Raw genomic sequence first — 143,880 nt, 5'->3', positions numbered from 1 at the left:
GTCCATAGTATCTCTAGTGGGCCTCAAATAATAATAATTATTATTTAATTTTTTTTCTTTCTCTCTGTTTGGGGTGGGACAAATGTTCAGGTGTTCAGTTGGGGCGAGGGTTAGTTTAATTTTAGCATAATTGTTTTTTGCTTTGTTTTTACTTTTACTATTTTGTTAGGTTATTGTATAGTTTGTATTTTGCTTTTTAAAGGGAAAGGGTCAGGGCTGCCTGGAGGTGGGCCTCAGGCAACAGAATGGCTGGGGCAGGTTCCACAGGGGCAGGAAACATCCGATCTCAGTGATTATGTGTAGGAGGAGGAGTTACGCTAAGACCAGACCATGTCATTACCAAGGAGGCAGGCTTAGTCATTGTTTGAGGACTATCCCTGCCTCCGTGTCTGGTCCTGACTGGAAGGATACTGGAATCAGCAAGGGAAACCCACATGACCTGAAAGTGCTGCTGTGCAATGCCAGGTCAATGATGAATAAGACCACTGCCATCCACAACCTGATTGTGGATGGAGGACTTGACCTGGCATGTGTGACAGAGACTTGGTTGGATGAAGCAGATGGGCCTGTTTTAGGAAGTCATTAGTTTGCACCAGGCATCCTATTGGGAAGACCCAGTTTTCTGAGTGGATGTTCTGGAAGTTGGGAAATAGGGGCAGTACAGGATTCCTTTTGGTGTACCGACCTCCCTGCTGCACCAACTATAGCTGTTTTCCAAGGCAGTGATTATGACCAGAACTAGTCAGAGATTTCCAGAGACCCAGAACAAAACCAGATGCAATACAAATGAACAGTTGTAATATTTTAGCATTGTGGGTTTAAAAAAAAAGGTTAAAGGTAAAGGTAAAGGATCCCTAGACTGTTAAGTCCAGTCAAAGGCGACTATGGGGTTGGGGCGCTCATCTCGCTTTCAGGCCGAGGGAGCCAGCATTCGTCCACAGACAGCTTTCTAGGTCATGTGCCCAGCATAACTAAGCTGCTTCTGGCGCAACAGAACACCGTGCCAGAAACCAGAGCGCATGGAAATGCCCATTTACCTTCCCGCTGCAGTGGTACCTATTTATCTACTTGCACTGGTATGCTTTCAAACTGCTAGGTTGGCAGAAGCTGGGACAAAACAACGGGAGCTCGCCTTTGGAGCACATGTTTTAAAGCATATTGTTCCTGATCCTCCCAGGAAAATCCTAGTGGCAACGCTCTATTTGTGGACTCCTGGCCTTTGCAAATTTGGTGATCTTCAGTGTCTTAGAAGGCATAATATCCTTTCTAAGACAGCAAAGCTAGAACATAATTTCACTAGTCATTACTCAACTTTCCAAGCTTCATTTGCTGACCTACATTACTGGCAAAGGAGGTCTAGTAGCTGGCCAAAAAAACAATGTCTAAAATGTGCTGACACATATATAAGGCAAGCTCACCCACTAAGTACTATTTCTGTCTTACCAGATGTCCCTGCCTACACCATGCTGTGAGCTCCAGCTATTTGTTCCAGCTATTGGTTCCCTTTGGACACTCCGTGGAGTAAACACTGCTCTGAAAGCCATATTGATTCCATGGTAAATTGCACCTTGTCCACATCCTCAAGCCCTACCAACATACAGTAACAATATAGCTACTCAGCTGAACATACATCCTGAAATTTCAGCAGTATGGTATAAATCAGTCCTCATACTGAACTGTATTCTTTTTACAAGAAACATTTACACCAGGGAAGGCAATGTGTATTAGGGAAAGGGCCACATTACCCCAGTGAAGAGTTGTTGGAGGACACATTCCAGTAAAGGGCAGGTCCCTTTCTATTTCCCATAGAAATAAAAACATAGATTTAACTCACAGTAACTGCATTCAGTGTTCACCCTCTATTTCTTACACAGACTTTTTGAAGAAGAAGAAGAAGAAGAAGAAGAAGAAGAAGAAGAAGAAGAAGAAGAAGAAGAAGCCCTTCAACAACCTTTACCTGTCCTCAGGGGGCAAAAATAACTCGGTAATCCCAGCAGAAGAGTGTAAATAATGTCAGTCTCCAGATGAACTACAAGCCCTGCTTCACAGCTATTCAAAACTGCAAAATGCAACTGCAACCCCATGCATCCAATTACTAAATGGATGGACACTTTTTGCATACAGTGGTACCTCGGGTTAAGTACTTAATTCGTTCCGGAGGTCCGTTCTTAACCTGAAACTATTCTTAACCTGAAGCACCACTTTAGCTAATGGGGCCTCCTGCTGCTGCCGCGCCACCAGAGCACGATTTCTGTTCTTATCCTGAAGCAAAGTTCTTAACCTGAAGCACTATTTCTGGGTTAACGGAGTCTGTAACCTGAAGCATATGTAACCTGAAGCATATGTAACCCGAGGTACCACTGTATTTGAAAGAAACTCAAGTCTGCTTCCCTCTTTGCCAAAATGTTTCTCCCTCTGCTTTGATCTTCTTGCAACAAATCTCCATTCAGAAGGAGGAGCTACAATTGCACACTTTATACAATAACAAAGTCATTTTGCTTCTCTCTGAACTTCTGTTGGGAAGACTGTGGTCCCAAAGTCTGGATGAAATCAATGCAGATGCAGACCTGGGTACCAAACTGATGATTTACACAAAATACAAACCTCCCCATACCTATCCTTCCTGCAAATCCACTTCACCAACAGAGAGGAGCACCATTTAGGATCCTGCTTCAAAAGCCCTGATCTCGGATATTTTCCAGACTGAATTGAGGAAAGCAATTTTAAAATTGTATTTTCAAAACATCTGCTACTATAATTGTAGCAATGATGTCAATAACCCAGGTCAAACAGTTTTACTCACACACCTTTAATCTCAGGAATTTGCACTTTGGGCATTAGTACCTAAAACATAAGTCTATTTATATGTTTTTGCAGATGTCGCTCAGCAGAAAAGACCTATTAAATAAGCCATACATAAAGGTATAGTAAAATAACATGTGTTTCAAATCAGGTGAATAGGAAGGTGCCTTTTTCTAAATTGCTTTGATTTCTGGACTGCATCTGCTTCTCCACAAGGTGGATATATTTCTGCAATAGAAGCATAATAGACTACTTTTGTGTTCCCTTAAACAGGGGGACTTCAGATCCAATGTTTCATCACTGAGCAGCATATGGTAGCAATGTATTCCATGACAAAGTTCAATCCCATTCCAGTCTATCTCACAAACCTCTAACCATCTGAGACTTGCCTGTGACAAGTCACAATTATGCACGAGGTCAGCTTATGCAAATCACCTAAATTGGTGGCGCCATGCCAATTTATGCCATCTGTGGACCTAGACCTGCAGCTTCCCATAGTTGGCAGAGCCATGATATTTCGACTGATGCTGATTGGAGAGGTTTAAACATTTCAGTAATAGGTATTTAGATAAATCTTAAAGGTTAAGCCAGGGAAATCTATCATCTTCAGGCAAGTCCACCGAACTGACAAAGCTACCCCTCCATTTATATTTAATATTGGAGGGGGTGGGGAGGCAACAAAGACACATCATCAAAGTGTGATATAAATTGAAAAGCCTGGAAATGTGTGAAAAGCGAGAGAATTTCCTGTGCTAAGATACTTTTCCTCATAGGCTTAACTCTAGTGTTACAGTATCACAATCCAGGGGTTTGTAAAGGCCTGTGGCACATTCTAAGGGCAGGTTTGGTGGGTTTTTTGCTCTCAGTAGGAATTTAGCTTCCCATCTTTGATTATGGTGCACAGAAAAATAATAATAAGCATTTTTTCCCAGTGGAAGTCCCATTCAGCAGTGGGGTTACTGCTGCTGCTCTTCCTAAGCCTGGCAAGGAAAACAAGTCTTGCAAAGAGTGTTCTATGCCTAGTTTCCAGGCTATACAGATGTAGGATCCAGGCAAAGTCCCCCTCCCCTAGTCCTGCCACTTCTACACCCCCAGAATGCCCCTTTTAGGGAGACTTGCAGTAACCTCGGCTCAGCCAGCCGATCCCCAGCTGAGCAAGTTACCCAGGCACATCTTTGGCTGAGCTGGGGTTGGGGACATAACCCTGGCTGAGCAAGGAATCAGCAGATTGAAGAGGCATTTTCCAGTATCCTAAGCTGCCCATCCCAGCAGATCTTGGCATAGGATTGCCCATGAAACCACCACAAATAAAGATAAAAGCAGTCAGTGGAATTAGTAAGAATAACCAACCAGCATAACAGTAATTCACTTTTTATTTATTATAACATTGATATTCCATCTTCTCTCAAAAGAGCGCAAGGTGACATACACACTTTTCCTCCTATCCTTTTTATCCTCACAATAACCTTGTGAGGTAGATTAGGCTGAGACACAGCGACAGGCCCAACGTCACCATGTGCGCCTCATGGCTGCATTGGGATTTGAAACCTAGTCTCCCAGGTCCTAGTCCAGCCCTCTAACCACTCCACCACACTGTATATATACAGAGAATACAGAGGAAAGACCCATTGAAATCAATGGATTTGATTCCAATGGATCTACTACAAATACGACTGTGGTGGTGACAATATAAAACCTTCACAATTATTCTTCAACCCTTATATCAGGATTTACCCTAGAGAAAGACAAAGAGGGTGCCTGAGAGTTTGAAAGAACAGAGAGCATTAAGCACCATCATCTCAGGGCCCATGTACGGATTGTTATTCTTACTGCTGCTAAAGGAGGTTGTATCAGTCTCATTTGTCTTTTAGGATTAGAAAGTTAACCTATCACAGGAAAAACTAAGTCCTTTCCATTCAGTCGAGCAGGGCACCAACAAAAATCCTAAATTTGCACAATGCTTCAGGATGTTATTAGTTATGTCTACTGCTATCACAATCTCTGCCGCCACACAGTGGCGTAGCGTGGGTTGTCAGCACCCGTGGCAAGGCAAGTAATTTGCGCCCCCTAACCCGTGGATTTGCGCACCCTAACCCTAACCCCCAGATGTTGCGCCCGGTGCGGCCGGGCCCCCCTGCACCCCCCACGCTACGCCACTGCCGCCACATAACTGTCTTTTACAGCAACGCCACTAATATTTATGAAAACTGCAAGAGGTCCTCAGATTACAACATTCAGAGCACTTCCTCACAATTTAGCCACATTAATAATAAAAAAATCAAAACAATTAAAGAGAAGTTAATTCAAACATTCTCAAAAATCAATTAGTTTTTATCAGTCCAATTCTAATTGGATCCAATTATCATCCAACCCTAATTTAAAGTTTCAATAACTGTTTTACAGCTAGTTATGTTATCTGATTCATGCCTCTGGGTTAGAGAGTGCAGGGAACTGGAGGTGGCTTGAAGAATTTCAACTCACAATTTTTTGAGGGGAAGGCAAGAGGATACCCTCCAGATGCTGTTGAATTAGAACTCCCAGTATCCCTTACCATTGCCCTACTAGTTGGGGCTGATGGAGTTGTACTCCTTAAAATCTGGAGGGCACCATGTTGCCTACCTTTGGACTGCACTTTTCTAAGCATATGCATTTTAGCCCATTGGATGGTAGTCAGTTAAGAAGCTTCCAGATCTTGTTGGACTCCAAATCCCATTAGCCTGAGCCATGTTTGGATCCCTGCTTAGTGACTGCTTAGTCATAAATCACAGGAGTTGGAGGGTACCTCTGTCTTCCCTCCCCTGCCTGATCTATTGCTACCTGATTTTTGGAGGAGAAATGAGATAGAACTTGGAATTCTTATATGGATAAAGGTAAAGGGACCCCTGACCATTAGGTCCAGTGGTGGCCGACTCTGGGGTTGCGGCGCTCATCTCGCTTTATTGGCCGAGGGAGCCAGCGTACAGCTTCCGGGTCATGTGGCCAGCATGACTAAGCCACTTCTGGTGAACCAGAGCAGCGCACGGAAACGCCATTTACCTTCCTGCCAGAGTGGTACCTATTTATCTACTTGCACTTTGACATGCTTTTGAACTGCTAGGTTGGCAGGAGCAGGGACCGAGCAACGGGAGCTCACCCCATCGCGGGGATTCGAACTGCCAACCTTCTGATTGGCAAGTCCTAGGCTCTGTGGTTTAAGCCACAGTGTCAACAAGTAAATAATCAATTGAGTCTTCTACTTCTACTTTTTCCTCAAACTGGCATGGGGCAGTGGCAGCAGGTGGAGTATATAATATTTATATATCAATGTGCTTCATGTGTGTGTGTAAAGCGAGTCTATACTACTTTTTTCACATTCCCACATAAAGGACTGAGACCTCCCCAAGGTCAGAAGGTGAGTTTGTGGCAGATGAGAGATTCAAACCAGGGACTTCCAGATCAGGAGTTCATTCCCTTAGCCACTATGCTACACCAGTTATCAGTCTTCCTCCATCCACAAAAGAATTGCCAAATCCCGTGTGTGTGTGTGTGTGTGTGTGTGTGTGTGTGTGTGTGTGTTTAACCACTTTGGCATCATGGGCATAGCCAGGGGGCAACGGAGGCAGCTGCCCACCCATCAAGTAAATAAATAAAAATACTTAACTAAAAGTAGAAATTGTAGAAAGATTTGGCAGATTTTTCTGAGCACTTGGGGTCAAAAGAAAGTAATTTTAAAAACCGTTATTGAAACATTTCATTCCAAATCTGCTAGACAGAGCCAGACAGAGGATGATGACATGTGGGATGTCCTGCTCCACTAACATAAATCCTGGCTACTTACCCAACTTAAATCCTGACTACGCCCATGTTTGGTATGATGTTCCATCAGCAGTAGGGGTTTTACAGCAGTCAACCCCAGTTATGAGAGCAGAATTGCTCTTCAACACCCTCAGTCAACTCCAGCCTACATGCATAGTGTAGAACTATTTGCAGTGTATTGCTGCCTTTGGAGTCTGTGCCATTTCATGATATTCCCTGCTGCTTTAGCACAGATGGTGCAGCATTTAAATATTTCATTGTTTCTGTTTTTGCTTTGATTTACGGTATGCGATACTTGTCTCGTTTTACAAGGAGTTCAGTAACAAATGGCAGTCAAATATCTGCACATTCCTTTTCCTCTTTTCATTTGTTCTGGGCTGTAATTCCGAAAAGCTCTGCTTTAGAGACAGTTTTATGCATTCAGGCACAGCGATGATAGTCCCTTGGATTCAATGGGATGGCATGAACAGATGTTTGTAATATTGGAAAGGAAATAACGATGGGATAAAGTGACAGGGAATAATGTTCACAGGTGTACCAAAATGAGAGCTACTTATTAACTGAACCTCTTCTTTGTAATCGGTAGCTTAAATTACTCTTCAGAGTCATGTGCCATTAGAAGCTTGCTGGAGGACTTGGAATTTGAAGTAAATATCACATCTAAATATATAAAAATCTCCGTATACAAATTGCACTTATGAAGGAAAAGTAAGTGTTGACTGCCATATTAAATCCAAAACAGATGCCTATTTTGTAAAGAGGGGTGCTAATACAAACTTTTTCTGTGGTTTATTTCTATAGACTGCAGGATGATATTATGTACTATTATTTTTTATTAAGTTTGTATACCATCCTTCATCCGAAGATCACAGGGTGGTGCACAACATAAAAATACAAAATGAAAACATCGTATATGTTTTTTCCCATGTTTCCCTCCAGACCTCTTTTGGAGTAGGCTAACAGGTAAGCCTCCAGATGTTTGGGGGCTACCATCTCCCAACAGCCCCAGCCAGTATGGCCAACGGTCAGGGATGATGGGAGTTGTAATCCATCAGCATCTGGCGGGCCAGATAACTCCCACTTATTCCTATTACTCTACATCCATGTATGGTTAAGGCTACAATTTTAACCCCACTTACCTGGAAGTAAGCTCCATTGAAGTTGGTAGGACTTCTGAGAAAGTGGATTGCCTGGCCCTGTAAATTATGCAAGAGCTTCCTTGGCTGGGTACACTAACTATCTATCATCTATCTATCATCTATCTATCATCTAATTCCATTAGCCAATTCTGGCTACATTGATATGTGGATTTCTTGAGAAACTTAACCATTTCTTCATAGTTTGACATTCCCCTACTTGCCTCAAGAGAACCTGTGTTCTGACTATGTAGCATTGAGGATTTTCTCTTGCTGCTTGGTTGGCTACCATCAGATGCCAAATAGCAAGAATGCAGGAGAGATTTAAGCACCATGAGGCAGACGCTGCTGGGGGTTTGTACATTTATGTTTTGATTCCAGTTAAACAATACCCAGAGGGCCACCGTACTAACAAGCTTTATAATGATTGACTTCACCAGCCACTTTGAGACCTTGGCCTCAGCTGAGTAGCTCGAAACTTCAATTAGCATGAAATTTATGTCTGAGAAAAGAGCAGTGATGCATTGGTTTGGTTTTATTGTCCTCAAGGTCTGACTCACACATAACATTTCTATATTTATGCTTAGTAATTTCAAGCAATCAAAATTAAGCAATTTAATCTATAGCATGTGGACAGAACTGAATATGCTGGTGACTACTGTACATACTTTTGCTTATACTGTTTATATAATGTTTAAGTAGATATTGCAATTTTAGTGGTGAAAGACCCATGAAATTTTACAAATGGAGAGTCCATTTGTTGCCCCCATTATTCCGAATGCATTATCTGTCCCTTCGACTACCCTCCTGAAGCCAGTTCCTCATTTGGAGCACAGCTTTGTAAATGTATCACTCTCTTGACCAAAAGAGCCCTAAAGCTGCAGACAGTAATAGCTAGAAAGCTACAGCCTTTTTTGTACCTAGACTCAAAAGACCAGAAATCCCCTCACAATTTTTCTATCAGTAGCTCCCTTTATGAAGACTCCTAGGGCAGAAGAATGGAAGAATGGGGCATGACAGAAGGAAGCAGTGATCTCTCTCTCCCCTTCCTCACTCTTCTCAACGAAACAGTGAGTCACTCCAACTCCCAGGCCCTCACAAAAGGACCTTTTGTCAAAAGCCCTAGATTCGAGTTCACTTTCTCTTCCTAATTCTCTTTCCGTTTGAGCTATAGAATTTTCATCCTCATAGAATAACAGAAGTTTTGTACTCTTTGTGGAAGAGAACCCAGAAAAATACTACTTGAGATTCTACACTTATCTTGCCATCACACATTATCCCAGTATCTTGTTATAAAGGGCTTAAACAAATAGCATGATAATAGATTGGAACTGATTCAATGTTAATTGGGTAAACTGTGTTCCAAGGCTTAATGAAGAATCCCTGATCCTTCTTCAGTTTGGCATGTCTACTGCCTCATTCTTTAAACAGAGCAATTAGGACTTATCTCCCACAGCTGGTGTCCCATGGAATCAGAAGTGGAGGAAAAGGTGCTTCGAGAGTGAATGGATCCTACTGAATTGTATTAGCAGTAATTTAGCCCTTTAAAAGGAAGACTTAACAGAGTTGGTAAGCAGAAGCAAGGTTATTTGTTTCTATTGGAGACTATGCACCTCCTGTGAGTGTGCAAAGCATACAAAGTATGAAGAACCATTTTGTCTTTCTGGTTTTGTTTTTTTTTCTCTTGGGCACAAAGGCTGCAATTCTATACACACTTACCTGGGAGTATGTCCCACTGAGCTCAGTGGGCATATGCAAGATTGCTCTGCACGGCACATACTTTCCCCACAGGTCAGGCCAAAAAATAAATTCCCTTACAACAAGGCTGTCTTGCCTATAGCTGGTTTGAACAACCATCAAGAAGATGCTTCGCTTCCTTAAAACAAATGAACACCTGTGCTCAGCCTTAGAGGAAACATGAAATTGTTTTGAGTTGAACCATTATGTCCTAAGCAGGCGAGCCAGGTCAGTTCTGGAAGGCAAGAGTTGTTACATCAGGAGGACTGTTACTGCAGCAATTTGCACCATCCTGTGTGCCAATTGAATCTTGCTTCAAATCACACTTTGTCACAAAAGCATTTGAAGCTGGCAATCTTTTGAATTTTAGTACTAGTCATTTTTCCAGGCTCCAAAACTTTCTGTCAAGCAGACAGATACCCTATGGATCTCTTGCGAAGACAAATATCTAATTCTGTCAAAAGGAAATGGCTGCCAATAACAATGCTTTTCCTATCCCTATATTTATAATGCTTATCTTCTCTCTGGGGACAATGCTGGTAAAGGGTTATAGACAGAGAGATAAATAAAAATATTTAAGGGTTTTTCTCCTATTAGATTTGTGTTTGGGAGCTTCCTCAGGAAGCACAAAGACTGCAATCCAACTCCCAGTTAGTCTGCTTAAATTTCATTTCTTTCAGGAGGACTTAAGCAGCCAAAAAGTGTACAGGATTGTCATCCAGGAAACCTCTTTGGAGGAGCCAGAATGAAACTGTGTGTGAGAAATGCATTATTCATGTGGATATCCAAATTACTTGCATCCAATTAGCAATAACATCCACAGAATATTTGGCACAGATGTCTGCAGTATGTGTGTGTTTTTAACTTCACTGTAAATATTAACCAAAAAAACTTAATTGTATCATAAGGGTCTTGGATTACACACTGTAAAGTAGTGATTCATGCCTCATAAAGGCACAATCCAAGAATATTAGATGCAGCCAAGTCTCACTCTTATATTTAACTGGGTGCTTAAATCCCATACATTTCAATGGAGCAATACCTCATTCCATCTACACACACCGAATCCTGGAATCTCATGGAGTTGCAATTCCAGCCCCCTTGACAAACTACAGTTCCCAGAATCCTTGTGGGGTGCTTTAAAAGTGCTTTAAATGCCCAACCCCCCATCCCTGCTAATCCCCCTGGCTCACCACCCACTATTCCACTCCACAGCACAAAACTTCCAGATAAAAACCTGGCCATCTCCTTTCTTGTAACTTGCTCTTTGATATTGTCTTAAGCATGTGTTCCCTGCATGATTGCCTCACAGTGGAGCTTCTCTGATTTTTACTTATAACAAAGAGTACATGGAGTAGAGTGTTAGGGTCTGTCTCACAAGGAAAGGAGATTTAAGATCCATCATGTGAGACAGCCCCTCACCTGTATTTTGAAGGGGTTTTCATTGGCTCTGTGGGTACTGGGATATGATGATGTGGTCTGGCATTGAAGCATGATGTCAGTAACGCCCTAAGTCAAACTGAGGACCCCACAAAGCCTCTTGTCACTCTGTAATTCTGATTCTGTACTTTTCTGTCCAATATACTGTGTGTGTGTGTGTGTTTCTCTAGGCTCATGGGCTTTGCAAAAAGTGAGGCTGCCCAAAATACTGTCTCTGAAGCACTGAAGAGCACCTGGATGGTTATTTGTTAAAACATAGTGGTGGTTTATTTTTTAAAAGCTAGAAGCTTCGTTTAAGCTTTCAACAAAAAACAAACAAACCCTGAGCTCTTTCGAATCCTGCGGGCAGCATTCTAGATTGCCCAAATTGCATGGCATAAGAGGATAAAAACAACCACTGGGAAGAAAGGCCAGTGTGAAGCTGCAAAGTTTTTTAAAGCATGCAGGGCGCAAGTATGCACGCCACTCAGACACTACTTATTTTAAGATAACAAACAGCAAGAGAGGAAAACCCCTGCTCACACCCTTAAGGGAGAATAATGAATCCTTTCTACTTATAAAGTAAATGCCATGGATTTACTTGTCGGCAACTTGGTAAGTGTAATCCACTCTGAAGGGGCACTTGTTCCTCTAAATTTCATCAGCTTCAACCAAAAGGGGTGAGAGTTATAACCATTTTTAGATTTCTCATTATAGTGAATGGAGGGAAGCAGGCTTTCATTTCATACAGAGTGGTTCAGAACCTAAAACATGATCAAATCTGAGGGAGGACAGAATGACTTGAAAACATGGACAATCTTTTTAAAAGTTTCAAATACCAATACAAAGTACCGTATTTTTTGCTCTATAAGATGCACTTTTTCCCTCCTAAAAGGTAAGGGGAAATGTGTGTGCATCTTATGGAGCGAATGCAGGCTGCACAGCTATCCCAGAAGCCAGAACAGCAAGAGGGATCGCTGCTTTCGTTGCGCAGCGATCTCTCTTGCTGTTCTGGCTTCTGGGATAGCCACATGAAGCCTCCTCAGGGCAGCGGAAGAAACGTTCCCCCTGCCCTGAAGAGGCTTTGCGTTGCTTTCGCAGAAGCCAGAACAGCAAGAGGGATCGCTGCTTTCACTGTGCAGCAATCCCTCTTGCTGTTCTGGCTTCTGGGATTCAGAATATATTTTTTGTTGTTTTCCTCCTCCAAAAACTAGGTGTGTCTTATGGTCTGGTGCGTCTTATAGTGCGAAAAATAAGGTAACTCCTGGGGCCACTGCACACACTTAGAATTTAGCCCAAGGTGAAGAAAAACGTCTGCCTCCACCCATTCACATGCAGAGGTTTATCAGGATGGGATTTGAATCTTATTTCAACACTGGTGGAGACAAAGCCTCTCCTCCTCCCAGAGGGGAGGGGTTGTGAGCAGGAGCAGCCTCCCGTGGGGGCAGGGAGCCGTATTCGGCTCCCTGCTCCTGATTGGTTCTGCTGCCACGACCAAGCCTCCCAGCCAACCAATAGGGCCGGCTGGTGGGTGGGACTAAATGTGTTTAAACAGCCACAGCAGCCCTCTTCTCTCAGTCTGTTCCTGCTTCCTTCGGATCTCCCACCCTCCCTCCCTTTTAGGTCAGCTTCTTTTGCATATTGACCTTGCTATGGACTTTGGTTGGTTGCCTTGGTTGCCCAAGGGGCCTGGTAGGACTTTTTTATCCATTTGGCAAATTGGCACCAGCCTCTTGGGTTTTTCCGCCTACCTCGTAGCAAAACTTTCTGGTATTGGCGGTTAGGCACTGGAATATGTGTGCTGTGCTGGAGGATTGGGTATGCGCCATCATCTACCCCTCCTCTTTTGGATATTCCGTTAAAGGAATCCGGCGGTCGTGGATCCTGTCCAATGCCCTGTTAGTGGCTAGGGCCATGGCACGACCCCCCGTGACATCATGGGGTTGCTTCCAGTTGTATTTGCATCAACAAGCTCCTCCCATTGGTTGTTAACCCTGATATGACTCCCGGCTGGGTGTGATGGAGTCTTGTAATGCTGTTTCATCCAATGCCTAAGCCAATACTACTCACATGCTGTAACCAATAAAAGTTGTGGCCTAATTTTGCCCATTAACCTAAAATAACGTGTCTGTGTGTCTTATTATAATCCTTTGCGGGTGGAGGGTCCTCGACTCACAACAGTGTCCTGAGGGCAGGAAACTAGCCTAGTGGGTGCAGAGCAGTCTGCACAATTCATGCAGTGGTGTCCTCCAGCACCTCACCACCACTCCGCTTTGCCCAGCATCTGCCAAGGCGATCGCCTCATTCTACCTAATGGCAGAGCTGGCCCTATGTGAAAATGGCCAAGTTTCAGCCCAGTCAATTCTTGCCATGTTATTTAAGAACTTTTGCAAGGGCTTCTCTAATGAAATCAAAACATTAACAAAAATATGAGGCATATCTCTAATTTTAAAATGCATTTTCATTTTTATAGGAATTGAAATGATTTATGCAGGAATTCTGGTAAAGAAGAAATCTGACATACGTAACAGACACAATCCAGCATAGAATTAGACTGAACTGTATGTTGGATTGTGGCCAGTAGGCATTGATTTTCTTAAAAACTTCCATGACTCTCTAGTCGTACACTAATGATCTAGATTAGTTCATGTTCCAGTAAATTCAATGTTTTTATGTTTTAAGAAGCTTATAAAATATAACCAAGTATATGCTACCCATTGCATTAAGAAGACTGCATTATAGAAAGGCTGTTAAAATGAGTTCATAATGTATTATGCATGATGGAGGCAAATATGTGATATTAGTCAATAACATTAGCCTAACATGACATCACCCACTGTAACTGAACAAAGAAAGGTTGCCTTATTACAAACTAATGTGTTCCAACTTAATGAAGCGGCTAAGGAAAGAGACTTTCCAGTTTTTGAGCGCATTCATGTCTACCACCAAAGTAAAGGATGGGGAAGTTTGTAAGTATTGAATGAAGGGGCTATATTTGGGAGTGAGAGCTCCACCTCCCCGGGAACCCTGCAACAAAGAGGATTTTCATGACACAGCTTTATCATGTGTCATGAAACGAAGGCTGACAAAAAGAAGGCTGCATAGCCTCTTTCTCTTCTTCCTATGGGAGAAATGCACAGAGGGACAGATTTGCCCATTTGTCTAAAAAAACCTATTGATTGTATATTGTCTAGAGTAGACTCCATTGTACAGCTCAATGATTAAGCCCCTTTGTGGGAAGAAACGCTGGTTATACTGGAACAGTGTCCGGGTGTTGGTTTACGAGTTGATGTTGTTTCTACTAATTGACTGAAAGAAAAAGACTTCTCTGATTTGTTTGTTTGCTTGTCCACACTCCTTACTTGGAAGTAGTTGCCTTTGGTGATATATTTTTGTATGACTTTACAGCCGTATCATGGCAAGGACTTGGTAGTTTCAATGGCTCCCTCCTTGTGCGTGAAGTCAAATGGTTGGTGGCAGCTCAAAACTCTCAGTTTTGCTCTTTCCTTGAGTTCAGCTTCTGAATACCCATTTCCCATGCCTTTTGTTGATGTTGCTGCTGTTTTATTTCCCTTATTTATTTATTTATTTATTTATTTGGTTTTTTTAGCATAACATTTTCAACAATTATTAAACATACTTTTATATCTTATACAATCACGTCTGGAAATTTTCCAATCTTTGTAACTTAATTTACATTTCTTACTTTCACTATTGCATTTAAATATCATAACTAATATCTCTCTCCTTTCTCTTCTTTGCAATATTTCATATATTCCTCCTTACAAAACTTCTTGTAGCCCTACTAGCGTAATTTGTTGATTACAGTCGCTCTTCAAATAGTTCGTATATTTCTTCCAATCTTCTGTAAATCTCTTATTTCCCCTATTTAGCTACCATAAACCATGGCATTCTGGATATCTGATTAGAGTGAGAATCAGATTGCTAAATGTTATCCTTTGGGACTATTTCCCTGCAACCCGGTATTTGTGCTATTCAGTTCCACTGGTTTCTATTTTATCCTCTGTACTGTTTAACACCTACGTAAAAATACTGGGGTCATCCAGGAGGTTAATGGCTGTGGGAAGGGCCGAGGCTCAGTGGTAGTGCATCTGCATTGTATACAGAACGTCCCAAATTCAATCCTCCTGCCTGAAACCTTGGAGACGCACTTCCAGTCAGTTTAGGCAACACTGAGCAAGATGGGGCAATGGCCTGACTCAGTAGAAGGTTCCTATCCAGCTTCCTGGGTTCTTATCCAGCTTTTGCATCAACCTGTTATAGAAATGCAGTTAATATGCATATGCATGTTTTTAGCTTTGTAAATGGCTGCAGGGAAGTCTAAACAGCCTAGGAACTATTGGAAACAGGTGGAGAAGAGAATTTAGGTTTTTCTCTCTCTGCCACAGTCCTGGGGGGAAATGCTTATCATATGTTACTATTTGCATTTCAATGGAAGCATCCATTGGCATCCCTGGCTTCTGATAACTGGTTTTTGATGGGATCATGGCAGAGAGAGAAAGAGTTAAACTCTTCTTCTCACCAGCATGACCCCAAAGCTGTTCAGGTTTCTTTGTGGCTGCTACTTACACAACAAAAACATGTACATTAACTGCATTCACACATTTAAGGTCACATTCTACCTTGGCCCTAGGTCTTGTTATTTTCCTCTTTGCTGGATGCTTTCACTCATTTTGTTGTTGTACTAGTATTTATTTTGTGCTTTTAATGAATGTGTATTGGGAGGGTTCACTGGTTTGTTTTGTTTATCATTGTGCACTTAATTTTTGTCTTGTTGCTTTTAATTTGCAAGCCACTATTGAATTGTGGGCAGAAATATTCATCCAAGGCCAATCAAGTCTTCTTTTTATTTTGCTTTATTTTACCATTGTTGTCACTGTCACGAGTGGTGACATTTGGTTGTCATCTGTTAGAACAAAGCATTGAGCACAAGAGAAAATTGCAAAACAGGGTTATCTGTCAAGCATGTTACTTGTCAGGAAAGATCTATGAGTTCTAGCTGATAAAAAGAATCTATGGGTTTTAGCCAATGCTAGTCCTACTCAGAGTAGACACATTGAAGCTAATGAACCCAAGGTCATCACATTCACTAACGTCAATGAGTCTTCTTAGAGCTGAGATAGCGTTGGAGACAACCCAGTGTTTTAGAAAACTTTGGAACACATCCATCAGAACATAGGTTAGCAAATGTATGTAAACTGATAAAATGCATGTAAAATGTACATTCATGCAATATGAGTGTATTCTTCCCCACCCACCCCATTAATTGGCTAAACTATTTATTTCTGATTAGCATATTCTTTGTCTAACAGTTCCCTCTGAACTATGTTCATAACATTGTATAGTTTTGTCTCACATTTTAAAGTATTGTTTGCCCTTCTGTTTTTATGCAGATGTGTGGGAAGCATGTCTTGCACCGTATTTTGGATCTGTGTGCCTGCAAAATCTCAAATCTAAATTCCAGGGGAGAGCTACAAGAAAAACAATTTTGAAAGAAGGCAAGACAAATCAGAGGTCCTAATTCCCTCTGCTGCGACTCTCCAAGCTGTGATGGCTTATATAGCCAAAACAGAACCACCTAAACAAAGAGGAGAGAGAATCTAGCTGCCCATAGGACTGGTGTTTTCTCCTTAATCCAGCACTGTCTCAGTTCTGACTCCTTGTCTCCCAGAAGACCTTGCTGGGCTTTCTGCTGCAAAAGTATTTTGTCCAAACAAGCAACAGATGGATTTTCAGAAAACAAAGAATCAAATGTGCAGATCTCTTCCAAGACAGGGACCCAGGGACAGGGAGGCAAAAGCATCTCTTACATGACAGCCCATTGTCCAAAGATATCAGAAAGAGTGTGGTCATTTTGGTTTCAATCCTGCTTGAAGAAAGTGATTAGCTATTCCTACCCATGGTCATTATTCTGTGTGGACTCATCCAATATTTTAAACACAGTTGTTTTTTGTTAGCACATCTATCACAGAGGCACCTGAATAAGTCCCAGGAAAAGTGTATCTTATACACTGATTAGGGTAAATTGAGATTCCAGGTTTTTAATCCAAAACACACCATAAGAATGATTCTCTAACGGACTCAGTTTCACTCCGCTATGCTGTGGCTGGTTCTAGCTCTGGGCTGGCATGAACATCGGCTGTGGAAGCAGCTCCAGTGTTCAGCTCATAGCAAGGAAAATTTCTATTTTTTTTTCTCTAGACTTATTTGAATGCATCCATCTGGACCTTTACTACTTATTAGATTTATTTGTGATGGAGGGTACTAATGCACTGAAGGTTTGAGTGCTTGACAATAACACAAGCCAGCTCAATGTCATGTGAAAAAAGAAAATGGGCCATTTGAAATGAGCAGCTTCTGTGCTGGGTTCTGTGAACCAGTTCACTCCAATTTAGCCATCCTGTAGATAGAAATCCATTCAAGCTGCCAATGGCTAGGTGGTGGCCAGTTTTAACAAAGCTCATCATAACACTCCAGTTTGCATTCTATAGCACTTACTGTACTAAATGTCCTCAATAAAGTTACAAATATAGACTGAATTGCTATTAAACGCAATCACAGACAACGAGAAATGCTGTGATTCCATTTTAACAAAAGGATATATACAGACGTCCATCTGCATTTGTAGGGCACCAGAAAGGCATAATTTGCCTTGTTGTTGTTTTTAATTATTTTATTTATAAGCACAAATATGCAAAAAATATATGAACACTGCGGGACAACAATAAAAGGAGCAGTGCAGATAATTACAATATTTGATGTGCCAGAGATATTGATACAGAGGTTGTTTAAGAGACCCAAATTTCTTTCCTTGGTGCAGACAGATAAGTTTGGTAGTTTTTGTTATGTGAATGGTGCCATGGACCCCCTGCATGGGTTACGTGGACCCCCTGAGGTCTGTGGACCAACAATTGCGAACCACTGGTCTAGTTAACCAAAGGGTATTCCACCTCTTTTCAGTTACAGTCATCTGTATATCAAAAGAGCTTGGGATAGTAATCAAGAGCCTGTGCAAATTTCCAAAAGTTCATCATAGAGAATGGACACCAGCCCCTTCCCTCAGTTCCTTGATTTGAATCTAGTGAGGCTAGAGAGTACGGGCACCTTTTCTTATCCACCCACAAGTAAACAATTCATTGGTTGTATAGGTTATTACTCTAATATCTTTGAAAGAGTACTAGTGTGAAGCAACCTCTACCATGGAGCCTCACCCAAGAAAAAATCAGCCCAGCATCATGGTCAGAAACCTCACATCAGGAATGAGGAACAGATGCTATTGCACTCCAGCTCCCACCAGCCCTTGCCAGCATGGTTGATGATGAGGGGTGATGGGAGTTGCACTCCAGCAACAGCTGGAGGGCCATAGATTCCCTATCCCTGCCCTAGATGCTTGCCTTCCAGACCTCTTCAAACAGCAGTGTAAAGTAATGCTGGTCATGAATATAGATGAGAAGCGATTTACCATCCAAGCATAGCTCCATATTCACCCAACCTATATTGCCTTGGAAACCTGTATTCTGTTTCATTGCAACTAAGCTTGCCTTCTTTGTTTCGTCTTAGAAGGCTCCTGTGCTTGTAGTAGCTGAAGTTTTTGCCAGCATAGAGAAGCAATGAAACCTGACCCATTGAAGGCATGCCTGCCCTGCGGTTGTCAAAGGCAAATGAGAGCCTGCTCGGGAGAAGGTTGCAAGGCTATTGCAACTGGGCAATTAAAGTGTGTAAAACGACAGACCCCTGTGATGCTTTGAAAAGACGGTCTCTTTGCTGAGCATCCAGAAGACAACCAAAGGCCCAGAGTGGAAGGGAAGCCACTAAGACTATTGCTCTGCAGCCTAACAGGATTCCAAGAAGAAATTAGCAATAACTTGCCTAAAAGGACACTACCCTTCTTCCAATGGGGTCTCAGGGAGGAGGTGACCTCCAACATGTGTTTGATCCGAACTGTTTTGGGATATGTAAGTTAGAAACAGCACCAAAGTGGGTTAGAATAGTAGCTTCACTTTTTTTTACAGCCAGCACCACTGGTTTACTCTGATGTGCACTATGCACCCATTTGGTTAGGTGTCTCGTTATAATCTTCATTGTTTTTTCATAAACTTTTCCCTTTCCCTCTTTTAAAAACCATAGTGGCACTGTGGTGTGACCCACTTTAGGACATTTCTGGATCCAACCAACTGGTCAAAAAACTATGTTTTGGACTATTTTCAATTAATACATGAAAACACTTGAAAAATACTGTGATTGGGTTGAACCCACAATTCCCTGACTTACCATATCAGATGAAAGTGCCAATTAGCCGATGCTCAAATTGCTTATCTTTGTGACAGCCCCCTTACCTTTGATTTTAGAAGACTATGGGGAGCATGAACTGATAAAGTATGGGGGGAGGGACACAGGGTTGGCTTTTGTACATCATTTTGGAGGGGGGGCTATAGTGAAGAACCACAAAATATCCTGTGGCATACTGTTTTCTCTGTAAAAGCCCAAAATAACAGTGTCTGTATATCAGTGAGAGGAAGAGAGCAGAATAGTATACCCTTAAAACCCAGAGATCTTCCGTTCTCCTTGATTCTAAACTTAGCTCTGCCACTGGTCCAACCGTACAGATGACTCACTCGACTTCCTTGGATTTAAATCATCTGTCTTAGAAAACTTGTTAAAGAAATACGTCACAGAAAATTAAATGTTGTCTCTAAGTTTAGCTACGCTGCCCAGAGTATAAATATTTTAACTTTCATGAATTCCTATCTCCTTTTCATCTGAAAAGCGTGTTTATAAAGGAAAAGAAATTTTAATGTGCAGTTTTATGGGTCATTTTAATGTGCTGTTTTATAGATTGACTCTTTTATTCTTAGGTTTTTGATGTAACAGCCCACAATTGATTACAACTTTAACCATGTTCAAGGTTGTTTCATTCCAGCACAGCCCACACAATGTTCATTCTCTCTGGCTTTGAGGTGTTGCTTGTCTAAAAAAAAAGGCAATTCTTGAGCCCTCCTGATAGCATTCTGCCATTAAACTGTTACTCAAATCAGGGCCATAGACAGGATAGCTCAGTGGCACATACGGCGAATTTTTTTATAGGGAAACAGTTAGGGCCAGAAACAATTGTGTTATTTTTTGCAATAAAGAATTCTGTACAAACTATCTGCCATGTGCATTTTTTTGACTGCGGAGCACTCTTGACAGCCACAGCCAGTGGTCATGTTCTCCAATATACCCCACCAAGAGTTTTGGGGTGGTAGGGGAGGCCTCTTGTCAGTGCACCCTGTACCTCCCTACTGGCAAGGAGGTCAAAGCCACAGCTGAGCCAACAGAAGAAGACAGTCGCCTCCACAGGGCCTTTCCACACACACAAGGGAAACAGGTAGTTGCCTAATACGAGTTCAGACCAGTTATCCATCAGTGTTGCAGACTGTGAATGGCAGCAGCTATGTAAGTCTTGGACACTGTTTTTCACCTTGTCTGCTACGTCATCCTTGTTCAAACTGGCCCCTCCCTACCCATAATTCTAGGTCTAGAGACACACAAATGGTGTAATTCTTCACTGTGTCATTTATAAAGCTGGTGACCTTTTAAAAGTTTGAGGCCTGTGTGGCACTATTCTGTGGCATGATTTGCCACTTGACATCAGGGTAATGCAGTAGAACAGGGAAGTCTTGCAGACAGAGCATATGTGCTTTGGATTTAAGTCCTTCTTGATCACCTGTCATGTGCTCATCGTACGGTCTTTCTTGTGCATGTCATTTGCTCACAGCCTCAAAAGCACTACCCACAATATGGGAACAAGAGTAGTCTCCCCACATGGTTGCTATGAGAGGAAAATGCAATGAAGAAAATTAAATGTGCTAGATAAATAGCTGTTGGATACCACCTTTTAATCGGTGAATGCTGCTACATTTTTGCAACTTTCCTTCCAGGGAAAATTGTATATGTATAGAATTCTTATTTGCGATGTTTGAAAAATTCAGTACATTTTTTTTTTTTTTTAGTTGGCCTTAAGGAACTGGACAACTTTCAGTACCCTGGTTAACTACCTTGATGATTTCCATTTTATGGCCATGGCAGGGTGTGGTATGTTCTAGTTTAAAAACTTTAGAAGATAAGAAGAGACCATTGGATCAGGCTAATGACCCACCTAGTCCAGCATTCTCATAGTGGCCAACCAGATGCCTATGGGAAGCCTGAAAGCAAGATTTGAACACAACATCACTCTCCCCACTCGTGTCAGACCTGGCTTTCTAGTCCAAGCAACAGAGCATCCAATATAACAACTGCTGCAGAGAATTCGGGCCTCCCAGAAGAGCATGGTAAGGTGAGAAGGAGGTGGCATTCTGCAGCTTTTAATGGTTATGGGCAGCCCATGGAAGGAAAGAGTTGGTGCTTTTCCCTTGTTGCTCTCAAGGTGTTTTATTTGTCAACAGGTTGCTGGGAAAGGAAGGAATGGGGGCCATAGTAGGGTGTTCCGGATCAGCCACAAAGTAGCAAACACAAGGGCTAGAACACAACATGGCCTTAGCCAGTGGCTGACCACCTGATTGCGAGACAGGTCAGCATGGCATGATTTGGGACTGTCTCCTGCCAACTGTTTTTAAGTATGGTTGGATTCAGCAGTGCTGGGATGATTTGAGGCTATTGAAATAACAAGTCCTGGTTTTGGAGTTATACAGCACATTGGTGGAGGCATATTTTGTGATCAAATGCATTTATACCATGCATAGTTGGGAGGGGGTTGACCCTAGTGACTTAAGCAGAGCTCAAAAGGAAATGACTAGAAACCTACATTTGGCATTGTCCAGGATGGAGGGAAGTATATGTCTCACTATGAAATTAAACGTTCTAGGGAAGAACTGCACAGGACAGATGGGATTTATTGGGCTGATATCAGTCATGATATCTACCCACAAACATCACAACAACTTTATGGCTGCTCAGCACAATATTGTATTAATGTGTCTGGTGGAAGGAAGGAAGGGAGAGTCGCTGGCATGGCTGTTGCCTTCAGGCACTAATAAGTTCCTTTGTGTGTGCCAGAAAAATCAGTGTATCATAGAAGTCCTCTTAGGATGCAAATCACTGTTCACTTAATATCCTCCTGTCAGGAGAAAAGATCTCCCAGCTATAAAGGAGCAGAAATAGACTGGATCATGACATACACACCAGCCCAGAGCAATCCATACAATCAATGTTTGTGTTTGCTGTTAACTAGATGTTAACCTCATGAAATCTGCTCGTTGGAGGTCAGGTAATTGTCCCCTAACAGCCTAGCCTCTCACTGGCTTGAATGGAACTAACTCAAGTTCTGTAACTTTTCCTTCTGCACCAGTGGGTCTTGCTTCCAAGTATCACGGTGTTAAGGCACCTTTTCCAAGCTTAGGTTTTTACTGACGTAGCACATCATCTTGGAGTGAGCCTGTTGCTCCTGCTGCTGCTGCTGTTTCTACGACTTCCTAGTTTTGCCATCTTGGAGTGGTTTGATTATTTCTGGTACTGAACAAGGAAGCATAGAAGGATTGTTTTTCTTTCTCTAATTTAAATGTGGAGGAGCTTTTTACACACTAGCTAAGAACAGTTTCTAATCTGCTGGAATGATGGTAATCACAAGCATAACAAGGATCTGGAGTATTTCCAATTATTTCCCACACATTTAACTGAATACCCTACTATGAATCCTTATGCTGTCAGTTCAACCTGGTTCCCAGGTAGCAGGCACCATTCTCAAAGGAGCCCCTTAACTCTCCACACGCTGGTGGATGGGACTTGAAGCAACACTTTTTAGAGTAGTGGAGCCGTGTTTTTGACTGAGTGGTCCTACTGCTGTTGCTTTGTACCTGAGTACAAACAGGTGCAACTTGAAACTGGAGTGCTTAGAGCATTGATAGCATTGGAGAAATGGAATGTTTTAAAATGTATCTGAACGTTTTGTGTTTTTAGAACAGTCTTCCCCAGTCTGGTGCCCTCTAGATATTTTGTACTGTGTGACACATCAGCCCCAGCCAGAGGCTGCTGGGAGTTGTGTTCCAAAACATTTGGAGGACCACAAGTTAACCACCCATGCTTTAGTTTAGCACATCCTCTTTATTATAATGAATATTGCACTACTGGGAATTCCTGGGCTGTCCATTACTGCTCATTCTTAACCATGTTTCTTAGGGCCCCACAAAATGTCCTTTTTATGGAGTATGCGTCATGATTTTGTGATGGTATCAGGGTGGTTAGATGCATTCCTGCTTTCCATGTTGTTTGTGCCTTCTAAGGTTTGGGGGCAGTATTTCTGCTTCGTTTCAGTGTATGTCCCATGGTTTCCTACTAAAATCCCGTAACTTTTCATATCACAGACATTTGCAGGGAGGAGGGCATGTGCCGCTTCTGTTGCACTATAGTGCAAGAGCGCTCCTTCAGATGGCGAGAATGCAGGAACACTCATGACGGAATAGCTTCTTAGCTATTCTTAAGCAGCAGGATGTGCACACAGCCCAGTGTAAATCCCCCACTCATGCACTCTTACTGTGTTAATGACAAGTTGCAGAAAAGACCCACAAAAAGACACCAGTCTGGAGGGGCCCATGGAAAGTCCTAAAGAAAGTACTAAAGAGACAGACCTGCTGAATTTGCTGGGGTTTATTTCACAGAAAACATGCATGGAATAGAGCTGCAGGCCTGATCACGGATTCACCTCCAGGAGACAGTCTGTGTTTACTCCAAAATAAATCCCATCACGTTTTTAATGAGATTTACTCCCCAGTTAGTAAGCCTGGTTTCAAAAGTGCAGCTCTTGAACACAATCCAGAAATACCCGTGCCTAATTCCTACAGAATTCAGTTGTACAAGAGGGCCCAGTGAAGAGCGGAACAGCATGATCCCGTTTACTCCGAAGAAAGTCCCCTTGAGGTTTCCTCTGAGAAAGTGTGTAGGATCACACTGCACATCCTATTAATTTCAACAACATTTAAACATGGATGGTAACGTTCTTCGGATAGTTGCCCCACATCTGTTCGACTTGACTTTCTAAAGCAGGTGTGGCTAAACTGTGCCCCTCCAGATGTTGCTGGACTACAGTTTCCATCATTCCTGACCACGCTGGGTGGGGCTGATGGGCCAGGACCAGTCCAACAGCATCTGGCAAGCCACAGGTTCCCCATTCCTGCTCTAAAGTCAGATAGCTGAGAGACTTAAACCATTGCTTCAAGAGCAGCTGCAACAAATTCATAGGAGTGTACATAAGAGCTGGCTCTCAAAGTGATTGGAGGATCCCTATAATAAGTAGGAGAAAGTAAAGCTTTATTTCTTTTTTCAAAAAAACCTGATTATTTTGAATGAGTTGGCTGGGGTGGCTTTTGCTTTTGGTTCCTTCTCTCGATTGTGTCTGAAGTTGCAGTTCCAATAATTTCCTACTTGATTATATTGTAGAAGCATCAAATAAGAAAGGTGGGGGGAAGAAAAAACCCTACAGGTTAAAATAAAATGTTATAGATTTCATTAAAAATAAAATAATCAGAATCATAATTTAAGAGGTTATTTCCTGGTGGAAATCCATTTGCACTGTCTCCCCCAAACATTAGACGAAATGGCATTGTTTACAAAAATTTATTAATACAAACTTTACACACTTTGAAATAACAGTTCTCAAAGTCCTATTGATGGAAACCACGGGTGTTTTACTTTTTGCTGTAGTGCTTTTTTGATACTCAAGTTGCTACACAGAAGGAAGAAAAAATATATAGATATAGATAGATATCTCCAAAATACTGACATCTAACCTCAGTGATCACTGGATTTCCAATTGGATCCATGGGATTTAAGGCTCTTGGCGACACAGGATAGCTATCCTAGACAGGCGACCACGGGCTGTGTGGAGAAACGTTACGCTGGCAGACTGACTGAAACTGACTAGCCCACTGGACTAGCAAGGCGAAGCTGAGCACGGCTAGCACGTCAAAAGGGAGCCCCTAGAGGTCGCCGTCGCGTCATCGCACCAAACATGGGACACAAACACACAGCAAGAGGTCCTGCCCGTTGTCCTCGTCAAAGGAACAACTCGCGAGGCTTGGAGACTTAACACCAAAAGAAGGAAAGGGAAAGGGGGGGAAAGCGAAAAGAAAGAAATGCAAGCTGATGTGTTGCAGCATTGTAGGGCCACTAAATAGCCATCTGTGAACTCGTGGCGATTTAAAAGGCGAAGGGAAGGCACGAAAAGCTGCAAACGGCATCCTGCGTCACATGGCCTGAAGAGAATGCAAAATTCAAGTAAGATTGATCTCATACACACCACTCAGGCATCAGATCGAAGGCCCTCGACGGCTGCGCTACCGCTGGCTGCAGCCGTAGCCCGCCTGGGACCTGCATGCAAACTCGATTGGGTTTGCTGTGATGGATTACTCGGGGCCCGGATCAGACGGGGGGGGGGGGAGTCTGACGGGTGAGACCGGCGCCTTTTCTCTGCTCGACGGCTGAGTGGCTCGTAAAGCAAGACGAGGCGCTGGGCTCTAGGGGGCGCTGGCGTGCACCTCCGCCCCGGCTTTGCCCTTAGGAGACGCGTTCCATTCATTTCAACGGGGAGCCGGCTGCTAAACTGCCGTCGGGATCAGAGTGCCAATCTCTCAAGAGTTTCCAGATCTCCCCACCACCCGTTTTCAGTAGCCGAGGAGCTGGGAATCCCGCCGACGATTCTCACAGGCTAAAAATCCCCTTTACTCGGAAAAACAAGGGCCATTCATAACAGGGCTGTCGTTTCAGACACCGAGGATAATTCTACGTTAAAGTTACGGGGCGGGCACAGAAGAACTCCAGGTGCGCTGCGCATTTTAAAGCAGTCTCCTACCCCTTGAAACGGTCGCGGCTTCTCTCAAAGAATTCTGGGGACCGTAGTTTCTTAAGAGTGCTGAGTTGCTAGGAGAGACCCCTGTTATTCCCCTCAAAGAGTTGCAGTTTCCAGAGCTCCCTGAGGAGAGGGGCTGGTTGTTAAACCACTCTGGCAATCGTAGCTCTGTGAGGGGAATAGTGCGTCTCCTAACAAGGCTCAGCACCCTTAACAAACTACAGCTATCGGGATTCTCTGCGGGGTGCGATGCTGCTTTCAATGTGCAGCGCAGCTATTTGTTGCGGGTACTCTTTCATATACCCCCATAATAACTAGAAGCAATGTCATCAACACAGGGGGGGGAATGTTGCCTTCTCCCCTCTTCTATCTATCTATCTATCATCTATAGCTAGCTAGCTAGCTAGCTAGCTAGCTAGCTAGCTATCTATCTATCTATATCTATCATCTGTTTGTTTGTTTGTTTGTTTGTTTGTTTGTTTGTTTGTTTGTTTGAAGCAAAGGAGGCTGTCCTTAGCATGGTCACATTTGTCTAGCTTTTAACTTGACTAACTAGAGGTGTCAAATACAGGTAAAATACAGGAGGAAGAATCACACGGAGTTGGAAACCTGGGCAACTTTTTAACTTGGGAGATACGCTTTGCATCGAGGTTAGGTTTTCACCCCGTTGACTTCAGTTGAACAGTCAAGCAAAATCCCACTGCTAAAAAAAGAGATTTCTTTCCAACACATGAATGAAATTTAACAACCTAAATGGGTTTAGATCCAAGTCCGACAACTCAACAAGGAGATCTGAGATGGGGGCTCTAGAAATAAGACTCCCACCCGTTTGGTCGAGTCTGAGCTGCGGGAGACCAAATTAATCCGATGCCACCCTATGATTGAAGCTGATTGACACCCTGATCCTTTAAGGCGCATTGCACCCGGCAGACGACATCCCAAAAGGTACTCAGCTCGTTAAAGCAATGGTGCCGTCGAGACAGGACCCTGGGAAGAAAGACCTGGGTCCCTAAATACAGTAGGGCTGGTTTACCGTCTGAAGGGGAGCGGGAGAGCCGCTAAGGCTATTCAACCCAGGGTAAAAGGACCGTACTGCACCACTGTGTTAAGAGAACCCTCAACAAATGTGTTTTCCATTGAAATGAATGGGACGTCCTTCTGGATAAGTCTGCTGACTTAAAAATGCCAAGTTCCCTTGATTACAGTGGGAACAGAGAGAGGGGCGGGGTGTTGCTTGTTCTTTGAGCAGCTTCCGTTCATTCATACCTGTGACTGGCGCCGTGCGCAGGCGCATGCCAAATAAGTGTGAATGAACAGAAGGCAGGACAAAGACCATCAAGGAGAATGGACGGTTTGGAACTGCAACCTTCAGCCCCATTGAGTTCAACAGAACTAGATCGGCTTCGAACCACCCTATTTACATTTGGCAGTTAATTCTCTGGAGGAAAGAGGGGGGAAACAAGTCCCTTCAGAGTTGGGACTATTTCAATACCCACTGCACACAATCCAAGGGATTCTTTCAATGCCCTCCACACACTTCACACACAGACACAAACGCACGCGCAGGCGCACACGCACTCACATTTCAAGGTCCCCGTCCCCACAGAAAGATGCTTGATCAGGTCTTAGAAACTGAAGCGCAGAGGGAACACTACACATTCTAGCATGACCAAAGTTGATTGTATGAAATAAATTTTACTAAGCGGTTAAAGCCATAATGTAGAAAAATACATTTTAAACCTCCAAGCTCAATAAATCAACAAGGAACCGAAAGGAAAAGGAAAAAGAAAGGAAAAAAACTTTTTCGTCATAGTGCATAATTCTTTAGTGGTGGAATATATAGAGAGATATATAGATATAGGCGCTACAGCAGGGGGGGAGGGGCCTAAGACAGTCTGACAATTAAGAGCTTGCATCATAACAAAACCAAAAGTGCCTGAGGCGTTCACAATATAATTGTTGGTTGTTGCTTTCGAGGGAAAAAAGAAACGAAAGTGGCCCCGATGGAAAACACAACATTTGCGAGAGAGGCCATCGAGGGCGGAGAAGCGAAAGTTCTATCAGGGAACCATGAACTGGGGGGGGGGGGGGGAGGGAGAGAGAGAGTGAAAGTGACTCCCACCGGGCGGGCGGGCGGGGCGGGGGGCGATTATCAAGAGAGAACGCTAGCCAATATATCACAAGATGAGAAGAAGGATGGACAGCACTGGAGAGTTACACGTGAATACTTTGCATCAAGATCCGATACCAAACAGCTCGTAGGCCGATGGATCTCTTTGAGGCGGGATCCACACCTGCAGCAGAATAGGTGGAAACGGAAGGTGGTAGAGTTGCTAAGGTTGCAGAGTGGAATATACCATTTCAGATTACAGGTGCACTTTTTTAATTTAAAAAAAAATGCTCCCTTTAATTATTTCTATATCTTATTAACTTCTGGCGTTGGGAATGGAGGAATGGGACTGTACTAGAATCTTCCTTCCAGTTTTCTACTGGCAGGACTCTTTCTTTCTTTCTTTCTTTCTTTCTTTCTTTCTTTCTTTCTTTCTTTCTGAAGTGCTATTGTCCACTTTGCCATCATGAGTTTCACCTCCGTCTGCTGCATGGATAGATCCGGCCTGATGGGGCAGGTTATCTTTAACTCCTAGAACCTACACTGTGCCAAGTCCAAAACCCAAAGGGATGGGGTAGGGGGGTCGTTTCTTCTCTATTCCGCCCTAGATCTGAACTCCGAACTTCCTAACGGATCGAACTTATTACTTCTGAGGCTACCTCAGAGTTGGATCCAGACTTTGGCGTTCTAGAGTTGACGCATCAATCTATTCTGAGCATGGCTAAGTCTGGACGCTACATATGCACAGTGTGAGATATATATATATTTATACACACTGTGTATATATTTATACACAGTGCATTGTGTATCTATATGTGTATACACACACCTGCATATGGGAGCAGGCCCCCTTCTTAGTCTGCTATCCCAGAAACCAGAAAAAAACAACTCTTCCAGGATTTCTCATTGGGGCGCAACTATTTATTTCGACAATTTGCATCCTGCTGAACTACAGTCGTCTCTTAAACTACCGGACCCTGGTCCTCTCTGCTCACAAGCGCTAAGGCGGATCGGCATGACCCTTCACCCCCTCTCCCCTCGTACAGGCAGGGAGAGGCGCTCCTTTGCCCCCCCCCCATTGAGAGGAGTGGCCAGGAGAGAGGGGTTCTGGGGCGAGGGGTGGCCGATGCACCTTAAACGGTCTTGCAGGCTCCGTTCTTCACTTGGGCTCAGAGCAGATCCAGATACATAGAAAAAAGGGCAGTCAGAGTAAAGCAGGGAAATGTCATTTCTAGCAAGGGGGGGAGGGAGGGGGGAAGGAGGAAGGACGTGTCAAAGGAGCCTGACAGGAGACTCACCGGGGCAAGGAACTGCGTCAGTAATTCTCCCAAATCAATAGCCTCATATTCCCCTTGTAGCAGGGCATCTTTGTCTATGTACAGTAGCAAATGGAGAATAGTAATTTCTTCAACCCTGTCATGGATAAAAATACTCTCCTTTTAATTTCCATTACAAAAATAGGAGCAATATTCAAAACAATGATTGTCTTCTCCATTTTTTTCTCTTCTTTTTTTAAATATAAAAACATAAAACAGCTCAGGCGAATGTCCTCGGTCTCTTGTGCAAATGCTAACCACTGCAGCATCAATTGGTCCTCTCTAATTCCCTAGTCTATCGAGCTAGCTCTAGCAGGTCTATAGATTCTAATCTTAACATTTAGTTAGTTAGTTTAAGGATTGGTCCACAAAGTAGATCTGTGCGTTTTCTCTAGTGCTTATTCTTAAATATTATTTTGGTACAAAAGAAAAACAATATTATTATCAAAATATTCATTTAATGGCTTTACTTCATACATAAATACATGTTTAGATAACACAGGAGCGGTGATTGATCAGTCAGTTTGGAAATGACTTTTTAGGGACGGGGGCGGGTTGGGGGGGGGTCCTCTCTCGGATTTTTTTTTCCCCGGGGCTTTTGTATACACAGGAGCGATTGGGAAACTCATCGCTACAAATAGGCTACTCGGCGTCCTTTGTTTCTAACTCTTTGTTTATACCTTTTCCCCAGGACTGCTGCCAAGTATTTCTTGACAGCCATTTGTTTTCGGTAGCGGCTGTAGCTGTCTGTGAATATGCCGTCCGAGTGCCTTTTGGAAAGCGGTTCCGAGTCATCCTCCAGGCCGCTCGCTCCGCTGCAAGGAGTAGGGGAAAGAGAGGAGGAAAGAAAAAGAAGAAGGCAAAGCAAAACGTGGTTGCAAAATCGGAAACCGCCAACCCTGCCGCAGGAGCTACGTCTTTCGGAAGCAGAAAAGGGAAAGGGGTCGGGAAATTGGGCCCAAAATGCGCAGGCAGGCCACCTTAACGCCCAGAAGGCTGGTCAGTTTCACTGCCAATGGGCGTTTGCTGGATAGACTCAGTGTAGACTCTCATTGCGCATCATCTTGTTCATAAACAAGAGGAAGGAGTCACTTTCTGTTCTTCTTTATCTTCCATTGTATTGCTGTCTGTTGTGTGTGTGTTTGTTTCGGGGGGGTTTCCCAGCTTTCCCTTTTCTTTCCTACCCAGGCTTGCTCCACAGGCCAATGCCCCCCATGCCAAACAATAAGCCCCTCGCGATCTGTCCCGATTAACCTTCATCCTTTCAACAATTCGAAGCTTGTGTGTGTGTGTGTGTGTGTGTGTGTGTGTGTGTTTCCCCCTTTATATCATCCTCATTATCATCATCCTTTTTATCACAGAGTTATCCAAAAACATTTGGTCTAGGGAAGGATCTGGCGGTGGAGTGTGCAGGGATCGGGGTTTTGTTTTGTTTCTTAAAAGATGGGGGTCGCTCCGTTCAAGCAGCGCGAGCAACACGTAGAGCAGGGGCCGGAGCAATAAAGGGCAGGTTCTTTCCCCGGCGCCAAGAAACAAAGGCTTTCTCTAACCACGCTGCGGAAGTTGAAGTGTGATCATAATACAAGTCGACAGTCGGGAGACAATCTCTTCCTGGCATGAATTATTCATCCTGAAATGGTGTAATCCATTTCCCCCTGGGCTTTATTAAAATGTTGCCTTCTGCCGATACACGCGCGGGCTGGCATCCGGCTAGGAGGGTTGATTTCAAAGCAGAGGTCGGGGACGGAGAGGGAGAAGGAGGGAGGGGCTGCTTTGTTTTTATTTCCCATTTTATTTCTTTTCCGCACGTTCTGTGGTCAGTCTGCGCCTGGATCTATGGAAATGATGCCCTCTTCCTCCCAAAGGAGCCTCGAGTATTTATTTAATCATCCCCAGCGGGTTGGAGGGGGTCGGTCAGACTCCGCAGAGGAGCGAACTGTGCAACTGACAAGGTCTTTATCAGCTGAGCTTGTCGCCGCACCTTTTCATCCTGTCAGGCTGAATGGGGCGGGGAGGGAGGCCGGTTGTGTCACATTCGAGGGAGCGTGGAGGATTAGCAACCCTATTTAACAATATAGCCCAGTCCTCTGAAGGTTGTAAACCGGGAAAGCCCACCTCTCCGGGAGTTCAGCCCAGTTCTGTTTAATAATATTCTTCTCTAGATGACATTCCACCCGTAGTTTGATCAACAGCCCAACTTAACGGCGATGACCCGCTTGGCACCCACATTCCCTAAACGCGCTGACTTAGAGACAGACTTGAAATTCCCTTATTCTGAATAGGATTCCTCGCAAGAAAAGGGAAAGGTTGACAGCTATGCTTGTTGGTCTTCCACGCACCCTGGGACAGTTTGATCCAGAACCTGTGCATCAAACTCTGATCCAGGTTTGCATGCATTTCTATCGTTTGTGCAGAGATGACAGATCCGCTGAGCTCTACAAAATAACATGCCCAGTGCCATTTAATCCATTCTAACCCCATGGGATGGTCCATTAAGATTTGTTCCTTAGATTCTCCCCCCCCCTGCACACCCACACTCCCTCCCCTCCCCACCCCACCCCACCCAAACAAGGAAGACCGTCTTACCCCACCCGCTTGGCCATCAGAGAATGAAGGTACTTCCTCGCCGATAACTGGCCCAAGACTTTCCTGTAGGCTTTATTAAAGATCCCATCCGCATGCCTAGAAAGAAGAAACGAAGGGAGGAGGGAAGCGGTGGAGAGAGGGAGGGAGGAGGAGGGAGACACAGAGATCAAAATAAAACAGGCAACAAGCCACGACCAGCAAGCTGATGGAGGCACCTAGTACTACCCAGAGCTCATCCTACAGGGAAACCTCAGCAAGGGAGGGGGGATCTGGGGGTCGGCCTCTGCTTGGGTCCCCCAGGGACCTCGGGCCGCGCCTGCCTGGGCAGCGGAGTCTCGAGCGCGCGCGCTCCCCCCTCTTCCCCCCCCCCCCCAGCTGGCAGCTGTCGGGGCAACTCGGGTCATTTTCTAGGACGGGGCGCGCGGCGCGATGCTCAGAAACTGGTTTTATTTTCCCGGAGAGAGGTAAGTCGGATTGCTCGCCTCCTTCTTCCCCACCCCGTCTGTTCTCGGTCTGACGCGGAAACCTTGCAGAGGAGGATCCTCGGCTTGAGAGGGGTGCTTCTCCTCCTCACCCTCTTCCAAAGACAAAGCGGAGGAAGGCTGGGAAACCACCTCTCTTCCCACCCCACCCCCACTGGCGCGCCACACCCACCGCGCGGTCCATTGCGCAGCTGCACCGGCGCAAGGGGCGCGTCCAGTCCAGGTCAGGGTGCCCAGGATCGCAGCCTGCTTTGAACTCTATCTATCTGTGGCTTAATCACCTCTTTTCCGGTGGGTAATACAAGGTGTACACGTCGTCCAGCATGGAGGAAGGGTCGGCTATCCCGAGGGGCTCGCTGTCGAAGGCGTAGTCGGGCAGGGTGTTGCCGTCTTCGTCGTACGCTTCATCTTCCAGCCTGCTGTAGAGGGAGACAGGCGCCGCGCCTTGAGTGCGGGATCGCGGCGGGATCGGGGTGGGTGGGCACGTCGAGGGGGCGGCGGTGGGAAGAGGGGGAGGCGGCACTGGCTGGGACCAGGAGGCACCCTCACCCCCACGCAGAAGCAACCATGGCGACCGAGGCTCGCTCCCTTTCCCCCCACTTCGCTTCCCCTACGCTTGGTCTGCCCCCTTAGCCGCGAGGAAGAAGACTGCCAGCCAGCTAAGGGAGCCCCCCCCCAAAAAAGGGAAAGAAAGAGCCCCACAGGCTGCCAAAACGAGAGAAGGGAGGAGGCCGACATCTCTGCAGCAATTCCTCCTACTCGCCAGCCGCCTGTTTTGTCCTTCTATTACACCTTCAATTCAGGGGTCCACGTCCAGTTCTCCGTTCCCAGGTAGCGTTCAAAGGACTTCGCCCATCTTTTCTCATTCAAGCCAAAGGCTTTTCGCGCTCCCAGTTGACCCAGTGGGACAAAGGGGGAGGGGATCTTGAACTCAAGACCTCCCCACCCCGTTATCCTTTCTGCCTTTCTGCAAATCGGGTTCGTTTCGATTTTATTTCGGTGTCTCGGACAGTTCAGAGCCAATGGGAGTGGAGTGGATCAGAGCATGCATGGAGGCTGGGAGATTGGCTTGAAATCCTCGCTTGGCCATGTCACTTGTTGGGGGGAGACCTTGGGCACGTAGGGACGAATTAACCATTACATTGATAGGGTTCAGGCCAGTGATGGGAACCTGTGGACCTCCATCAACCCCAGTTAGGCTGGATGTCGAGACAACAACCGGAGAGTCTCCTGGGTTAGGCCCTCTGTTTCCCAGTTAAGCTCAATGGGCGATCTCGGACCCACCACTTTCTTGTAGCCTGGTCTTCCTCACAGGGTTGTTGTGAAATGAGAATCTATGTATGTAGGCATGAACTACATCACTCGTGACTTTGCCACAGCTATAGGGCAGAAGAGGGATTTCCCTTTAAAGAAATTAGTGTTCCGATATTTATCTATTTCTTTTCTCATTTTAATACACATTAATTTTAGATAATTCGTTTGATGAATTAATGCTTCTCTCCCTCGTCAACATACAGTTCCCTCCTATTAGCCTAAGATCCCTTGCACCCTTAATCCAGGCCTGTCGGCAACGCAGAATCTAACCAGGGAACGGTGTAAAAACGATTGGGAGATGAAATTATCTTTATACACCCAACACACGCCATTCACACGCAGTGTCTGGGAAGCAGGCCAGAATCAGCGTGTGAAAAATAAGCAATGGGGTTTTTATTATGGGTATATTTTTAATGCCCATATATTTTCTTCACATATTTGAAAGGGCTCTGGTAAGACACACTTTTACAATGCATAAGATTTAATCCCTCGCATCTCCTGGTAGGACTGGAAAAGCCTCTGTCTCGACCAGTTCTCCTCAACCTTGTGTCCCAGATCGTTTCTCCCCTTTCTTCCTTCCGCTGCGCAAGGAGACACACGCTCTCCGCTCTCTTTTCTGCGTCTTACAACGGTTCCCCACCCCTCCCCGCTTCCCACCCAGCCTGATCTCCGTCGTGGTCTCCCTGCTGCCGGATTTAGGTCACTGCGCGTCTCTCCGGCAGCTATTTTCGTCTGCGGAGCTCTGGCAGGAGCTATCAATAATGGATGCTCCTCAAGTGTTTCACGGCTGCTAATTCAGGCGCTTGAACGGAGCCAAGAGCCGCCCAAGTGCCTCCCCCGCTACATCCACTGCGGGGGGGGGGGTAGGAGGGTCCCCCTCCCCGGGACTGACAGCTGCTCCCACCCCCCGCCACCCAGCCCCACCAACTCCCAGGTCTCGGTTGGCAAAGAGGGCTGAAAGACCTGGGGGAACCTTGGACAACAATCTTCCAAGAGGGTGGGAGAGGCTGGTTCGTCTCAGGACAACCTCAGAGCCTGGGCAGGAGCGTCCCGGCGCGTTGGGCACTCTGTCGCCAGGACTGAGCCGTTTTCATTCTCAGTGCCCCCTCCCCGGGGGCAGGGAAAGCCTCGTGCTTCCCCAAGATTAGTGGCAGATCACAAGAATCCGCCCCTCCTCCTCCCAATTCTTCTGATCTAGAAACCAATAGGGGTCAGTAGCGTTCTTGGCTTCTGTCCCTCTTAAAGAGGAGGGGGGAAAGCAATGCTGGGGGAAAGCACCCTGTTGGTCTGGGCGCAGCAGCCTTCCCGGACTCAGCACCCTGACGGAAGTCCTCAGCACCGCTCCGCAAGCGGTCTCCGCTGGGCCACCTTGGAGGGATTTTCGAAAAAGCGCAATATTTGTCTTGCTGGCTCAAAAATCCCATCTTGCTCTGCCTTCTGTCCTGTAGAGTGGTTTGCCCTAAGCGTTTGGGGAGTTCACAAGCAGCCGTTCGTTACAGATCGGCTGCTCCTGATCAAGGAGGCTCCACTTTTAATAAGAGGAAATTTGGAACAAAGGGGTATAAAGTCGATACAACCAACTTAAGCTATGCGGAAGGAGCCTTGTGCCGTATTAAAGGTTATAGACTCCTGGTCGACTCAGGCTCCCTTTTGGGTAATTTTGGGAGCCACAAGGCAGCCAATCTCTACTACTCTACTCTATCTCGTGTTACAGGCTTGTCCTGCCATCCTAAAAGTAAGGTTGCTATCATCAATCCATACTCTATACTCTACTATAAATCACTGTGGAGCTTATTGCCAAAGAAACGTGCTCAGGTTCCTGGTATGAGACAGTTGACTGAGGGATGCAGTTTAAACAGCCTAGATTAAAAAAACACATTTCATTGGAATTTAACTTCCTGGGGAATGCATTTGGGTTTGCAACCTTAAGGTACAGGCCTGCTCGTTAGATTCAGTATGGTTATTCCAGAAGCAAACCTTTTGGTAAGAATCCCAGTTGAATGGCATTTGGTGGAGCGATCTTAGCAGTCCATCCACATTTTCCTTTCAATAAAAGTTATACTTGCGGGAAATCAATTTAGTAAGGCTCAATCCTACAGTGTTTCCATTTAGAAGACCCGCACCATCGAAGCTTTAAAATCTTACAGAGAAATCTGAAGATCGAAATGACAAACTGCGCCAGCCAATAGAATTTCACGGATGGGGCCAACCCTACACACTTCACGTGTATACATTAATGGTAGCTTCAGTCTGGGCCACGGCGATTCACTTTAACCTGCCTTCCCTAAATGCGCACCTTCCTTCTAAGCACGGCTGCTTAAGCAGCAGGCGCCATTGAAATTAGCGGGGCCTCCGCCAGGTACATGCATTAGTCCTACCGAGTTCAACGATTCCAAGTACTGTAGGATGTAATGGTATCAATGCATCATGTGTGGATCGCGTCGCCCGTCATACATACCGTAACACTTCTGCTGTAATATATTACTCACTAGATGTAATTTCCTACCTGTGATCCGTACCGCCAGAAACATAGCAGAGTCCTTAGCTATAACCCAAAGCCTTCGTCTAACAATTTGCCTACAGGTTCAGTACCTGCCAGGCAAACGCAGCAGGTAATAGGCAGCCAAATTCGGGATCAGAAGTCGGCATGTATACAGGTATACCTATGTCCTAGATATAAACATACCTTCGTTGTGAGCCCAGGGATGCTCCTATGCACACAATCTAAAATCATAAAAGGGTTTGTTCCAGAATAAATGTGCATAGAATTGGGCTACCGGTACATTTATTTCGGAGTCAACGTTTTAGATATCAGAATGGCTGGTCTATCATAATCTGCCCGTATTTCTCAATGTTTGGCACTCTGATTATCTGGAAAGAAACTCCATATATCTCACAACTGTTGCAGATAAACACACATAAGCTTCACACACCCTGCTTCTAAACGCATAACTTGGAGTTAATAGCCCAAGGAAGATTTAGGATAGCAGCCTGGCATGTCAATGAGTGGCTTTATATTTCGGTTTATGCTTCAGACCCAACCCCATGGATTGGTGGTATAGAATTCATACCACAGAACAGAAAGCGAATGGGAACCCCAAGATATATAAGCATTGCTTATATTGGAGAATGCGGAGGAGGGTGAAATGAAATTGTATACATTCCGGAGACGAATATATTGTAGGATATCGCGATTTCCTACGAGCATTTAATTAAGTAATTTTCAGGCGCGCGCACCAGCACGCACGCGCACTCTTTTTCACACAGAGAGACACACACACCAAACGCAACTTGCACAGTTGCTCGGTAGTCAATTTCACTGCTGCGCTAAGGACAGCAGCCTGTGTTTCTAACCTGGAGGGTTCCTTAGAGCATCAGCTATCAATGTCTCTAAGCAAGTGACCTAACCCGGACTTGGAACCTTGAGCTGTGTGGGTTCCCCAAGGTTAGAGAATGAGGGAATTCTTGGGGAGTTTTCCTTCTTGGCAAGGAAAGGGCCAATTTGTCTCTAGCTGGAGGCTAGAAGGCTGAATCTAAGCTGGACAGCTCCCAGCGAAGCGTCTGGACCCGGTTAGCAGTGGCGAGAGGGGGGTGGGGGGAAAAAATCCCATGCAGTATAATAAGCCAAGCCCTGGCTCCCAGTCGGGTGGGGAGAGCCGGGCATTCACTCACCTCAGCGCGGGGTATTGGAGTCCAGCAGCCGGCGAGCAGTAGACGCTGCAGTGCATGATTATCCCATAGACCAGCAGGGCGAGAAGCGCTTTGTTACACATTGCCACTCTAGGAGGGTGGGAAAGAGAAACCGCGGTCACAAGGGGCTCCTAGGGGGCTCCCTGTCCCCTTCCCCAGCTTTGTCCAGTAAAGAATCAGCTCTTGTCACCTTGAAGCTATCAGATGCTGGGGAACCCGCCTGTGGGACTTTTCACCAACCGAGGCACAACCTCTCCCACCCGCCCGCCCCCCTCCTCCCCCCCGGCACTGCCATGCCCCTCTCCCCCGCCCCGATTCCGCTCATTCGCCTTACCATTCAACTCTGGAAACCAGGCGCAAGACTGGATCTGAATCAAGGAGGATTTCTCCCTTCTTCTTGTTGTTGTTCTCCTCCTCCTCTCGCTCTCTTCCTTCCAGGAAGTTTTGGTGGGGATAGTTAATCCTCCTGAAGCATCGCCTCTCTCTCGGTTTCCCTCTGTGTGTCTCTTGCTTTCTTCCTCTGATGGGCAAAGAGGGAAACCGCAGAAAGGGAGGGGGCGTGGGACAGACAAGCAGATCGACTTGTTAGCTGCCTAGCTTGGGGGGGGGGGGTTGCTCAGCTCAAATTTTTTAAAAGTTGCAGGTGTAAAGTGGAGTCTGCCAGGCAGGCAAGAGACAAGGGGAGAGAGAGAGGGTGAGGAGAGGAAGAAGGGGGAATCCTTGCAGGAAGGAAGAGGGAAACAGAAAGGGAGAAAGTGGGAACCGGCTGCGTTATAGCAAATGGTACAGAGCGGTTCTTTCCCCCTTCCCTGAGCAGCTCCTGGCTTCAGCGTCGATTTGTCTCCTTTTGCTTCACTACCTCCTCCTTTCTTCTCCTTTCTTCCTCCTTCTGTGCCTTCCAAGCTGACCAGCTTTGGCTGCTGGATGCTGACAGCCCCGGCTCCCACCTTAGCTACCAGATCTTTTGCACCCTCTTTGCTTTCTGCTCCCAGCTCTCTCTTGTAAACAGGGGGTCTCTCCCTCTCTTTCTCTCAATCTCTCTGCCTTGTTGCCTTGCCGGGTGTCTGGCTTGTTTTGTTTCTCTGTTGATGTGGCGTTCGGATTTTTATTTGCCAATGACTTTTTTTTATTGTTGTTGTTGCAGTCACGTAATAATCGGTATCAGAAAAGACGTCACCACCCCAATTCCTCAAGGAACAGAACAATCCCAACTTCAAGATGATGCGAGCAGGAGTCATAAGCTTCTCATAAGCACTTTAACTTACACCTCTCCCCCCCCGCCCCTTCCCAACCAAAACTCTCACTGAGGTGGCTAATTTTCAAATTTCACATTTCCCCTATATTTCAGAGACGGGTCATTCGATTCCATGTCTCTTGCCGAAAGTCTGTCCTTCACATATACTTTTTTCTCCTCTTCCTAAGCGTCTTGCTTGGAAATAATCCCCACTGATTTCAATGGAAATTGCTTCCAAGTAAGTGGACTCCGGTCATTTTTCAAACAGAAGACTTGCTATTTGTTTACGATGCCAAGAAATCTTGGGCATGTGCTTCTTTAACCAGTGCAATTAAATATTTCAATCTCTGTTTTTGTTGCCGTCGTCATTACATGACTATTAATTTCCCCTCCAAAGCTGTTTGAAGTCTTAGAGGATTCTCTATAATTTTCTAATTAGAGATGGCAATTGACAGTCGGGTGGATTGATTACCCGCTGGGCGAACAGTTGCTTTCCCACCGGAGCTGTCCAAACACTGTGGTGCTGAATGGCTTTGGCAACTGCACAAAGAACTTGGAAGAATGTTGCCCCCAAGATTGCTCCATATTTACAGAGCTCCCATGCTGGCAGGGCAAAATTAGAAATGTCATCGTTTTATTCATACGGCGATGGTGGCTTGTTGTCATACCATATTCACTGTGATTTATTTGCCCATTTTGAAAGTGTAATGAACATACGCATATTTATTCTCTGAATGTGGAAAAGGGTTGTATGCTTTTTTAAAAAAATTGTGGACAGATCTCGGTTTTAGACGCCATCTGAGGATTTCAACAACAAATAACACAAACGCCCAGGCAATGAGACGCAAGGAGATGATTAGAAATTGATAATTCTGGGAAAGTTATGTTTGTATCTTCTTCCTCCCATCTCCCCCTTTCCCCCCTGTAAACCCAAGCAGCTTGGACTTGGCAGGGAAGCACAAGCAGACGGGGAGGGTTTCCATTAAAACTTCATATGCAAGGGAATTCTTAAGGGAATCCCTCCTTGGGAATTCACAATCCATAAGCATTACTTTCCTGAAAATGATGTAGAGGAAGAGGAGCGATGGGGAAAAGATCACGTCTGGTCTCCGTTTCAAGTAATTTGGTATTACTGGCTTTTTGTTTCCTTCTTGAAGGTAGAAGTCCAGATCCTTTTCAGAAAATTGTCTCAAGAAATGCAGACTGATGGAGCCACTGCCGTGCATGTTAATTATTAAGCTGATGAGCAAAAAAAGCAGGAAGAAGCGGAACCACAATGATTTTTTTTAAACTTCCTGATTCAGTTATTTGGCTTGAACATGCACGCAGGAGCGCTTTGAAACATCGAGTTCTCAAAACTCAAAATGTTTATATAATTTAACAGAAAATAAGCTCCCCTGCTTTCGGCAGCTGAAGGACACACAATGTTTACGATAGTTTTAATCAGATTTTGTAGGTTAATTGTAATTGTGTTTTAGCTTTTTATATACAGGTAGAAATATTAGACTTTCTCCTTGAGCATGTAGCAAAAAAATAATATTTATTGGGTAAATGATGTTTGTTTTTCTGATAGGAATCAGTTGCCATCGAGGAACACTATTCGCTTGTGCTTTTTTAACTTACACTATAATTCGTGTGAGGTGATACAAATAAAGTTTATTTTCTCCCTTCTTCAAATAACTAATTTATGGTCTTAAAAAAAATCATTGAAACCTTCTGATGCGTTTCGCTACAGAAAACCTGTTGCAAGCAGCGTTCGCCACCTTGTGGAAAGTTTAAAAGGTGCGTGACTCAAACTCGCGTTCAGAGCTATCTATCTTCTGTACAGGGACTTGGGAATGAAGTATCACAAGACGAAAGCTTCACAGCCCTGCATTTTACTATACTTTTACTGTAGCTGAAGGCGCTGGGGAATCAAATCAGCCCATCTGAAATGGTTTTTCTCGTGTCTGGGTTTGTTGTTGTTTTCTAAATAGTTGCTTTCCCTCCATGACTAAAAGAGAAAGAAAAGCACAGAATTAAAAGCCTGTGATGGTTGGACAGTGTTCTCGAAGCTACCAGCATGAGTTTGACCAAACTGCGGGAGGCAGTGGAAGACAGGAGTGCCTGGCGTGCTCTGGTCCATGGGGTCATGAAGAGTCGGACATGACTAAACGACTGAATGACTGAACAACAACAAAAGCCTGTGATATTAGGAGTCTATGATTCCAGCATCTTGATCCCAAATCTATTACTTGGACACAAGTCTGAAAGCAGCACACTCATTGGTCTACTCAGTGGTAGACAAACACTCATTGATCTCCACTCATGGCCACATGGTATATTTCTATGCTCCGAATAGTGTACAAGTGAGAAAAAGAAGAATGTCACTGGGAAAGGTAGGGCACTTTCCCTTAAATAACCGCTTTTCCAATCTTGCATTGTTAACTGCACTCCAGGCCCCCTGCTCACACAATGATTAATGTGCAAGGAACCCTCTGTCATGTATTCTGCAGGCCGTGCTGAATCTTTATAACACAGAGGTGCTGGGGCTCAACGATCCCCAGAGGCACATCCTCCTACCTAGAAGTGCTTTTTCATAATTCCAGATGTGCAGTGTCTGGTCTAGTAGCTCTCTAGTGTTTGTTGCCTATATTTCCTTCTTTCTGTTGTGGCCAGTGGCATTCAGGAGAAGAAATACATTTTTAAAAATAAAATAAACTTTATTCTAGGAGATGACATGCAAATAAACTCAGGAACCAACAGATGTTTTCTAGCATAAGCTTTTGTGGACCAGAGTCCACTTTGCTGGATGCATGAAGTGTTATCTTCGGCTGCCAAATGTATATTTGTGCCAAGCGGCAATGAAATGCAAAAAAATATATAGTCTATGGAAATGCTATGTAATGTATCTGTTATACAAAGTGACCATTCGTGACAGCAGAAATCGGTGATAACACTATTATCCTTTGTGTCGTTATGCTAATTAACATGGTGGGGCAGGAAACTGTTGTCTACCCAAGGAAATAATTGACACATATCTCATGTGTTTATACATGTGCCTATTAGCCTCAGACGCCCAGTGCACTTACACTACATGTATGAGGCATATGAAGCAGAATAGACACTACAGTATGTGCAATCATCACAAGAAAGGTCAAATACTGTACAGTATTTTCTACCCGGAAATAGTAGCATACCCACATAGGAAATTAGAAAGAGTATGTGTAAATCAATGTCAACCAGATTCTTGACTTGCATTATTCATAATTCATTTTATGAATCTTTTGCTGTTCTACTGACCAGAATAAAATGATTTAATCATTCAGAAGTGGCTAGGTATTTCCAGACATGGCTACCCACCTCTATCCCCCTCAATGGTGTTTAGACAGAGCTTTAGCCTGTAAGATTATTTTGTGTGTGTTCTCATTATTATTTACATTGTTCATATTTTATTTGTTTCTATTTCATCTGTTATTCATTATGTTTTAATTGGCTAATGCTTTTGAATTTCCTATTTTGCCTGTCATAGCTTTTATCTCTTGTTGTTAGCTGTCCATTAAAAAGTGGGATATAAATATCTTTAATGCAACAAATAAAATAAAGTATCCATAGTGATAGTTAGAAAAAAGCAAAATGGGATAGTTGAGATCAGTATGAACTGTATTATACAAAAAATTCAATAGAATATAACAATGGCAGAATAGGATGAAGGCCACAATCCTAAATGCACTTACTCAGGAGTAAGCCACATTGAATACAATGGGACTTACTATTGAGTAAGCATGAACAGTGCTGTTAAAATGAACATAAAGGTTTGTGCACAGCCAGTGAGAATTTAAAGTCTAGTAATTTTGTTACCTTGAAAAGCTGAAACACTTCTATCTGTTATAAAATAGTTTGTCAAGTATGATGGAGTTCACAAATGCAGGGAGCTTTTTAAGTTTCACAAATCCAGAGCGTCCTTGGACACACAGAACTAGCTTCACAGTTTTTCGGATTCAGGCAAAAGACTTCAGCCTGACCTCACAATAAAAGTTTGTTTCCAACTTAGGTGCCAATTAAAGCAGCATCCATGTGCAGATGCCTGGTATGATGCAAAATGCTCCATGTCTTCTACGCAGATGCCTTTTAGGTAGGATGACTCAGATATACACATAAAGAATGACCCAAGTACAGCCATTTTTGGTAAGCTATTTTTCTACTGCTGTGTCCACATATGGAATGAAATGAAAAAGCTCGTCCATCAGAACAGACACTCTTAAATTCTGTTTCAGCCTTGAATATCCACTGACCATAACGTGATGAATTATACTCTCTGTTTTATAAATGAGAGGTAACATGCTGAAAGACATGTGGGAGGGGGCATATCAAATCACCCCTCAAAGGGAGAAATGACACCGGGCGATGTACACACAGTGATTAGTGGTTCTGTAGCCTAATCTCATCCCTAGTCCCTTCCCGTCATTTCTCTCTTCTTTTCATGCATAGTATCTCACCTCATCCCATATCATGTAATCATTTCATTTCTCTCCATTCTTTCCTCCCTTAAAAGAACCATCCATGGTTTCTCTGCTACTTGGTATCCTCATAAGAATCCTGTGAGCCAAGTAAGGAGACTGTGAATGACTCAAGGTCACCCAGCTGGCTTCATTTGAACTTGGGTCCCCCTTATCTTAGTTCAGAACTTGAACCATAGCACCATACTGGCTTTTTACAACATTTCCTACTACCTGAGGCTGCAATCCAGTTCAAACTTACCTGGGAGGAAGTCCCGTTGAATTCAGCATGACTTACTTCCGAGTAGACATGCAGACGGCTGTGCTGCCCATTCTTTTCCAACTCACTGGCACCTCGTCTCAAGAATTCCCATAGCAACCACCACATATTCCTGTGGTCTGCATGTTGCTTGATGCAAGCATATACAGGGGGCATTTTCCCATGAGGAGAGCAAACTGGGGAGTTGTGTTTTTTGCTTTTTGCTTTTGTAATGTTAGCCAATTTTCAGGTTCAGCACATGAGGAGCAAGTAGGCACACAAGTGACTATTGCTAATCCCAAAAACAACACAAGAGTGTTTGTCTCATTGGGTTAAAAAGAAAGGTGAAAGACTTTTTTTTAGCTTCTCTGATTTATATATATCCCAAAAAATGATCTTCCCATATAAGATTCTGTATAATGTCATGCAAACTAATGGGAATGTTATCTGCCAATAACTGTGCCAACAGAACATTGGATTTATAATTAAGTGACATTTTATGCGATTGTGGGGGTTTTGATGCACCTCTTTAAAAGAGATATTTGTATTTCTGAGGTATAACTTAGTGGAATACGTAATGTCAAACATAAGCACAGAGAAGCAAATAGGCCAAATTCTTAATAATTAATCAAAAGGCCATTTCATCTCACCAGAGGAGAGAAGATAAGTGAATAAAAGACATCCCTGGTTTCTTGCTCCAAAATGCATTACGCATCATTAGCAGAATAACCATTTACTCTGTTTTTCTTGTGGTATCACTTAAAGAGATGTCGAAGGGTCAAAGTGTCCTTGTTTTGACTGCAGAAACTTTTGTTGCTCTGCATTGATTTTAGATGGGATTGATAAAAACCCCCGTAGTAAAATCCTTGACTTTTTGCTAAGGATTTTTTGTCAGATGGGTTTAACAGACTTCTAGAACAACTGGGTTGAGGTTAATGCAAAGCAGGGCTGCATTCAGTCTTGCTTGGTTTATTGTGGTGCTTTTTAAAACTATAATCCTCTTGGTTTAAAGATGTGGTTTGAAATTATACAACAAGATGCAAGAACAAGATGCAAAATCAGGATCTTTTCATGTGTGTTAAGTGATCCTCACTATACAATATTGCTTAAGAACGTAAACGCATCTTTCAGGATCAGGTCCACCTGGTCCAACATACTCTGCAAGAATACCAGCAATCAGCAAGACCACAAAAAGCTCTATGGTCCACCAATGAACCACAATTTACCTTCTGGTTTCCCCACTCACTACCACCACTCACTACTGGAATAAAGAAATAAAGGTATCTGCAGCTGGAGGTACGCAGAAGAACTGAGAAGTACACCTGAAAGATCCCCAAAATTAACATGATCTTAAGAGCACACGCACACACAAACACACACACATATATAACTGGATATTTGAAACTTACCTAGGAGATGTCACTCCAAAACATTATAGAAAATTGGGAAGGCAGAAATTCCATAGCCTCTCTACGCAATTTAAATAAGGACTAGAGTTTTCAGGACAAGGTTCATAACAGTAAGAATAGTAAGGGGAAACTGTGTGATATTCTTTCTTACAAGTTTTGAATAAAATTTTGGATAGATGCTTAAAATAAAACTACCTTGTTTTAAAGTCAGAAGAGGGATGTTTGAATCCACATATTGCCTCCTAGATTAAAGCTTCTTGTTTAAACCTATCCCTGTTGCTACAGAATCATTTCCATCTTATTTTGTGTGTGATCCACTGGATGTGAAGCAAACTTGATATTTATTTAAAACAAACCATTTTGAAAAATGTCAGCCCTTATCCCAGTCATTGACCAAGGAAACTTTGTCATTTTTTGTTTAAACTGGAGGTTGGGTTGAGCTCGTAATTTTCCATATACTGCAATCCAGAAAAAGATGGCAGCTACATTCAGTCCAGTGCAGAAATAGAAATTCAGAGCCAGACAAGATGTGGTCTTCATTTTGAGGAGTTGGCAGGGAGAACAGCCCTGTGAACATCTGTTTCCCATGGTTCAAGCATTCTCTCAAGGGGCCTGGTTCTAAACTGAGATGGAGGTTTCTGTTATTTGCTTCTTCCTATATTTTAGAACCGTATTAAGAATACCTTGGGAAATACTCAATTCATTCAAGCAGGCTACTAAACAAGATGTTATAAGAGCCCTTGGCAATTTTCAGAGGAATTTCCTACTGCCTATTGCTCTCTCCTTGTCTCCTAGGTTAAAGCACCTATGTGGGAATAACCATACATAATTTGATTGTTATAGCCTGAACTACACTTTTTTTTTTTAACCATGTGAATATAAACCATGTGGGGGTTTTTTACAGTGAATTTGTGCATTTCTGGGTTTTCAACCTAAGATACCAAAAATCATCATTCTATAAGACTATAAAATACTTCCTTCAAACAAATAAAGCCTTCATAGAAAGCCTAGTGCTTTTGATAGCAGCTTTGCTAATATTTCAACCCTACATTACCCATAACAATAAGTGAGATGACTTTGATGAATACCCCATATTTCATGTCTGGGTAAGCCAATCAACTTCTACCAGCTCCCAACATTTCGTAAGGATGGGAGGACCAAACTATGGTGGCAGGACATTTGGATGAGTGGCAGAAGCACCTTCAAGTATCCACATGTTTCTTTCAACAGATTCCACCAATAAGCAGCTCTTAAACATGAAGTTCTCCTATAAACCCATGGAGTTCCTTGTATGGACTGGTGTTAGCATCACCTTTGGATCCCACATTATGAAATGTTGCTAAAGACGAGCAGCTACCTAGTCGCTAAGAAAGCAGACAATGAATGATGCCCTTCCCAAAAGATGTACTTTCTGTCACTATGAGTGAGAGGGAAAGTTATGAATGCAGAACAGCAGAAATTCCACACAGCATTTTACAGTCACTGATACTTTTTTTGTGGAACATGATTAATCTCATAGCATTGAGGTAAACAAAATATTATTGAAAACTGCATTACTCATCCATACAGGATGGAATAATTGAAAAGAGTTCTCAGCTATATGTAAAGATGCCCTTCACCTGAATGTGTTTTTACTTCCTTCCTCTTTTCAGTGTTGATTCATGGCCGGGTTTGTCATTCCACTCAGCTGTGAACTTGTGTCCTACAAGTGCATTAGGACGCAGGATTTGAGTGATTCAGTCCTGTAGATATATTTCTATCCTACTGAACAAAATCATTCATTTTCATTTAGGGTTCACGGTTGACACTCCTGAAAGCCATAATGTCATCTCACTGGAATGTTCTTCTGGTATTGTCATCATAAGGCAGTGTTTTCCAGAATGAGGATCTGCATGAGAGGTTTTAGAAAACATTCTTGGGACTAAAGGGTATAGCAACACAGTTTTCTCAAAAGGGCTGATGACAATGCACCAAGGCAATGCCAAAAGCAAGCAGATTCCGGACGTGACCACGGCACTGAGCAATACACAGTGATTCATATCATCCTTATTACAACAAGGGAAAGTGCACTGTGAAAATCAAAGGGCTGATAGAACATCTGCTTTGCTCTCTGGCATCTCAAGATAGGGCTGAGATGGATCCCTGTCTGTGTAGATAATATGGAGCAAGATCATGGGTGGGAAACCTGTGGTCTTTCGAATGTTATTGTACTACAACTCCCATCAACTCCAGTCAGCATGGGCAATGGTCAGGGTTAAAGGGAGTTGTAGTCCAGCAAATCTGAAGGGCCACAGATTTCCTATCCCCAATCTAGATGGCCCAATGGTCTGACTTGGTATAAAACAGCTTTCTATGTCCCTATGCTTGCTAAAGTGATTTCCCAGTTCCAGTCAGTACATAGAAAAGGTCTTTATGTTTCTCATGGGCACTAGAAAGTTGGCTGGTGAACTGAAGGATGGAGGGACATATTTTGTGGGATAGCCAGTCTCTTATAACCAACATGCTTAAGTCAAATTAACACATGAAAGGGTTAAGACCATAGAGTAAGCTGTCCTGCCAGGCTTAGCTAGGTCACTCCCCCTCACCTTGAGAGGAAGGTAATCAAGCCTATTGCTCTCTCCTTGTCTACCTTAGAAGCTCAGTGTGCAAAGAAGTCTGAACTGGTTGTTCCAGCCTCTCTTGAGGTCCTATACCAATCATTTAGGAACTTTCACCACTGCAATTAAGCCTAGTTTTACTGCCTGTGTTTTCTGACTGATGTAGGAAAAGCACATGAACTTGACCTTTGAAGAGTTTGTAAGTAAACCAATTGTTAGCTTACTAAATGTGTGGTCTTCTTCTATGCTAGTGGAAAAGGGGAACTTTGGAAGGAACTTAGAAGGGCATATTATAAAGGTCTAACAGTCTATATTTCCACACTTTGCTGCATATTTTGTGATTTTAAATCTCTGCTGGGGTTATCTCACCAATCTGGATTTTGGTATCCAGGAAATTCTCCGTTATAAAATTCCCATACAAAAACATATTTTTCCTGGGCTACCAGGCTGATTGGGATATGATGGGTTTCATATACAGAAACACAAATTTTCCTAAACCCTCAGTGTTCTACAAAGCCTCATTTCAGTTTGCTTATTAAAGGCCTAGGGAAACTCAGTGGCTGGTGGAGAGAAAAAATGTTTTCTTGTTCTTTTACATAATTGCTTTTTGAAAGCCACTAAGAGGATCATTTTACACCACAATGTCTTTCGAATGGACATCAGGAAGTCTGACAGGGAATGTTTCAAATGTTTCAGAACTTTCAACGTCTGAAAAAACATTTCCTTGAACTTTTATTTATCATTTTATGCATTCATTCTATGTCAGCATCAGTGGGCAGGTGAAAAGGTTAAGATAAGGTGCTTTCTGGAAAATAAACACATTTCAGTTCCAAGAAATCAGCCATCATGTCATCCATGGAAGCCCTTGTCTGGTCTTCTAATAATGCAGGATCCATGTTCATGGCAGAAAGTGAAGTTTCAATTTGTTAAAGAGCAAGTTTAATGAAGACCCATTCATGCTGAATTACACCAAATACATTAATGCAAATGGATATATTTTAATGCAAACATGTTTCCATGCAAAGCGTACTTTGACATGTTTTATTTAACTTACCATATTTTTTTATATACATCTTTTAATATATGCACAAATGTTTATGTTGAAATGAAACTAAATTTAAATACAGTTGGCGCAGGCGTCAGAGCTAAACTGTAGGCACCTGTCATCCGGAAACCAGAAACCAGACCTAAATTCAGACCCAGAGCCTATAAATACTTCAACTCTATAACTGCCTAGATAAAGTTCCACCCTGAACAGGAATGGTATCCCTTACCAATGTGGAGAACAAATGGCCATTCTGAGCAAGTAAAATCACTCCTTGCCACCAGAAACCTTTACTACTTAGTGCAGGAGTGAGAAGCTCATAGCCCTGCAAATGTTGTTGGACTCCAGTTCCCATCAGCCCCAGTTAGCATGGCCAATGGCCAGAGATAATGGGAGTTCTAGTCAAGCAACATCTGAAGGGTCATAGGTTCCCCAACCACGGCTTAGGCCCTCACTTTTCCAGTGAGGCAACTCTAGACTCAGACACCTTCCCCCACTCTCCCGCTGTTCTGTAGCTCTTACCTGTAACCCTGGTGTCTTATTACACAGAACATCGAAACAGTGATATAGATTACTGGCTCTGGCTCTAGGAGCTCCTGGAATTAAGAGGATATCAAGCACCATTTATTTCAACAAGCAAGGTATGGGGATTACATACCTTCCAGTGAAGCCAATAGACATTAACATTACTTTCAGCTGTGCTGGATCATCTTGGCAGACAATGGTAAGATCCCTATTCTCAAGGAATAGGCACAGATGACATGTCAGATGGAGCTGGTTTTATTTTTCAAAGCACCTCTAGCCAGCCTAATTACCTGAGCATCAACTAGCAAGACTAAGCCAAAGAGAGCAGCCATTGCAAACATTGCTCTATTAAAGAAAGTATGATCCTGCCTGGATCAGCTGGACTATACACTATCATCACATCTGATTTATGTGTGCTCTGCTTCAGTTCTTTGCTTACCTTTGCTGCTCCTGTTTTTTAGTTGAAGCCCTTCCATCCCCTCCCCTCACCAAAAAAGATGCATATTTTGTGGAGCTTTCTGCAGCAAGAGTAATGTGAAAGCCTGCAGCAGCTTCTTAACATGGCAAAATAGTCCACTGTATTATGTTTGCATGTAGCACCGATTAGTGACATTCATTGCCCTACACCAAGGTCCGTAAAAATATCATGCATGAAGCAGCTCTGAAAAGCCAGCTCAGGCAAGGTCCTCTGCCCTTTTCAATAGCTTTCTACAAAATCATTTGCAATCAGCATTCTTACAAAGCACAGCCCACCAAGAAATTGACTTGAACAAGCCTCATGGGAGCAAACAGGAAATGTGTGAAGCAGTTGCATCTACTTTATCAAGGGTGTCTCCAGGTTTGAGGGTGCCTAGGGTAAAATTATCTCTACTGGGGCCCCACAGGGCTTAACTGTGGCAGCAGAACTTTGCGTTCCCCTACAAGTAGCATCAGGTGACTGAGTCAAGACGCCATTTTAATTTCCCACAATGCTTCAGAGTGATCCTACCTCGAGATTTAATATGGCAACTAGACCTATGTAGCTATCCAGTGCTGTTTAGTCTTCAACAGTTTGGGATTGTCTTGCAATTCCTCCTACCTTTGGATTTGGCTACAGTGTGTTGAAAAAAAAATGCTATAGGGTCTTCTTTAGGCATTTAGTACTTTGCATATGAAGCAACCAATTTTTACTTGTATCTAGGAGGCTACCGGTCTGATGAATGTTTGCATTGAATGCATGGATAAATGAAAGAATGGTCCCATAACGTCTTTCAGTTGTAACGGAATTTAAAAGTTAAGTAACCTTTAACACAGAACATTTTCCCCCAAGTACCAAAATTGTTATTCACCCAGCAGTGGTGCCTTTTTCTTTTCTCTTTTCCCCCTCGCTAGACAGACTGTGAAAGTAATTTGTGGCCTTTTACATCTTTAATGCAGGACAGGGCTTAGTCATTTCACAAGGAGATAGATGAGTTCATTGTGGGTCAGTACCTCCGGGGCAATTTGTTAATTAGGAATCCACACAGCTGTGTTCAGGTATAGCATTCTGGAAAATGCAGTGATGAATGGTGGATTCCAGCACAAAAGACTCTTGCTTTTGGATGCTAGTGTTGCAGCTGACATTCAAGAGTAGTAGTCTTGTGTAATATCCTAAACAGTTCCATTTCCCCTCTGCTCCCCACAATATGCTCAGACATCACTGAAAAGGTAGAAGGAAGATCTAAAATAAAAACATTTATCACTCTCCTCAACAACTTTGTTTAACTCTTGCCAAAGATATAGGCTGACTTCAACATCTGAAGTTGCATCTGCCTTGGAGATTATTCTCCCTGCCGTTTGAGTTTGCCTGTTGCAGTGATAGGAAGATACCAAGTAGCCTTTATTGAACTAGACAGAAGTACACAGAAAAGTATGCTATTTCCAGTTTTCAGACCCAGTACATAATGAAGCCTCAGAGGAATCCTGATAGACGTAAAGGTCACAGTTTTACTTTCTGTGTTAAATACTGTAGTTGCGTTGGAATTTCAAGACGTTCTCCTGTCTCCTTCCCTGCAAGTGTCTTTTGGTAACAACAATATCCAAAGTGTCTGCCATGTTAGTCTGTTGCAGGGAGAAAGGGAGTGGGGGATGACAATTGGCTTGTAGCGCCTTAAAGACTATTTTGTCATAAGAAGGAGGAGGAGGAGGAGTTTGGATTTGATATCCCGCTTTATCACTACCCGAAGGAGTCTTAAAGCGGCTAACATTCTCCTTTCCCTTCCTCCCCCACAACAAACACTCTGTGAGGTGAGTGGGGCTGAGAGACTTTAGAGGAGTGTGACTAGCCCAAGGTCACCCAACAGCTGCATGTGGAGGAGCGGAGATGCAAACCCGGTTCACCAGATTACGAGGCTACCACTCTTAACCACTACACCACACTGGCTCTCATGGAAGCTTTCATGGAATAGAGCACACGTCATCAGATGTATGAAGTGCTATTCTGAATATGGGTGTAGCCAAGAGGGGGGAGGGGGAGTTGCTCCCCAATCAGTAAAAAAATAAAAAATACAAATATGAGGTTCTGCTCCCACCTAACAAAAGCCTTTCCCCCCAACCAAAATCCTGAGTACGCCCATGATTCTAAATTAACAATATGTGTACCGATGGCTGGGCAGGGATGGGGAATTGGTAGGGATTCCGACAGGTGTTCCTGTGCCCAATTTACTGTGTGTGTACTGTGCTCTCCAAGAAAACAGATTTGCATAAAATGCCAGGTTTAATGGTTTCTCACATCCATTACAACAGCAGACATTCTCTGCCCAGTTCTAGTAAAGTTGCCCATCTCAATGCAGATTTCCTGGAATTGGAGGAGAGAAAGTTGGAGGAGATAGACTTGAGGTCTTTTAAGTTTAGCAAGATATCTCAGGCATGTTCAAGTTAGGGCAGATCTACACCAAACATTTAAAGCACATCCAACTCACATTCAAAGCACATGACTTCCCCAAAGAATGCTGGGAAATATAGTTTGTTAAGGGTGCTGTGAATTGTAACACTGTTAGTGGGAACTACACTTCCCAGGAACTGTTGTAAAATAGAAATGGGTGCATTCAGTAATGTTTTAACCTTTGGAAAGCAGTTTCCTTTTATTTATCTGTAACCATATGGGTATAGCCTAGCCCTAGCACAACCATTTAATGGGATTTTTCTTTTCTTCTCCTAGAAAGGTTGCTATAAATTTGCCCATCTAACTTTTCTTCATGCATATGGAAGAAAAGATACCTAAAGGTTTTATAACCCAGAAGTCATAAAAGACTCTGGAAGTTGAAGCAACTTGGTATAGCACTGATGAGCAATGCTGAATCCATCACAGTCCTAAATAAAGTCTTTGGGGAGATGTAAAATTTCAGTGTTTTTGATACTGAACAGAAGTAGAATTTATCAGATGAAAAAAGTACTTTGTGCATTCATTCACTTCCAGTTGTAAATCACTCTCTCCTTTTTCACAATATCTATTTGTCTTCCTTTTTTCACAGCAATAAAAAGAAGTAATTTTTTTTGCCCTGTTTTAATCACCATTTAATGAACTCATTCCGAGCATAGGAAAAGAAAGCCACAAGATTGGATAGTATGTCCAAAACTCAATTGTTATTTATAGAACAAAGAACATATGACAAATATTTCCCACATTTGCTTTTCAGTGATTATCAAGGTTCCAGGAAGGAAAACAGCACTTCTGGTAAGTTTTCTTTGTGAAATACCTCTTCAGTGCTGTGATACAGCAGTTCATAAGAAGAATATATGGACTCCCAGAGCAGTACATGCATAACAGTAAGAACTTTAGTTCATTTCTAATTTAGTTTTACATACCATGACAAATAATGGTGGGAAGCTATTAGGTATGGGAGAGAATTTTGGTCCTAATCCATACTTCAAAAAACATTACACAAACCTTTTGAAATTTTCCCAATTTTGCAATGCAGTTTACCAATCCAAAACTTCGCTAAAATATAAATAAATCATCATTTTGTTGCACACCACCCAAATCTCTGAGCAGAGATTCCAGGTTGTTTCAGATCCATCTTTCCTTTTGGGAATGAGGCCCAGTGGAGACTTTGGTGTCTTTATGATATATGGTTTATTTATACGTATACACAACCAGAGCCTACTATGGAGGGGTTCACAACAAGAAGGTCTTGTTTATCCCATAGCTGTATCCTTGGATTCAAGCAGAAAACAGCCAGGGCTCTCTCTCTCTGTGTCTTTCCAGCCGGTAGCATTTTTCTCTAGGTCACATCACAGCCAACTCTGCCCTCAACACTCTGTGCTTCTAGCTATCTGAGAGGTAGAGGAGGGAAACCACCCATTTGCCATCAGGCTTGATGCCCCATCTCCTTTGCTCTCTTAATGGTCCATCGCCTTTCCTTTGTTCTTTTTAATGGCTCATCACCTTTCAGAAATGAAGTTAACAACAGCAACATAGAAGAGAATCCACTGGCAGATCCCTTGGTGATTTGCAGTAGGTCATTAATGATTTCTGATTCCCAATTGTTTAACAATGGCAACAAAAAACAACTCTCCCCTAAATTAGGTAAAGGTAAACGGACCCCTGACCATTAGGTCCAGTCATGACCAACTCTGGGGTTGCGGTGCTCATCTCACTTTATTGGCCGAGGGAGCCGGTGTACAGCTTCCGGGTCATGTGGCCAGCATGACTAAGCCGCTTCTGGCGAACCAGAGCAGCACACGGAAACACCATTTACCTTCCCGTCAGAGTGGTACCTATTTATCTACTTGCACTTTGACGTGCTTTCAAACTGCTAGGTTGGCAGGAGCAGGGACAGAGCAACAGGAGCTTACCCCATCGCGGGGATTTGAACCACCGACCTTCTGATCAGCAAGTCCTAGGCTCTGTGGTTTAATCCACAGCACCACCTGCGCTTCCCCTGCTGAAATGAAGAAAGCTGGCAGATGAGGGAAAGGATAACCAAGACTGAAGAAGAACTGCGAGCTCCAGTTCTGGTACTCAGAACAAAATCCTGAACTTGCTATTATTCAATTATATGTCTTTTGCTCCTAAACTTTGTGTGGTGGATCTGAGGATTTAGTAACAGAAATGGATTATATCCTGCAAGCCTGATGTCTGTTCACCCCTGCTCTAAAAAAAGACAAGTCTGGTTTTTCAATAAGCAGCTCTTGTTCTGTTAGACAAATGCTGATATGCAGAGCAACTCCTAATATAAATTCTGTTTGCCTACTGCTCATAAACTTTAGCAAGGATGAAAGCAAGGGGCAGCACCTCTCCTACCACCAAACAGATTATTGGCTCCGTTGCCCCTAGTTACCTACAAGGCAATTGAAAAGGAACTCCATTTTACATAAGAAGCAGTGGGTGGTTCAAGCAGTACAGGCATACAGCAGATGCATAATATTCCCAATTCCCCCGCTGAGGAACTCCCTAGGGAACCCCCAGGGGAAGAAGTCTCAGAGCCAGAGGATTGGTGGTGGGATGGTGTTGAGTGGTCAGAGGGAGAAGAGAGAGCAGACTGGGAGGAAGAGGTTTCAGAAGCTGAAGAGGTAACAGGCTTTAGTTAGCAGGAAGAGGCTGGAGCAGAGAGCAGTCCAGAATCAGAGGCAGAAGCGGAAGCTGGAGAGGAGGGGGGCCAAGAGGCAGAGATGAGGCAGGCTGCTGAAGAGGCCAGGGAGTCTTCCAGTTCTGCTGTGACCAGCTCCCCTCCCTCCGGTCTCCCAGAACATGAAGAGGAACGAAGAGGGAGCACAGAGAGACAAGGCAAAGGAGCTTCAGATTGCTGGGAAAGGACCTGGGGGTGGAGTCTTAGAGAGTGGTGGGAAGGCAGGAAACATCATTGCTCACAACTGCCTCATTGGGGCAAGACCTACTAGGAAGAGTTGCTGTGCTCACTAGGCCTGTGTGGTTTTGGTTTCTTTGACTAAAGAGTTAAATTCACTGGTGTCTTGTGAGTTACTGCTGACCTGCCCCAGACTGCCACTCCTGACAATACGTTGCCTGATTCACATATTGCTTCTTTTGTTTATTCCCTCCATATATTGGCCAATTTACCAATATATAAACCCACCTATGTACCTTTTCATCTAGATATTAGTGGGGATAATTTACTCACCTGTTCCTTTCAGACAACTCTGCAGTGCCTATTGATCCAGTAATTAGAATATTAAAGATTCATTAATATCACTTCTCTTCATCCAAGTGCATGAATCACACTGGCAGAGTTCTATGTCTAAAACTGCCAAACCGAAAATAACCTTTCCCATCAAAGATACATTTCATTGTTATTCCTTTCCAATTTAAGAATGATTCTGAGAAAAGGAAATGGGAAGTCAGACATCTTGTTTCCTGAAACTGAATAACTTAAGGCTTGGGTGTCTTTTTTTCTTGTAAGAAGAATTGTACGGGGGAAGGTATTATTCCCAGGGGTAGCATAATACCAGCTCATTCCCTACCTTCCACAAGCTGTCTATGCAAATCTTCATCTCATTTTAGGTAATGACATGTGGGTAGAAGAGAATGGATTTCCTTTGGGAAGGTTCTATATCAGATGTGGTATTTAGTTTATGAAAACAGCAAATAGATCTGTAGGGGTCAAACCTATCGAAACCTTATTTGATCTTACTGGAAATTAGTCCCTCAGCAGCCACTGCTCAAGGTGAAATGCCACTAACCAAGTGACTTTTCAATATGTGTATAATACAAGATTGCTCCCACTCCGTCGAGTTCAGGTTCTGACATTTCTTCTATTCCACCCCCCAATATTTATAAGCAAGCAGTACTAATGATGATCCTAACTTGTGAAGTTGCATTAAATCAGGAGCGGTGCATGCACAGTCTTTCACACATACAAAAGTTAATATGTTCTATTCTGCCTAATTGGCAGTTTCCTTAATTCTGGGATCTTTTCAATAATGTGGTGACTTTGAGAAAGAGTAGCAGGAAGAAGAAAGGACTGACTGAAAATGGAGGTACTGTGTCAAGCATTTGCTGGAGTCCCAAAGTTGGTAAAGGAGCCATGGGCCCAACAGTGTCACCATTCCCATGGTGTACAGATTAGCTTGTTGTTGTTGTTTAGTTGTTTAGTTGTGTCCGACTCTTCGTGACCCCATGGACCAGAGCACGCTATGCTCAGCACGCTATGCTCAGCAGTTCAGAGGACATGCAAAAGCCAGCAAGGGATCCCTTCATTCCCACATGGTCTCCCTTTGGGTTAACCTTCTCAGGTGGGAACTTGGAAGAGAAGTCTTGGTCTGGTAAGGCTGAGCCCAGAACTTTCTTCTACATTCCTAGGATCTGGCACCGATTCTTGAGAGAGGCTGCTGCTGAAAGGAGGCAACTCGGCTCTTTTGAACGTTATGCAGACACCACTGCAAATGCGAACAAAACACACAAACCAGTTTCTCAACTGCTTCCCCTTACCCAGGATACATGTGGGCACTCAGAGGTGACACAAGAAGTTTTGCTGCCTGAGGCAAAGGACAAGACAGCATCTTCTCTCATTGCTGAGAGGATTTCCAACACTGGTGATGGGTTAGCGTCCTCCACTGAACCTGAGGTTAGCAAGCTTACTTAGCCTGCACTAGACAAGCTGTGTGGCTGTCTTCCAACATTCATCACAGTTCCTCAGCACCTGCTGCCTGAAGCATTTGCCTCACCTTGTCTAGTATTAGGACCAGCCTTACCTGTGCAACACAAAGCTGTGCAAAATAAACTAATATTCTAAATAATAAAATTAACCATGAGGTGGGAGAGAGAACTGGAGTCTAGAAAAAAATGGCTTTTCCTTTCTTTGAACCCAGACTCAGACAGTCCAAGGAGGGGTCAGGTTAGCCAAAATCTCTGATAGATTGGCAATCTTTAACTCTACTTGCGGCAGGAGTTCATAGAGTTGATTCAGCATATAGGACTTAGTGTTCAGGTTCAAGTAGTGGGGCAACAGAGTGGAATGTTCCTTTGTTGTGGTGCCAGGAACTGACCCCAACAAAGGCACATGCACAAAAGTCACCATCCACACACTATTACACCTGCATTCTTTCCTTTTCCATGGAGAATACAGCTGCATAAGAAGATTCTTTCAAGGAAAAGAGGTTGGGTTTAGCAATGACCCCTTAGGCATTTATCATCTCTAGAACTGGAATCACTGATGAAACTATATGTAAAAGCACCTCTATAACAAAGGGACAACCCTTCTGTCTGATATAGCAATATAATGTCTGTACTCACTTTGTATAGGCCACTGCTTTAGTTGCTATGATACAAATGGCCACTGTTACAGCTAAATCCAAACCACAGGATCATTAAACAGGCAGGCTGTGGCTGTGTGCCCAATGCACCAGTCTACCTCTGCAAAACTCCTTCTCAGAAGGATGAATGCATCTCAGCTCACTTATTTCCAGGCTGCTGGAATCATATTCTGGTCTGATAGGCAACAAATTACACTTGCTCTCAGTGATTCATAATGAATCATGTCTGCGGCCCAGAAGGATTGAAATTATCACTCTGAACACAAGATGGCACTTGGAACCTACGTATTTTAACAAAACCTGGAATGCCCTTTGGACAATTTTGGGGTGAAATTGCTATCCTTTAAAGAAAGATCTATAGCATCAAAATTCACAGCCACATGAATTCCTGAAATTGACAATTCTTGTATAATTTTTTGAAGGAAGTAAATGCTCTCACTTGTTTATATCCACACTGAAGTCAGATGTCTATTAAAAGCATTGCCAAACATATAAAGCAATCACTGGTTTGGTGTGGCAGAGGTCTATAAGCAGCCAGCGATACTGAGCAGCAATCAGATTTTTTCGCAAATAAATATTTTTTTAATTTAAAATTGAGTTGGGGGAGGGCAGGAAGGAGAGGGTTTCCAATGCCTTCCTGCTTGTTTCCAAGGAAACACATTCATTTCTGGATGCACTGGAGGGGGGCTGGGTGTATATGCACTGTTGAAAATAGGAGGGGTGGGTCTAAGGGTTGACACAGGGGCAGAGAGATGAAAAATCAAAATAAGCAAATTTGCAATGTATGGTCCTTGAAACTCTGAACTGGAAACCTGCATGATTTGTATACAAAGTGGTCACGTACAGAACCACAGAGGGCAAGAGAGGACAAATAGAATAGGGGAAACATGAATTTTCAGTTGCGGTGTATATGGTCCCTCATATACACAGCACAGATCACACTGCACACATACACTCCACATATTCACAGCCACACGTTCATCTCTCCCTCTGTCACACAAGCAGTCAACACACACACCTGTCTACCCCCACACACACCATATGCATCTCTCATTCTCTCTCGGACCACACAAACAGACACACTTCCCCTTCCGCTCCACTCTCAGACACCAACCTGGCATGTGAAGGCCACCAAATTGCATAGCTGTCAACTTTTCCCTTTTTTTAAGGGAAATTCCCTTATTCCGAATAGGATTCCTCGCAAGAAAAGGGAAAAGTTGACAGCTATGCCAACTTGGCACATACAGGAGCCAGTTTGGCAATCCCTGATGTAGACAATCACATTGTTACTATAAATATTTAGCCTCCATGTGTCTTTCCTCATAAACCGCAAAAAAACCTTCGACTTTGACTGTGCTCTGCTTAAAACAGCCCAAAGTCTGTTAAAACAGGCATTTTATAGAGTCCTACAAGAATAAACCAATAAATCATTTGCTGTGGACACTGGCCAATTACAGTAATACTAGGAATCTAGAAGTGGATGGATGCACAGGGAGAGGGTGCCAGCTGGCAAGCAGGAATGAAGCCTCTACAAACTATAAATTGACTTTTAAATAAAAGATTGAAGAATCAGGGGGAAAGAGAGAAAAAAAGATAGAGGCCAGTACATTTGTTTACAATTGGGAGAAATGTAGAATTTACTCCTTCCCCCTGTCTTTTGAGATAATAAACCACTTAGCCCCCTTGTACAATCCCAACTTAAGATCCTGTGTGATGCCCAGCACAATTGTTTTACTTCAGACCCTTACTTGCCATTCTCTTTCAATTATACACAAAAGGTTAACTCAATATCCCAGAATGCCATTTGAGCTATTTGTGTAAAATCGTTTGTAAAGGGCTGCTCAAATGGCGTGTGGTGATTAGATTTTTCTACTCAGCATTGTCAAATTAATTGTTATGAGCAAGTTAAAGTGTGCATGCACGTGCGCACACACACACACACACACACACACACACAGAGAGAGAGAGAGAGAGCACATATTCCAACGTTTTATTCTTTTTTAATATCACCACTGTGTATGTATAGTCTCCTAAAAAAAGAGCAGGCTGTGTACATACCAGACATTTAAAGCACATTTAAACTGCATTCTTCCCGCCCCATCCAGAGTAAGGTATGTATTATCAACTCAGTGTAGTATCTAGCACATTTACCCTTTAAGAGAAACAACTGGAGAGATGTCCTGGAGAGCGGACTCAAAACTGGCTGTAGAAGTTTGCCACTACTTTAGGCAGGCTCCCAGGCCTCTTTAGAAATAATGTTTGTTAACCATTAACTCAGCCTGTCGTGAGTTTCTGCATAAACAGTTGAAAAGAACATATGGTGTCAGAAGTTTTCTGGGACATGCTTTTCACACAGAGCAAAACAATAAGTATGCCATCCATGGATTTTGAAACTAGAAGCACAGCAGAGAACTGGACTAGATGAAAAGAGGTGATGGATCTGCTGTTTTCAGGACCAGAAGCAGCTGAATCCCTTTTGGTCTGAAGTCCCAAAGCAGGTCATTTTCCAATATGTTTTATATATTTGACAAAGTATATATACTACTTGATTGTAGTAAAACCTCTAAGTGATTTGCAAAAATATCAATGCTATCAAGAAAAACAGTTTAAAACATTTTAAAATAATTAAAATTAATAGTAAAAAAAAAAGATTAAAGCACTACAGCATACCATATTTACTCAAGTCTAATGCGCCATCGAATCTAATGCACACCTTAATTTTCACAACGTAATTTGGCCCAAAAAGGTGAGCATTAGATTTGAGTAAATACAGTATATGTATTTACAGTATATGCCTAAACAAAAATGTTTTAAACAGCTGCCAAAAAGAGGACAGCAGAGGCACCTAGAGTGCAGTGATGCATTGGGCAAAAGGGCAGGTACACCTGTAGTGCTTGGATCGCTAGTGGCAAGTTTACAGAAGCAGAAAAAACAGCCCCCAAAAGGATGTTTGAACCATTTGAGGTAGACTGCAAAGCAAGGGGAAGGGGAAGCAAATCTGTTCAATCTATTAGCCCTCTGTCACAAAAGACTCTGGACAGTTTGTCGTTCTCCTCTGCCTCCTTCCCTACTTTCAGTGGGTTTAACCGTCAACACTCCTGAAAGAAGTTCCTCCAGTCATGGCACCATCTGGTCCAGACAAGCTTGTTAGCCAACTGGGACAAGAGCACAAGTCAGCCATCATTAGGCATCAAAGACTCACCTATTATTCTGTCTGCATGCTTGCTCTGAGTCATATGCTTCCTTTCAGAAGTGATTAATGAGTCCTAACAGCTGCTGTAAAAGAATAATTATATATCTAATGCACAGGTCATTGAAAGGAAGGATAAGATGATCTGTGTATTTACTGTTCAAACATCTTTGGGTTCTCAGAAAAACCTTGGCTTTCTCATAAGATCATCCAAGAAGTATATGAGTGAAATATTTTTTGCAGAAAAATATTTTGAGTCATTTTCTCTAATATTCTGAAGAACACCAGCTATTGTCCTGAGAAATGAGACCAGGAATTTAAGACCTTCAGATCAATACACATTTTTAGAGTTGTATGTCTGCAGGTTATACAGTGGTACCTTGGTTCTCAAACACCTTGGTTCTCAAACACCTTAGTTCCCAAATGGCGAAAACCCGGAAGTAAGTGTTCTGGTTTTTTAATGTTTTTCGGAAGCTGAACATCCAATGTGGTTGTCGGCTATTGTTTCCAGGGCGCCTGCACCAATCAGAAGCTGCGCCTTGGTTTTTGAACATTTCAGAAGTCAGACAGACTTCCGGAGCAGATTAAGTTTAGTGCTTTTGTTTTTGCTATTTATTTTTTAGGCTTTTGGGTTAATTTGTTTTTGTGACTGTGTGGAACCCATTCCAGCTACTGATTGATTGATTGATTGATTGATTGATAGTGTGACTGCGGAAATGGATAAAAGCCTCCCATCGAAACAATGACTATCTTCAGTGCAGGTAAGAAAAATAATAATAATAAAAAATCATCTACAATATAGTCTTATTTATTTTATAATACAGTACATTGATTATTGCTTTCATTTTATAGATGAATGGTCTCATTAGATAGTAAAATTCATGTTGAGTTGCTGTTTTAGAGGTTCAAAACAAAATAATAATAAAAAATCCTTCCAGTAGCACCTTAGAGACCAACTAAGTTTGTTATTGGTATGAGCTTTCATGTGCATGCACTCTTCTTCAGATAGAGGTTGTTTTTAAAATTCTGGAACGGATGAATCCTTTTTGCATTACTTTCTATTGGAAAGCATGCCTTGGTTTTGGAACGCTTTGGTTTTGGAATGGACTTCCAGAATGGATTAAGTTTGAGAACCTAGGTACCACTGTATTTCTATATGCTAATGTAGGTAGGTACTGTCAGGGTGTGTTGGGGTCGCACGCCAGGTGGTCATATCTCCAGATCCAGATGGCTCCCAGTTGTTCTGGTGGGGGTGGGGAGAAGAGTCACATGAGGAAAGACAGGCAAATCTAAAACTGGCAACTGAAGATCAGATGGACCAGGAACAATAGCACTATCCAAGGCAGGTCACAGTCCATAAGCAGCAAGGCATGTTGCCTAGACTGGGGCTGCTTACAGACAAGTGGCTCTTCCACTGTAAGCTTACCGTGAAAATTGCAGCAGATTTCCCACAGTATCAGGAGCATCAGAGGGCACAATGAGCTGCTGTGCTTGGGCCATTTGAAGCTCAGTACTTATCCGGGTGGTGCTGTGGGTTAAACCACAGAGCCTAGGACTTGCCGATCAGAAGGTCAGCGGTTCAAATCCCCGCGACGGGGTGAGCTCCCGCTGTTCGGTCCCTGCTCCTGACAACCTAGCAGTTCAAAAGCACGTCAAAGTGCAAGTAGATAAATAGGTACCGCTTCAGCAGGAAGGTAAACAGCATTTCCGTGTGCTGCTCTGGTTCACCAGAAGCGGCTTAGTCATGTTGGCCACATGACCCGGAAGCTGTACACCGGCTCCCTCGGCCAGTAAAACGAGATGAGCGCCACAACCCCAGAGTCGGCCATGACTGGTCCTAATGGTCAGGGGTCCCTTTACCTTTTACTTATCCACTACTGTGTAATCCTTATGGTGGACACCATTTCATCAGTTTTGTTTTTTTAATCAATCTTTTTGATATTGCTAGCATAATGGATCTAAAATGCTTTTCTAGTGCCTTTTTTTTTTTAGTGAAAAAGAAGTCTAGAGTGATGATACCTCAGTATTCATTCCTGCGTCCAACCCTCCAAACATCTTTTTCACTGTTACATCTTTTTCTTGAAAATATTTCAGTAACCCCCTCCACCGAAATAACCAGGTTCTTCTAGCAGTACTTGCTACTACAAAGAGACACTGAAGTAATTCTGAGAAAATCTATGTCCCCATGCTACATGACCAGGTTGGTTGTCCTGAGACTCAACATCACTAACCTGCTCATAGAAGCACATTGAAGTTGAAAGTGCCATTCCAATGTATTGCACTGAGGGGTATGTTTTGTATGAATTGACCTAATGTGGTAGTAACTATAGGAATCAAGGGAATGAGCTAATGTGGCTATGTTTCTGCCTTCCAAATGCATAAGCACTGACTCAAAAAAACCTGAGCTATGATATGAGGCACTGGAACAAAACTGCCAGGTTTGATCAGGAAGAGCTTTGTACATGTGGAAATCCCTGAACAGGGAATGTAATTTATCCATTCAGAGTTCTACCTGCACATGTTTACACAAACGTGTGTGTGTGTGTGTGGAGGGAGAGATAGTTACTATAGACAGAGTATGACCTCAGTACAAAACTTAAAAATGTGTTTTCTACGTAGAACGGGCTAAATAATAAATAGGCATGAATCTGACATCAGAAACTGCAACATCCAAAAACTGGCGTGAGAACATTTCAGCACCCCATGACATCCTGTAGCTGACCTTAAGATGACCATTTATGAACAAAGAAATCTCAGAGACAGGCTGCAATATGAAACTGCTAAATTATAATTCATAAAGAGGTTCAACGTTATCATGTATACCAGGCATGCCCTGCACCCCAAAAAATGGGGTAAATCACTGCCAGTTTTTAACTCTGTAAGTAGATCACAGTCTCTTGGGAGTTGGCAACCCCTGATGTATACTGAATCAGGATAAATTTCAGTTGTGCTACATGAGTTCATTGCCTTCCAATGCCAGGTTATCTGCATTACTAATATTTTGTATGAATGGCCACTGTTAATAACATAAAGGTAAAGGGACCCCTGACCATTAGGTCCAGTTGTGACCGACTCTGGGGTTGTGGCGCTCATCTCGCTCTATAGGCCGAGGGAGCAGGCGTACAGCTTCTGGGTCATGTGGCCAGCATGACGAAGCTGCTTCTGGTGAACCAGAGCAGTGCACGGAAACGCCGTTTACCTTCCCGTCGGAGCGGTACCTATTTATCTACCTGCACTTTTACGTGCTTTCGAACTGCTAGGTTGGCAGGAGCAGGGACCGAGCAACAGTAGCTCACCCCGTCACAGGGATTCGAACGGCCTGTCTTCTGACCGGCAAGTCCTAGGCTCTGTGGTTTAACCCACTGCGCCACCTGTGTCCCTGTTAATAACATAATTAGCACTAATTTTCCTTCTCGCTGTGTGTAATTCATTGCTGCTGTCATATCTATGCCTGCAACTCATGACAACACTTCAAACTTCTGATGAAGTGGATGGTAGTCCACAGTAATAAATTTGTTAATATTTAAAAGGCACAACACTGTTGTTTTTGCTGCAACAGAGTAACATGGCTACTCATCTGGAAATTAACAATTAGGTCATACTTGAGTTTAATTTCAGCTTCAGTTCAGCAGATGGTGCTATGCCCCTGCTAGTTTTAAGGACCACAAAATCTTTTAAAATGCCATTATAAATTATTTGCTTGTTAAATTTCTATCGTAAAGAATAGTCATAGTGATTTATTTTATTTTAAAAAATCATATATTTTTAATAGATTATAAAAAGGCATATTCTCTTTTGCTTGTTTAGCTTGCTATGTTCTAGACCAGACATAGGCAAACTCAGCCCTCCAGGTGTTTTGGGACTACAACTTCCATCATCCCTAGCTAACAGGACCAGTGGTCAGGGATAATGGGAGTTGTAGTCCCAAAACATCTGGAGGGCCGAGTTTGCCTATGCCTGTTCTAGACATACCCTAAATTAAAATGAGTTTCGGACTATGCTAGTGAATGATGTCAAACCATGTGCATCCTTTAATATTGCCGCCCTATACATGTAAAACTCACAAGCAGTTCCACAGAGTTATGGGCCTTATTGCCCATAAGTACACTTAGGATTGCAACATCTTGTATCCACTCAAACACAAGTTCTAGTGAGTTCATTCCTTATGGAGTACAGGATTCCAAAATGTAAAAGTAAGCAGTCACTTTTAATTTAAAAGATTTCTTATCTAATGAGAGACCTCACACAACAAATTAAGTAGATTTAAATCGTATGCATGTTTATGTTTATTCTGTTAATTAAGAGATAAATCCTGTCATCTATTTAAAATTCAAGAGTAACCCAGTTTCCTTGTTCCAAATCATTGCACTGGTTATACAAGTTCCTCACATGAATGGCAATTGTTCCCATCCATTAAATATTGGAAGCTCAGCATTAACTTGAAAGTGAAATGCCTGGCCAGAGTTACAAACTATTTTTATTTAATATTTTCATTCTTGTTTTTGTAAATCTTGTTTTTAAAAAACTGTAAAATTCTACCTGTTTCATAGGACACATAATCTGACTAAAAAGGAATAGAACCACATGAATTTCAAGTGTTTTATTTAAACATTTAAAAGGTTTAAGAACACATTTCAAATGAAAAAATATTGCAGACTGACAATGAATACAATCCTGCTGTAGCAAGCGAAGAATCAAAGTGTGAGCTACACAATGCCCTGGAGAGGTGAACAAGGAAGTGGTTATTTTAAGCAGCCATAAGCAACACTCATGTGTCAACAAATGGAGACAGGATATAAAGAGATAAAGATTAGCGAACAGCAATACGGTTTGCTTTATATAATGTAATCCGGTTTGTCTGCTGTAACTGCTTCTGACACAAACATTTCTGAACAGCAAAGACCTAGAATTGTTAATACGATGTTTGCAAATGCTTTTCAGTAGTGAACAATTTGGGTCACTCAAAAAGTAGTCTATTTTGCTTTTCTTTTTTAAACAAGAGTTTTCCTAGAAACAAAATGAAAATGCAATCTTTACCAAGCCCACATGTAGGCTTTGTTTACCTCATGGAGCAAATAAACAGTCAACAGATGCTTAAGGAAAGTGTATTTATTAATCTGTTGTTTTTCATACAGATTACTAGAAGAGCAGCCATTAAATATGTATTATCTGTTTATTTATGAACCACCATTCATATACATGTCTCAGAGTAATTTACAGAAACTTCATAAAAACAGCTTAATTTGAGCTAAAACAGCTAATGTTAGAAATGTAGAACTCTGATCCTAATAGCTCTCATTTTAAATAGAGCTCTAAAAAGTGACTATGGGCACATTTCAAATAAGTCAAACGATGATCACTGAGACTTCTTTATAAGTGAAGTGTAGTTTGTTAAGGATGCTGGGATTTGTAGCTCTGTGAGAGGAAAGCTACAATTCCCAGGTTCCTTAGGTATGAAGTGTAAATGTGAACTGGATGTGCTTTAAATGTTTGGTGTGGATGTGCCTACTGTCACAAATGTGATCTTACACTAGTTTTGAGTTCATGTGCTGCAATCACAGTCTGAAACGGATACGTTTGAATGATGATTTAGCATCTAGGTGGTATACGCCAATGTTATTTGGTCTTTATTAATTAGAACTGCTTGCCTACAGCTGATAATAAGTTATATAATTTGCAGTTTTCACATTTACAGGCAATAGGTCAGCAATTACTAACATGCTTTCCCTCCCTTGTGTTTCCAAAATGCACAATCTACCATGGCACTTTCTGTTAACTACATATGCAAGAAGTGCACCTAGGTAGCAGCGCATATGAAAGCATGACTACGGACAGGCAAGCACTTAGAAAACCTTTTTTAAAAATATTTGTTTTGTAAAATTCCTGGAGACCCAGTTCTCAAAGTCCAGAAGTCTCATGCAACTGTATGCAATTGGCTGTGCTAACTGTTGCTTGTTTCTGCATATCAACGTTCATTTTTCTCTTCTACTTCCAGGCTTGTCATGTAGTCACTTTCCTTTGCCTAATTTATTATACATCCTTAGTGTAACAAGAGGTATTTTGGTTGCTATGCAACTTTTCTAATTGCTAGAATGTGATGCCTAGTATGTCCTTGTTGATCAGTATTAAGCGTTTCCAATGATGAAAATAACTGTGTGCACTGGGGAAAAATTAGTCTATGACGGCTGATATAACAGAGGTACTAAACCTGCCTTTTTGTGCCTTCCTTTCCTATCATTTCCATTACAGTTAACAAGGGGAAGGTATTTATGGGCCTTTTACCAGGTGAAATGTTGACCAAAATACAATGTGTATGAGACAAGCAAACACTGTCGGTAGTTTTGTGTGTATTAAATAAAATGTTTCCAATGAAAATACAATGATTTCTAGTTGTGGTTACTTTATACACTCCTGGACAATTTCTTATATATTTTTGTCATTTTTTTCCCTTTTCGGTATTGTTACCTCAGATTTTATGTGAGCAATTTACATAAAACAATTTTATAGTTATATATAGTATAGCTTATATAATTTTCAATATAATTTTAAGGGAAAGTTGATTTTACTGATAGTTGACATATATATAACCTCATATGATAGGTTATATATATGCTTAGGTCATATGATAGGTTATATGCTTGTTCTGTTCTGTTTCTGCATTGCAAATAACTATACACAAGACACATAAAAGTATTAAGTTTGGTTTCTTAAGCTCTACTTTTAGTAAGAATATACTTTTAGTAAGAATAAAAATTCGTATTCAATATGAATGGACTAAATATGGACGAACGTTAAGCCTTCACATAGCTCAGCCTAAGTGAAAGTCAAGTACTGAATTTTAGAACTTGAGCACAGAACTTCAAGCAACTTTGGGAAATGCTTCATTCAGGACTTTAAAGACTAAGTGGCAACAGAAGCAGTATACTGACACACTGCAATAAGTTTCAAAATGCATTATCAGTTGCTTGTTTTAGTACTTGGCTTTGTTTCACAAACAGAATTCAACACACACATTTTATAAAACATTCGTTTTTAGTGATACAGCATGATATTTTCCTGGACCATTGCTAAGCAGATCAACTCTTGCAAGCTTAAGACACTCTTGCAGGGCTCAAGAGCAATTATTATAAAAGCCTTCCAATGCATCCAGCACTAATTTGGACCCTTGCGCTGCCAGGTCAGACCTGAAGCATTTTCTAGGGTTGTTATACCAACGGTTCACTTAAAACGTTTTAATTTACTGTATAGTCTCCAAGGACTTTTAAAAATTCAGTTTAGCTGAAGCCACGACTCTGAACACAATATAACAACCACCCCAAGTCTTTTTAAGTGGAAGCCAATTCTGCTGACAGAAACAGCCCTCTGCCGCGTCGACTGCTTTTTGAGGAAGCAGCCCCGATTTATTTCCTGACGATGCGCAAACACGGATTGGCCACGGGACACCAGGCGCGTCGTGAGGATGGACGGCAGCGCTTAAAGTTTCCTATATTAACATTGCATTCACAACGCCGTCGTCGTCATTATGGAATAAACTTGCGAAACAAGCCCTCCGCGATCCCTGCCCCACCCCAGGGCTGCTCTTCCCAGCAGGCTCCCGAGTCCCGCTCCCAAAGCTTCCCTTCCCGCCGCCTCCCTTCTCCCGGAGGCACCGCCGGCCCAGGATTCCCAGGGAGCGGCCTGGGCCTGGCGGCGCCGAGCCAAAGAGGCTCAGCGGGAGAGAGTCAGGGGGCGCTGTGGGAGAGCCCGCCGCCTTCCGTCGAGGGAGCCCGACTTTCCCCTCCTCAGCAACAGCTGCTGCCCCCTTCCTCCTCCCTCGCCGGGTCTCCGCCGGCCGCCATGTTAGGTCGGGATGGTGAACTCGGGCTTTGCTGAGGGGGACCCGGCGCCGCCTCCTCCTCCTCCGCCTCCTCCCTGGTGCGCGTGGAAGGAGAGCGAGCGAGGGCCCTGGCTTCCCGGCTCCTCCCTCTCCCCACGGCCTGGGCTCGCGTGCCGCCGCCGCCGCCGCCTCGCCAAGCGGCCGCCCAGATATCGCTCTCAGCCCGGGGAACCCTAGGCCGGGGCTGATGCCGAGGGGCTGAAGGCTCCGGGCGGCACCTGCGCGGTGGGGGCGTCGCGTCGGGCGCCCCCTTCCTGCCTCCATCTCCCCCTCACGCGCTCCTGCTCCCCTTTACTCGACGGGCCGGAGGTGCCTCCTGCCCTGAGGCGGAAGCGAGGGCGCCCTCACGCCCTACGCCCCAGAGGAGGACTCGGCGCTTTCTCCCGGAGCGGGCCCAGGAAAAAGCAGGTGAGCGTCCCGAGCGCTTCCGTCGCCTTCCCTGCTCTCTCCCTGGAGGCGGAGGCGCCCGCAGAGCGCTAGGCCCCGCGTGCTTCTCCTCACCCGTCCCCCCCGCCGACCCCTTCACTTCTCCGGTCGGGAGTGCTAGGCTTCTTATGGTAGCGGGGGGGGGGGCTCCCCACTTCCAGAGTTTTTAAGCAACTCCTTCCGCCCATATGGGTTCCCCCCTTTCGTTTAGGAGAGTTTGCGCCTGTCAATCACGCAACAGTGTGGGAATATTTCAAAAACGCTCCCTTTAAAAGTTTCATTTCCAGGGGGTGGGGGGCTTTTGGATGTCCCCCCCCCTTTCTCCTTCCCCGCTCCCTCCCCTTCTCGTGTGTAGAGGTGGCAGCCTGGCAGGAGACGCGCCTTCTGCTTGTGTTTGCTCCTGAAAGCCAGATAACAACTGTTCCCAACAGAAGGGGTCCTCTTCGCCCTCGCTTGCTTTGATTGACGATCCCAACAAGTTTCCTGGTTAGGCTTTGTTTGTTTTGTTTGTTTTGGCAAGGGGAGGAGAGGAAACTCAAGTACTGTACCAAGTTATGCTTTCCAACCTTCACAAGCGCCCTTTCCAGTCTTCTCAACTTTTAAACTCCTGGAATATGTCTCGAAGTGAGTTGATGAAGTCTCTCTTTGTAGTCCCCTCAAGCATATGCTGTATGTTGCTAATAAAGTAAGCCGGGACCATTTGTTCTCTTGAGTGTCAACGTCGTTTAAAGGATTTAGCACAGTTCTTGGTAGTCAGTAGTCAGTTTCTCAGCCCCAAAAACTGCAACTGCCTCGTTGTGGGTCAGAACGAATTCAGAAACTAAAAGCTGATTCCTGATCTGCACTTTGGTCCCAATACATGTATATTGTTTTCCAAACAATGATACCAGAGATCATGACTCTTAAGAATCATTAAGCTTTTTATTACAGAACAAAATACAACTGTGGTTTCCTTCAAGCATTTGGGGTTTTTATTTTCCCACCTGGGGGGGGGGGAGTAACTTCCTTTAGAAACGTCATGAGAATTCATGACATGAAGACATAATGAACTTGCTTAAGTTAACAAGGCAGTATACAAAATGTATAGGATAATGGCACATTTCAGTTAGTATATCTATGTATCCATAGGCTACATCATTTTGAAGTGTAATTAGTATTTACTTGAATTTACAATCAAAAGAATTTATTAAATGTTAGGTCCTAAACAAAAAAATTTCTCTTTGAAATGAATATGTTCACACTACATACATGCACTGAGCATGTTTAAACCTTAAATTAATCATGAGCAGTTTCACTCTTAACAGTTAATATAATATTTACTGTGAGTCCACCCATCACATTTTCTGATACTATGTTATGTAATTTTTAAAGTATGCTGATTAGGGAGGGACTGTAATGATTTGTTGTCAGTACTTGGGGAATATTAAAGTTGCATTGTCAAATAAAAAACATTTCAAGTTCAGATATTAACTGAAGTGTCTTGTAGTAAAACAGTCTGAAACTACTTTGCAGCAGAATAGCATTTTGTTTTAATTTTTATTTTGAAAACCAGTGGAGTAAATGATATAGTTAATAATCAATATTGAAGGCCTTGTTCTCTAGGTAAGAACACATGCAACTTTTAGTGTTCCAAAGAAATTTTAGCGTTGAAAGAAATTTTAATCAAACAAGCCTATAAGTTTATCAATGAATCACTTTGAGTTGTATCCAATGTTAGTCCTATTCAAAGTAGCTCCATTTATTCCAGTGGATCTTCTCTGACTTAATTAGATATCACCCCTAGGCTGCAATTCTATACACATTTACCTGACAATAAGTATCAATGAACTCACTACATCTAAGAACAAACATAGGATTATGCAGGCTGTATGTGTGTAAAATACGTGGAAAGCAAGAAGCGTATGTTTTAAATACCATACACATACCATAGCAGGCATTTCTTCCTACATGTGAGAAAAGATGGAATACCTCTTTTAAGATGATGAAATTTTTATAAGTAAATCTGTTAATTTTTTTAAAAGCTGCTGTAAGGTTAGTCAGAGGCACATTTTTAGTTGACTAAAATTTTTTTCCTTGGTTAAGCAGTACAACCATTGTACGTCTGACTGCAAAACAAAAACAAAAAAAGCCCAGCCCCCGAGGTGAAATGCATAATGCCAAGCAGATCTCATCTGCTTAGCAGGGTCAAGTGTTAAGACAATATTTACTATAAAGGCAAAGCATAGTGTTGCAGATCAAATATAACCCATACAGTCTTCAAAGAGCAAGTGATTTCTGATAATGTTTCATGGTTTTCATATGTTAGTTTTTAATCAAACTGCTTGAAATATGTCAGACTTGCATTAATTGTTTCAACAGTTGGGTTTTTTCCAAGGACTTTCTGTACTATCTAAATTACAGTTTTACCCTAGTGAGTGAAAACCTGAGGTTTTGAATTTATAACCTAATCCTTTGCACAGATTTTTAATGGAACTTATCTCTCTCCCCCCCCCAAAAAACCTGATTCCCAAGGACCCCCAACAAGGTTAACCCCACCACCAGTCTATAGGATTGCATTACCATGTAGCAGTTCAAAATAGCTTTGGGGGTCAAATATCGATGGTGGAGATGCAAAGCCAAGGGGATGCACACAGTACAACTTCCAGTTTTCCAAAAGCTGCGTAAGGTTGCCACCAACTACCGTATTTTTCGCACCATAGGACGCACTTTTTCCCCTCCAAAAATGAAGGGAAAATGTGTGTGCGTCCTATGGTGCGAATGCAGGCTTTCGCTGAAGCCTGGAGAGTGAGAGGGGTCGGTGCGCACCGACCCCTCACGCTCTCCAGGCTTCGCACACCTCTCTGCAAGCAGCGGGAGCCCAGCGCTGGGCTCCCGCTGCTTGCGGAGAGTTGCCAGCATGCCGAAGCCTGCGCGCGCTGAGCTCAGTGCGCCCAGGCTTTGCGGAGACTTGCCTGCATGCCGAAGCCTGCGCGCGCTGAGATCAGCGCGCCCAGGCTTCGCGGATCTCTCCGCAAGCAGCGGGAGCGGTCCCGCTGCTTGCGGAGACTTGCCTGCATGCCGAAGCCTGCGCGCGCTGAGATCAGCGCGCCCAGGCTTCGCGGATCTCTCCGCAAGCAGCGGGAGCGGTCCCGCTGCTTGCGGAGACTTGCCTGCATGCCGAAGCCTGCGCGCGCTGAGATCAGCGCGCCCAGGCTTCGCGGATCTCTCCGCAAGCAGCGGGAGCGGTCCCGCTGCTTGCGGAGACTTGCCTGCATGCCGAAGCCTGCGCGCGCTGAGATCAGCGCGCCCAGGCTTCGCGGATCTCTCCGCAAGCAGCGGGAGCGGTCCCGCTGCTTGCGGAGACTTGCCTGCATGCCGAAGCCTGCGCGCGCTGAGATCAGCGCGCCCAGGCTTCGCGGATCTCTCCGCAAGCAGCGGGAGCGGTCCCGCTGCTTGCGGAGACTTGCCTGCATGCCGAAGCCTGCGCGCGCTGAGCTCAGCGCGCCCAGGCTTCGCGGATCTCTCCGCAAGCAGCGGGAGCGGTCACGCTGCTTGCGGAGACTTGCCTGCATGCCGAAGCCTGCGCGCGCTGAGATCAGCGCGCCCAGGCTTCGCGGATCTCTCCGCAAGCAGCAGGAGCGGTCCCGCTGCTTGCGGAGACTTGCCTGCATGCCGAAGCCTGCGCACGCTGAGCTCAGCGCGCCCAGGCTTCGCGGATCTCTCCGCAAGCAGCGGGAGCGGTCCCGCTGCTTGCGGAGACTTGCCTGCATGCCGAAGCCTGCGCGCGCTGAGATCAGCGCGCCCAGGCTTCGCGGATCTCTCCGCAAGCAGCGGGAGCGGTCCCGCTGCTTGCGGAGACTTGCCTGCATGCCGAAGCCTGCGCGCGCTGAGATCAGCGCGCCCAGGCTTCGCGGATCTCTCCGCAAGCAGCGGGAGCGGTCCCGCTGCTTGCGGAGACTTGCCTGCATGCCGAAGCCTGCGCGCGCTGAGATCAGCGCGCCCAGGCTTCGCGGACCTCTCCGCAAACAGCGGGAGCGGTCCCGCTGCTTGCGGAGACTTGCCTGCATGCCGAAGCCTGCGCGCGCTGAGATCAGCGCGCCCAGGCTTCGCGGATCTCTCCGCAAGCAGCGGGAGCGGTCCCGCTGCTTGCGGAGACTTGCCTGCATGCCGAAGCCTGCGCGCGCTGAGATCAGCGCGCCCAGGCTTCGCGGACCTCTCCGCAAGCAGTGGGAGCGCTCCCACGGCTTGCAGAGAGCTGCCTGTTTGGGGGCTGGGGTCGGGGGAAGCTTCCCCCGCCCCAGCCTCGCGCCTGGGGGGGAAATAATTTTCCCCCTTTATTTCCCCCCCAAAAAACTGGGTGCGCCCTATGGTCCGGTGCGCCCTATGGTGCGAAAAATACGGTAGCTATTTCCCCATTCTTTAGAAGATTGGAAAACTAGCATTATTTACAGCCTCCAGTGCAGTGCTAAGTACTATGGTGTGGGTGAGTCTTGAAATGAATAAAGGATGTAGGAGATATTTTCTGAGCCTAAAGGCTTTTTTGGATCCCAGCTGTTGTAGTGTTGATAAGATTGCTAGGTGAAAGTTTCAAGTTACAAGATTGCTTTTAAGCTGTTGCAGTACTAACAATGAATATATTGATAGACTTAAATGAATATTTCTATATTTAAGCAATAACTCTTTATTATCTTATGGATGCATTAATATACCACCTTCTAAAAAGTCTTCTCACAAGGCTACTTGAAAAAAAATCTATAAAAAGCAATCACATATATCTTAAAAAAAAAAAAATCATGCCTCCCTGAATGAAGATGTTTTCAGTGTGCATTGCGTTTCAAAGGTACAAAGAGGCTTGTTGTATTTCCCCAGGGAGGGATTTCCATAATTCTGGTATCACTAAAGAAAGGGCCTGTCTCTGGTACCCTTCAAATGTGTCTGATTTTAATGAATACCAAAGAGCTGATCGTGATGGGGCACTCTTAAATGTTTGATTCGTGCAACAGCAAAGGCAGTTCTGTAGATCACTTTCCCCCAACCTAATGACTTCCAGATATTTTAGAAAACAACTGTCATCAGACCGTCAGTCAGGGATGATTGGACCTGTAGTCCTAAATATATGAAGCACACCAGGTAGAGCAAGGCTGTTTTAGATAAACAGCCCCCAGGCTGTTTAAAGATTTAAAGATTTGGACCAGCACCTTAAATTTAACTTGGAAACAAATCGGAAAGTAAGCTAGTGTAACCAGTGCATAATAGGTGTTGTATTTATTTTACTTGAAAATTTATAATCCACGCTTTCATAAAATTTAACAAGTCAGCTTACAGCATATGATGTGCAATAAAATCTGACTATAAATATCTATAAAACATAATTAAAAGCATCAGTATGATCTGATTGTTGTGCTTCTACGTGCATGTTATGTTGACAACCGCATTTGGAGTCAGCTGAATATTTTTGTGCAGTCTTTAAGGCATCTTCCTAGGGAGACTATTGGAGTAGTTCTGTCAAATTCAGTTCCCAGACCTTAGGTTCAAAACCTCTGTTGTATGCCTTGAAATCCCTACTGCTGGCAAGCAAGCAATGGAGAATGTTTTTTTGCCATAATGATGCGCTTTTTTGGGTTCTCAGATGCATTTAAGCTATCTACTTTGGGAAAGAAGATCAGGACTGTAGCTAGGGGGTGGTGAGGTGGGCCCCTGCCAGGGGCGCAGGCGATGGGGGGAGGCACAAAATCGGCTAAAAAATATGTCCATAAATATAAATATTGATTATTGCCTCATAAGAAATGGTTTTAAATAGAGGGTGAATTGAATGGGTGGAGGGGGCAGCATTGGAGGAGAGGCAGAAAGAAGAGCTAATTTGTCTGTGGCTAGGGGGCGCAATCTGGACAGTCCTGCCAGGGGCGCAAGATCACCTAGCTATGGCCCTGAAGAAGATTCACTTTCATCCAAGACCATTCTTATATACTTATGTTTGGGATTTCTGATAAAAGCCAGCTAAGAAAAAGAGCTGAGAGAGCTGAGATCATTGTTTTCCTAGAAATAAGTTTGCTGCTTAGAAATTATTGGCAACACAAGTACGTATATTAGTACAGGATTATTATAACAGTATACTATTATGGGATGGAACAACATTACACCACCTAACTAATTTTGCTTGAAAGGAATTCTATTTATGTCAGCGAAATATCAAGTAAATATTTTCAGGAATGGGATTATATCACCAAATATCCTCCATACCCATATGCTCTTCCTTCCACCTTAAATCAACAAGACAACTGTTGCATTATTGTATATGTCTTATGAAAATCTAGTTCTTGGGATACGTTGTTTTCTGTTTAGCTGACAGAAATACTTTTAGATTACCACAATTCTTTGCTAAAAGGTTGTTGTCTTGGAAACACTGCCTCTGCTTTGTATTCATTGTCTCTGAGAATACAGATGATGATATTCTGGTACTGATGTTTCTGGAGGTATATAGACAACTAGTCCCCCTAGATGGTATTCCACTTGAAAACAACTGAACATAAAATGGTCAAGCATTCTAAATTATTAAAAAAATCTGCTTGATCTTGGGTAATAAAGCAAATACCTCACCCCTACCCCATCCCAGAATTGCTCCTAGAGATAGTTCTTTTTTTCTCTTCCTTCCTTTTGGTGCTCCTCTCTGTTCCAAGATAGGCCTGTCACTATCTCAAATGGAGATGACTTCTGTTAACTCAGGGGTAGGCAACCTAAGGTCCGTGGGCCGGATGCGGCCCAATTGCCTTCTCAGTCTGGCCCGCTGATGGTCCAGGAACCAGCATGTTTTTACATGAGTAGAATGTGTCCTTTTATTTAAAATGCATCTCTGGGTTATTTGTGGGGCATAGGAATTTGTTCATATATTTTTTTCAAAATATAGTCCGCCCCCCCCCCATGGTCTAGAGGGACGGGGGACCGGCCCACGGCTGAAAAAGGTTGCTGACCCCTGTTGTTAACTTATGGATTCTATGATAAGGAGGTGATCTTCAGATAGGCCACCTTCTATCCCAAGAACACATCCCAGTCAGGGGGCATTCCTTCTGCTCTGCATTTAAAAGTTATTGGCCTCATAGTATCTGTGATGGAGGATACACTTATATCAAGCCCATTTTCCTCCCCCTGTAGGAAGCCATTGCTTTCCTTTCTCCCAGCACTGGAAACTGAAGGTCTGTTTGTACCTGTGTACTCTGTCTGCTGCCAGTATTTGACAATGTCATGAAGGTAGCTCTGGGTTAAGATGGTTTGGAGGACTGCACAAGGGAAGTGGGGTTCAAAAGTGTAGGGCATTTGTACACCTAGAGGTTCCTTTGTTGGTGGAGATAAATCTTGTCCTCCGCTCCCCAACCAGTCTGGGGAACCAGCATATTTGCAGTTGGGTCACTCACTTTCCTAATATATAGAATAAAATAGTGTGTATTCACAAGTAGAATTCTTTGGCTGTATTTCTTGGTGCAGATTTGAATACATTTCTATATAATGTGGAGAACTTTAAAAAATGCATGGGACTGATGAAAAAATAATTGATATCCTTTCCAAAAAAGAAGAAAAGACAAGGCAAATGTCTTAACACATGCCCAGAAAGCCAATAGAGTTCTGTAGTTCTTATCTTTAACATTTAGGTTCACCATAGAACAAACGGTCAGACCATGCAGATTGTCAGAACAAAAGTTTACTTATTGTATTGCTACATAGTGTTATGGGATATAGTTGGAGAATGGAGAAGCTGCAATAACCACAAAAACCTCAGACAAGTATCTGGTTTTCTGTTCTTGTTCTTGTAGTATGTGACAGAGGAAATTAGGTAACATTATTCTTCCTGTCATGACTTTGTTTCTGTTGCTCCCTAGAGGTGAAAATGCTTTGCTGAGATTTTGTTATGATGTTACTATATTATTTGTTGCTGCGTGCTTCAAAAGCCATATACAGTTTAGTAAACTGTTAACAAATAAATGAGCACATTTTGAATGCTTTGCAATTAAATATAAAAATCCGTCAAGCTGATGGAAGCTAGCTCTTGAGAACAAAACATCTGGTGTGTAAAATGATGTCCTCTGAATCAATGAACAAATTATTCCTTGTCCAGAATTAAGAATTCCTTAACATCCTTTATCTGTCACTTCTGCTGCAGCAATGAGCTTACTCTTTTATAGACTTACTAGGCAATCCTATTGACCTGCAATGTCAGACACCTACTTTGGCCAGCATAGGTAGCCTTGATGCAACTTAATCAGGATCATAAATTTACACAGTAAAAAGTTGAAAGGGCAAAGAAAAATAGCACAAAAGCAGAATGCAGAAGTTATAACAGTTGAGGTCCCATTGGTGAGAGTCAGTATTACTCAGACAATCATGGTGCATCATGCCATTGACACCTGTCAGTTAGGCATAGATGAAACCGATCTGTACACAGTATAGAAGCACATGACATTTTCCATTTCCACCTCACACATGTAAAGCATAGCCTGATACATGGGCACCCAAAAGCATTCTACACTGTGATGGAAACAACAAGATCCCTGCAACTCTGAAGCACCAGAAATCATTGCACATGGGAGATTTCAGTATTTTTATGCTCTTGCATTAAAAGTAACAACTCCTTCGAATGTACAACATAAAGTGGAGGAAAGATGGCAGTATCTCACAGTACCCATGGCTCTATACCTACTGAAGGGGAGAAGGAGCCCTCTGCCTTCATGGGAAGGGAGGAACTAGGACTGGCAATAAGGGCAGCCATACTTGCACCCTCCCAGGAGTATGTCCATAATCTAGGGCATAATACTGGGAAACAGGAAATGTAAATTCAAGCCCCACCTTGGTGAATGGCAGGAACAAGGCCCAGCTGACCATTTGCATTCCTGGCCAACAAAGCATGAGCCATCCCTGAGTCTGCATTATGTACATCTCTCTTGGGAGTATGTTGCTAAACTGTGATTCCTAATTGACCACCCCTCTTGGAACAGTATGTGCAGCCTGAGGAAACTTGTTTGCTGCTCAAAGTTCCTCAGTTCCAATCTTTACACTTAGACCTCAATTTGTTTTTCAGCAACAAATTGTTGCTTCAGTAATACCATCTCCATCACTTGGGGAAGACTCGTCACTTTCATTTGCTTGCTTGGTTTACATGGGCAGAGCCACCTCCTGAATGGCATATGCAGTTGTAACTGAAACATCATTAATCTCATAATAGTTATGCTGATACTGTTCTGAGACATAGGACCATGTGGGAGCAGCATTCATCCATCAAATGGTAGCACAAAAACTCCACGTTGAAGAATCTATGTTTATTGTGGGACTGTTGAGGTTTATTTGAAATTAAGTTAAAATCCTGGGTTTGGGCAACTCTGTATAATACTTCAGTCATGAAAGTTCATTGTTGGCCTTGAATTGGTTTGAGTTCGTATTCCCTTCTTTCTTTCATCTTCTCTAAGCTGAACTTCATTCCCTGGTCTATCATGTTGTTTATTATTAGATTTCTAGGCTTGTTGGACCTAAAGGCAGTGAACTAACTGACCAATGATACTATGGCAGGAGCTGAATGATGGCTGGAACAATAAGCTCTTTGAATTCAGAATAATACTTTGTTTATGGTGGAATGCCATTCTTGCAAATTTCAAAAAGAAAATCGTTCTAGATTGGGCATGGTACATACACATCAGCACCTGCTGAAGGGAAAAGACCTACCTTGCGCATTTCTTCTCGTTGTTAAGTGTGTTGCATGAGTGTCCACATCTTCTGTACATCAATTGATTTTCGTTTCTGCAAAACTAGCCATCTGATTTGCTTCATGTCAGCCATTTAACAAGTTTCTCACCAACCAACAGCACCTAAGACTCAAATATTCCATTTCTTGGCTCTCATTCAAGCTTTTTATTACTCTGTGCACTTACTCAGAACATAATTTGAGAAGAAGGAGTTCAGCGTCAGCAATACAGTATGATCGCAACACACACACACACACATTTTATTTGCACAAAGTTCAATTATATGCGCTTGGTCTGAGGGCAGCAGTGACCTTCCCCCTGATGTAGGAGGCAACTCGGAAACAAGTGGTGAAACAAAGGCAGATGGAGGAAGAAGAAATATGGGCTTCTGGAAAGGCCAACAGAGAGAGCTACAAGCAGAACAAAATAGCTAGAATGGAGCTACAGCTTCTGCCTGCCTCTCTCCCTGTCTGCCTTTCTCCTCCCTTTCACAGCTGAGGGAACCAGGTTTCTTCTTCCTCTTTCTGCCTTCAGTTCTTTCCCCACTCATCTTGCAGTCTAGGGAACCAGTGGGGACAGGAAGGTCTTCCACACAGGACTTCAGACAGCTTTTTGCTATGTTTGATTTTGCGTATGAGTTGTGATTGGACTGTATACTTATTCACTCCAAATATCCTGATGACCTTTTCCAGTGGTTTCACATAAATGTTAAACAATATTGGAAATGATTGAGTCTCGTGGAATTCCACAGCAAAAATACCACAGGGCAGAGCAACTGTCTCCCAACACCACATTCTGGAACTGATCGATCAGGTAGGAGTGGAACCAACAAAATGCAGTGCTTCCAATTCTTACCCCAGATGGTTGATAATCAGAAGGATAATATGGTCATTGAAAGCTGTTGAGAGAATGAGCAGCGTTGCAGCTCATCTGTCATTCATCAGAGTAACCAGGGCAGTTTAATTTCCAAAACCAGGTTAGAAGTCAGAGCGAAATGGGTTAATATGTTTCATCTATGACTTGTCTGGAGAATGGGAGTAAACACCCAATCAGGCTCTTTGTCCAAGAAGAGAACGTTGGCCCTTAGTCAATAATTATACAGAATTTTGAGGTTTAGAGATATCTTTTTTAGGGGTCTCATAACTGCCTTTTTTAAGGAAATATATTTAATATACACGAGCATATTTTCAAATAAATCAAATACATATTTTGTGTTGTTGTTTTTTAATGTGGTTTAAGTCAGAAGGCCACAGAACATTCAGCCTCTCCTGGAAACATTCTTTATTTGTATGCTCTTCAGCTAGCTTCATTTATTGAGAGACCCAGTGTGATTTTTAGAAAATCTTGCTGCAGTTTCTTTGTAACTGAAGCAAATTGTCAGTCTGCTCAGTCTTCTCCATGCCAGCCAACTGTCCCTTAATGAAGCAATTCAACTCAGTGAATAGGACTCATACTTTAAGGAGACAATTGGCTAGCAGAGAGAGTTCCAAACTGGTTTAACTTTGCACAAGTGTGAAAGAGTTTAGTAAAAAGACACTGTCAGTTAATGTTGGCATAAGTTCTTACTATATGAAAACACTAAATTGATAAGTACCGCATTTAATTAAATGTGAATATAATAATTTACAACACACTGTTTGTTAAATCTTTCTAAACAGTTTGAAAAAACATCATATATTTGTGATCTCAGTTGCCCACATGCAGATGTGGAAGGCTACATATGGGTGGCCTCCACATGGATCTCCTACCTTACTTGAACCCATTCTGATTTGCCAATTTTGCACACAAAAAGCTAAAATCCCAAACAAAGCTGAAGCGGTATCTAACCTGCAAGTAAAAAGTATGAATAATGTAATGCTTCATACACAAATCAATATATTTACTCATCAGCATTCATGTAACATCACATAGCTGATAATGTCTATATTTCAGAAACCTGGAAGAATAAACAATAATAACATACCTTGTTAAAATTGCTTATCTGAGGTGGAACATTGTAAACTACTTACCATTTCTACAGAGGCAATGGAATTAAACACTTTGTGTAACTAAGGTAATAGAGCAATCCTATACTGATATTACATCAAAGAAGAGCTGCACCACTGCTACATTGGCAAAACAGCAGCCGTATTCTACAGGTGCTTAGCTGGAGTGGGAAGAAAAACACAAAAAATAAATAAAAACCATGTGCACCTAGCATATCCTAGAAACATGACCAAGGCTGTGCCAACAACAATGCCCAGGATTCACCTACTTCAGTTTATCTATCTTTTTCAAATTAATTAGCATTAACTTCATAGAACTTCACCAGTTCAATAGTACTGTTTATCAGTACTGAGGACTTCTTTCCTCAGCAGGTTTTGAACTCGGTTACCTCTGTAAAAATGGCAAGTAGAAGCAGCTTACACAACTGAGATGTTAAATTTAAAGATGTGAAATTACTAGCATGGATTTGTTTATTATTATTATTATTATTATTATTATTATTATTATTATTATTATTTAATGTTTAGAGAATAAAATTGCAAGAGTGGTTATTAAAATAGTCCATTTTAAGTTGATGCCTTAAAATGCAATGTTATTTTTTTGTATTCTTTTTATAACAGTTTTTAACTTAAAGGGCTGCTAAATATTGCACTGTGTAACTATGTACTTAAGAACATAAGAAGAGCCTGCTGGATCAGGCCAATGGCCTATCTAGACTATCATCCTATTCTCACAGGGGTCAGCCAGTGCATTGGTGTGAGTCCAATAGCTTGAAAATAACTTATGTCAGAGATCGAAGGGTCTTTATTAGTGTAATAAGGCCATACAATTGCAACCAGGCTCAAAATTATGAACTCTGCTGTCAACAAATTCACCTTTTTATTCACCAGGAAGGCCATTTAGTTTCAGAATTTAGATGTCGAAGCCTCAGACACTTAGATCTCCAATTTGTTCTAAATACTTATCTAATGACTTAAGAAAGAATAACTTATTTAAATATTGACATATCAAAGTGATGCTATCTTTCTCTCTACAGAAAAGACCATGGGGTGTATTAAAAGTAAGGAAGATAAAAGTCCTACAATGAAATATAGGACTGAGAATGCTCCAGAACCCATTACTTCCCATGCCAGCCATTATGGAACAGATCCAACCCAAGCAAACCAGTCACCTGCAATAAAGGGATCATCAGTTAATTTTAACAGCCATTCCGTGACTCCTTTTGGTGGGCCATCTGGGATGACACCGTTTGGAGGAGCATCTTCCTCATTTTCATCTGTGCCATGTCCATATCCTAGCGGTTTAACAGGTGAGCATCATTTCAAAACTAACTCCAGATTCCAGCAGAGTCCCTTAGGAGTGAATTAACTAAACCAAAAGCTGCATGTGATTTGGTCTATACTGTGTCTACCCATTCATTTTCTAATCTCTGCCATGGTCTCTGGTCAAAAAGGTATTGTATTTTTTGGAAATTATAAAGCAATGTAGGAGAAAGCTTAAACTAATTCTGACCAGTGAAATCACCTGTACTTCACGCAGGTGTAGCCTAGTGATCTAACAGATGGGCATTACTTCAAAAATAAATTTGACTTAACTATGAGTTTGTACTTAAAAATATAATGATGGCAAGAGGAAAATGTTAATGGAAAGCATGCTTTGGAAGTAAAAACATGACTTGGAGACAGTAGAGCTGGAATAGGGAATCAGTGGATCTGCAGGTGTTGTATGACTACACTCAAATCATTGGAAATAACACATCTAATGTTACCTTTTAAATGAAAATGTCATATATTGATTTACTCTCTCTGCAGAATTCAGAATTGTTTGGTGGTGCTTTGGCATGGGCTAGAGTTGAGTGGTTGAGACCTGCACAGCTTTTAGAGTCTTAGGGAAAGACAGGGACTTGAATTGAATGAAGAAATCATATGGAAACCCTTCTGTTTTAAAGATTGTGCACAGATAATAACTTTCCAGTAACTTGGAGACAGTAGAGCTGAGATAGGGACCACCTTGGGCATGAGCTGCTTTGGCTCAGAAATGAAACCTTGTATCACCTTGGAAAATCCAATACTTCATATGGCCCCATTCATTGTAACAAAAATATCAACAAATGGCTGCATTTTTAACTATTTGACAGCAGTGGATGGAACTTGCAGGCATAATAGCACTTTCTAAGTGGATGAAGCCCACCAAATTTTAGAGAGAGGCTTTGGGGCTTTTGCACTAGGTGCAATTAAACTTTGCTAATTTATTTAAGAGGATGCATATACTTTTTATTTCTTTACAGAAGTGGATGGAATTTTATGTTGGTTTGACCTCCCCCCCCCCCCCCAATTTCAGACAGATAGGTGCAGGGCAGGTTGTGCAAGGAATGTCTTTAAAGGCGGAAAAGAACAGACTTGCATATCACTCCTGTGGCTTTTCTGAAGAATTTCTCTGAAAATGGCATTGTCAAAAGATGCCAAAATAATATGTAGAATTTCATAAGGATAGGCACGGGGTGGGGGGTGTACAAGGGGATGGGCAGTTATTAAAGTGTTTGGCGGAAAGGAACTAACTTATCCTTCTGTGTTTTTTTGGGGGGTCAGTATGTAGAAAACAGGATGTGGGTGGCGCTGTGGGTTAAACCACAGAGCCTAGGACTTGCCGATCAGAAGGTCGGTGGTTCGAATCCCCGCAACGGGGTGAGCTGCCGTTGCTTGGTCCCTGCTCCTGCCAACCTAGCAGTTCGAAAACACGTCAAAGTGCAAGTAGATAAATAGGCACCGCTCTGGCAGGAAGGTAAACGGCATTTCCGTGCGCTGCTCTGGTTCGCCAGAATCTGCTTAGTCATGCTGGCCACATGACCTGGAAGCTGTAGGCCAGCTCCCTTGGCCAATAAAGCGAGATGAGCACTGCAACCCCAGAGTCGGTCATGACTGGACCTAATGGTCAGGGGTCCCTTTACCTTTACCTTTATGTAGAAAACAGCATGGAGCATAGAAGGAGAGGTGTGGGGAAGTATGATAGATGAAAAACAGTTTGTGGCTTTTCTTTTTGATTTCTGCTTAGTTGACACTTCTCTCCCTCGCAGAAGCACCATGATTGGAAGCAAAAAAGAAGAGCCCTGGAGAAGCTATTTTCCAGTTAGTCAGTCACAAAACTGCACCCTCTACTCTCCCTTCCCCCTGTGCTTTTTGGAGATCTTGAGGAAATGTTATGATTTTAAGGAGGCAGTTCTAAGTTCTCTGGGACCTCTGAAGCTTCAAAGCAGCCATGAGGCTTCACTGACTTTGTTTAGGATGCTTCAGAGGACACCTGCTTCACCTTAAACAGCACTGAACCTGTCCCTGGCAGCCCAATTTGGCTTGGGATATGTCTGAACCAAACCCTGCTGAAGATTTAGGGCATGTGTTTGTTTGTGTGCTAAATGAGCATCCATGGGATAGTCACTTGGGAAAAAAGGTGACAACTTTGAAATGGCTCTTTTGACTGGTGGTGCATCCATTCCTTATGTTATTAATTAGTTATATGGACCACTTCATTTTTAGAAATGGGGAAACTTCTACAAAAAATATAGAAGAAAATTTCCAACCTCACATCACTTCTTCTACGCTATCCAGAAAACAGAAGTGTATAGATATTTTATATATATTTCTAGACATGCTGATTACTAGAAAAATCTGAAAATTAGACCTTTTTGCACATAACAATCACATTTACCTCATAATGAGGCCAACATTCCAGTACAGAGCAACCGAAGCCACACATGGAATGGAACGTCTGGAGACTAGAGTTCCGCTTTCTCTTCAAATTTGGATTTATGGGTACTTCCAGTATGCATATTTGCTTGCAGAATTCATGCTTCATTAATTCATTATTTTGCAAATATCTGTCATGTTCCAACCCTTTTTTAAAAAAAATATCCAAACTGAATAGCCCCCAAAGGGTTTTCTATAAAAAAAATCTGCTGAAATTTCCCCACCCTCACACATTATGTTTCGACAGTTATGTTAGTTTTGCTGGATCAAGGAGATAATATGGTTGCAGTAACAGGAAATCATTCTACAACAATGATCATCTGTACTCAGTGTAAGTCTTTAGGAGGAAACGCATATGTGTGTACAATGAATTTCCTTAGACCACTGAGGGGTAAAAAAAAAGTTCTCTCTTAAACTAAATTGAGATTGAGTATTTACAGTGATACCTTGGTTCCTGAATGGCTTAGTTGTCGAACAGATCGGCTCCCGAACGCAGCAAACCCAGAAGTAAATATTCCAGTTTGTGAACGTTTTTTGAAAGCCGAATATCCGATGCAGCTTCTGCGGCTTCCGATTGAGTACAGGAAGCTCCTGCAGCCAATTGGAAGCCGTGCCTTGGTTTTTGAACAGTTTCGGGAGTCAAACAGGCTCCCGGAATGGATTAAGTTCGAGAACCAAGGTACCACTGTACTTTGAGGGCTCTGTGAAAACTGCAACCATAAAGATTCAAAAATCTAAGAAGTTTATCCATAGCGTGTGCTGTACTTCAGGAATTTTCTTAAAGAAACCCAGCAAAATTGAAGAGGTGGCTTGTTTTTAGTGAAGGGATGTATGTGGGCAGAGTTTGCAGCCTGTATTTTCTGTTGAACTGATACTTGCTTCTTCTTGAAATGTGATCTATACAAAATGCCAGTTTGAGGCTTTTCCTGAAATGAACTGTGGTAGAGTCTTAAAATAAAGCATACTGCAGTAAATGTATCTGCAATATTAAAATATGTACATTTGAAAGCATTGTGCCAAAGCAGTGAATTCAATGAGAGAATATATAGCTACCATCTGTAGAAAAATCAATTAAATTGTTCTTTACAATCCATTATAGTGATCACAGCACTATCTTGTTCTTGTCATCTTTTGTTGAAAGTTGCAATTCACACTGAAAGTTTAGTTCTGGCATCTTGTGTGCTCTGGAAAAATATGGCCTCTGTGTGTGCTGAGCTTATTTGCCTATGGGGAGAAAGGAAAACATGGGGCTCAATAATGGGAAACAGATATGTCTGCTGATTGGAGTTGCTGAGTTAGAAAGGGTGCCATCATCTGTGTCACTTGCATTCCTTATTCTTCAAACTTAATTGCTACTCTCCAGTTGGCAGTTGGAGTAAGAAATAGTCACTGAAGCACATCACACACACACACACATGTGTGTGTGTGTATATGGAGTTCCTACAAAGCTCAACTGTGCTATTTTGTTTTTTCTCCTTCCTGAAGTGTTTGAAGGACATTTGAGGGTCTGAACACACATGGTAAACGTACAGCTAGAACCCTTGCCCAGTCATTTATTGTAGAGCCGTATTTCTTGAGTTTTTAAGCATGCAATGTAGTCAGCCTGTAGTAGAACCATAATGTGAAATTCAGCTCTTGAGTATTAAAGCAGTAGGAGCTAACCAGAATTCTTAAAACAAATAAATTGAAATTGGGCAATGTTCCCATTCGAAAACACCTACAGACGTTGCATTAGATCCAGATCAAGAAAATTGCTTTTAGTTTCCATTGCAGTAAGTGGAACTTACCGTATTGGCCTGAATATAAGCCTCATTTTTTTCCCAAATTCGGACCGGGAAAAGTTAAAGTGCGGCTTAAATTCACAACCTTACCAAAAATTGGCTTTTATGATATCGCTACCGAAACAGACATACGGTAAAACGGAATGGGTTTGAGTGCCTGTGGAGTTTTAAGGGAGCAGCTTATATTTGGGTATTGTCTTTTTTTCTCCCCCCCCCCCTTGAATTTTAAAGGTGCTGCTGATATTCAGGTGTGGCTTATATTTGGGTCAATATGGTACATCATGACTAATATTTCACATGGATTTTAGTAGGACCTAGGTGAAATGAAGCTTGTCTGGATGCAGCCCATTCAAATTACCTTCAAGATGAAATTGAAAGAACACTTTATATGCCTCCTGTTTAGCAAAAGACCTGATTTTCATATTTTTGCTTTTCCTAAGGTGGTGTTACTATTTTTGTGGCCTTATATGACTATGAAGCCAGAACTACAGATGACCTTTCATTCAAGAAGGGTGAACGGTTCCAGATAATCAATAACACGTAAGTATTTTCAGCTTCCTGTGGACCTGACTGCACATGTTAGGCGTGTGTAGCTGTCCGCTGACAGGATGGCTACTGACTGGGATAGCTCAGTTGATAGAGCATGAGACTCTTAATCTCGGGGTTGCTGTTTTGAGCCCCACATTGGGCAAAAGATTCCTGCATTGCAGGCGTTAGACTAGATGACCCTTGTGGTCCTATGGATCTGTGGTCAATGGTAGGAGCCACTTTTATGCAGACCATGCATGCAGGAGGGGTTGGATGCAAAAGGAAACGGGATTGCACCCATTGTTCATTTTAGGGGTCAGGATTATCCCCAAAACAATACCATTATCTTCTTAGCTGCACCACCGTCAGCAGTGTGGAGAGTGGCAGCCTGGAAGAGGGCATTTTTCTGTGGCAGCCCCTAAATTGTGCAACTCCCTTCATTGCATAGTTTATGCCATTTGCAGAAGTGCTGCACTTCTTTACTCTGTGCCCTATAACAGTTAAGGTTTCTTATTTTGTGGGACCCAAGTCTTGCTGAATTCATATTGTTCTAATCCATTTGGAATAGTTTTATGTGCTTTATAATTGTAACAGTTGTATTTGTTTTTTATAATTGTATAATCTTATCTTTGTAACTCATCCTGTGACCTTACAGTGAAGAGTGGGTAAGAAATAAAAAAATTAAGGGCAGGTAGTAGATCTAATTATATACGCACGCACGCACGCACACACTATCTATCATCTATCTATCTATCTATCTATCTATCTATCTATCTATCATCTATCTATCTATCTATATCTAATATGCATATATCATGAAAGTTTTTGCCAAATTGGAACTTGCTTCCAAGTCTTCTGAGATTCCAAGTCTCCTCTAATAATGAAACTGCTTTCTGACATTCAGAAGATGATCATATTTTATTCCCTAATTGAAGAGTTATTTTTAAAAGTCACTTTCCATTATTTTCCAGAGTTGAGAGGACATTCTGTCTCCTCCAGGGCTTCCTAACCTTGGGAAACCAGAGCCTTTCAGGATCCATTTTCTAGATTCATCCTTTCCAATTATTGCTCAAAGGTTTACTAGAGGCAAGGTGGAAATTGACCTTTCTACTGCATACAATTGCCCCTAAACAGGGGAAAATTTACTTGTTTCTAGTGCAACCTAGTTGAGATTCTGTTTTCCTAAATTTCAATAAGGCCATATTAGCTAAGCTAGGACTGAAGATCAGTTTATGTATTCATGTCATTTCACTTTGCAAAGTGACTTATTGTTCATGTATATTCAGTGTAATACCTTTTTTTCCCCAGGGAAGGAGACTGGTGGGAAGCACGATCAATTGCAACAGGAAAGAGTGGCTACATTCCTAGCAATTACGTAGCTCCTGCAGACTCCATTCAAGCAGAAGAGTAAGGCATTGTTGTGTCCTTGGTCAGTCACTTCACCCATAACCTTTCAACAGAATTATAGGCAGAAGACTTATAGGCAGACGAAAGATTTCCCCATTCCAAGTGCCTTGAGGGACTAAATGAAACCAATCTCTTAATAAACATTGTTTATATTTTAGCTTATATTTACATAACATACACCAGAGTTTTGGGAACAGTATTTGCATGTGTAGATGCTGATGCAATTATTGGCCCATCACAGCCTGCAGATATTGGGTAAGGGAGAAGCTAAATTATTAATAGATACCATTTACAACAGCTTTGGGGCCAGATTCAACTACTCTCTCTCATGCTCACCCGCTAGCCATGAGATGGCTCCAAGGTTTTGATTATTTGTGATTTTCATATGAACATGCAACCCTTGGAACTGAAGTCCCACATAATATGAAGGATTATTGCACATGCTTAATCTAATGCTGATAGAAGAATGCTCTACAATGCTTGTGTTGTTTAACAGATTTTTATATTTACCAATATTTTTTACATTCTATCCTAGTTACTAAGGGCAACAGGGTCATGGAACACAGCTAGATGGCTACACTTCCATTGGGAAAGTGCTGGAGTACTACTTGTAGATTATGAAAGTAACCTTCCATTAACTTGCTGTGGGTGGAATTGAATAATAGTGGTTGATGACTCATGCATTAGCAAGTCCTTTGACATAGATACTCCAAGAATTTATTTATCATGCAGTGTTTGTTGCTATGAACCATACTTTGTTATCTAAATCTTGGGTGAAAGCATTTCTTTCTCTCTCTGTATTGCTGCATTTTTAAGTGCTTTTTAAAAAAGGCTTTGCGTACTAGACAACCAGTTTTTGTCTTGCCACCAATCCACTCTCTTAAGTCCTCTGGCATGCATAGTGATCTTAGGAATAGGTGAAATTGCATCTTATGATGGCGCTGAAGTTATCCTCACCCAGGTTTTGATGCAAACTTAAGGAACTTGTTAAACACCACATCAGCTGAGGACTCCCAAATTCTTATCTGGCTCAGGTCACTATCAAATTTGGAGAAGAATTAATGGCTTCCCCCTTAACGCAATTCCATTTACCATTTGCAAGGAGGCAGCAGGAGCACTGAGCATTCATAGGGCAAGGGAGAAAATTAAGCAGAAAGGCTTTGTTCCTTCTCTCCTTCTGTTTTCCTGACATGACAGTAAGCCTGGGGAAATATGAGACAGGTAAAGTCTCCTGTGGGGCACTGCAGTTACAGCAACCTTTGGGAGAACTAAATTGCACATGACCACTCTGCCTTTGTACCCAGCGCATTGTTAATGAAAGAAGGAGAAAAGAGATACCCCTCTCTTCTTCTCCCTCTCTACAACTTCCACTGCTGCTACCAGATTTCTGGGTAAATGTAGGGAAGAGGGGAAAGAGAAGTTGTGCTGAGTGTGGTGGACTGATAGGACCATCAAAGGCTGGCACTAATTTTTTTATTGGACGTTTGGTTTGACTTGGAAAAAAATTTTCAGTTTTTTTTGGGTTTTTTCCTCCAGGAGAACTTGGATAATATCTAAATTAATCTGGGGACAATTTTAGAAAGCTTTCCCATCTACAGTCTTATCTCATTCCCACCTGGGTTATGGGGAAAGCTAGAACTAGCAGAATACTCCTTTTGCATACCTCGGTATGAATGAGCGCCCGCCCTGTGGAACACCCTCCCTTCAGATGTGAAGGAAATAAGCAACTATCTTCTCTTTAAAAGACATCTGAAGGCAACCCTGTTTAGGGAAGTTTTTAATATGTAATGCTGTATTGTTTTTAACACTTGATTTGAAGCCACCCAGAGTGGCTGGTGAAACTCAGCCAGATGGGCGGGGTATAAATAAATTATTATTATTATTATTATTATTATTATTATTATTATTATTATTATGAGAAGGAACCATGTCTATAGTTTATTTTTTAATCTATAAATATTCAGTTGCATAAGTTTAATTTTGTTGCTTGCTTAATGTTTGTTTCTATGCTAGTCAGGAGTGTTTAAGATATGATAGGATACAAAATGATATGTCACACATAACATAATGTGTTTTCAAAATTAATAAATAGTTATAAATATTGCCTCGCTTTAAAATACTGTTTGATATGCTTGACATTTAAAAAATACCACAAAACTACAATGAAACAATGAATTTTAAATGAAAAAATGTAGGGGAAGAACAAAATTACATTGAAGCTACAATCCAAAGACTGCCTCAGCAAAACCAGGGATTGCATTAGTCCAGTGGAATTTTTAACTATTTTAATTGAGCAGTTAACCCCCCATGTCATTCCACAACTGTGGGCCACAAAAGAGTTTGCCATGGGGTATGAGAGAGTGGCTAGAGTTCAAGAATAAGAATAAAGACTTAAGACTATTATTGGGCCTTTTCCATGGTTGTTAAACCATAGTCCATAAAGAAGGAAACCATACTTCCTGTTCAAATAGAAAATATTGCAGGTTTATAGTAGGATCAGTGTGGAAAGCCATATTCTTATCACTTGAGATTCAATTGACTTTTTTTGTAAAATGGTTTCTGTATACTGCAGTATTATCCAGACTGTTGCAAGAGAATACTTATTTGACCATATATTTTTTCCTTTGAATTATCTAGATGGTATTTTGGTAAGATGGGCAGGAAAGATGCAGAGAGATTACTTTTAAATCCTGGGAACCAACGTGGTATTTTCTTAGTCCGTGAGAGTGAAACCACAAAAGGTATATCATTAATTTTGTTATTTCATAGGGCAAACAATTATTGTTTATAAATATATTGACAAAAGCAAAACTTTACTTTTTTACCTTTTTTTCAAGGTGCTTATTCCCTTTCTATACGTGACTGGGATGAGGTTAGAGGTGACAATGTGAAACACTACAAAATTAGAAAACTTGATAATGGTGGATATTACATAACAACTAGAGCACAATTTGAATCTTTGCAAAAGCTGGTCAAGCACTATACAGGTAAGTCTTAAATCCTCCAGCTTCATATATAGCTGCAGAAATGAAAATATATAGAATCAAATCTTAATATTCTTAAAAGATGTATATAGAGCACTTTTGGTCTAATGAGAAAATTTATGGAAATGACTTTTTGTTGTTGAAAAAATGTGACTATCTGGGATTTTTTTCTTCTTCTAATTACCAGATCATGCTGATGGCCTGTGTCATAAATTAACAACTGTGTGCCCAACTGTGAAACCTCAGACACAAGGTTTAGCAAAAGATGCCTGGGAAATTCCTAGAGAGTCTTTGCGGCTAGAGGTTAAGCTGGGTCAAGGATGCTTTGGCGAAGTATGGATGGGTAAGCATTGCACAGGGAAGGGTCATAGTTAAGTGGTGCAGCATAGACTCTACATGCAGAAGAAACCAGGTTCAGTCTGGCTCCTCCCATTTGCAAAGGATCCCTGGGAGGAGGGCTAAGAAGACTTCTGCCTTAAGGCCCTAGAGAGCAACTTCCAATCAATGTAGACAACCCTGGACAAGGTGGACCATTGATCTCATTCAGATTAACGCTGCTCATCGGTTCATGAAGCATGAATAAAGGGATTTTAATATGATTCTGAATATAGTTTTCAAAGTAAAAAAAGAGAAAGCAGTTATAGGTAACTGATTAGTATAATGCCATTTATTTATGAGATTCTAAAAATCTCTCTCTGCTGTAACTGACAATATAATGCACTGCTTTCATAGGAACATGGAATGGAACTACAAAAGTAGCAATCAAAACGCTAAAACCTGGTACAATGATGCCAGAAGCTTTTCTACAAGAAGCTCAAATAATGAAGAAATTAAGGCATGATAAACTTGTTCCACTTTATGCTGTTGTTTCTGAGGAGCCAATCTACATAGTCACTGAATTCATGACAAAAGGTACTTGTTTCTTCTTACATGGATACAAAAGAGATTGAAATGGAAATATTTTGTAAATTCTGTTGTTTGGTTTGCTGGGTCTCCCTTGTAAATTATCTGCTGGTCTTTAAAAGACTACATATCCTCTTTTTTCTTTCTTACATTGTCACAGTTTTAACTGCTTAACTGTTTGGTTTTCTATTAGGGAAAATTTCCGGGAACCTATATATGAATGGCATCAGTATTTTGCTTCAGTCCTATTGCTACATAAAATAAAGATTCATTTAAAACTATTTCAGATAAGACTTTCTAAAACAGGGTTTGCTTTGTATGTAATGCTAAACAATAGTTCAGTGTTACATGCACAGGTCTCAGGTTCACGCATCCCCCTGTCCTTTCTTATCTGGTTGTGACCACCATGAGGCAATTGGAAGCATTTGCTTCCTTTTTAAACTAACCACTGTTTGTCATTATGTCTTAAGTCTTAATACTTCCAATATCCCCCTTGTAGCTATGCAGAAGGAAAAGTGAGGGAGAAGACACAAGTACAAAGCTCATGAACATAACATTAAACTGTGGTTTAGTGCTTTGTGCAAACTCAGCCTATATGTCAGATACAGTCTGACCTCATAGAGTCTTTTGCATCTGAAACTAAAGGATAGTTCTTGTACTGCAGACATGGGGAGGGACATGCTGATCTGTTTCCAATTTAGCACTTGGTGCATCAGCTGAAATGAGGCCAAGACACAGGCTGCTGTGCTCCCTCCCCTTCGGTCTCCTCCACGTGGCCCAGAAGAAGATTTTGGCAACATTTAGTTGACATCTTTCCGCAGGGCTTGCAAGACAGAGCTGTTCCACCAGGCCTTTGGCCAAGACACAGTCTGGCCTACTCCTTTGGTGATCCTCGTAGAACTCTGGCCCAGTGGTTGCTATTAATTTGATTTTGAATTGATTTTAGAATATTGATTTTAGAATGCTGTGTTACTTTTATTATTGTTAGCCGCTCTGAGCCTGGCTTTGGCTGGGGAAGGCGGGATATAAATAAATTATTATTATTTATTATTATTATTATTTATTTTCACAGAATCCCAGCTTGTTGTTGCATATGAACTAGTTTAAAAAGCTAGTTTCATAATGCAGAGTTTAAAGTTTTAAAAAGTTATAAACCACAATCTTTGATTTTTAAACAACAATATGCTAGTGGCATGGGAGAAAAATATTGGGCGCATGAATCTCATTCCAGCGTCTCCATGCAGTGCTCAACCATGACTTAACTTAGTGCTGTGTGTGAACATAACAATTGTCAATTAATGTTGCCTTCTGTATGTGAATGCACATGAGTGGGTGAAAACCTATGCACTCAGGTGCATAGCAGTAGTAGATGAAATTTGAACTGGCTTCAGTTCCATTATTTTCCTAGCTGCTTGCTGTAAATGTAGAAACTGCTGTTGTACAGATTCTGGTAATCCAGTCTCTTTGCAAGAGGGAGAGCTCTACTTGAATGCTGCTTGTGACTAATAGATAAATCAATACTACATTTGCATCCATTTCCACGGGTCACTTGTTTGTTTGTGCATATGTGATGTAAAATTGGTGCCTCACAAAGTTATGGAGGTGGTTTCTTTTTGGGGAGTCTCATGTTCAACCAACTCATCCAGATAAACCCAAGGCATTAGCAGCAGTAGCAGCACTGCAGTCCCTTCTATTTCCTTCGTTTTGATTCTGTCAGTGTTAGGTTTGTGCAATATGTTTGAGACAACCCTATTTTCAACTGAGTCCCTTGCAAAATTATGTGAAATCATTGTGTTTTGGACACTACTGTGTTTATGCTAACAGATTCCATAGCTGAGAAAACAGCCTAGAACTATTCCCTGTAAATTACTTTAATAATGTCTCGTATAAGTTTCCAGCTGCACCTAAATAAATGCACTAATGTCTTTCTGCAGGTAGCTTGCTAGACTTTCTTAAGGAAGGAGAAGGGAAATACTTAAAGCTTCCGCAGTTGGTGGATATGGCTGCTCAGGTACTTGTTTAAATCAAGAGAGGTCATTTTGCTAGATTAAGGCAGCCCTGTTCAGGGAAGTTTTTAACGTGTGATATTTTACTGTATTTTTGGTTTCTATGGAAGCCGCCCAGAGTGGCTGGGGAGGCCCAGCCAGATGGGCGGGGTATAAATAATTTATTATTATTATTATTATTACTACTACTACTACTATCTTGTTACAACATGGTAGTATTGGGTAACATATAGAAAAGGTTGAACACAACAGTCTACTTTAACTAGTGTATAGCTTTTTTCATTTTATGAAGAACTTTTAATTCTGTTTGCAAAATAATAATTACTACAAGCTTGAAAAGAATATATGCATCGTTAAGTCTAAAAATCTTAAATCTAAAAATGGTAAATATCTAGTATCAGTATTGTGTTTGTAAAATGTAACTTAGGCAGCTAAACAAGAGCAAACATGTTTATTATGTTAAGTATTTGGGAGACTATGAACTGTTTTGTTAATATACAGTTTTTTAAAGATTGCAGATGGCATGGCCTACATTGAAAGAATGAACTACATTCATAGAGACCTTCGGGCAGCTAACATCCTTGTAGGAGACAACCTGGTGTGCAAGATTGCAGACTTTGGCTTAGCAAGGTTAATAGAGGACAATGAGTACACTGCCAGACAAGGTATATCTGTTATTTTGTTATATTTCTTGTTAACCAACAGAATTAATTAAAATCTAGAACCACATCTGGGTTCATGATCAGCAGGGCCTAAGCATAACTGTTTTGGGCCCAATACACACTTATAACATGGGCTTCTCTCATGCACATATTACAGTTGCATTCCATCCTTGCAGTCTCATGAACCATGAAAGAAAAATTTCTGTTTCGATTCTGAAATTGCATTTTCTATATTTCTGAAACTACACCATGTCCTACACTGGGGCTTTTCTATAAAACCTGAACCCTATCATTGCTATATTTATCTAACATTAGATCTAGGTTGAAGTTCAGAAATGTTATTATTTTGCAATTTGGGGGGGTTGGTCCTAACAAAGGTGTTACCCCATCAGTGTTTGATCCCCATGAACCTATGGGGCTGCAAACATTTTATAAGGTTATTTAAATGTTTATACTGCTGGCCTTTTTCATTGTAAAATTATGAATTCTCACCCCAGAGTCAATCTTGCAAGTTCACACCAAAACTACTTTTTATACTTCTATCCACTTTTAGGGGCCAAATTCCCAATTAAGTGGACAGCACCTGAGGCTGCATTATATGGTCGGTTTACAATTAAATCTGATGTCTGGTCATTTGGAATTTTGTTGACAGAGCTTGTAACAAAGGGTCGTGTGCCATATCCAGGTAAAAAAAAAAGAAGAATAAGAATATTGTTGTTTGCTTATATGGTATCTTGAATGTGTGAGCCAACTCACTGTTCTATTTCTTGCTGTGTGTTTTTTGCTTAAAAATTCATGCAGTGCAAGATAGCCTGTTTTATTCACTAGTATTCAAAACTGGTTTGTCTCCAGCATTTTTTCCACATGTGAACAAGAGTTCACCACTAAACTAAAAGTACTGAAGATTAATTTGTTAGTTTAGTTAGGTGGTTCTGCTTTATGAAAGGACTGGAGCCTGTATATTATACTATTATTGATTTTGGTCACCTCAGAAAATCAATTCTCTAGGCAGTGTACATACCAATATGTGAAACAAGATTACACCACCACAATAATACAATAAATTCAATGCTAAAAGCTGTCCCAGCATGAAATAAAACAAACGTCCATCACAGTAAACAGAACATTTCACAAATAAAAGAGCTAAAACCAACCTATCAGCAAAGACTAATATGAAAATGATATCAATAGGCCTGGGGGTATATAAAAGTTGTTGCAAAGAGAGAGAAGATGAAGGAGCCTCAGGTTGCTGGGGAAGAACCTGTGTGAGGAGAGCCGTGGGAAGGTGAAGACCCTCAGTCCTCGCAACTGCCTCATTGGGGCAAGACCTACCGGGGAAAGTTGCTCTGATCACTTGGCCTGAGCTGTTCTGGTTTCTTTGGAGTTAACTTCACTGAAACTGGTTGTTTTGTTGCTGACCTGCCCCTGACTCCAGCTCCTGACATTAACTATAGACAAAACTGCAAACTGTAGTTAACAGGACAGTGTCTATTCGTTTCAGATCTCGGTTTGTCACCCCCCAAACAAACCAAGACTTATGACTGACTTCAGGTTTGAAAACTCAGACAGTCATAGCTTAGCGACACAAACTGTGGGTTTGCATTACATCTGAACCCAGCCAATATCTTGTTTCAGATACATCCGTTATTCATAGATTCTCAAAAGGCCAGAAAATCACTGGCCATTCCTTAAAAGCTCTTCCATGTTCTTGACTATAAACTTCAATCTATATTGTATAATTTTAGGCATGGTAAACCGGGAAGTTTTGGAACAAGTGGAACGTGGCTATAGAATGCCTTGTCCTCAAGGATGCCCAGAATCTCTCCATGAGTTAATGAAACTGTGTTGGAAGAAAGATCCTGATGAAAGACCAACATTTGAGTATATTCAATCTTTCTTAGAAGACTATTTTACTGCAACAGAACCACAGTACCAGCCTGGAGATAATCTATAAGTCTTTGGCCTACATTCATTGCACAAATCTGCCAAATATAAAATACTTCCAAAAAAAAAAATCCTTGCTGATTGGAAGGACTCAGAGGAAAGCAAATTGCCATTTGCATGCTCTTGATGGCTAGCAAACTGGAATTCCATAATACAATTGCACAAAACCACTTTTTAAAGTGTTATACCCAAATGTACCAATGATGTGATATTTTCCTTCCTTATTCTGTCAGGGTCCAGAAGAAGCATACCTTAAAATTGGTGGTAAAATGAGCGTTACCATTACAGTTTATAAGAGTGGCACAGCTAATCTGTTTCTTTTTCTCTTGTCTTATCTGTACTGCAAAGGGAACACCAGCAATTAGATAAACTTCTGAATGGAAATGTTCTGAGAATAAGAAAGGAGGTGTACGGGACCAAACAATTCAGTTCCAATTTTATAAAATGTCCTGTGTCCAAAAACTGAGATAGCACTACAGTTGTGATCTTGAGACCCGACCCATTTTACATTGATTTAATTAGGATAGGAAAGTATTCTTTTAAAAACCAGACAATTTGTGATAAACTTGATTAAATTGTAGACCTCAGTAGTGGAAGTGAAGAGCATTAATGCACTGTAGAGATACTTTTATGTTAATGTAACTGGAAATTAGTATATGCAAGTTGATCTCCCCCACCCCACCCCCGTTCCTGCTATACTTTAATTATAAATGATAAAGGTAACCACAAGTTGAATTAATGCAATCAGGGGGAAAGAGAAAGTCTCATCATTCTTTCAAGAGGCAGCCTTTCAGAGAGAAATGCCCTGTGAAACATGCCTCAATCTTGTGAGCTTCTTTCAGGAGAGAAAGAGAGAGAGAGAGGGAGGGAGAGGTGGTCAGTAGCTACAAATGCTTCCTATAAAACATTGCTAGTTCAGGGATTCACAAAATTGCACTTCTGCTTTTCTTAAGAAGATACTCTTATGTATCATTTACAAAGTATTTATGGGAAAAAGTGTGAAAAGTTGAGGAGTCCAATATATTTAGTATTAGATTATTGACAGCAAATTATTGATAGTTGGCCCAGCTGTTGCATACTATATTCAGGCTCCAAGCCAACAGAGCATGCATACAGAGCAGGGTTTGCACATGGACTGGCTGTTTAAAAAAGCCAAACTCCCACCAATAAGTGGCTGTGTGTGGAAGGGGGAGTGGTTGGTAGGATTTACCATTCCCGCCCCCCCCCCGGGGCTTTGCATATTCACCCCACTAGATTCAGCTAGTGGCAAGCGTGGAGGAGCCTTCTTCCACCTGCATATTGTCCTTAGTTATATTTGGAAGTAATAGTAGTTAACATAACCTCTGACATATCAAGCAATAATGTGCCGTTGGCATTGTTAGAATTTGCCAGTTTTACTTTTAAAAAAATTCTGCACAACAAACTTTTTCTGTGAAAATTATGATCAACATCATTGTCATATCAGACAAATCGTATGGATTTAGTTCTTAATGGTTACATTTGTTGCATTGGGAGTTTTGAATTATGCTCCTACAATATTTTTTGTAAAACGGTGCAATTATGTTGCATTTTCCCTTATCATTTATGCATCCCTAACTATGAAATTTTCTAAGGGTTTTAAGTAGAAAATAAATTATGGGATTGTGATTTTTCCTGTATGTTAGAATGGGTAATGCAGTTACATTTATGTAATAACGCAACACATCAGTAAATTATTCTGATATTGATTGGATGTTAATTAACAAATGGAACAATTCATTGTAACAACATTTGTATAGTGAGGAAATAAAAAACCACAACTTTATGAGCCAGTTCATGAAAAATGATTATGTATTTTAAAAAGAATGCCCTCAGTATCTACAACTTTCTTTGTGATAAGTCATTTACCTCAAATCTTTGATGTAATTAAGCTGTTTTGGCAAATAAGAACTTGACACTGACATACTTTTTTATTAAAAGTAATACAATACACTACAAAAATTAATTATTTTTATAAAGTATGTTTTTAATTTTGTTTAACAGGATTGATTTTAAATTAAATTCACCCAAATTATAGCAGCTTATCTTTTTTTAAAAAAGAAAAGAAAAATCCTGATAGGTTCCTGGGCTGCTTTCTTAAGCCAGTATGACATAGGGGTTAGAGTGCCAAGGAGAGCAGGGTGCAAATCCCCACTTGGGATTCATGCTCACTGGGGGTCCTTAGGCCAGGCACTGCCTCTCAGCCTAACCTACCTCACAGGGTTGTTGTGGGGATGGGGGAGAGCTATGTGTGCCACCTTGGGCTGAAAAGGGCAACCTAGAAATGCAATAAATAAATAAATAATTTGAACATCACTTTAGAACTCTAGAGGGTTATAAGAATCACTATTCTGTTGGTGTTTCATTTTGCATTCTTCTAAACATTTTTTTCAGCAGTCCATATAGACTATATCTTGCAGATGTCAGGGCTTACTTAATTACTTTTCATGAATTATTTTGTCGGTCCTGTTTCCGTATCGGTGAGCAAGTGAACCCTTCTAAGATACGCTCTGAACTGTTTCTCCTTACCAATTAACAGTAAGAAAACACTAACGACTACTTTGCTCCATGTGGATGAGGCGTCTTGTGATATTATGAATGTTTTGTTACTAATTTGTATACTTCGCATCGGTTCTTGGGCTACAGTCCCAGGACTGCAGCAGTATTTGTGGATCTTCCCTGCTCCAGTACTTTGCCAAATAGATCAGAGACTGAACTGTACCATGAATTGAATAGTATCACTGCTATGTGTGTGTGTGGATCTCAGGATTCTCTCCCCTCCACTTCCTTCCACATGTGTGAGCTGCATTGGTAGATGTTGGGGAGTTTGCACCCCACAGCAGCCTCTTGCATGAGTGGTGTGTGTGTGTGGTTGTGGTTTGCTCCTCAGTGGACTGGGAGTGGTAAACATAATTAACTAAGAAAATTATGCAGAAACACAGCTGAAAAGAATGGATGCCACCATTTCCTTGTGCTGCTCCTGTTCATTTCAAAGGGATCCGTGCTGGGAAAGTTCCCAACAGATTGTGCTGTTGGTTTTAATTTCTCAGACACTACTTCCATGCCATCTCAGTTCGTTTTTAATGCAAACGACACAAAAGCTTAGTTTTGTGCATTGTTTGCCATGTCTTCTTCCACAACCTCATTCTTTATTCAATATTGTACAGCCAATCCCACATCTCCAGTGTACAGAAGTGCCACTGTATATTATGACTGTAGAAATCCTAGTATACTGTTTTCTAAACAAAACAAAACGACGATGCAAACTTTTTACATGTTTTCAACTACTACATTTATTGTATTTTCAGCACTTGCGCTACTGTAATCAATCATTTAAGAATGATTTTGATATTTTAATGGAAACAGTTATGTAACATTTCTGATCAAAACTGTATTGCAAACCTTGCCCATCTGTTTTGTTGAAGCTACATTGTGTGGTAACTTTTCATTTTTAAATTTTGGTTTGGTTTTCCTATCATGCTGTGTACACAAGCTTAAATATTTTTAATATTTTATTACTTTTGCATAATTAAACTTCCTAAAGTATAATCATTGTGTAGTGGATACTGTTTACAAAAACAAACAAACCATGGTTTAACATCTGTGGAAATCTAAGCATAACTCATTATTCCTCTATTCAGCATTGGTGCTTATTTATATTACAGTCTATTTGTTAAATGTCATATTTTGCTAGATGTATGTCAATTCGTAACCACAGCCCTTTCCTCAAAAATGTCTGATATGAAAGTTCAAAAAATAATAGCTGTGACATTGACAATTTGTATTTTCAGACAGTATCCAGGGCACTCTTCCCCATACAAGTTTCCTGGATTAAATCAACTTTTACCCAGACTTCTTGAAAGTGGCCACTTATTTGCCTCTGAATCTTATTGAAGTAGGCTATAGCATTATGGTAATTTGTAGTAGCAGTTCATATTCCTATGAAATTATATCAAAATATCTTGCATATATATCCTATTAGATGAGGTAGTGAACCCTGATCCAAAACGTCCCCACTTAACAACTCCCTACTCTTTTGGAAGATGCTCATTCTTGAAACTTGCTACTTCCACTGATAACTCCCAAACGTCTCTTACCCCTGGTTTTGCTGCCTCCTTGGCCAGCTGTTTGATTTTGTTCTAGGCCAGTCATCTGTCTGTGATGAAGAGCAAGTGAAATACTGTCAAGGATAAAACAGCCTTAGAAAAAATTAGTTTCCTTGCGGAGAACACACAGGCTTGGGGAAATCTCAGGATAACGGTGCTACAGCCAGTTACTAGAAATTGGAGAGAGATGCAGGGATGATCTTTCTCTACTCTCACCCCTTAATTTCAGAAGTACAGTAGACAAACTCCCACATAGCTCAAGGGAAAGAGACACAGCTTTGCTTCCTGCTAATCCAGCAGCACTATGTGCAGTTTCAGCAGAGACCAATATCCACGGGGTTGTTCCTATGTCTTATTTATACCATCTATTTGCAATCTCTCTTTCTCTCTGTCCATGTGTGTGAGAGAGAGGGAGATAGCTAGAGGCCTATTTTGAGTGTGAAAATACACACAGCCTTTCACATCAGTAACGAAAGACATACATTATAAGGTGTGATATTATCAGTTCCTATTTCTCTGATTTTAAATACGTTTTGTGACCTAGTTCTACTGTGCTTTTATGAGCAATTTATGCATTTTCCTCCATTACTCCATTTTCTACCCATCAGCCTCTTCTGACTTGCCTATTATGTCTCCTTACTGATTTGTTTGCCTATCCCCCATAATTGACATAAGGTATTTTTATTTTTATTTTTGTCTACATAAACTGGTGTGAAACCCAGATACCCAAGCTTAATAGTTTTTGCTGTTTTTGAAATGACTAGTGAATTTAAGAAGCATTTCCTCAAAACCACAGACTTGCAAGTACAGTTACAAGTAATTTTGCAAGTAATTTTGAGCAGGGCAACTGGACTGTGGCCACAATTAGCATGTTCCAAAAATTCTAAGGTTGGCATCCAACTAAGTCACTGAGTCACTGATCTCAGTCAACTATTTCAGAGAAGTAGGAACTTTTCCTAAAACACCACCTTTACAAAGTACTCAGTCCAGATTTCAATGAGTCTGCTCTCAGTATGACTTGGATACTACCCCAGATGCTTAGAAAGTTAAGATAGTTTTAATCTGTTTTAGCATTTCAACTTTGTATGTTTGAATTTTTTTCTTGATTTTATTGTTTACTCTTTTGTAAACCACTTTGAGGGTTTTTTTATGATCAAGCAGTGTATAAATTTTATGAAATAATACGTAAATAAAATAAAACTGCCATTTCCAACTGCTAGGTCTCTACGCCCTCCCATTTAAATGGTGCAATGATCATGTTGCTTTTCTATCCATTGGCACACCTTTCAGAAGCAACACACAAGTATTATACTTCTCAAAGACTTCTAAGTGTCTGCTGAGCTGTTCTACTGAGTCTAGTGACAATACCGATAAAGCATTTTAGGGATGCAAAACATTACAGTGGAGGCAGCTTCAAATACAGTATCATAGGAGCAGTTTCATGGGGCCTGATGTGCCTCTTTAGGAAAACATGTTACATAAGGATAATACCACTTATTTGTCTTTTTTTATATAAGCGTAGCGTGCAACCCTTCTCAAAATGGCCCAATTTCATCCCAGGCCAAAAGCTGTTCAGTGATGGTGGTAAATAAGGGCTTAGCAAAAGTTTGAGACTTCTGTCACCACATACAATTCCTTCCCACTGAAACAGGGAATGTTGAGGGCTGAAGGCAGTTTACAAGAGCTGGGAAGAGGTCAGCACAGGAACTACAGGAAGACCAAGGAGAAGGCACCAGAAGGCATACCAGGAATACCAGATAATCGCAAAGGCCCAACTGATGCACTGGTTAGCCTTTCAGATGCTCTTTCAACATAACTAGTTGTGGGGTTTTTCCAGGATGTGTTCTAACTGGGGTTGACTTAACAGTCTGTCATTTTAATTGTTGCCTCACCTGCTCTTGCACCTGTAGCAGGAGCTTGGGGTGCAAGAATTAGCAAGTGACGTTTTCATTGGTATAGAGAGAAACATGATCACCTGCTAATTGGTGCAGATCAAAGGGGTTGTTCAGGCTCAGTTAAAGGTTCCAGTTCAAAAAGCAACAAATGGTACAGTAGCTCTCTGGATTAGCCTGTTTTAGATATTTTGGGCCTGGCCTGTTTGTTTTAGATATTAAAGCATTAACATTCCCTTTGATTTAAAGCCTGTTTTGTTAGGGTGATCATTAACAGCCATGCATCTGGACCATCACCTGCTTGGCACACATTTAACATTAGGTCCACGCTGGAAAAAGCGTCAGCTGCTAAATCTTCAGAACTTGTGCCAGATCTCAGCAGTAATGCCTGTTTTCAGTGCCAGGGGCTGAACAATGGAATAGATATGGAGTAGGGAATCTGTGGTTCTCCAGCTGCTGTTCCATACCTGGCCACTGGACATGCTGGCGTTGGCTTGTGGCAGTTTGGGAGTCCAACTACATCTGAAGTGCTTGCCCACTCCTGGAATAAATAGATTAAAGTGCACCTGAGTGTGTGCAAAAAGCATTTTCTATACCAATAACTCTGGAGAATCCCTATACTCATCAATGATTGAGGAAAGAACTTCCTAGTCAAAGAGGATGTGCCCATAAATGCTCAAGTCCCAAGTCTTTGATGTGTTAGTTTGTTGTGTGTGTGGGGGGGGGGAGTTAAGGCTGCAATCAATCCTGTTCATCTGGGAGTAAGCAACATTGACATCAATGGGACTTCTAAGTAGACAATTGTACTGTAACACATTTATTGTGGTATAAACTCGTAAGTCCACAAAAGCTTATGCCATAATAAACCTGAGAAACAGTATTCATTTGGGGGGGGGGAGAAAGTTAGCATTGCAGTGTGCCTGTGCATGCTATTAAAGAAACAGGTTTGTTTGTTTTTCTGAGTTCAATCGCAAACCCCATTAAAGCACATTGGAAGCACCAAAGAATTCTGGGCCCTCTAGTTCATTCCTCGCAGAGTTACTACTTCCAGCAACCCTTAAGAAACTACAGCGCCCAGAATTCTTTGAGGCAGGGCGGGAAATGCGTGAAAAAGGCATAGTTGCGCAGCTACCCTCGGCTCTCCAGGATAAGCGCAAACACCACGCGATTACCCCCTTGGAGTTGCCTCGCAGCGCGACCCTAACTCAGCCAGGATTCCGGCCAGCCTCTTTCCACCTTGTGGGGCTCTAACTTGTGGGGCCGCCCCTTCCTCTCTAGCTCTTCCCTGTTCTTCGAGCCTCCTCGGTCTTTGCTTCCCCCTCCCAACTCCTCCCCTCGGATGCGGCCGCCCACAAACGCCGCGCGGGCCAATCGGCGTCCCGGAGGGATCCCCAGGGGTCGGCGGAAAGCGGATTCCCGCAGAACTCCCGCCGGAGGCTCCCTGTCGCGATGGGCCGAGGGAGGGTGTTGGGTCTGGCCGCGAGCGACGTCCGCTTCCCCACGTCCCTGGCCCGCCATGGCTCAGACGCGATGGTAAGCGCTGCGCCCGAGCGCGCCCTCTGCCAAGGCGCCGGATCTCCGACGGCTCCAGCGGGGCAGATCTCCTCGGGCGCCCGCGCTAGATCTCGCCGATTGGGCTCGCTGCCTCTCTTGCTTTCCTCCCTCGGGCGTTTTCCCAAGCTCAACGGAGCTGCGGAAGTTGCATCTCCTAGTTTTAAGTGGGTTAGGATGCTAGTCGGTCACTTTAGACGTGTTCCTGCTTTCTGCTCTTGGATCTGTCGTGATTTAGACACCACGCTGCTTGTCCCTTTACGCAGCTAGGTTTGGATGGGCAAATAGCTTCATGACAGGTATTATCAGCCCCGTACAAGCTTGTGTGAGGCCCGGGGTGGGAATCTTGCTAGAATAAAGTTATAAACTCAAACCAAAAAGCATCCAGGGCCATGGGCATAGCCAGGATTTTTGTTGGGGGGACAGGACTTTGTTAGGGGTGGGCAAGACTTTTGTTGGGTGGGCAGAACCAAAGTGATTGGTCAGTTAAGTATTGCTATTGTTTTACTTGACCTAGGGGGGCAGCTTCCCCCCTTGGTTATGCCAATGTCTAGTGCCGTGGGGGGCAGCGGGGTGGTGGCCAGCTATCCCTCTGAGGTTGGGGCAAGTGTACCTGACTGCCCCCACCCCTTCACCTCTTAACTAAAATTCTATAACGCCCATCATCTGAGGATCACATGATGGTTTACAATATAAAAACCCCAAAATGCATAACATAGTAACAAACACAAACAATAACCGCCACACCCACAGGGGAGAAACTACATCATGTTCTATGTGGAACTACACTGTTCCCTTTTATTGTTAGTAAATTCATAGGGAAATTTCTTAGTGAAGAAAAAGTTGCTGCTTCCTGTTTGAAGGCTTTCACTGCCCTTTCCTACAACGCTGATGGTAAAGAGATACACTACACCTCTTGATTTAAAACAAAAAATAACAACCCTTATTCAGAAAAATTGTACTTGGTGAAGATGTCTATGTACGAGGCCAGATGTAGATGCAAGTGTGTGTGAGTGTGTGTGTGTGTTGCTGGCATCAATATTGGTTGTTTTTGCTCTTCCATTTAGCACCCCGACCCAGATTATTCTGCAGTTTATGTTGTAATAGAAACAGATGCTCCTGACGGGCTCAAAGGTTATGGCTTAACATTTACGCTGGGCAAAGGGACAGAAGTGGGTAAGTTATCATGTTGCCTCTGATTTAAATTAATCATCTGTTGTGAGAATGACAATTCCTCAATGGAAAGGGCCCCCAAGAGGAAATCTAAGTTCAGGAGCTTTCTTGATCTTTGTACTAATAAGTCATGTATTGCAACTGCTCCTCTGCAAAGCCATAGAGCACTGAAGCCTTTTGGCCAAGGGTTAGAGAATTTTCATTAATTCTGTTAGTGTTAATACTACTTCAATATTGAGGGTACCTACAAAACTCTTGCCATTTCCTGTTGCCTTAGGCATGGCATTTAATGGCAAGCTATCCTTGCAGCTCTCAACTGCAGGTTACCAGAGTGTTGCTTTAAGCAGCCTCCCTCATTTTTTCAGCAATCATGATGATATTTTAAAAGCTTCTTTCCCTGAACATCAGCTCAAACATGCTAATGCCAGCACTCAGCAGGGTTGGTAGCACTGGTGTGAAGTTGTTGCATTCCTTTGGACTAAACCATAGAGTTAAGAAGCTTTTAAACATAAATCCCATATTATGAAGGGCTGCCATTAGTGGACTCTATCACCACCTGCTGGCTACTTCCAGAGGGGCAGCCATATTTGTTTGTTGATGCAAAAAACAAAGCTTGTGGCATCTTAAAAACCAACCAGATGTCAGGGAAACCTATAGGCCTTTTTTGAATGATTTCAGTCACCAGGTGAAAATAACAGCCCCTATGGGTGTAAGAGTCTTCTGGTTCTGCAGATAAAATTTATCTGATAAATAAACATTTTCAGATTATGTTTTCGTCTGGTCTTGACTTTAAATCAGTAAATATAGACCTTGATGCCTTTCTGCTGCATCTGGAACCTAATATTTATTGTAAAACAGGGATAGGAAACTGTGGCCCTTCATTGGTTATTTGCCTCCAGTTCCCGTCAGCTCTAGTCAGCAAGTTACCTCACCTCACACGTGTCTGTTTCAGAATAACTGGATGCAAACTGCCCCATCTCTTCCCACATTTAATGTTCTCTCACGTTTTGATCTTGCCACATGCACTTCACAGACCTGTAGCACATTCCTGGAAAAACTCTACTTAAATTTCATGCCATTTTCTAATCGTACACACACAATGGGCACTTCTGTGGATAACGTGTACTTTCCTGCACCCCAGAATTTATTCTGATCTAGTTATCTGTGTAGATTTGCATGCCATTTAGCAACAGAGTTCAACCTGGATAAATTTTGCTTCTTTTAAAACACATGAAAAGTTTCCTATGCACTTCAGTGCATGTGTGTGCACATCAGTGGTGTGCTTTACATTTAAGGAATAACTGGTAAGCACTCTCAAGCAGCAGGTGAAATTCTATCATTTACCAGGGTGTGTGTGTATATAAATGGTGATGTAAAATGTTGCAAACATGATCAGATTTAAAGCAAAGGTTTTAACACACAACAGTTGCAATATCAGCTACTATTTTCTTCTAGAAATATTTTGGCTACTTCCTCCCCCCACCTGCCCCCGCCCCCCGCATATCTTCTGCCAATGCAAACTGCTGAGCAATTTTCCCATTGGTTTGGGTTTCTGCTTAGTATAGTAACGTCTTAGCCACCTGCGGTTCCTTCGATCCCAGTGCAACAACAACAGAATCATAATCCTTTAAAGCCTTTCCACTCCACTGCAGTATCTTGCTGCAGCTATTAACACTAGTAAATGAGTTGCAAGGCATGATGTTGATCAAACAGCTGTGATAACCCTAATCGGATTATATGACTTACAGTTCTCTTTTGATATCCTTTACTGCTTCTGTTCACCTCAGCTGAAGTAAGAGGAGTTCGGTTTATGCATCATGCAGATACTTTCTGTACATACACCAAAACCCTACCTTATCCCACTTCTGCTAGGAAGGAATTGATGGCACGCAATCCCTTTGGAGTTCTGTTATTTTCTTGCCAAAATTAGGAACTGCTTTACAAAATCTGATTAGTTCAATCTACCTTCATCTGCCACTCCTCTTTCATTGGTAGTTCTTTCTGCTTCCATTGCTGTGCCAATAATACTCTGGTTGCAGTTGTTGCATATAAAAACAGTTTTTTATCTTGTCTTTTAATGTCACTGCCTACAATACCAAGTAAAAATGTTTCGGGTTGTTTTTTTAATAAATGTATATTTTAACATCTTTTTCATCTCATTATAAATCATTTCCCAGAAACCTTTCACTTTCTTACATTCCCACCACAGATGATAAAAAGTGCCTTCCTTTTCCTTACATTTCCAAAATTTGTTACTTATTTTATACATTTTAGCTAATTTCACTGGTGCAATATAGCATCTATACATCATTTTCATTACGTTTTCTTTCAAAGCATTGCATGCAGTAAATTTTCTTCCTTCTTTCCATAATTTCTCCCAGTCTTTTAGCTGTATATTATAACCAAAATCTTTGGCCCAATGTATCATACCCGACTTAACCTCTTCATCTTTCAAATGCCATTCCAACAGCAATTTATACATTTTTTACAATGTTTTAAATTTGTTATTAAATTTGTTACTTGTTCTCCTGAAACACTAGCAGTCCTTTCATAATGACCAGGTTGCCTGCCTCCCTATGAAGCCAATTATGTATAAGAATTTTCAGGAAAGCCCTGTCAATATCTGGGTAGCGTTTTCAAGGGACATGGAAGAAGGCTTTGTCTGTGACTGTGCCCAGACTGGAATTCCCTTCCTTGTGAGAGCTGATGGCACTTTCTACCTGTTTAGACAAGCCTTTGGCCTCATTATTTGCCACTCCCATTTATGTGGTTTATAACCTGCCTTCCAAGAAGTTCCTAGCTGGGCTAAGTGGCTTTAGGATTAATCCTCCTCCTGTATTTGTCATACTGTAATTTTACATAGTTTTGTTGTCCACCTCATGCTAAGTGAAGAAAGGTAGAAGTAAAGCGCCAAGGACAATTCTGTGATTTAACCAGACATCCCTAGCCAAACTGGTATTTCATTGCTCTAGGATTTCATTCAAGAGTTGTTTTTCATTTGAAGGACTGAACACACAATATTTTCACAGCTCACTAAAATCCTGGATTCGTTTGCAATTTAAAATCCTTCAAGATTTTGGTGTATTTTGCAGTTGTCTGTGCAGTCAATGCACTTTCTGCTCATGTGGTCAATAAAGACTTGGATGAAATAATTGGTGATTTTCGAGGTTTCTACCGGCAGCTCACCAGTGATGGGCAACTCCGATGGGTAAGATACTTTTCAGCATTTTGGAATAAGGCTAACGCATGAATGCAAAAGTGTCCGTGTAAGAAAAAATAACTGGAAATCTATTTACCGTATTGGCCCGAATATAAGCCGCACCCGCAAATAAGCCGCACCTTTAAAATACAAAGGGGGAAAAGAAAAAAAATACAATACTCAAATATAAGCCGCTCCCTTAACAATGGGTTACAGGCTGAAAATTGCTGTGGTTGGTAGAATTGTAACTCCAAGCCAATTTAAGGCTTTGATCTTGCAAGCCCGCAAAAGTTACCATACAATTGCTAAAATCGCAAATTGCTGTTCAGTTGCTACAATTCTGCAGGCACTCACACCCGTAAATGGCAAATGAACAGTCTCAAGCTCACAAATCGGCAATAAATTTTTTGTGTGTGTGTTCCATTTTACCGTATGTCTGTTTCAGCAGCAATACTGTAAAAGCCAATTTTTGTAATCCGCACTTTTAACTTTTCATGTTTGGAATTTGGGGGGGAAAGTGCTGCTTATATTTGGGCCAATACAGTAGGTATTGATCCTGCCATCAGACATGTATTGCCAAGTAAAGCATAGCTGACTTGGTACAACCTAAGACTTAGGTTCAACATTGCTTGTATTCTTGTATTTGTGGCAACGTCAAATGTTCTCACTCAGTCCCATTTATTAACTTACACATTTTCAACAAATATTCACTAAATACCACTATTGTACAAACGCCAAACAATGCAGGGACATTGCTAAGTGAGTTGCGCCCATCATGTTATGGTTTTGTACAAGCCAATATATATGTTTGTGCTGGGTGTGCTGGAAAATACTAGCTGTACTTTAATACGCCTTGGAATATAATTGAACTCAATTTATTTAAATCTCAAAGGGCTGATTTGCATGACATGGAAAGCCAAACTCTGACTTACCAAGAATGTGTGGGATCCTGGAGAGGAGTATCAACCACTTCATTCCTCCCCAGTCCTTTTTGCTTCTGTGATGGGCAGAGCTAAGCTCAGTCCAAGTGGATAAGTTTTATGCTCGCTTGGTGAGGCAAGGTTTGTTCTTGGTTACAGCTTACAGTTAGTGAGGAGAGAACCAGGAGTCCCTGTTCAGAGGGCGTGCTACACCATATCTTTGCATAGTAGTTTAATTGACCAGGGAGGAGCAAAGTGGTTGTGAAACATCTTTTGGGAGCCTCCATGGTTCACAGTCTTGCTCCAAGGTAGTTTGACTTAACGTGTCATGTAACTCCCGTTCACTGTTTTCTTCCATACAAATATGTATTCACAGCAAATCTGGGAACCAAGAATTATAGGCTTACAGAACTGCAAGGAGACGCGTAGCTGCTTATTCCATAAAAGGGTATCCTTGCTCAACCTTTTCTTGATAACGTTCAAGGAAGGAGGCTGCCTTAGCTAGATTATTCTAAATGCTTTAGATACCTTGTAGGCCTTTGGGGAGAGTCTTCTCATACTTATCTCTTCATGGCTACCATAATATATTGACGACATCCTTTTGTCAACAGATTGGTCCTGAGAAAGGAGCTGTGCATTTAGCCACGGCTGCTATTCTGAATGCGGTCTGGGACTTGTGGGCCAAACAGGAAGGGAAGGTAATGGATTGGACAAGACTATCACAGTTTAGTCCACCTCCCAACCATTCTGTTTTTCCATGAATGGAAGGGTAGGAATCTTCCTAATTTCAGGTGGCTGATCTGTTTCTATCACTGATATTCTATTATTCAGATTTGCCCTCAAGACACACGTGTGGTGGGTGGGTGTTGCCCACCAGTGGTCATGACTGGAGCCAGCAGTAGGAATAGCCAGAACTGGTGCAAACCATACCTTCAAATGGATATAGCAGGGCTCATAGCGAGCTGTTTGAAGCAGCGCTTATTAGCACCAATCAGCTGACTGAGGTAAACGTGCACCTTCAAAGGGGCTCACTGACAGCAGCGATTAGTTCCAAGGCATGGTTGCATCTCTACCTCCTTCAAGGCAGCTGAGACGCTCGGTCATCTCTCACCTAGAATCATAGAATTGTAAAGCTGAAAGGGACCCTGAGAATCATCTAGTTCAGGCGTCAGCAACCTTTTTCAGCCGTGGGCCTGTCCACCGTCCCTCAGACCATGTGGGGGGCAGGACTATATTGGGGGGGGTGAACGAATTCCTATGCCCCACAAATAACCCAGAGATGCATTTGAAATAAAAGCACACCAGCATAAAAGAGCCAGCGTGGTCTAGTGGTTAAGAGCGGTGGACTTGTAATCTGGTGAACTGGGTTTGATTCCCCGCTCCTCCACATGCAGCTGCTGGGTGACCTTGGGCTAGTCACACTTCTCTGAAGTCTCAGCCTCACTCAACTCACAGAGTGTTTGTTGTGGGGGAGGAGGGAAAAGAAGAATGTTAGCCGCTTTGAGACTCCTTCAGGTAGTGATAAAGTGGGATATCAAATCCAAACTCTTCTTCTTCTACTCATGTAAAAACACGAGGCAGGCCCCACAAATAACCCAGAGATGCATTTTAAATAAAAGGACACATTCTACTCATGTAAAAACATGCTGATTCCTGGACTGTCCGTGGGCCGGATTGAAAAGGCGATTGGGCCGCATCTGGCCCACGGGCCTTAGGTTGCCTACCCCTGATCTAGTTCAACTCCCTGCAGTGCAGGAATATGCAGCTGTCCCATACAGGGATTGAACCTGCAACCTTGGCATTATCAGCTCCATGCTGTAACCAACTGAGCTGCCCAGGCCTGCCAGTTCTCAGTAGCCATGAGAGGCAAAGGTTGAACAAACAGGTGGCAGGTTGTAGCACTCCATACCTTGCCAGCATTCTTAGGCTGCATCAGCTCAAAGTATCCAAATGGAAATGCCTAGTCAGTTCCCATAATGCATCTTGTTATTGACTGCTACCACAGTGACACCTGAGCTTGAGTGTATCCTATCCTCAAAGTACTGTACAAATAATTCACAGGGTGTTCAGTTTTAGTTAAGTCATCTGCATTTACTAAACTGAGGGATCAGAAGTGATGCAAGATCTCCTGCTTTGGCTGAGTCAAGATTTGAATCCAGGTTTCTCTAAGTTCAATACTCTAGTCATATAAATCAAGTGCAAATATTGGTGGGGGAAATCTACCTACCATATGCATTCCACAGAATGAGATTTTTCAGTAGCTGGAAATCTGACAATATGCCCATCTTTTCTTAAATATTACCTATCTATAGCCTTTTGGGATATATAGAGCGATGTGTTATTTCTTTAAGTAAAGCATTTCAGACACTTCCAAAATCGATTTTGTAGAAACAGAATGATTTCCAAGTAATAGAAATGATCCTGCCATGGCCAAATACATGCAGAGTGTAAGAAAAATCCAGAGGTGCTCCTTAAAATACTGGGGAACTAGCTGCACAGTAACAGAGTCAGGGGAAAACCCCTCATCACTTTGGCCAGCCTGTCAGAGGAAAGCAAGCAGCCTCTAACCTGTGCATTCAACATCCTGAGCCCCTGCAGAGAGCATGTTAGCAGAAATGACTAGTACCACCCAATTGCAAAATGCAGGTGTTCATAACAATTCCTGGCTCGCATGTCAAAGAATATAAGTAGCTGTCTTTCTGTAACCTGTTAATTTACCCTAACAACTGCTATAAGTGTTCAAACACAGGGATGGGGAACCTGTCCCCCTTCAGATTTTGTTGGAATACGTCTCCTATCATCTCAGGCTGTCAGTCATAGCTGCAACTGATGGGACTTGGAGTCCAACAACAGGCCTCCCCTCCCTCAGACCTGACATAACAACTTTAAATATTTCAATCTCTCTCATTTTTTTTAAAGCCACTCTGGAAACTGCTTGTTGACATGGTAAGAAAAAAACTGTATTATTGTTTATTCATGTCCTTGCTGTGCTAACGTAATGGTATAAAGCTATGGTTACAAATCACGACCTATCACTAGTTAAATAGTTTGTGGCAAAAATCCACAAAGTCTTCTGAGTCCTTTGGACTACACAGTTTACTTGCCATCTCTGTGCTTCCTGCACTGCTGTGCAAACAATTGTCCGTGAACAAATGCTATACCAGATGTTAGTTGGCATTTATAGTGCTCATTTAAAAAAAAAAAAGTGCAGTAAGAAAGAAATGCCATGATTGTCAATATTACAATAGAAATCCATATTTATGTTGTTTTTAAGTTGGTTGGTGTGTAATTTGATATCACTAAACATTTGAGGCTTAAGTAATCAAAGAAAAGTAAGCAAATAGCTATTTAAATTTGTGTGCTCTTTTGGTCCTCAAAGTAATCTAGTGTATTTTCATTATTTGTTTTCCTGTAGCACCATCTATATACAGAGCACTTTATAACGAACAAGTTTGGCAGGTCCCTATTCCAAGAGGCTAATATATATACATGATCCACATCTAAAATTGTACAGCCTGCATGTTTTGGTATTTGTTGCATCAGGTTACTCGTTTGAACGTCAATTTTGCAGCTTGTTATGCTGCTTTTTTGCATTTGCCTCTATGCACAGGGCTTTCTCAATGAATGTTTGCTGTGTTGAGGTCCTGTCTCTATACAAACCAGATTCTAAAGATCAGTGGTTTTCAATTCATGTGCCACATCAGATTACACCCCTGGCTGAGCAAAGTTCCACTTTACCAATGCTGCCCTTGCATTGTTTTGTTGGTTTAAGCAGAGGATTTGTTCTATATTTTTATTGTTTGTGTTTATATGGTTTTTGTCCTGGCCTTCAGCTAGCACAATAAACTTATTGAACTTCAACCAATGCCACCCAGTGGGAGAGTACAGAAGAGCATCGGTGTGCTTTGTATGTGTGCAACAATATCGGCATTGAAACTCACAGTTGGTTTCAAACTTGGTGCTTTTGTTATTTTGCTTCCACCATTGTAAGGTGCCAGGATATTTCCAGAGTAGGACATTGTGGGCTCAGATCTTGCTCTGGTCACAGCCAGCAAAGGTGGGCATGTATCAACAGACCTCTGAACACACAAACCTGTTCATGGAAAATGTCTCTTGGACTGGGTTAATCATACATGGTGTTTCACTTCTCAAATAATACAACAATTTGATTCCTTTTTCCTTACCAGGATCCCAAACAGTTGTTATCTTGCATAGATTTCAGATACATTACGGATGCCCTGACAGAAGAAGAAGCTCTCAGTAAGTTATTTTTATAGACCGCAAAACCTACATTCCCTTACTTTAGGTTAGCCCTACTGATTTCTTTCTATTAACCAAGTCCGGAAATTTAATATTCAGTAATTAGTAAGTAGAGTGCTTTTTCTCAGTACAATGGTACCTTGGTTCTCAAACTTACTGTAATCCATTCTGGAAGTCCGTTCCAGAACCAAGGTGCGCTTTCCCATAGAAAGTAATGCAAAATGGATTAATCTGTTCCAGACTTTTAAAAACAACCTCTAAAACAGCAATTTAACATGAATTTTACTCTCACGAGACCCATTGATCCATAAAATGAAAGCAATAAACAATGTACTGCAGTCACACAATCAATCAGTAGCTGAACTGTGTTCCACACAGTCACAGAAACAAAAGAAAAAAGGTGCAAAACCACAAAATAAATAGCAAAAACAGACAGACCTCAGCGTGGCACTCAAAACAGAGCACGTTCGGCTTCCGAAAAAAGTTCGCAAACTGTAACACTTACTTCCGGGTTTGCAGTGTTTGGGTTCCAAGTTGTTTGAGTACCAAGGCATTTGAGAACCAAGGTACCACTGTACTTAATGTGCATTAGCTCAGTAAACTTTTAAACTGTTCTTAGAGCAGCCCACTACAACCATCTCTTCCCTGTTTAGTGAAGTTTTAAATGTTTGAAGTTTTATTCTGTTTTTAGTCCTCTGTTGGGAGCTGCCCAGAGTGGCTGTGGAAACCCATCCAGATGGGTGGGGTATAAATAATAAAATTATTATTATTATCTTCTTCTTCTTCTTCTTCTTCTTCTTCTTCTTCTTCTTCTTCTTCTTCTTCTTCTTCTTCTTCTTCTTCCAAATGGGGAGTCAGGGCGCTGAGGTTGAAAATGAATGGCTTACCTATGACACCCTGCCACCAGTGAATCTGTGACTAAGCAGAGGCAGAGGTTTAAACTGTGAACTGTACTTCATGGCTCATGATTTAGGCTTCTGTGTAACAGCAGCTCAGAATATAGACCCTGTAATTATTTGTACAGCAAGTGCACTTCCATGTAATTTTGCTTTATAAAAATAGCACTCTTTATAAAGAAAGATAGGAAGGACATTGCATTTTGGTTTTAACATTGTGCTTTCTCTTTTCATTTCACTAGCAATCCTTCAAAGTGGCCTAGTGGGGAAAAAACAAAGAGGTAAGCAGAACAACTCTTCCTTCTGCTGTTAGTTGATTATTAGTTTGAGTCCCAAAAGGTTATTCTGAAACTGGATATGGGAAACGGCCACTGATGTCTCACATTCATAGCGACATAGCCTTCTTTCTCTTTCTTCTTAAAACAGGGAGTCTGTGCCCCTCCAAATGTTGTTGGACTCCCACCTTCCCTGACTATTGGGCATGCTGGCTGGCGATGAGGAGAGTTGCGAATCCAGCAACAAGTGGTGGTTCCTCAACCCTTCTTTAAAGGCAGCGTTTGGAAACTCTAGCTACTTTCAGGCAAAGCAATGGGAAATGACCCTGTGGGACCCAGGCTTTTCATTCATCCTAGAGTTCTTTTTAAACATTTTTACTTTAGTGTCCAGTTGTTGTAGGGAATCCAGATGTGTTTTCCCAGGGTAGCGATTCTGTTGCAAGGAAATTTCATTTAAATTGCTGGTGGTGACGTTCTGCCTCTTTGTAGAAGAACAAATGTTGGAATGCGGCTACCCAGCTTATACCACATCGTGTGCTTGGCTAGGCTATCCAGACCAACAACTGAAACAGGTTTGGTTCTTCCGCACTCTTTCCATTTAGACTTCTGCTTTGAGTTCAGATGCACAAAAGATGAACAAACATAATTGGTTTAGGCAGTACAGAGGAAGAGTCAGAAGCAAATTCCATTTTCAAATGCAGCTGTCAGATATTGTCAGTTTTTTGGCATGCATGTGGGTCACTGTTGCTCTTAGACTGGTTTACGCTAGAGATGAAGGAGAAATTTGATCCAGTTTGCATTAAAATACGAACTCTCCTAATGCAGAGTTTCCAAAATAATACGCAAACAGAAACACAGCCACAGTTCATACCTTTTAAAACCAAGTAATGTGTGCAAAAATGCATATACTGGGATACTGTGTCCATAAAAGTGCATGTATTAATGAAAATAACATTCAAAAAATGCATTATTTTAGGGGAAAGTGCTTTACAAAAATATGTTTCTAGGCATGATTGCATACAAAAAGGTGCAAATTAAGAGACATGCACTAAATGCTGTTGGATTTTCACAAGGATTTTTTATTATTATTCCAAAGTGTTGAAATGTGGAGAACTGAATTTAGGACTAAAAACGAGAAACTGAGAGGGAACGAAATTGCAGAGATGGGCAAATCTGTCCAATTTTCCCTGGCTGTTGTATGTGGGTGGGATATGGAAACAAGTCTTAAAGGGTTTGTTCTTTCTCCTGCTGTGCATAGAACAATTTATATGAATCATGGTCCATGTGTGGTAACGCCGGTTTAAGTAGATATTGCTCCCATAATCCATTTGCCCCTCTTTTGTGACAGATAGATCTCCCAGGATAGACTCTCCCTTCGATACTGCATGCCGTGTGGATAGACACACTTGTATTGTACACATACAGGGATTGTGTGAAATGACAATTTCTTCTCACTCCCTATTTTTTCAGTCTTTGCAAACCTGGTGCCCTCCATATATTTTTGAACTACACAACTCCCATCAGCCCCAGCCAGCATAACTGTGTTGACCGAGGCTGATGGGAGTTGCATTCCAAAATATTTGGAAGGTACTAGTTTTGCAGAGGCTGCTCTAGACCGGTGAACCTAAAAAGCAATAAATCTTAAATCACGCTAAGCGAGTGAACTCACCATTAACCTGTGAAATACGCTACTGTGAAAGACGAGACAATAAAACCAACAGATTCTGTCGGTTCGGCTAAGAGTCCTTTTGTACAAATGGTTGCTCACGTGTGCTGTATGTGTGTGTGTGACAGATGTAACTTTCTTGGCAGCTTTGTACTGAAGCGCTGAAGGATGGCTGGACCAGGTATAGTCAATTTATATTGAATACTTCACTTCTAGTTGTATAAGATATACATAACAGGCAAGTTCTGGTTTGTCAGGAAAACGACAAAAGAAAATGAATTTTCTTACCTTTGTTGTCAGAAGTTATTGATTTGCTTCCAAAGTGGGCTACACAATTGCTGCTTTATGTACATACAGGCACTGTCAGGAGCTCGTCCTACATTCGAGTAGGACCCTGGCAGAGACACATGCCCGACTGGCATGTTCTCTCCCTCCTGGTCATTCGTTCGGGAGCTTCAAAAGCTTTCTTCAGCCCGAACATCATAGCAACTGATGCCAACAGACATCGGCACGCTTACGGATCTGCAGAGTTTGTGCAGCTTGCGTAACAGACCTCAGCAACTCAGCATTTTGGTTAATCTACTTTATTTAAATATAAACACGCATGGAGCACTGCAACATGGCTCTCTCTCTCTCTAGCATCAGACAGCAAGGAGAAATAACGAAGGACAATAGTCCCACTTCACAGAACACAGTAACAGAAACATCCTGTCTCCGTCACTTCCCACTTTGTGGAGTCAAAACATACACCGTCATGTGATAGACAACAATCCCATGACTGCAATCATGGAGCAGGAATTCTAACAGGCACTACATCCAAAAGTTGCAATCATGGTTGGTAGTTCACCTGACTACCTGCTGCCTGCATTTCTTCTTCTGTTTCATGGGAGGTAGGGGGTAGGGGCAAGGCAGGGGCAAGGCCTGCATGGTACCAGCAGTGTGTGCATTTGCACTGGACAGACATTAACTGCCACATCCCGCATACCCACCCTCCTGGTGAGAAGCAGCAACACAGGTGATGGGTGATCAGGTGAGTACCACCAACCACTACAGCAAAGTTGTTGCCGTCAGCTTTGACAGCTCAGCTCAATTGCTGGGCTGAAGGAAAGAAGAAATGACTGTCCTTCTGTACCTCAAACAGGTGAGCAGGTTCCCTTTGTTCTGCATTGCAGGGGTATCTGAGCATGTGCATACATGTGTAGGGGAGGCAAGTTGTATCTCCTGTGCACACACAAGCTTAGGGTGTGAAGAAACCAACCTAGAAGGTCGATCTAGGATTTACGTTTCACCCTAACTGAATCAGGGCATTGGACTCAGCCCTACATCAAGTTACTCATGCTCACATATCACCGAGTCCACCGGTTGGCATGGATTTACATGAGATGTTTTTCCACACATTTGAAAGAACAACAGTTGTTCTCATTCATATTGCTTCTGAAGTTCAGAGTTGGAGAGTAGAGTATAAACTTTTCCAGTTTGGAACTCCTGGGCTAATTCTGAGCCCAAACCAAGTCTTTCACAAGTTCAGTCTCAGTTCACAATTAGTTCATCTCTTAACAACAGTGTTCTTCAGTGCCACAAACACCCATTTCCCATTCATTCAACAACAAAAATATACCTGGAAGAGGTGCCTATAAGAAGTCAGAAGTCTTAAGTGGCAGCAACATTGTGGGCACCAAGACTCCTGGGAAATATAGTTCCTCACACTTTCCAGATCATTTCTAAGAACCCAGGATTCTTGCATTCAGAACATTGTTACTACAGCAGTTAAGTAATCAAGGCTCCTGAAGCAGGCTTTAAAAAGTAACATTTCATTATAAATTTTGGGAGAAAGTAGAAAGGGGCATCAGGAGTGCTTTTAGAGAGTCTAGGAGTAGGAGGCCTTAATCCCTTGAGTTCCTGTGGGTGTTTTTTACAAGGATATTGTGGGAGGGAAGTCTTCTAGGGCTACAACACGTTACAGAGCACATGATGGGCCAGGTTTAAAACAAATTAATTATGCCCCGATCTAAATTGAGTCTATATTAGCTCCTTCTAGGCAAGCAAAGACTTGAGTTTAGCCTTGAAAAGCTTGCCCTTCTTCAGTTCTCATTTTTATGCTGTTACATAAAAGATAAAAGAAATGAGTGATCATAGAATAAGAAAAAAGCTGTTACAAACTTTTAGCCATCTTAATTTTATTACAAATGTGTCCCTAGGTTCAAAGTAAAAGTTGGAGCGGATCTTCAGGATGACATCCGGAGATGCAGACTTGTTAGAGAAATGATTGGTCCTGAAAATATACTGGTATATATCACATATCTAGGGCTATGTTTTGTTGTAATATCATGCTGCCTGTCACTGTCGATCATGTGGATGGTTGGAATCCATGCCTATGTTGGGGTGAAAAGTAACCAGCCATTGATTTTGGCCAGGCTTCCTCTACCTCGGCCCTCCAGATGTTTTAAGACTACAATTCCCATCATCCCTGGCCACTAGTCCTGCTAGCTAGGGATCATGAGAGTTGTAGGCCAAAAACATCTGGAGGGCCGAGGTTGAAGAAGCCTGCTTTGGGCATACTGACAAATCTGAGTCTCTTTATTTGTTGGAATCGGCTTTGCTGAACTTAATGTTAAAAAATATACATTTTAGTTATGTGGCCCTCCCACTTTCTTCAGGCACTGTCTTTAGTAAAGTGGTACCTTGGGTTACAGACGCTTCAGGTTGTGCATTTTTAGGTTGCACACCACGCCTAACCTGGAAGTACTGGAACGGGTTACTTCCGGGTTTCGGTGCTCGTGCATGTGCAGAAGCACCAAATTGCAACCCATGCATGAGCACCCGCAGCGCTGCGGGTTGCGAATGCTGCGGGTTGCGAATGTGCCTCCCGCATGGATCACGTTCGCAACCTGAGGTTCCACTGTATTGTATTTTGTTTTCTTATTCGTTGTAATAAGGTTAACACATTGTGTGCATTTACTTGGAAGCAAGTCCGACTGAAGCATGCACAGGACTGCAGTCTTAGCCAAAGCATAACTGCTAGGATTTTTCACTACATTTGAGTCCTGTGTTGGTCAGTTAATTAGGACTTCATTTCTTTAGAATAAATGTGTGGTTTGGAGAATTGGGTACATTATTTCTTCCTACTTCAATAGAAAATGCTAGCTAGCAAATACCAGATGATTCAAATTGTTTAACACCTCAGCAGTATGAACCTAGCGTGTGTCATAAGAAAAGCTTGACTCAAATTCTCCTTACTTTCCATCTGTCTAAAATCAACATCACCATTGTTACAACACTGAGTTCAATGACATAGTTGAGTGAATGCAGTCTGTAACTATTCTCAGATGCTGGACGCTAACCAAAGATGGGAAGTGAAAGAAGCCATAGAATGGGTCACAAAACTAGCTGAATTCAAACCACTGTGGATCGAGGAACCAACTTCCCCCGACGATATTCTTGGGCACGCAACCATTGCCAAGGTCAGAGGAGTTGTTTTCCATTTTGGTGAGATGACAACCTAATGTAGATCTAGGATTTATGTTTTGTCCCAACTGAATCAGGGCATTGGACTCTCTACATAACAGAGAACTTTGATGATTTATTGACTTGTGGTTTTCTTTAGAACACTCAGAGTTCAGGCTCAAACAGTTGTCAAAAGTCATTAACATCTACTTGCTACAATATCCTGTCACACATGCAGCATATATTCCAATAAACTTTAAATAAGTAACATATTTGTGAAGGCTAATAAAAGACTGAAAAATATATACATCCGTGTGCAAGCCAACCAGCAGTGCTCCTAAAATGCATGTGATTCAAGCGCTCTTTAATACGTTTGGCCTGAAGTTCAAATTATATGAGAAATATAATACTAGCCAAGGATGTGTGATCAAAACTTATTAGAGCACCAGTGGTCTCGCATGTACACCATAGCCAAAATCCAACACCAAGTTAGTAATGCTTAAGCACCATTGATTTCAGTGGGATTTGTGTGCATAACTGTGCTCAGTTACAGTCCAAGGATATTCCATATGGTCGCACACACCCGCTTATGTAATTCTTCACACCTAATTGATTAAGCAAAGAAAATATCAACTATGCTAATAATTCTATCATTTCCTTTAGCTTTCTTCTAATTGTATGAAATGATTGCTGAACCATTACATTTTGTTTCCCCCCTGTGAATATCTGGATTTGGAAAAACTCAGAAACCTATGGCATGTCACAAGCTGTTCTTGTTTTTAGGCTTTAGCGCCATTAGGGATTGGTGTTGCAACAGGAGAACAAGTAAGTTTCCTTATAAATGTCTTGTTTTATATTAGTTGTCTTGGAAGCCATTCCATCGAACTTTGCTGAAATGAGTGATTGGGTAAAATCTTCCCATCACATTTCCTGGAACTGAAATATTTGTTTATGAGAAAGCGCCAAATAAAGTGTGCCTATCAGCTAGGGATCCTAAGTTAATTTACAGAGCAATCCAATAGATGTCTAATCGGAAGTAAGCCCCCTGGAATTCAATGGGACTTTCTCCCAGGGAAGAACATACTGCAACCTTAAGGAAATTCATGGAAAGAAAGTTTCCCATCCCCTTCAAAAAGTATCTCTGGAGGGCTAGGATGGTGGTGGTGCCAGAACTATGTGGAATGGATCTGAGGGGAGGAAACTATTAAAAAAAAAATATGCTAACTTATTTTAGGAGCAATGACAATTGTGATAAAATGTTACAGTCAAAGCTTTGCTTGGAAATTATTTCCTTGTACTACTTAAAATTTAAACAACTTATGGAAGTATATTTACTGAATTGTCATTTAAGGGGGGAAATGGAACAAATCAAAATTGTAAAGAAACCAGTTTTAGCAAACCCAAAGTGCTAGGTATTTTATATTTAAATATGCATGCATGCTTCTTTGGGGCAGTCACCTGAGATATGTTAATTAAAACTGTATTCGTTTGTTTTGTGAGTGTGCATTGCTAAAAATAACACCCTGTTCCATTCCTCATATAATTTAAAGCCTTCATATGGAACAGGGCAGGCAGAATCTTTTCAGTTTTGTCTCTTTGGCTGTTTTTTTTTTAGGATGCAGAAGTTCAATATGCATTGCTTTGAAAGGCAAGAACAGCATACAATCTCTATAATAAAATGCTGTAGTTTCTATGGATTTTAAGCTAACCTTCAAATATTTTGATCTTATTTGGGCTAAGCAATTTTTTTTTCATCATCTGCAGTGCCATAACAGAGTGATATTTAAGCAGCTGCTGCAGGCTCAGGCCTTGAGTTATGTCCAGGTGGATAGCTGCAGGTTGGGCAGTGTCAATGAAAACTTGTCTGTGCTGCTGATGGCCAAGAAATTTCAAGGTAAGGCTCTTGAAAATTCTGCTGTAAAAGTACTAGGTGTGTTTTCTGGTCATTTCTGCTGCTGGCATAGCATTTGGTTTTGTGTATGTAAACACGATTTTTATGTGATTCTTTATAGCAGAAGTAAGTAGTATTAGGGGAGTTTGGCTTTTTCCAGGAATCATCTATGGTAAATATATTTTTAAAAGGCTAAAGGAATGAATTAAGCACCACAAAGCATATTTTAGGCTAGAGGGATAACAAGTTGTGTTGTCTTGTCAGCCGTGCTAATGCAGCTTGTATCCTTTGTTTTCAGTCCCTGTGTGTCCTCATGCTGGAGGGGTTGGGCTCTGTGAGCTGGTACAGCACTTGATAATATTTGACTACATTTCAATATCTGGTAGCCTTGAGAACAGGTTAGTAGTAGTAGTTATCTGATTCTTCCCTATTGGAACAGTCTCCAAGAGTCTTGGCTTTTGACTCTTGGACCCGATGCCTAGGTTCTGGTCTTTGATCAATCATACATATGATCTTTTTGATAGAGAAATTCAGGACAAAGCTTTACCCTTCTTTGCCACAACCGTAGCCCTGGTTTTCATTTTTATCCCTCCCTTTAACCCTTGTTGTTAATCCTGGCCATAGTCTGAAGTCTTTCTAAAACTTTGTTTACTTAGCAAACCTGAGCAACCACCATATTCCCATGTATTTCTCAACAGTTACGGGATCAATTACCTGTAGTGTTTCATTTCCCCACCCCAATGTTCTTTTAAAAAAAATATTACAGTATTACAGCTAACTTACTATGCTGTCAGGGCTGTCAATATACTATTACTGGAATGAACAATGAAATCACCACTCAGCTAATTGGTGGAGTGTCCATTCCATCTTCAGCAACTTCTCAAAGTAACAGCCTTTTACCAATATCATACATTCTCTTTGTGTGTGCATTTACTGCTTGAAGTGTTTTGTAATATTTGCTTTGTATTTTCCCCTATATGTTTCTTTATGTAACTAAAATGTACAGCACTGCAATGATGGAGCTCAGAAGTAACCCCCCCCCCCCCCGCTATTCATTTCTGCTCCAAGCTGGCTTTATTTTGATGCAGCAGTTAATGTTATCACAGTGAAAAGCTACAACACTCAATTTCTTATTTATAATATTTTTTGAGGGAGGTAAACTTACTGGGTTACAATGGTCTCCTTCCATTATTAGGAGCTCTGTATTTCACTTTACATATTTCCTGGTAGCCCAACAAATTTAAGTTAACATTATACTCAAATAGCTTTTGTGTCAGAATGTAATATTTTGTTAAACTGGAGTCATTTTGAAATAACTTTATTTTTTGGTAGGACTTTAAAGGGGTCTAGTGAACCAATGTTTTCCTTTCAGGATGTGTGAATATGTTGACCATCTACATGAACACTTCAAGTACCCTGTAGTAATCAAGAATGCATCCTATATGCCGCCACAGGTATTTGTACCCCCAGAATATTTCCAGTGCTCCCAGAATGCAAGTCTTTCTTCAAACCTTTAATGGAGGCAAGAGGGAAATCCACATGTATCCTATCCACAGTATGTGCAAGTTGTTTTAAAACAGCCCACAGGCTAGATTTGGTTGCCGTGTCATGGTAATATCAGGTGATTGACAGGTAGATGACCCCATACACCTGCAGGGAGTGAGCAAGTTTAGGTTCTGCTAACAGGATCCTGTTCCCCACCCATAAACGATACTCGGGACAGCTTCTGAAGTTTGGATTAGGGGTCTTGCTGAAGCAGCGTTCAAGAAGATTTTGCAAATCCACAAAATATATGGCTGCTTTGTATTTACAATTTTAGTATTGAAATTAAGGGTCCTTGAGTAAGCTTCCAGATGATGTTAGCATTAATTTTTGTTCACTATAACCTAGTGAACACTATGAGCAATTAATGCAAAACTTGCAGTGTAAGCGTGTCTATTCTACTATGATATAGCTCCATTACAGCTTTAGTCATGCTTCCTGTTTCCTAAGTGCTGCAAGAACTGCCATATAAAAACAGTTTAGCCAAAGGTGCAAGATTGTTTAATCAGCCTAAGACCTGGTGAAGAGGAATGTTTTAAATAGAAAAAAAACAATCTATGACCTTTTAAATTTGTCTGTTGTTGTACTACATTATTTGTGTTTTTATCCTATAAACTGTCCTGTGATCTTTATATGAAAGGGGAATAATAATAATAATAATTTGTTCTTTCAGGCAGCTGGATATTCCACTGAAATGAAAGAAGATTCTGTAAGGAAATACCAGTTTCCACAAGGAGAAGTCTGGCAGAAACTCCTCTGTGAACATAAAATACAGCTAAAATAAGCTTAAACATTGAACATTTTCAGGGTGAGGTTTAAACTCCCCAGAGCTATATTTACCACAACAAATGGTTGGTTTTGCTGAAGCTACAAGATGATTTCGGATTCAAATTAATGCTTTTAGAAAGCTTTCCTCCACTTACATAACAAGAATAGATTGCAGCCCCAACTATAGAACTCCCGATCACTTTAAGAAAAAATAAGAGCCTTTTTAATAGTTAAGCTGAAAGGGTACATGATTCATTTTTCCTGACACTGTTCCAGGAACTACAGGATTATATAATGCAAGATTGCACTTTGAATGTGCATCTGCTGAGTTTAGAAGTTTCAAATAAAGAAACTATGACTAGATGCTGTGTTTTGTTCTGTCATATATACTAAGGATGTTTTCAGGCATGTCAGAGGTGAGGGAAGTGGTGTATAGGGTATATCATACATATAAAATTACTCATAAAGGAGGAAGAGGCTGCTCCTTTCACCTTCTGCCATAACTACAATGGAAGGAGACACTGGAAGTTATCACTACAATTTACTAGGAACTACAGAAGTCTTCCCAATAAAATATCATTTCTATTTGATAGCCTAGAATGTGGGGGAAGGGCTTGGCATATTATTATTATTATTATTATTATTATTATTATTATTCAGTTGCCAACTACTTATCTAATTGTTCCATATTTTACACAGCTTCCCCTTCCCTTTTACTACCTAGTCAGGTAAACTTGAAACCTATGTAAATTATGGTAATAGAATACAGGTGATGCACATAACACATATGTACTAAAGAAATATATGTATATTTTATTGCATAGTTCAGAAATTGTAGAAAGTGCTTTTCTATTATACAACCTAGAAAGTTAACCTCTCACAGCAAGTGAAGCTGAAAAAGTATCCTCTGGGGGGGGAAGTATTTCATTGGATACAGTGTGTACTTCAAACTCCATAAGAAAACCATGATAATTTATCATGAAATATCTTTAGTATTTTCTAATATTTAGAAAGTCAAAATATGGTTCTTCTAAGGGCACTACTGCAAATTGGACCTTAAGACAAGTAAACGCTGCTACAAGTCACCTAGACAGCCATTTCCATTTTAATAGCTGGATGAGGATCATAACCTTCTAGTTCAAAGTCATCCGCATTGAAGTCATTGATGTTTTCAACATTGCGAAGAATTTTGAGTTTTGGAAAAGGTCTTGGTTGCCTCTGAAGCTGAAATTTTAAAGTAGAGTTGGTTACTTCAGAGGGATGGCATTCATATAAAATTGACTAATTATGCAAGGGGTATTCACTTTAGCAACAAATTTCACAATGGCATTTGTTTTAAATCATCTCATGTTAATACTTGTATAATTAAACATTATACTTGTTTAGGAGTATTAACTGCACACATAATGACCAGTAGTTGCTCTGCTGCTGCTATATCTACCCACAAATGCTCCAATATAAGCTCAATTAGTCAATGCTGGGAAACATTTTGGCCAGATTGTGCCTGTTTTGTCTCCAGCACTTGCAGAAATGTGAACAGTCCAATAAACTGCACAGCCTTTCACCTTTTAGTAAGCTGTGTTCAACCCACTCAAAGCCCATAATGTATTGGTCATGTTCGGCAGCTCTTATATTATTAAGCAAATGACAAGCACTATGAGTAATACGTTCCATCATTCCTTTAACTCCAAGACTGAACTATTTCAATATATATAGCAATGGAAGGAAATACACAGTGTGAGTAGTAAGGCTGGCTATTTGCCAAACTATTTTGGATATTTACCTGGATTTTCAAAGGTTCGATATGATTCAGGTAAATATGAGCGTCTCCTAGTGTATGTATAAACTCGCCAGGCTATATAAAAAAGAAACACAGCCTTAATATTAGAAATAGAATGAACAAGAATATACAGGGTGGCCCAGAAGTAGGTATACTGCTTTAAAATCCACATTCTTTGTTCTTGACTCTAGTTCTCATCATTCACAATATCAGTAAAGGAAAAAAATAATTAATAGTATAGCTACTTTTGGGCCACCCTGTACATGCTGATATATTTCTTAAGCAATATTGCTCTAACCAGATTCCTCAACAAGCCATTTAATACACACAAAATCAGATGTTATATTCCTTATTCTGAACTGGTTTGAATGCAAGTTAATACATTACAATAAATGTGTACAATAACCTTGGTCTGCTATCACAAGCACATGAAGGAGAAATGTTTGCACACTCTAGATAAAATCTGTCGTTCATAATTTTCTAGTGGATATCTGCCTCATTAGAGTAGCAGCTATAAATTGTTAACATTAATGACTTTCTGTGGGATAAATTGTTCTACTGGCTCAAGAAGCAGCCGCCCACATATGGTGCAGTCCTGTATGCTGTGTTTACAGAGACTAAGGTGCTTAATGGTTCCTACAAGTCCATATGACAACATCCATTCTCTGCATAACTCTTCTGTCTTGAGCTTAATCCGCTGGGGCCAACTAACAGAAATCCTACATGTGAGCAGCACTCTCCCAGCAAGATGGAGCAGAACCCCACAAGTTTTTCCCACTTGAAGAAAGAACAGGTTGCACTTAAGGACCTGAACAAAAGCCAGCACAGCATGCCAGGAAGATACAGGCAGGCTAGTCTGGCACTGATTTGCCCTGCTGTACACAGAAATAGCTTTTGGAGATACACAGAAATAGCTTTTGGAGAATTATCAGAACCTGGGAGTTGCTCTGCACCCTGTGCTGTATGATCACAAAGAGCAGAATTACAGCCATGGAAAATTCAAGTGCTTCTCACAACGGGCACAGGAAATGGAGTTTGAACATCTGTACCTTGATCCATTGTGCTTATAGTGATGAGATGTTTAACTTTGCTATAAACATTTCCCAAGTTCCTAATAACAATCTTTTATAAACAGAAATATTAGAACAGCAGCTGTATTAACTTTCAGGACATTTTGGCAACATCACAACAGTCTTCCGATTCTCAAATTATGGCAGCCAGTGGAAGATACAAACAAGCACATTGGACTATAAAATGCTTGACCTGATAGAACCACTGACAGAATTCTTTTTCTACAAATTACGCCATCACGCTACTTTTGACTCTTCACTAGTTATAGTAAGAGGCCATCCAAATAATGAAGGCTGAGATCCTACACACACTTAACAGGGAGTCAAGTGACACTGAACTTAAGAGGGCATACTTCTGAGAAGTGTATACAATTGCACTGTCAAAGAAATATGAAACTTGTTCTGATGTTCAACACCATGTACACATTTTCAAGTTTTTCATTTATATACCCTCCATTTAACAAAGTCTTCATATACTACTACATTCTTTCTAGTTTATTTATTTTTTATTTTGAAAATGGCAATAGATAAAAGCATTAAAAATACCTTCAAGCCTGTAACATGGGCAACCATTGAAGTGAGCAATGAGTAACTGGCAATGTTGAAAGGTACTCCTAATCCCATATCTCCAGAACGCTGATACAGCTGACAAGAGAGTTCACCATTTAAAACATAGAACTGGCATAGAGCATGACATGGAGGCAAGGCCATTGAGGATATATCTGAGAAGCAAACAACACAGCAAAAATTACAATATGTCCAATGGCAAAATTCCACCCACAGTATGATCTTATTGGCTTTGTTTTGTAAACTAGCAATTACCATTTCCCAACATAGCAACGGTGTGTCATTGTTAGAAAATGACAAAAATGGAAAAAGAATGTTAAAACTAAATTCTAAAGAACTGGCCAGTTCTTAATACATTTGTGTAGAGTATTGTAGTGGCAGCTTGAGAACAATCCCTTTTCCCAGGTGAACACAGTAGTTTGTTGATTATTTTATAAAGAAAAGCGGAGTGTATTTTATAATTTAAAAATACATTTAAAATATATTTTACTTTGATCATAACCACAAGGCATACAAAAGCCAACAAGAAGTCAGTTTACAAACAACATATGAAAGCTATTCCACCGTTTTTGAGAACAGGATTATCATGCACAACTACAAGGTACAATGACATTACATAATTAATTCCATAACCATACCTTTAGGATTCCATGCACACATGATTATTCTTCTGTTATCTGGATTGTTTCTGATTGTATCAATTACTTGCTGCAGCTGATCTACTCCTTGCCCTGTGTAATCTGAAAATATGGAAGGAAAAGTATGACAATGTGACAACTGATAAATTTTTAATTATCTGTGAAACTGTCAATTGTCAGGCTCATTCTTAGGAGGCAATTCATATCATTTATTTTCATACTACCCCACTAAAATTTACAAAACTACTTAATAGTGAAATAATTTTCCTCTACGAAGAAACACAAAGGTTCTGAATGCACAGCAAGGTTGAATCCATCAGTGCTTTTTCTGGTACTACTGCTTTTTCCTTGCTCGTGAAACACAGAACCTACAGTAATACTGCCCCTTCAGTCTATGACTTCACACTACTTTTATGCTAACTTTTTCCTTACTGTGTTCCCTCAGTGCATATTTCCAAATGAACTTATGTGTGCCGTTTACTATTATTGATGGGAATGGCTTGAATGATGAAGAACTATTTTTGACACGCTTTTACCCCCACCACATCTTTAACATAAGAAAGGTGGGAGTCTGTGAGAAGGAAGTGATTGTGATAGTATTTATATGCATGCCCTCTGCAGCCATGTCTAGTACCTTTCTGCTAAGGTACTATATACTTTTGTGTACTCTTTATTTACCCAAGAATCTCCACAATAATATGTGAAATGGGCAAATGAACAGAAAGGCATCTTTTAGGAACATTAATTCTTTCCCAGTGCAGCTGTACTGAGGGTGGGGGGAGATGTACCATAGAGAGGGAAATGTGTTCTATTTAAGGCATGAATGCACTATTTTACCATAATCTCTTCAGTACCTAGAATACTGGATTTTCAATTAAGCAGTTAATCCTGTCCTCAGTACGGAGGATACCTAAATATAGGAAACCAATGGAATGTGTCATTACCTGTATGCATATCTTTGTACTCAGCTCCAAAATGTCTCCACTGGAAGCCATAAACTGGGCCCAAGTCTCCTTCCTCCCTAGAAAAGAATCCCTGTTTGTCTAAGAATTCACGAGAACCATTGGCATCCCAGATCTTAACACCTTTTGCAGAAAGTTCTTTTGCATTTGTAGAACCCTGTGGGGGGTAAAAAAAGAAATATTTATTAATGTTAATTAAGAACATTTTTTTAACACTACAGGAACAAAGATAGCAAGGGTGATATAGAAGACTTGAACACACACAAAAAGGACCACCATACCTTGTCAAACCTAGCACACAGTAAAAATTTAAATCTATCTACTAGTTCTGAGCTAAAAGTAATACATAGAATATTGCTGCATACTAGTACAGACCAATTATATACCATACCTTGATAAACCAAAGTAGTTCTTCAAGTACTCCCTTCCAGAAAACCCTTTTAGTTGTTAGCAATGGAAAATTATCTGAAAATAAATTTTAAGAAAGTTAGAGCAGATAACGAGAACATCTGTAATTCATCAGTACAGTGGTACCTCAGGTTAAGTACTTAATTCGTTTCGGAGGGCACCACTTTAGCTAATGGGGCCTCCCGCTGCTGCCTCTCCACCGCCGCGCGATTTCTGTTCTCATCCTGAAGCAAAGTTCTTAACCTGAGGTACTATTTCTGGGTTAGCGGAGTCTGTAACCTGAAGTGTCTGTAATCCGAGGTACCACTGTACACATTTAAGAGGAATGAAACATTACCTACCAAATATATTAAATATGGACAGAGCAATTCTATTTGTAGGAAGGAGCAGAGAAAAGAAGAATCTATGGTAGACCAACTGTTACATCTAAAGGCCAATTGTTTTGCTGCAGCAAGGGAAGAAGGTGGATTATGGTTTTATTTGTTCTCCTTTAACCTTTACCTTCTGCCCAATGGACTCCAGTGAGACAATTTACTATGTCATATCCAGATCTATTACGGTGGTAACATCAGAGCAGCAAAATCTGGTGGATTCACAGCCTATCCTGTTTCTGGATTTGCTGCCACCAGAGGGAGGTCCACCGAATCATATGCACCTGTTAAAACACCCTTTCAGGAAGCATCAGATTGCCAAAGTGACCTCCCAGGGGCGCAAGTGTTGTATAGAGATCCAGGGCTGTCCAGAAAAGAGCCCCCTCTCGACCTCACTGATGTGGTCCAAAGGAAAGCAGAGCAATACATTTGGCACCAGCTTGGCTGCAGGAGTTGCCAGAAAGGAGGCATACAAGGTGCCATCCAGCCATCTTAGGGACTCCACTCCAGATTTGTGTAGGCCTTAGCCTTTTCTTCTCCCCAAGATATCAAGCAAGGCAGCAGAGGTTTAGCACCAGAGCTTTCCTTCTCCTAGATGGGCCAACTTCCCAGTTTGACCCGCCTTTCCTCTACAGCACCCTGGATCAAAAGAAGCAGTCCTGGGTCTGGATTGCTCCAGACTGTCTATGACAGGGGTGCCAACTTAAATAAAATATGGGCGGTGGAGGGTAGCAGGTAAGCCCACATAGCGTGGTGCACGCCCATCAACTTTGGGGGCTCAAATATTTTATGGGAGGGAGCCGAAGGCCGCAAGATGAGAGAAATGGTACGATTCTGACATTTAACTTTTGGCTTGTGCCAATAATCCTGGAATCGGGGAGTCGGGAGCTGGGAGGGAAATAATCGCGCGCACATAAACAAACACACTCAAAATGCGCTCTGCCGTTAATAATCCGGTTTTTGGCGGGGAAACGCTGCGTCCTTCCTCTGCTGCTGCTGCTGGGAGGAAGTGAAAACAGGGCGGCGTCCATTCCTTCCTCAAACAAGGAAAGAAACCCCACGAACGAACATTTTAAAGAGGTTTAGGGCTTTATTTTCATGGTGTCATCAGTCCCACTACGCTTGCGGATTGCTAGGTATCGAAGAGCGTCTCCACAGGACCGAGAGGCACCATTATCCCCTCAAAGGAAGGAGCAGCGTCTCCTCGTTTCCTTCTGCTGAGGGGGAAAGAAAAGAGCCGGCGCCGAGTGAGGAGAGGCTCACCTCGGAGGCTGTAGCGCGCCTGCAGCCCGAAGACGGAGAGGGTGCCGGTGCCCGTGCGGTCCTCCTTCCTGTGCCCGAAGCGCAGGATCTGCTCCACTTGCCTCAGGTACTGGAGCTCCCCGTGAGGCGCTGCCGCGCCGGAGGACTCCTCGCGAGGGCCTTCGGTCTCGGCCACCACAGCGGGCATAGCGAAGAGACGACGAGGAAGCGGGCGGGAAAACCCAGCGCGACGACAAGGGCCTCCCGCTTCTGAAGAGGCGCAACTTCGGAATTGGCGCGCTCACCCACCCATTTCCCCTCCGAGCCAATAAGAGAGATGTGGAGGCGGGCATCGCTGCAGATCCCGCTTTGCTATTGGCTGTCACGTTTCCTATATCCTCCGCGGCTCTTGTTGAAGGGAGATGCGTTTTCTTCTCGCCGCCCGCGCAGTCGGTCGGTCTTCTGAGCGGGGACAACTATTAAAGTTGCAGTACCCTTTGGGCGGCGGGGGTTTCCCTACAACGAGCATGCTCAGTCCTCATTAGGCTGGATTTTGGGGTCCTCTCCTTTGGAGCGCTGTGAGGGGTCTCTTAATAATTTAACAACTTTAGTAAACTACAATTTTAGGGATTATTTGGTGGAAGCCATGACTGTTAAAGTGGTATAAGTACGGTTTAAATGTGTAGTGTGGATATAACTGGTTTTTCTCTTCCACACTTTATAAATTCAAGCTTATATAGTTGGCCAATGGGTGCCAAAGAAAGATAGAACATTCTTTATGTACGCAACAACAGCAGCAAGAATACTTCTTGCCAAGTACTGGAAGACACAAGATTTACCCACCGTGGAGGAATGGCAGACGCAAGTGATCGACTACATGGAGATGGCTGAAATGACTGGCAGAATCCGCGATCAGGGAGAAGATTTGATTGAACAGGACTGGAAAAAGTTTAAGGACTATTTACAGAAATATTGTAAAATCTTGGAGTGCTAATATGATGTGGGAAGTGAAGGTAACAGGGTTTGTGTGACTTGGTTAAAGGTGAATTAAAAGAAGAATGCTAAAAAGGATAGGGGGTTATGAACAGAACATTATTATGTCACAGTATATAAGAGGAGATATGGATTAAAAAAAATGGAAAATCGGGACATAATAATTAGAAGAATGTAAAATTAAGTATTAAATAAGGTTTTGAATTTGCTGAATTGGATTGGAATAAAGAGGAACACAAAAAAGGGGGATGTGAGGAGGTCAAGACAGAGGGGTATGGAACTTTAGAAATTTAAGAAAAAGGGTTTTTCATTTTTCTTTTTTTTTCTTTTTCTTTCTTTTTTCTGCTATATATTTTTGTTTTTATGCTGTTTTTGCTTTTTATATGAACCTTATCTATGGAAAGGATACATTTTGAAATGATGAATCTGTTGTTTTGTAAAATGTTAATAAAAATTTATTAAAAAAAATATAAATTCAAGCTTATATGAACGATGGTGATTCTTAATCGGTTTTTGAAATCGGGAATATTCTAATATCAGGAAATATACCTATAGATTACGTTGGATAACAGTATGGAGTATAGCTGATTTCCCATGTTACGTTCTTAAAACGCAAGTGCAAAATTGACTGCACCTGCATTCTTACAATGTATGAACGGTCAGATAAGATGCATTGCTGAGTAAAACTCAAAATCTTGTTCCAGCCATGTCCAACTATTTGAATATCACAAAGAATACAATATTAATTTTGCATAAAGTCACTTGCTCTTCCTTTAATAGGAAATTGCCTGGATTTGGCCATGAAAACAAAATACAGAAAAAGGATCTTTGCTGGTCTATAAGAAAATTTCCAAAATCCCTCATAGAACAATACGTTTATTAGACCAGCCTAATAAAGAGTTCTGGAGAAGTCAAAAGTTGCACAGTTAATTTGTGGCATTTTGATTGTCCTCATAAAATATAACTTGGTCCCACAATGAGTGAATTGATTCTAATTATAAAATTATTCAAACTACAAATAAGAGGTTGATGCATTTTTTGTTTATTTGGGAAGTAAGAATATAAAGAATAAGTATATTTTTAAAATGAATGAAAAAGATGAATATTCATACACTATTAAAGATGGCTTTGTATGTGCACTTCAGGTTTGCTCTCTGTGATTTCACCCTCTACACAGTGAACCCTGTCAAGTAGAGAAGGACAACAGCCTATTCTTTCATTGCCATTACAATGTAAAGACTTGATACCATGCTTTGGATACGTGCCATTATGATATAGTGTGGGGAGCAAATAGAGCCGGTTCCTTAACCAGAGCACACATGCAAAACTGATCTAAATCATTAATAAGTGGAACTACATACTCAGGACTTTAGTATACTTTGAAAATACCTCTGCCAACATCTACATTACTGGAAAGGATACAACTGAAATCTATGCATGTATTTCTTACCCCTCTCTTTGGACACATAATCCAAATGCTAAGGAGAAACATTTTCAGTATTCACCAGCTATATCTCTTTAGATTTGCTCTCAACAACTGAATGCAGAGAGAAATCATAAGAGTTACATTCATACTGATATTCAACACATTTATTAAACATTTTATCATCTGCAGGTTTTTTCTGTATGATGACTTTTGGTGTACTTTGCTAAAGGAGAATATGCTGGATTCAAAGTAGGAATCACTGTTCACTTCCTCCTCTCTAGGGAGATAAAAAACAAAAATAAATAGTATTATTTAACAACGAATAAAGTTTCATAACAAACCTTAAAAAAATATCATTAAATGTTAATAATAATAATAATAATAATAATAATAATAATTTATTTATACCCCACCTATCTGGCTAGGTTTCCCCAGCCACTCCAGGTGGCTCCCAATAGAATATTAAAAACACAATAAAACATCCAACATTGAAAACTTCCCAAAGTTGTAAGGATATAATGTATGCCACTGCACCAATGAATCTCTTCACTCCTCAGCAGCAGTGCAGGACTTTTACATTAGTTAGGAAAACATCAGGCCTTTGGACTTAGAAAATCTAACAACCTTTGGTTTTGTCACCATCTTCCTGAGGTTCAGGCTTGAGAATGAGCTATTTATTTTTATTTATTATGCCATACCATCCTGTAATGGAGTCTACTCACACAGGCAGGATCCACTAGTCCCATGCTGCTAAACTCATTTTGTCTGCCCCCCCCCTCTCTCTCTCTCACACACACACAAACACACACACACACACACACACACACACACACAAAAGCACACAAATAGAGAATCCATTGTGTGAGTGTATATCCACTGGTAACTAAAAAAGCAGTGGGTGGAACATAAAGAGGGGCTGTACTCTGGCGTAGAAGCCATTCAGATGACCAAATCACCAGTGTGTTCCCTAATGCTGGACTTGCTTAGTCATCTCATCCTGTCAAGTGTTAAGGAAACTTTTGCCACAACAAGTGCACCTGTGGTAAATGATTGCTTTCAACCACCCATTCTCAGTAACGAAAGCCTGTCTATAAAACAACATTTACAAATTACAATTTAACCATTGTTGTTTTTTTAAAATGTAAAGACAATCAACTTGCCTTGCCTAGAAATTCTTTTTGTAAAGCTGTAAAGCCTTCCCTGCTACATATTCAATGAATTCTGAACTCTCAGTGTCCAGATCTTGGGGAACCTTGACAGTAAAAGTAGGTGAAGTCAAAATATTCACATCTACGACAGTTTCATTTGGACTGGCAGCTTCACCTCCTTTGACACTTGATGACACCTGAAGGAGAACCAAGCGACATATGTGAGAATATGGTACCTCAAGACACACCATCATTTTTTAAACTTCTCAGTTTGAAGGGGAGCAATAATAAAGTGCCGCTCTTAAATTAGGTTATTAATCAAATACAATCTAAAATTGTATTGTTTGATTTGGTTTTGTTTATTATCATCATCATCATCATTATTTTGATGATGGGAAATACATTTCTAACAGTTTGATGGTAGCTATTAGGGATGCAGAGGCCCAGAAAAAAGATAGCAATTTGGGGCATAGTTTCAGTGATATTTGATAATATATTGTCCACATTTCAGTTATTTCTTTTCTCTATTTCATTTGCCATATTCATGGAGGCACCCATCAACATATGTTCTCGGGGGGGGGGGGCTTGCAAAAATAAAAGAGTAAAATAAAGTATACTATACAATTATGTTATTATTAAGCAGTATATAAATACCCGTATTACCATAATTAAAATGCATCAATATAAACAGTAGAATGCAGCGTTAAACAATTTTTAGCAGCTGAAATTTGTCTGTTCTCAGAGCCCAGTTAAGGTACAGATTCTCCAAATTGGTACTGAAGCAGCCAGGAGTCCTGGAGAGAGAAATATGAATTTCCAGAGACTACAGCAGTTGCACCTCCTGACCCCTCCAGCATATGCTGGTTCTGCACTGAGCTCTCAGATGGGCACAACCAGAAGCAATACATCCTAGACCCCTGGTCTTGGTGACGCCAATTCCTCATCCATGGATTACAAAACAAACTTCCCAACAACTGTTTTTCCCCCTTCTTAAGTCACACTGGGGTACTATATAAATTATATGCAATATAGCATAATTTATCTTTCATTTATAATTTTCAGTGCAAACGAGAGCTTGGAATTTTATTTTTTTTAGAAACATATTTTGGAAAATTACAGGAGGCACTGCATGACTTGTACCCTATGTGCCTGAAGGATTATAACATTCCCTTTGCCCTGAGCTATGTTTTTGTTATATTGATCTAAAGAAGATGCCTGTCAGACGCTAGCAAAACTCTCTTCTTGAAAAGTAATTTACAGAAATTCAAACCAGTTTGTGCCATTTCATTGCTGTCAGATGGTGATACAGGTCAGTTAACCATCATCACACTAAAAGGATTTAGAGTAGGCTAGTGTCTAAGCTCTGGAGTTTCAGATCATCAAGGGATTATCAAGTATACTTAAAATCTACCTCCGCAAGAGCTTAGTATTTTAAAGAACAAAAATAACACACACACATTTTCCCTAGGCAGTACTGAAGCAATAAATATCAGTGAAACAGAACAGAGAGATCATTGTGCAGTGGCATTTTAATGGGTGGCATTTACCTTTACTATATTGAAAATGTTTTCTGGTCCAATAGTCATGTTGGAAAGTTCGGACACCCAGCCAAATCTTTCTTTCATTTTATTCAACAGGTAGGCTGTGTCTTCTGTGTGACGTTTGACCATCTGGAGAATCTGTTGGTATTGCTCACCAGAGATGTTCACCAGCTTAGAGGCATCATCATACTTTGTATGTAGTTCAGGAACATCGGGGCAAACTATAGGAATCAAACAAAATATAGAAAACGTCCTTAAGAAATTTAAGAAACATTCTTAAAAATTCATATATTTTTAAAAAGTGTAATTGCTTATCAATCTATAGAAGTACCTATTCTCAGAATTGTTATAAAAAGTCTTAAGTGGCAGAACAATGTCTATGCAGCTGGATTCTGTTGTGGGCTTATCAGTATGTAGTTTTGGACATGTATGTAGTTGTTATTAACCCTAGTTTTACTATAGCAAGTAAAAACACTTACTACAATATATTTTGTCCTTAGGAATGTTTTACTGAATCATTTGACTCAGTTTTTGTGGCTTCTCAAAACCATTTCATAGTTATGACTATTTTGCAAAACAGAAATTGACAGTAGTATCGTTGGTGATGAACAGGGCCATTATTTACCTCGCATAAAATGATCCTGACATTTTTGGCATCTCTCATGAAATTGAGGGCATCCCGATGAATTCTGACGCAGCTTATTGCACGGAGTTCTCTCATGGTCTGCCATGTTCTTAGAGAACATTCCACTTCCATCAGAATCTAGAGTAAACATGCATACGATGTTAACAAAACACATGGTACACCACATTAATGATAACATAGATCTAATTAAGTAAAATATGATCTTGAGTGGTTTAAACATCAAAGTAGACATGAAACAACCAACTTTAAAGCAGCAGACCTATTTGTGAGGCTGACAGTGGCAGTCTGGTGGTGTTTGCATAGGGAACTGTCAGTAACCTAAAATGAGGTGGATGGGAAATCAAGTTTGTTCATCCCCTGTCCGGAATGGAAATCAATCCAATGAATACAATTGCTGCTTTTTGGATAGCCAGTGTGGTGTAGTGGTTAGAGCAGGGGTCAGCAACCTGTTTCAGCTGTGGGCCGGTCCACTGTCCCTCAGACCTTGTGGGGGGCTGGACTATATTTTGAAAAAAAAAGTATGAACGAATACCTATGCCCCACAAATAACCCAGAGATACATTTAAATAAAAGCACATATTCTACTCATGTAAAAACACACTGATTCCCGGACCGTCCGCGGGCCGGATTAAGAAGGCGATTAGGCCAGATCCGGCCCCCGGGCCTTAGTTTGCCTACCTATGGGTTAGAGTGTTGGACTAAGACCTGGGAGACCAGGATCCAAACCCCACTTGGCCATGAATATCACTGTATGATCTTGGGCCTGTCACAAACTTGAAGCCTAATCTACCTCATACAGCAGCTGTTGGGATTAAATAATGAGGGAAAGAATGATGTACACCACCTTGAGACCCTTGGCGAAAAAGGTGGAATGTAAATGCAATAAACAACAACAACAACAACAACAACATTATAAAACATATTACAATAGCATTGCAGTGATTTACACCAGCCTGAATCGATATGCTCCTAAAAATGCGAAAAGCTACAGTAAAGGTTCAATGCTACTGATATTAAAATGCGAGTTTTACAACTTGCCTTTAAGTTGTTCTGCCATGTCTCTTGCGGTCTCTCGGTATTCTTCAAATACCTCAGTAATCACTTCACCAACACCTTCCAGGACAGTTTTGCTGAAGTCAAAAACTAGTTGGAGGAAGCCTGGTGCCTCCCAGTCCTTAGGGGGAATGGGGTTTCTTACAGTTACCTCAGAAAAAGCTGGCAAAAAGTAGGGCTCCGTCAAGTCTGGATCAGACATGAAATACATTTGAAAAGACTGATCAAATTCTTTTTGCATCCGTTTGAAAAAAACAAAGCTTTTTTCAAAGATTGTGCCCACGTCAGATAACAGCTGGTTGAACAAGTGTTCCATTTGTGCCAGCTGGGCATCCTCTTCTTCAGGTTTTTTCTTAAACTGGAGATCTCGCTCTTGAAGCTCATAAACAGGAAGTGATAATGGAGTCAATTTCTTGAAAAAATCTTCAACCTGCGTGTGGAGAGAAAATAGTTCCTGTCAGCAAATTGTCCAATTCTCATCCTTTGGTAATTGGTGCAAAGGAATGTTTGGAAAGCACATGCATGGACACACCCCAAACTTTTTGAAATGCAAATTTTCCATATTAACTGAATTATGCTGAGACGCCATACTCTAATATGTCATGGCAGCTGTATTCATTTAACCTTAAAATGAAATGCACAAAAGCAAGTATTATCTTTCAAATTAACCAAGGACCAGAAAATCAAGCGTCTTACTTGGACAATGAGTATCATTACTGAAAATTCTGATCCAATTTAGGGTAAGTGGCAGCCTGTGAGATATGCAGCGCTATCCTATGTTTATTTGGAAGCAAATCCCACTGTACCCAACCAATTTTACTCTCCTGTTTAGGATTATGGGATGAAGGAGCTGTTTCAGCACTGTCAAACCCTCCGGTCAACACTTTGCAAAAGGTAACTCAAATTCTACACCAAGGAAAGCTGTGTGGCTCCTATAATTTATAAACCCAGGCAAAATTTGCATGCATCTTGTTTATATTTTAATCTGCTTCTGCTGATCAAAACAAAGAGCAAAGGGCTATGTGATGCACTAAAGCTCCACCTCTGACTTTTGAGATGCGGAATAAAATAAAAATAAAGCTGGAGAAAGTTGTGATTTCAACTCTACTCCTTTTTTCTCTGTGGGTTCTCAAGAGGATGCCATGCACACAGCCCTGGCTTTTAACAGAATACATACTATATACAGTTATGCTGCTTCCCCTCACATGCCTCTTACCTTACTTGTAAATGTGGAGAAGCCATGGCGGCAGGTGGTATAAAATCTCATGCAGTTACTTTCTAGACAAGATTGGCACTCGTCCCATAAATTCTTCAGAGACCCCTGGCATATTTGCTCTTCGTCTTCCAGTCTTTCTTTGACCTCATTCATAAGTCTTAGAGCTTCCTAATTAAGGAATCGGTTATAACTTATGGATCACAAAGTTACTTAAATCAGAATACACATCAGCGTTTTGAAAACTGGCCTTAGTTATACATTATTTCTACAGAATTGCTGTGTCCTATGCTGAAACACTAATTCACTTTAGGGCACAATAAATATTCGTGCTTAATAATCCTCAAGTTAAGATTTCTGCATTTCCGTGTTCAAGGATAGTGCCAGTCATATTTTTTTCCTGCTTCAGTCAACAACTACGTAGATCATGGGGAAGGGCCATAGCTCAGTGGTAGAATATCTGCCTTGTATGCAGAAGGTCTCAGGTTCAATGCTTGGCAGGGTGGGAGAGCCTCATTCCTGAAACCCTGGAGAGCCTTTGCCAGTCAGCATCCACAATATTGAGAAAGATGAACTATTGGTTTGACTGTGGATAAGGCAGCTTCCTTTGTGCCTTCCTAATAAGCATATACCGTATTTTTCCGTCTATAAGATGCCCCCATGTATAAGACTCCCCCTGTTTTGGGGGACTCAGATTTAAGAAAATGGGGGAAGACACTATCCGTGTATAAGACGCGCCCTAATTTTTTACATTATTTTTGAGGGGGGAAACCTAGTCTTATACACAGAGAAATACGGTAAATCAGGTGGGATCTTGCAACACAATGACCTGTGGGGAGGCACTGCAAAAGAAAGGCTATTTCCCCTCCTTTTATCCCCCCTCCATTAACCCCACCACCACCATGCCATATGAGCACGTGAAACTGCCATATGAGTCAGCTCACTGGTTCATTTAACTTAGAGTTATCTGCAACCCTGATTGGCAACAGGTCTTCAGGCAGAAATCTTTCCCACCTCTACTTGGAGAATGAACATGGAACATATAAAGCATGTGTTCTACCACTGGTTGACAGCTCTTCTCGATAGAGCTGGCACCAAGGGCAAATCACAACCTCAGCTGCTCCTTTGAGCAGTGATACTATAGGAACAGCTGTCCAGTGCCTCCTGGATTTGATAGCAGAAGGGTGTAGCTGACAGTAGAGACTTGTTTGTGTCTCAGAAGATGAACATGGTAAGGCACATTAACTCCCTGAGTCCAAGGCATTTGTTGTTCTTGTTGTTAGTCTTCCTGAAGACTCTGAAATCCCCTTCCCTCCATTTCCATGGTCCTGCTAGGGGTGCCCTTAGCATAGTTGTGTTCCAATTCTAGAGAGTGATTACTTCTTAACCACAGCCGTACAAACAGTTAGTCAGGTAAGCAAACCTCAGCTCCATACCATATGGCAGTCATCTGTTGTTTTTATTCCAAAATAGATACTAGGGACTCCTGGCAATTTATTATCGTTTGGAGAGGATTTCCTAGAAAACATGCATGCTTCCTTGTAAAGGGATTAAGGCATGAGGAATTTTGAACAATATTGTTTTTAATAATAAAGTGCTGCATGTATTCAACATTCCTAACCACCCTAATAAACAAGCACTGACTTACAATGGTTTGGGCACATGAAAAACATTTTTTCCTCTCACGTGCAGCAAAAAATGTAGTTATCATATGGCTAAAATGTTTATTTCTTTGAGCAACTCATGTGCAACTTATTATATGTGGAGGTTGTCCAAGCTAACGTTCTGAACACTAGAGTGCTGCATTCCTTTAAAGGCCCATGTTTTGTGACTTGGAGTGCTTATTCTCCAAGCTTCAATGATCTGATTTAGAAAGATTCCCATTTTATCACATCTCCGTTTAAGTAACAAAAACAGCATTCAAAAAGGGGGTGTACCCTTTGTCCCAGCATTGAAAACAGTTACGTCATACATTTGAGTCATTCCAGGTCTAAAATTGTGATGACTAAATTCACCTCTTTTTCTTCACTGCTCTTCTTTAAAGTTCTCATCAGATCAGTGTGCTTGACTTCGTTTCTTTCCATCATAATTTTCATCTGTTTAATGCCAATCAGTGCATTCTTTACCTCTTCATCTACATATTTCTCTCCAACTTCAGACAAAACTGAGGGAAAATGCCATATTATTATTAGTAATAATTTTAATGAACAATCCCTTAAATTGTGGTCTAGCTGCCGAATTACAATTAACACATGCTACCTAGAATAATAATAATAATAATAATAATAATAATAATAATAATAATGGGTCTTTCTGCTTCTGTCTTCAATGTATATACAAACAGATAATCTGGACTAGAATGTCCTGTTAATCATATGCAGTTTATGCTTTTCAGCAATCATATGTTTTAACTTACTGAACCTTAATTTTCAAATAAAGTTACAGAATGCTCATATAAACTATATTTCATACAAGTGTCAACACATTTTGTCAAAATAATGTAGGCATCTTGGCATTATTCCCAATGGCAAAAAGCCAACAGATTTCATGAGCAATTCAGCCAGGCCATCTTGTTACTGTACAGAATTATTGTACAGTTAGTTACTGAACAGACTATGTAAATATTACTGCAGATTCTCTTGTCAATTTTTTTTAATGACTTGGTCCTTTTCAAATCAGGCTTTGCAATAAAAATAGTCCCAGAAACCATCAGATTGATAACTGAGGTAACTATTTCCATACAGAGGGCTTATGACCACCAAGAGTTTTGCTGATTTCCCATTAATTTAGGCTCTAGGCAATTCACATTGACAGTCCTATTGAATTAAGTGGAGTTTACTTCTGAGTCGATATGCACAGAATAGTATTATTGCCCTATTTATTTGATCTAGAAGTCATACTAATCATATTATAATCCATATACAGAAGACTATATCTTGGTGGTCCATGTCAATTAATGTAGAATGGTTAACATGTTGTGGTGCTATATTTGCAATTACCAGCATGGACTAGAATGCTCACATTTATTACAGCAGGACAGTAAAATGGGGTTAAGCGATAGCTAATCTGTGTTCAGTGATCTTGAGAATGTCCCCCTAGCAAAGAGGTAGCAAGTTCCCAGGTTCAAGTGAGGCTTCTTGATTCACTTGTCTGTTCAGAAATACAGTGGCCAACACAGAAGTTTAACATGTACATACCTTTCAGGTTTTCCACAAAATTTATGTCTCCCTCCACGGTAGGTGCACACTGATGTCCCCTCAGACATAATAAGTACGTTATTAAGAACAGTACAGGCTTCATGTTTTCTGCTTAGGAATGAGTACAATACAATAGGTTAATGAGTTGGTTTTCAGATACATCTCAGACAGCTAGGAGGATTAATTTAGAAATATTATGCATTTAGTATTTTCTTACTGTGATAATATATATTTCCCCCCAGCATTTTGTAAAAAAAAAAATTCTTCAAAGAATGGCCCAGTTTTAAGACTGCTTCTGCCAGCAGTAAAATGCTTTAGTATGTAACAATATCTTATAACAGTGGAAACACACAGTGCAACAACATTGTGGCAATGTTTGAAATGATGCTAAACCTGACATTTTGTATCAAAGTGTCTCCTCTTCTCACCCCCCCCCAAATAATATATATTAACTTTTAATAAAAACCTTTTCCATTCTTTAGCTGCTTCAGGAAGTGTAAAAATTAAAACCAAAAGGTTTCCCATTTTGCTAAGCAGAGATGATTTTGCAAATAATATACATGTTAAAACGGGATTCATTAACTCTCCAGGAAATAACTAGCTTTTCCACGGCCTAAAGCTGTTTTCTGTGTTATTTGAAATAATGCAGAACATGTAATATGTGTGGGGTATCAGTATCAATGAAAATGTATCCCGTGTAATCAACTTCCTATTGAAGTTAATGACAAAAACTGATATATTTTTTCTCCCACCTTCTCCACTATATGCTCTGGAGTCTAATAAAACACCTTTCAGTCCCGTTCATTCCAGGTCAGGAAATTTATTCGCATGCTTAATTTTCCCACTGATATCAACGGTGAATTTAAACTGCTTGACTTTGGCTGGATCATGCCTGCCCAAGTCTTTATGTTCCCTTTTACATTTTGTAAAATATTTTACTTTTTGCAATATATTATTAATATATACCACACAACTCTTGTTTTACTAAGGAAAAAAATAAAGTTTTGTATTAGTTTCTTCTCCTTTTCTTTTCAAGCAATTGTACCTAGGTTTTTATTTATTTATTTTTAGAAGGTGTAGTGATATCAAACGAATAGTAATAAAATCAGTTACAATTCAGACCTACAAATGTAGGTCATGGATTTTATATTTATAGGCCCAGCAATAGCAGGTGGCCAGCACATTTTGTGGGGGGAAAAGATGCTGTTTAGTAATAGAACCAACAAGATGTGATATTTACCACAAATTCTGATGCGTCTTCTTGCAAACCTCTTTCAAGCTTCAGGGAAGACCAAGGCAGGATGCTGTTCTAATTTCCATGAGTGTCACAGATTTTGCCATGTACTACTTATCTAATGACAAGGTACTTAATCCTATTAATGGGACATGTGATTAGACTCCAGGATTTTCCTCTCCAGCCTGCCTGTGCTTACATCCAAAAATAAACACTAGAGGGAGCATAAGACACAACTGTGGGAAAGTGGATTTACTGTTTTCTTGGGTAGAGCAAGCTAGATGTAATTGTCAATGGCTTCCTGCCTCTTAAAGCCAGAGATAAAAGCCAAAATATTGCAACAGCCTTTCTTTTTAGGCCTTTTGAAATGTATAATTCATCTATTTTTAACCTGGCCTGTTTCTTATAACTCTGGAACAATTTAATGGTGTGCTTTATATGTTGTTCTGTTTTCGGACAGCCCGACAGTACAAGATTTTTGCCAGGGGTCTAACAATTTACTTTAGATAAACTCAGGGCCTTGGGGGCATAGCCGGGGGAATGTCTGCCTTTTCCCCTTTGACCAAGTCTTTGAATTTAGACCTTTATTAGAAAATTATCCCAAATATGTTTTATCAGCCTGTTCATTTCCATGGGAGCTTACTTGCTTGT

At 41.6% G+C, this 143,880-nt stretch overlaps 5 protein-coding genes across 13 annotated transcripts; 2 read left to right on the top strand and 3 right to left on the bottom strand.

Moving 5' to 3' along the window:
• Positions 1–23,513: 23,513 nt before the first annotated feature.
• ADCYAP1 (adenylate cyclase activating polypeptide 1) lies at positions 23,514–38,425 on the bottom strand. Of its 6 annotated transcripts, none has more exons than XM_053396432.1 (7): positions 37,561–38,423; positions 37,209–37,316; positions 32,504–32,641; positions 31,741–31,836; positions 29,835–29,969; positions 29,137–29,251; positions 25,030–25,135 (listed from the first exon to the last, which is right to left on the bottom strand). In XM_053396432.1, exons 2-7 carry the CDS (start codon positions 37,307–37,309, stop codon positions 25,127–25,129), a joined length of 594 nt encoding a protein of 197 aa, XP_053252407.1. In that variant the 5' UTR covers positions 37,310–37,316; positions 37,561–38,423; the 3' UTR covers positions 25,030–25,126. The 6 variants fall into 6 exon arrangements, with proteins under 6 accessions (XP_053252403.1, XP_053252408.1, XP_053252407.1 ...); XM_053396430.1 differs by lacking the exon at positions 25,030–25,135 and adding an exon at positions 27,404–28,022 and having other exon boundaries at positions 37,561–38,425; XM_053396428.1 differs by lacking the exon at positions 29,137–29,251 and having other exon boundaries at positions 23,514–25,135; positions 37,561–38,425.
• A 29,948-nt stretch (positions 38,426–68,373) lies between these two features.
• On the top strand, positions 68,374–98,481 carry YES1 (YES proto-oncogene 1, Src family tyrosine kinase). 2 transcript variants are annotated; one of them, XM_053396426.1, is made up of 13 exons: positions 68,374–68,476; positions 81,221–81,493; positions 84,172–84,255; positions 86,146–86,245; positions 87,542–87,640; positions 90,278–90,381; positions 90,478–90,627; positions 90,812–90,967; positions 91,357–91,536; positions 93,462–93,538; positions 94,045–94,198; positions 94,749–94,880; positions 95,941–98,481. In XM_053396426.1, the coding sequence occupies exons 2-13, from the start codon at positions 81,229–81,231 to the stop codon at positions 96,147–96,149; spliced, it is 1,710 nt and encodes a 569-aa protein (XP_053252401.1). In that variant the 5' UTR covers positions 68,374–68,476; positions 81,221–81,228; the 3' UTR covers positions 96,150–98,481. The 2 variants fall into 2 exon arrangements, with proteins under 2 accessions (XP_053252401.1, XP_053252402.1); XM_053396427.1 differs by lacking the exon at positions 84,172–84,255.
• A 4,827-nt stretch (positions 98,482–103,308) lies between these two features.
• ENOSF1 (enolase superfamily member 1) lies at positions 103,309–124,103 on the top strand. Of its 3 annotated transcripts, none has more exons than XR_008331495.1 (16): positions 103,309–103,688; positions 104,774–104,882; positions 107,972–108,087; positions 109,610–109,696; positions 111,918–111,944; positions 113,186–113,258; positions 114,397–114,435; positions 114,919–115,001; positions 116,242–116,276; positions 118,294–118,381; positions 119,422–119,556; positions 120,323–120,364; positions 121,304–121,433; positions 121,729–121,828; positions 122,763–122,884; positions 123,646–123,681. XR_008331495.1 is itself a non-coding variant. In XM_053396423.1 (16 exons), the coding sequence occupies exons 1-16, from the start codon at positions 103,605–103,607 to the stop codon at positions 123,754–123,756; spliced, it is 1,341 nt and encodes a 446-aa protein (XP_053252398.1). In that variant the 5' UTR covers positions 103,312–103,604; the 3' UTR covers positions 123,757–124,103. The 3 variants fall into 3 exon arrangements, 2 of the variants coding, with proteins under 2 accessions (XP_053252399.1, XP_053252398.1); XM_053396423.1 differs by having other exon boundaries at positions 103,312–103,688; positions 122,803–122,884; positions 123,646–124,103; XM_053396424.1 differs by lacking the exon at positions 123,646–123,681 and having other exon boundaries at positions 122,763–122,908.
• Positions 124,104–124,530: 427 nt separating this feature from the next.
• TYMS (thymidylate synthetase) lies at positions 124,531–131,095 on the bottom strand. Its single transcript, XM_053396425.1, has 7 exons — positions 130,800–131,095; positions 129,149–129,222; positions 128,740–128,914; positions 127,796–127,897; positions 127,137–127,312; positions 125,524–125,595; positions 124,531–124,964 (listed from the first exon to the last, which is right to left on the bottom strand). Exons 1-7 carry the CDS (start codon positions 130,984–130,986, stop codon positions 124,827–124,829), a joined length of 924 nt encoding a protein of 307 aa, XP_053252400.1. The 5' UTR covers positions 130,987–131,095; the 3' UTR covers positions 124,531–124,826.
• A 1,608-nt stretch (positions 131,096–132,703) lies between these two features.
• On the bottom strand, positions 132,704–143,413 carry CLUL1 (clusterin like 1). The gene is made up of 9 exons (XM_053396422.1): positions 143,236–143,413; positions 141,996–142,103; positions 140,814–140,962; positions 138,802–138,969; positions 137,571–138,015; positions 136,512–136,649; positions 135,893–136,107; positions 134,354–134,542; positions 132,704–133,470 (listed from the first exon to the last, which is right to left on the bottom strand). The coding sequence occupies exons 2-8, from the start codon at positions 142,096–142,098 to the stop codon at positions 134,363–134,365; spliced, it is 1,398 nt and encodes a 465-aa protein (XP_053252397.1). The 5' UTR covers positions 142,099–142,103; positions 143,236–143,413; the 3' UTR covers positions 132,704–133,470; positions 134,354–134,362.
• Positions 143,414–143,880: the final 467 nt, after the last annotated feature.

Source organism: Podarcis raffonei, chromosome 7, assembly GCF_027172205.1.
Source record: "Podarcis raffonei isolate rPodRaf1 chromosome 7, rPodRaf1.pri, whole genome shotgun sequence".
NCBI lineage: Eukaryota > Metazoa > Chordata > Lepidosauria > Squamata > Lacertidae > Podarcis > Podarcis raffonei.
Note: the sequence above shows the minus strand (reverse complement) of the source record. Positions and strands in the feature narration are given on the sequence as shown.

Coding starts and splice junctions, on each gene's coding strand:
- ADCYAP1 (XM_053396428.1), bottom strand. CDS start 37,309: ATGTGTAACAAAGCGCTTCTCGCCCTGCTGGTCTATGGGATAATCATG. Junction 32,642..37,208: donor CTCCAATACCCCGCGCTGAG/GTGAGTGAATGC, acceptor CTCCCTCTACAG/CAGGCTGGAAGATGAAGCGT. Junction 25,136..29,834: donor GCAGCAGTCCTGGGGAAAAG/GTATAAACAAAG, acceptor CATTCTCTTCAG/GCCATGTGACGCAGGATGCC.
- YES1 (XM_053396426.1), top strand. CDS start 81,229: ATGGGGTGTATTAAAAGTAAGGAAGATAAAAGTCCTACAATGAAATAT. Junction 87,641..90,277: donor GACTCCATTCAAGCAGAAGA/GTAAGGCATTGT, acceptor TGAATTATCTAG/ATGGTATTTTGGTAAGATGG. Junction 94,881..95,940: donor GGGTCGTGTGCCATATCCAG/GTAAAAAAAAAA, acceptor GTATAATTTTAG/GCATGGTAAACCGGGAAGTT.
- ENOSF1 (XM_053396423.1), top strand. CDS start 103,605: ATGGGCCGAGGGAGGGTGTTGGGTCTGGCCGCGAGCGACGTCCGCTTC. Junction 111,945..113,185: donor GGAAACTGCTTGTTGACATG/GTAAGAAAAAAA, acceptor TTTCCTTACCAG/GATCCCAAACAGTTGTTATC. Junction 121,434..121,728: donor GATGGCCAAGAAATTTCAAG/GTAAGGCTCTTG, acceptor CTTTGTTTTCAG/TCCCTGTGTGTCCTCATGCT.
- TYMS (XM_053396425.1), bottom strand. CDS start 130,986: ATGCCCGCTGTGGTGGCCGAGACCGAAGGCCCTCGCGAGGAGTCCTCC. Junction 127,898..128,739: donor GTACAAAGATATGCATACAG/GTAATGACACAT, acceptor CCATATTTTCAG/ATTACACAGGGCAAGGAGTA. Junction 124,965..125,523: donor TCGAACCTTTGAAAATCCAG/GTAAATATCCAA, acceptor TTAAAATTTCAG/CTTCAGAGGCAACCAAGACC.
- CLUL1 (XM_053396422.1), bottom strand. CDS start 142,098: ATGAAGCCTGTACTGTTCTTAATAACGTACTTATTATGTCTGAGGGGA. Junction 138,970..140,813: donor AGAGCAGTGAAGAAAAAGAG/GTGAATTTAGTC, acceptor TTCCTTAATTAG/GAAGCTCTAAGACTTATGAA. Junction 136,650..137,570: donor CATGGCAGAACAACTTAAAG/GCAAGTTGTAAA, acceptor TGTTTACTCTAG/ATTCTGATGGAAGTGGAATG.